Genomic DNA, 144179 nt, shown 5'->3' with positions numbered 1-144179 from the left:
CTGTTGTTGCAACTACTTCAGTGTTAACTGTCTAGATCCCAGTATCTGATCCAACTATGATTAATGGCCCTGTGTGTGTGCGTGTGTGTTCCTGTCTAGCTATCTTTGTGAGGACTGAAATCTGCATTCTACTATACTTGTGAGAACCAAGAGTCACTTGTGAGGACACACTCACCGGTCCTCACAAGTTTGAAGGCCTTTTTGAGTCTCAAAATGTGGTTCTGTGTGTGTGCGTGTGCGCGCGTGTGTGGGCGTGTGCGCGCGTGTGTGGAGGCTGCTTGTATATAATAGCGCCAAACAAAAACACCATTAACTGTAGATACTGGGAACAAAATACCTTTTTTAGTAAATAAATGCTCGAGTAACACTTTCAGAAACTTGTTTTCCTCTTGTGGAGGCTCGCTCAGCTAGCAACTCCACTGAAAATAAAACTAAAAACAATTAAAAAATAAATTAAAAAAAAAATCATGGGTTTTCCTTTTAATAGGTCAAGTTCCTCTCTGTGCTATACAGCATCTCTTAGTCACTACACCAACATGAGAGCCCCGAGCTGCTGACCTCGAGAAGTCAGGAGATACAGAGGCACAGATTGCCTGGACCAGAAGTCACACTGACCTCATTTCTTAGGAGGAGACTTGACTAAACTGTAAGTACGGCCGCATGACTCCTACCATCTGGGATATTTGGACCAGAGAGGGCTTAACCTGACTGGGAAATTCAAAGAATTCTCTCTGTAAAAAACAAACAAAAAAACAGCATGAACACGAAAAAAAAAATAAACATGTAAAAATGTTTTTTTTGATCAGTTTTTAGAGCCTTTGGTTCTAAATAACACTTCTCAGACACTGGGGGCAGAAAATCTGCTTTGCTCAGCTATTCAAAAATAATAATTGGAAAAGACAAAAAAGAATGATCAATCTGCAACTGAAAGGAGACACTAAACAATCTCTGCAAGTATTTTCTTATATAATGAAGCATTATAACCAGCTCCTCCTCTGGTGAGTGCAGCTGGGAGTCACTGCAGCCCAGTAAGCCCATCGTAGAGACACATAAAGCAATTCTCCACTTGCTTTAGGCTCAAGTGTCCTTAAAGCCTTCAGCCGATCCTCACCACCATAGCCAGCTGCAGTACACTGAAATGAATCTTAAATATTCCCCTATTAACACTTTATGAAGGTTGTTGAATAAGTTAATATATCCACTAGACCATAAAAAATTCAACAACCTCACATTAACCTTCACTTACGAGTTCCTGCTTTTATCTCATGACATTAAAATATTGCAATGAAGGACTTTCTTAAAGTAGACCTATAATTGTTCCGTAGATATACTAAATACTAGAGGTGGGAATCACCATACATCCCACGATACGATATTATCACAATACTTAATGCACAATACGATATTATTGCAATATTTTTTTTAAAATATTTTGCGATATTCAGATTCTGTACATAAGGTAAACTTTATCAATATTCATTTTATCTAATATCAAAGTCTTTCTCTTTCTCTCATTTCAGTCAGTTTTATTGTTTGTATTACAGTCTAGGCCAACTTAACTGAATGCAACCATCTGGTACAATTATAGCTATTCTGAACTATGCAATTTGTGAAAACTATGCAGCCCCTTCAGCAACTGAAGCATTTGAAAGTAAATTAAAACAAAATATAATTTTACATTAAATAAAAAAGTTTTAAACTTAATTAAAATAAAACATGTCTTAAATTAAAATAAGTAAACTGTCATGTTTATTGCTGCCATAAAAAAAGTTAAACACATTTGGACAGTGAAGGAATGTCAGGATTCTTGCTCAGAAAAAGGATCAACATTCTCTGAAGTCAGAGTTCCAGTCCACAAAAACTTTTTTTGTAACAAAATATCGATTTCTGCTGTCCCTGTATCGATACATTATTAACAAACAAAATATCACGATACTACACAGTATCGATTTTTTTCCCCACCCCTACTGAATATATAAAATATATTTAATATAAAATATTAAAACATGATCAATGTCTAAAAGCTCATCAAGATCAGTGAGTGCATGTAATCTCTGCAAAAAGCTCAGACTTCAGACTGCTCCTCATGTTTTGCTTTAGGGCTAGGGGTGTCCAACTCCAGGTCTCGAGGGCCGGTGTCCTGAAGGTTTTAGACGCGTCCTTGATCCAACACAGCTGATTAAATGGCTAAATTACCTCATCAACATGTCTTGAAATTTTCCAGAGGCCTGAATCATTTGATTCAGGTGTGTTGACCCAGGATGATATCTATAACCTGCAGGACACCGGCTCTTGAGGCCTGGAGTTGGACACCTTTGCTTTAGGCAGTCCCACCTGTGAACACAGCAGTCCTGCATAGCTACATTTCAAGTCTACTGTAATGGACAGCCAATCAGAAAAAAAAAAGTTGCCTCAAAGGGAGCAGAGCTCGTTTCTGAAAGAGGAACTGAAGAGCTACACGAAGGCCTAGTAACAATAAGTAAGGATTATTTTTTAACTGTCCGGGAGTTGAAAACAAGCAGAATAGGTTTCTTTTAATGGCCAAGGAATGAGTTCAGTAAACTCATTTCAATGTACAGTATTGTGCAAACACTTTAAGTCTCCCCTCATTTGATTTATTTTGCTTCCAAGGAGGACTTTGTCATTTTTAAAGTGGTCTTGAGCAATAGTTAACCAGGCTTTTCTGAAAGGCTTTCAAAGTTTAAACATTGGCTGTTCTTTTCACTCATTTTCAGTCCACACTTTGTACCTGATCATTTTCAGAGGAATGCTTTCTTTGCTAACCCACTTAACACAGACCCGTGAGTCATTCAAGCATAAAAACACACATAACTAAAGGGGTAAACCAGTGTTGTGTCTACACAACAGAGAATTTAGCAAAGAAGCTAAATTTCAAATTTCTTTAGTTGAATCTATGAAAAGATGGTTACACAGTGTGAACGGTATCCGAAAGCCATGTGCATAAAAAACAAGAAACGAGGTCATTCTGAGGACCAGGACTGGACTCTGGGTGATCGATCCAAATGAAATATAATGAAATATTTGGTTCAAACTGTCATTAATTGCAGATGAGAGATGTACAACAGTGTCTACAGCCGTTAGTGAAAAATGGTTGAGGCTCTGTCAACCATTTTAACAGAGAGCCCAGGTCGATCCCCGGGCTCTCCACCCTGGTCGTTGTGTCCTTGGGCAAGACACTTTACCCTACCGCCTACTGGTGATGGCCAGAGGGGCCAATGGCACGATATGGCAGCCTCACTTCTGTCAGTCTGCCCCAGGGCAGCTGTGGCTACAACCGTAGCTTGCCTCCACCAGTGTGTGAATGCGAGAGTGAATGAATAGTGGCATTGTAAAGCGCTTTGGGTGCCTTGAAAAGCGCTATATAAATCCAATCCATCATATTATTATTATTATTATTATTATTATTATTGTCTGGGGCTGCATTTCAGCCAGTGCACACTCTGCACCCATTTCCCATTTTCTTAACAAAAATATCAGGAAATAATGGGTGGGTCAAGACTTTTGCACAGTACTGTATATATGGGCACAAGAAAAGATGCTTGACCTCTAATCGCCAGCACATTTGGATGGCTGTGACTCAGCAGACGACGGAGTCTGTGTGATCGTTAGAAAGTGCTATGAAAAAGTGCTTTGAGGGCTTAGACTCAAAAAGCCCTTCACAAGTCCATTTACCATTTACTTGCAATCAAAATGAACATCATATTTAGTGACATGTGAGTAAATAAATCTGATACTAATCTGGTTCATCCAACGTAAAGTAGTTCGTGGAACAGTGTTGCATAACGCCCAACTGTAGCTGTGGCTGCGCTGTATACTCTGGCCAAATGGAGCAGATTACCCTCCCCAGTCTGAATAACAGTGTCAGTGTAAGATGACCTCATCACCATGTCAGTGCAGATAAACTGCAGGACAGGACGAAGATAAAATTCAAAACACAGGTGGCACCATGGAACAGATGAGAGCCAGAGACAAGTCAGGAAGCTACAAATACACAAAAGAGGAGAAGAAGAGAAAGAGACAACAAGCAGGACTTGGCAAACTCAGCAAAACAACGCAACGCTGACAGCTTCCAGGCAGCAAGTGTGAAAACGCAAGCCTCTGAGTCAGTCCATGTGACACGATGAATAATACCGACTGTTGCAACAAGCGTAGTGGGAGTCTTTGTGCCTCCTACAAACACACCACTCCAAACTCTCCCTTTGTTAATCTCGGCTAAACTCGACTAAAACAGAACTCATTGTAATTTCTCTCAAAGATGAGTGTTTACATTTTACCTGCCTACCTCACGCGCAGAATTTTGTAATCAGGTCCCATTGTGGTATCTTAAAGATAACTCAGCTGACCTTTTGACCCTGGAGGAGTGGACAGAGAAATTACCCAACATGATTCAGAGCTTACATCACATACAAAACAGCTCACTTTGTCTAGACATGCGTTTGACATAGATAGATTAGATAAAATAGACTATATAGATTGAAAGGTTTAAAAAAAAAAAAAAAAAAAAAACTTAATCAGCTGAAGAGAAGGCTGCTAGTGTCAATACAGGAAGGGACCTCCAATTCAACAGCAATGCATTTAGGGCCGTAACTTCCTCCTTTGACACACAAAAGGGAACCGTTTTCCTCCCCCCTGGCAAAAACCTGAGCTTCAATACATCAACATCCCGAGCACAGTGAAGCTCTGCATGACCTTTAAACCAGACTCACATCCTTTTACACGACTTCCTCTTCTTATGCAACACTTCTTTTGTGCACGTTTCCAGTTAAAGAGCACATTTTCCAGCATGGTGTTCTCCGCAACATTTGAGGCCTGCTGCAAGCTCAGTGGGCCATTTCAGACTCTACAATCGCGAACCTACAGATCCACAGTCAATATCTTCAATAGTAAAACTAATTCGTATCTCAAGGTCCCCTTAACACAATGCAAAAAGATGTCCATCTTCCTTAGATGCGACTCCACTAGCCAATACACTGTGGCAAAGGTGTATTCCTCATACAGGTGCGTAACATTAACCTATACAAATGAGCAGTTCAAAAAGATTACTCACCTGCAAAACCAACTGAGTAAAGCAAATACAGTTCGACGTTCAAACAGCTGTGTCAAAGCATTTAAACACAAGTAAACCAACAGCAAGCTAACGGCATTGGAGTTCACTTTCACGAAACTTTCAATGTTGGCGCGGACGAATCCATTAATTAACTCTGAACACACGGTTACATTTGGGCTTTTGTAAAAGGGCACATTTAAAGCTTTGCAGTCTCTCCAATAGCACTGTAATAATGCGTTTACACTGTTGTCCCTTTCATGTTGTGAAATTCCGAGTTCCTTTAATATTGCCAAGTTTCTTTGAGAAAGCTTTAAGGAGCACCCCTAAACCGGTTCCCACTTTGGTACGGTCCGAGCTCCCCTCATTGGCTAGCCGGAGGCATTTGCAATTTTTGGAGGACGCTGCGTGCCCGGTACCTTGGTAACCCCATTGCTCTCGCGAGAATAAAAAACAGGCTCAGAACCGAATTTTGAGGCAGAGGCAGAGCAGATTTTCCAGCAGCCGTTGTGTTGCATTATATTCATGAGCAAAATTGTGGAAATACGCATTTTTCAATGCTATTCTATGTATTAAAAAAGGAATATGTATGAGAAATGTCGAACATGCCTGAAAATAGAAATGTTTTTCTAAGGGCTCTGTAATCAAGCAGCTGTACAATCCCCAAATATATCATTATATTCTATATATTTTAAGGGATAATATGCTTAATCCTACACTAACATGGAATCAAAATGACGGGATTGCTATATGACCGCTAGTGTGACTATATGCAAGAACAAAACAATATAGGTTGTAATAACGTAAAGTCGGGGGGAGTTGAAAGTTGGACATTAGTAAGGTTACAACTAGCAGCTCTCTCCCACTGGAAACACAAACTGTCCTTCATGTTCTTCCCACTGAGAGGAGACTAATGCAGGGACACAAGTTCAGCTAATGACAAAACAAGCTGGGGGATGATCTAATGTTTTGGCAACAAACTGCTTTAATTAACTAATTTAGGATGACCTCAGCTTCAAGAAGAGAGGAGTCCTTCTCTTGCCTCTCTCCTCACATACGTGCAGAGGAGGATGTATCACTTACCGCACCAGTTCCCACGAGGAGAATCTTTGTTTTCTTCTCCTCATTTTATTCCTCCCTGCATCATCCTTTGAGTTAAAGAGGCAAGGCTAAATGTCTGGATAAGTGTTGATAAGAATGAGAGTGATGCAATGATTATACTTAGCACACATCAAAGAGCAGCCAAGAGCTAAATGTGAGGCGATCATAGCACAATCACAATATAAGTGAGGGTGTATGATGGTGGATGGTTAGTTTCCATGAAATGTTTCTAGAAATGTGGTGATGTGAAAAACAGGATTTCTTCTTGTTCTCTTTATTTAAAAAAATAAAAGGGTGGAGAAAGAGAGTAACACTTGATGGGCAGCATGACCTTTCCTTTCCTGACCTAACAGCACACATCATTACACACATTACACCACCTGTTTCAGTGTGTAAGCTTGTTTGGTTTTCAAAGTAGGATCCAGTCAAGAACAATATAATGTTACACATCATAACAGATTTCAAGAACTATTGAACCTGAAAAGACTGGCTTTTGAAATGTTCTGGTTTCAGCACTAAGGCACAACTTTTATTTTGAAGGTTCTTTGATTCTTGTTTGTGTAACACTTTGCTGTGGTTTCTGTAGATTGCACAGAAAATGCCAACTTATCTGCAGACGCTTGCCAACTACTTAATCTGCTAGCAACTAAAGCAGTCGGAACAAGGTTTTCGATGCAGCACTGAATAGTCACCTACAGACAGGCAGCAACCACTGCCCATCTGGCATACTCACATTTCACCAATGGTTGCCAACCACTCACCAACTAGACTTTTATGATTAAAGCCATCACCTGTTAGTGGGTGGGATATATTAGGGAGCAAGTGAACATTTTGTCCTTAAAGTTGATGTGTTAGAAGCAGGAAAAATGGGCAAGTGTAAGGATTTGAGCTCATTTAACAAGGACCAAATGGTGATGGCTTGACAACTGGGTCAGAACATCTCCAAAATTGCAGTTCTTGTGGCGTGTTTCCAGCCTGCAGTAGCCAGTATCTATCACCATTGGCGCGCGAGGAGGCATGTTTGGCACATGTGGTCTGATCCAACAGACAAGCTACTGTAGTTCAACTTGCCAAAAAAGGTAATGCTGATTCTGATAGAAAGGTGTCAGAAAACACAGTGACTTGCAGTTTGTTGTGTATGTGGGTGCGCATGCTGACCCCTGTCCACTGCTGAAAGTATCAACAATGGGAATGTGAGCGTCAGAACTAGACCACGGAGCAATGGAAGAAGGTGTTCTGGACTGAAGAATTACATTTTCTTTTACATCATGTGGCTGGCCAGATCCACTTACCTGTGGAACACCTACCATCAGGATGCTCCAGATAAAGAAGGCAAGCTGGCGGAGGCAGTGTGATACTTTGGCAAATTCTCTGCTGGAAAACCTTGGGCTCTGCCAAACCATGTGGATGCTACTTTGAAAAGTACTACTTAGCTAAGTGTTGTTGCAGACCATGTACACCCTTTCATGGAATCGAAATTCCCTGATGGCGTGAGGTACCATTGACCTTTACCCTGCAGACCTAAAAACTTTCATATAACACTATTACACCCAAATGACTTGCATACACCCATACAGATGATGTGAAAACAACACAACTTTTCTTTTTTATGGTTAAAAAACAAAAACACTCGGGAGAGTCAGAGCCAGGAGGTGCTGTTATGTCTTGAAATAGCTTTATTCAGTTCAAATTAACTGATAAAAGACATCAAATAAATAGATACAAAGTCAGTAGAGCGTCTTTGAGGTTTTGTATATAAATATGGCCAAAGGGGTTAAAATGAAAGCTCCAGAACTGTTTTGCTTTTCTAGTGATAGAAGGAGTGTTGTGTGAGTTTGATATCAGACATGTCATGAAATCTTTTTCTGTGACTCTTTATTTTTCATAAACAGGAGTTTTGGTATCAGGTTGTGTGATTGTGCCTTTATTTATTAGAGGCTTTTCTGATTATATAACTGTTTTATATTTGCCACCTGAGGCCTGCATCAAAATACACCACTATGTACCCACTCCTGAAAAAACAACTATCAGACCACACACATTCATAAAGTGAGCTTCCCAATTCATATAAATAGTATATATTTTCTAATCATTTGCCAGAACACTTACATTAGTTTCATATATAAGACTGTTTCAAATCTTATGTAACACAAGAACCATTTCCTCCATGGAGCAACAGTGACAACGTTAGATAGAAAGATCCAGTTAAACAGCAGGATGACTATTGTTTACAGCCTATGCTGGCTGATTGTATTTTCAATGACTTCCAGGGAATAATCAGGAAGCTCATGAGGACTCACGCTCCTTACCTTTTAGGAGAGTTTCCTGAAAGGTATTTCATCGCCATTGGTGGTGTCTGTTTTTGGTCACATGGGGTGTAGCAGGGTGTTGAGATCTTTTAGCCTTCTTCCCTTCCCATAAGTGATTTCTTGATTCCAAAGATCTGTCAGTAATTTTGCTTGGGTAAACTGAATTCTGTAACTGAAACCTCCAAGTTTGACAAATATGCAAAAATAAGAAATCAGAAAGGAGCAAATACTTTTCCACAGCACTGTATAAGCCTGTATCAACTAACAGCCTGTGCAGGGTATACACCCTGTTTGACAGCTGTGACAGGACCCAGCCCCTCAGTGGCTATGGACTGGCACAGTGGTTAAAAAACATGGATAGATGAATGTTAGAGAATGAATTTAAATTTCTGTTCACATAAACTCTTTTAAAGGGGACCTGGCATGCTTTTCTTTAATTTTGTATATTAGATATTGTCAGTAAGAGTGGATGTAAAAACCATCTTGTTTATGAGAGGCAGCTACTCAGTGGAAAGCTGGCTTAAGGAAGTAGCTAAAAAAGCTTTTTTAGGCAGTCAGGGGCTACAGTAAGGTTATGTATAATATAGATAATGAATAGTTCCTATTGTTACATCTTTCACAAAGTAACACTTTATATGACAATAGGAGAAAATACCTCAAGTTATAAAGTCTCGTTGTCTCTATTGTGAGGGGGGAAGCATGCAGGCTCGCAAAAACTCAAATGTACTCGGAAGCAGGAAAAGTTTCATTCAGATTTATAGTATAAAAGGGCTAAAGTGTATCTTATTCCAAAATGCAGCAGTTAATACTGCCAAAATCACGATACTTAAACAAGTGGTTATTGTGGGGGGAAAGCTGGTAAATATAGACAATAAGATGTTAATAAGTGCTTTATAATAGCTAATATGTATCCAACATCCTACTGATATAAGCTAAAAATAAATATAGTTAATGGTTAACTTAATGGTTAATATGTATAACCTAAGATAAAGTGTTTTATCCTTTAAACGGGAAATACACTTAAAAATCAGCCTCCTCTAGAATTCCTAACCAAATAGAGCAACTGACATTAGTGTGTGCCAACAAAAGGAAGTTCATACAGTCGACGTGCCACTCCCCCACCCAATAGTTTTGTTGTTTGTCAAGAACAATGATGTCGTGGTCTTCACTGCAACATACTACTTGCTCTGGAAGTCCCTTGGAAAACCTTTACTCCCACTTGTAAATTCCTTCGAGTCAGGAATGACATGATTTTGCTGAGTGGGCTGGAGCCTGATAAGCATCTTTTTCCAAAGAAGTTGGCCCAGATGCACATTTTTTCCTGCAGTACAAGTAAAATCAGTCTGTGTTTATGTAAACATCAGGATCAAAAGAAAAAAAATGAAGATTATTCACGTCATGTTGGGGTTTTTTTTTTTTCCATTGTACCTGGAAATGTTCAGATTGTTTTCCCTCTCACTTTGAGCATTTATGTTGATTTGTGTTGCTTCAGCTCCCTCCATCAACTGTAGCTGTTTATATGGCCAGTTTCCTGCTATTCAGAGGCAGAGAGGCTACTGCTGAAGAAAGGCTTGGCTCATATACAGGTAGTCCATCACTGCTGACAGCTTCTCTCTTTAAAGTTTTCCGCTCGATTCATCCAACCAGTTATGTCACTTCTCATCGACACTTCACAGTTTCCATCACAAAGCTATTTATGGAGCTGCAAAGGAAGTAGGTGTTTAAAAATAAAATTCTTCTGTTTACTTATCAGAACTCTAATCATTATTTTATTTTAATTTTTGGCACTGGCCTGTTGTTGTTTCTCCGACACACCATCAATCACGCACAGACTAGGGTAATTATCTGACATGGATTTCTACTCCTTTGGCTGCTTAACTTCAAGCCAAGTACGACAGTGAGCCCAAAAGGTGGAGAAAATATCACTAAACAGACAGCAAAAGCAGGGAAACAGAGAAGCTCGATGGGGTGAAGTCTCGAGCAGCAGCAAGCAGGAGTCTGATTTGCCTTGGCGCTCTGGTTAAAACGTGAGTTGCGGACAGAGCAATTGCCCCGGCAGCAGACAAGACTTCCAGCAGGGCCAACCACAGCGTTCCTCCTGGTTTTATAATGGCAGTGTACAGCTGTGTTACCCCCACCAACAGGAATGTGAGAAAAACGGAAAAACTGACACATGCATATAAAACACCAGTTGCTAAATTACATTCAGCCCCTCTGTGAGCTCATGGTAAAGTCAACAAATTTCTACACAGATGTGGCAGCAGCCGCTAACACGTGCTCACACGGTTGCCGTTATTTGTTCACTGTAAACAGCACACAGGATGAAGACGTCGTTACAAGTCAAAGTCGCTCAAAGAAAACTTTCTTTCAGTGCGTTTCGTCCAGACCGTGACTGCAAAACGCCTCTGTCTCTCTTACTTTTTGTGGTATCTCGCTGTGCAGATAGTTTTGGGTTTTATTGGCCCTGTGTCTGAGATACCACTAGAAGACAGTGAAAAATGACAAAAACAAAATGTGCCTTTTCTGAAGGGTATAATTTCCACTGGGGATGCAGGAACACTGCAATCTCTTTGTGTCATCTTACCTAAAGTCCAGATGAGAGAAGATAAACATGTTGATACAATCATCTCAATTATTGCTTTGTACTCTAGGCAATAAGCTTCAACACAGCACTTTGTTTTGGAGACTTTATGCCCCTGAGCCAATATTACAAGCTGCCCTGTCTTCTTGGCTGGAACTGTATGCGGTCTGAAAGACAGACACGCAACACTGGGTTGTTACATAAATGACCATCAACATATTCCGCATGTTTTCTGTAAATACAAACCTGGATCACAGCAGTTTGTGATACAGACACAAACTTTATTGTATGGCAATAAATAACAGTAAAAAGACTGTAAGGAGACTATTGCATACAGCCAACTGTAACTTCCTTTTACACTTGTAAGAGTTGGTGAAGATGCATTCGAAAGCAAAAAGGCAACTCTTTAGTTTCAGTTTGTCTTTTAGTGTCATCTCTCTGCGTTTAGTTTGTTGGGAATGGGTCATCCTTTTTAAGTCCCATGTTTGTGTCTCAGAGGGTCAGATTATAATATAAGGTGTAGAAAAGAAAATGAAGGAAACTAAGCAGAGTTAGAATAATATTGTTGCATAAACTTGGATTTATCTACACTGTACAGATTAGTTAGACTTGTAATAACAGAATACTGCTCATTTCCTCCTCCATTTAAATAATTTCAGGAAATTATTTAATTTTGTTGTCCTGGGACTTTTTCTCCATCGTGTTCCCAGTCACTAAAAATATGATGGAAACCTCCTCATAACAAAAATAAAAAAAAACAAAAACAAATGGTGGTTGCCAGGTTATTACACAGATTTTTTTTTTTCACATTTGGAAACTAGTTGCAAGTATTTACAGCGATCTCAGCAGCTGAGGGTGTGTTGCACACTCAAATCATGGGCAACCACTTTACAATCAATTGCAAGGTGATTGCACAGGAATCACCTTGCAATCACCTCTGACATTTGCAAATAATTGCTGTCTAATTTGTAAACACAGGCAGACTGCTAACACATTGCAATAAATAAGTTCTGATGAGTTCTGAATCTGAGCTAATTTTGTTTCTGGAACCAGCAAATTTAATTTGCAGTCATAAGGTCTGTCTTGATGTAACAAATATGTCATTATTTGTGATTCTGAAGTTACATTAACTACTTAAGCAAGTAAGTAGTTAATGTAAATTTCCGTTTAATGTAAGATTCTCTGTATGTAGATCCCATAAGAGATTTTTGCAGATTTTATCATAGTTTGTTGCATATTATCACAAAAGAACGCATGACATTGCTAACTTGACCCCATTCAATCGCAACCTGATAGCAGACTGATTCTGTTTTATCTGCATTTTATCGTCATTTTTTTGCAACAAAGTCACTTTCATTATGGCAACTGACTACAAGTGTTCGCAGATCTTGTCCCCATGGAAGCAACCATTTAAAAATCAATAAAATACTAATTCCTTGCACATGATTATAATAATTTTGATTTCGAACTGTTTCCTCCAGTGTGACTGTAGCAAAACAGACATTGACTGTTATTATAAGATTGACTGTTTTTTACATTCATTGGGTTACAAGTGCACATCTTTTTCATTCAGATTTAAAATCTTCTAATTGAAGTGAGAGGATTTGATACAATCTGGTGTTTGCATCCACATCCTTTGTGCTGCACTTTCAAGTTCACTGAGTTAAATGACACAGTTAGGTAGTTCTTGTGTGTGTGCAGGCTCAGCAGGCACGTGTGAAGGAGTGGAGGGGTAAAGGTCAAGGTTGACCATTTCAGGTCAGGTGATCCAAGACAGATGGTGATTTCCTAGGGTTAGGGTGGCAGATTCCTTCTGGGACATCACAGATGCCCAGGGGGTCCCATATGCCTAAAGACAGAATGCTGAATGACTGTATGAATGAGTTATAGTTAGATTGGTGACGGTTAACACAAGCAAGATATTTATACAATATTGTAAACAGCATAGAGTATAACGTGGAAGTAGATCTGGTTCAAAAACTGGAAGGTTTAATGTGTCCCTGAGAATGTGTTGTCTAACATAGTATAACTTTATATGTAATGTATCTGACTACACTCCAGCTCACTGGGATCACCCTGAGTCGTCTCTACCTAAAGGGTCTTAAGGTGATTGCTCGAGTCCACACCAAACTATCTTCTGGCAGCTGGATAGTGTAGTGGTAAGACTACATGTCTTGGAACAGGAGTCACAAGTTTGATTCCCACCCAGTATCCAGTAAGGGTCCTGGCTAGATCCCTCATGCTAACCACAAAAAAAATTAAAAATCCCTGGGACGGCGCAGCTATGTCTGCAGCCTGTCCACAGCCTGTCCACAGCACGGACACAAGAGCATTTCACTACACATTGTACCCTGTATGATAATACTGTATGTGACAAATAATAAAGTTTGTTTGTTGTTCTAAAACGAGTCACACAGAACAACAATACAAACTAATGCAGGTTTGAATGTGACCTAAAACTTATTAATGATTCCCTTACATGTCACTGTAAAATGAACATTTGGTGTAATAGGGAGTTATAAGGTAATGGAAATGTTTTATTTAAAAGCCTTTCCTTCCTGGAGTTATGAAGAACAGGTGGGCACACAACCACAACTTGCTGTTTTTTTATGCCTCAGCTTCAGAACAGATCACACAAACAAGAAGTCATCTTTCAAACCGCTGGTTTGATGATTTTTCTTTTCCTGTGCTTGGTTATCCATTTCTCCATTTCCACTCTTTGGTTAAAGATAATTTAACCAGGGTTGCTCCTTAGCTAGTTAAAAACAAATTACCCCAAAACGTGACGACTATTCCTGTAAGTAAGAGAACTTTGATGATTCCTAAAGATTATCCCTGTTTTCGATTATTAAAAACAGCATTTCACATTTGAAGCAAATGGTAGTAAATCTATAACTAATTTGCTATAGGGGCTACTGAAGTCAAGGATATCTGACAACAATGCAATCTGTGCCAAAGGTTACTGAAAACTCATAAATAAGATCAATTTTTCTATTATTCTTTGCTCCCCTCCTTCTCCCATATATCTATCCCTTGACCAGCTCCACTTAACTCTTCTTTGCAGACAAACAGCTGCTGCTCGACACCTCCACCAGAGCGAGGAATCATCCCCAGAGAGGAAAAGAGGAGAGGGTGGAAGGATGAGCAGGATAGAGGGAGGGAATGGATGGGTGAGACTAGACGCTCTGGGTTATAGGTCAGGCCTGCATGTGCTTGTGTGCTGACACATGTCCTGAAGACCCCCACACATCTCTGGAGGTCTGACACACACACACTCACACACACACACAGGCTTCTAAAGGCTTTATGGGGATCCACATTCAACAGACCTCCCCACTTGCACACTTGGGGATTTTTAACCCTGGATGCAGGATACGGGGTTTAGCTTAACAGCAGATTGAGGGTCAGAGCCCAGGGGAGTCGAGGGAGATTTCCTAACCCCATCCACCACCTTTAAGACAAATACACACACCCTGAAGAGATAAGTCATAATCACTCCAATATTTCATCTCCCTCTTTCTCCAGTCACCTTCCACCTGGAATAATACTCATTCTCTGCCTTTGCTGTCACCTCTTTAAAAGTTTTGAAGAAAAGTGCTGCCTCAAACACCTTTTTCTTAATTAAAGAAAATCAGGTCACACAACTTCAATTGGTTTCTACTCGGCAGCCAGGCGGCTGCCATTAGCAAACACTAAAAATGCAAAATGCTTGACACACTTTCTAAAAATTTCCATAACACTGCAATAAACTTGTACTTCTGGGAAAAGGGTAATGGAGCAAGATTGCTGTTTGGTGGGACAAAAAGAGGGCTTAGGGTAGAAGTGTGAACGCTCTTTGAGGTGTGTAATTGCCTTTAAAAGAGGCCAAGTTTTTATTCTCAAGGGAACTTTGGCTGGATGACAAATGTCTGATGATGGACACATTGCAGGCAAATGAGAACAGGAAACCTCAGCCATCACCAATGTGCCAGTCATGCTCCATCTGTTACTCCATCATTCCCATCCAAGTTAATACCTCATCATGTTTGTTTGCTAGATATGAAGCAAGCAGTGTATTTCTCAACAGTCAGACCTTTTCAAAAAAAAAAAAAAAAAAGCATGTGTAAGCAGCACTGAGCATGGAAGTGCAGGTTACTCATTGTAATCTCAGGAAAACATGTACACCTGCACATTCATGAACTTATCCAATCATGCTGCAGCAGCACAGAAGAAGAAATACTGTGGCTACAGGTCAGCAGCATCGACGTTCCCATTAAGTATCGGAAACCAAACAAAATCCTGTTTAGATTCGACATTAAGATGCTTCTGGGTGATCTCACCATAAGTGTGAATGAGTCCAAGTTGGGTCAAAGATTTTCTGGCCTGAGTGATCAGATGTCTGTTAGCGGTGTGTATGCAGATGTGTGTTTGGCCAGATTGAAGCCGAACAGAAGCACACTCTTATTCTAACACATTTGGAAAACACAAATTTGGAAACACAGATAATGTGAGTTGGTTTGTTTAGTTTGTTTGTTCAAAACCAAATGAGCATTCATTGTATTCATTGTGTCAGAGGCCCGCACCTGCATCCCAAAGACTCAAAAGTATCTGCAGCCAATGTTCTGGAGTCAATAAACCATAGGACACCTAAGAAGACCTCTATTTTGGGGGGCACAATGAAGACTTAAACAAATACTTTGGCTGACAGATATAGACTCGGGCTGTGAGAGCTAATGACAGATGTGAACTGATCTACTATGAATTGCTCACTTATGATCGGATTCCTCGAGAGGCATGTAATGCTAGTCGTTAACAAGGCCTCTGGGATTTTGCCATGTTTGTCGGTTGGCAGACAGTTTGGCTTATTTCTGGACCTTCTGATCTACTGGATACGTCTTCACAACTCTTAAAAGCAGAAAAGTATGTCAGGATCGAGTAGAAATAGGCTTAAACAGCAGAAAACCATGCGCTTTCCTTCCTTGCTAACCGAGAACAGAAAACAAAGGCACTGACTTGCAGATTCACCAAAACTGGACAAATGTAGCCTTGTTTGATAAATCCTGACACAATATTAATATTGTGTTCCCATTGAGCTACACTGGGCTTGTTTCTTTAGGCTGTCTTCTGCTAGTCTCTACCTTCCCCCATATCATCATCCATTCCACAGCCATTACCCTATCATAGTGCATTTTCTTCAATTGTAGACCCTCCACTCTGCCTCCCTGTTAATCTAGGACATACGATGTGGAGTGTGTGGCACGTGCTACACTGCAGCAGAAGCATGGACACCCCCCCTGCAGACTCTCAGCTGCGTGCATATAGAGTCACTTCAACAAGACATGAATTATGGATCATATGAAAATGAATAATGAAAAGAAAATGATATGCATAGCTGGTGGGAGAAGCTTGCAAGGTCCCAATGTTTGTGGTTCATATGGCAACATATTATTTTTCATTTATAATAGTCAGATTCACAGAGATTAAGCCACTAGTTAGAAGTGGGGGAAAAAAAACATTAAAAAAATTAAATGCTGCTAAAACGAAGTGAAAACTCCTCCAGTTTTCTGTATTTTGGATGTGTATTTTACATTGCTACAGTGACTGCAGAGCATACAAGCCACCATTGAAAATAACTGGGCAAGTGCAAAAAAAAAGGGAAAAAGAATGAGGGAAAAAATGACAGAAGCAGGAATGAATTTAAATAAAGCACCAGGTCACTGAAAGTCAAAACATGGGAAAACCTGTACAGAAAAACTATTTTAGTTAACAGGAAGACAACAAACTATTTTTATAATCAAAAGTCCAGTTACATTCTCTGTTATACCTATTCTCATTTCCTTTAGTCTTAAAAGAAATTTTATAACACACAGTGGTACAACACACTTCAGAGCTACACGATATCTGGCACGCTATCTGTATGTATCCATAATGTACGATATATGTATCGTATATGAGTCAAAAACCCTGCAACATACTCAAACGACCTCAGGCCCAGTTCACATTAGCATCTCTCCAGGTCACCTGCTTGGCAACCTGGATACAAAAGCATTTCTTTTTAGAGACTAACCAGCCACGGAGGCTGCAAGCCAGTGTACTACTAGTGCCGGTCCCAAGCCCAAATAATGAGGAGTGTTGTTTCAGGAAGGGCATTCAGCATAAAATTTCTGCCAAATCAAACATTCAGCTCATCGAGAATGAGATTTTCATACTGGATTGGATGGACGGATGTTAATAAAACCACTTCCAGTACTGTTGACCAACAGGGTGCCAGTGGAAACTGTGCTACTGCTGGCTGAAGACAAAGGCAAAGGAAAGAGGGGGGGAGTGTTAGGAGGTGAGAGCAGGGACTTTAAATGAAAGAACTACGAAGTGAGAGCAGGTACAATGGAGAGTGGAAATCCAGTTGGTCCAGTTGGTTTTGAGAAACTGTTTATGTAGAGTGCTACACATGACTGGCTGTGCTAAACAAAAAAACCCAAAAAAAACACTTGAACAGGAACTTTATCTTATTGAGTGTTCGTGGCATATTCAAATGATTTGACAGTGACTTGTAAACATGCAAAAACACGAAAGATGAAGTGATTGCATGCCACACTGCTGTGATTGTGCTAGTTATTTGAAAGTGTATTCATGGTGGAATATTTCAAACTGTGTTAACAAACAAATTCTTTAATTTATTTGTTCCACAATCACATCCCTGGAAGCATGTCAAGGTGTGCTTATACGGTTACCATGCAAGTCCTAGGAATAAGTCAACCGTATTGTTCAGGCTGTAGCTTGTTGGTTGATATGATCACTGCACGCCTGAAATTCACTTTCGCTTTTACATAAACACACGCGCACGAGGAAACCAGGAGCTGAGGGGATAAACTACGTTTTTTGTGATGATGATGGAGCAGTGAAGCTAAGTCAAAAGTTAAAGTGTGCACACTTGTGAGCAGTGGCAGTGTGTATGTGCATGAGCGTGCATGCCCACATGCCGCTATTCTAAGTGCAAGTGACACCATAAACGAGGAATCTTAAATTTTAATAAGCGATGATCACGCTATCCCCAAGATCATCATCCATCAGCAGAACCCTAATAAAGTGTCAACAGTGGACTTGTTTCACTGCTGAAACTGTGATTTAACATCTGAGGTTGAAGACAAACGACATATTATGAAGCCAGTTCATTTAGTCTGGTTCTCATTTTGTTACTTGGCAACAGTAAGCCCAGCACATGTTACCGTAAATGCCACCCTCTCTTTCATTTGAGCAATATTTCATCACAGAAACAGCAGCAGGACACATGAATAATTATCTTTTAAATAAACAGATGATCATGATTTAACGTTAAATATCATCTCATATTCTTTGATACTTTAACCTCATCTAGTAGCTCTTCATCAGAGAAACTAACAGGTGAGTGGGTTGCATAGGTTCAGTCCCAAGCTCTTTTTCTTGTCCGTCTGTAAAAGAAAACCCATTAGCACTAATTGCATCAGCTTGGAGCCGTTTTATTCCTGTCACATTTACCCGAGGTCCTGCACATCCATGCCCCTTCACAAAATAGCCAGAGTTGACAGAAGACAGCAGAGTCTGTAGATTAATTGGTATTAAGTTAATTGCTGCGTAGATAGGAACCCCATTGGGTCAGGACCCTGGTATTGTGTCCACAGGTGATCAATCATGGGAACCAAAGGTTTCCTGACACAGAGGCTTTCAGCTTTCAGGACATAGACAAAAACCGGGCCACCACTGCCACGGTAACCAAGCCACACAACAACCCCACAAGCATATTAACAGAGTAAGGCCATGAAAACCAACTAGTTCAGAGTCTTAACAACATCTAACCAGACTCTGAATCTTCACAAGCTCCACTAGTCATTATTTTGTTTGTGTGACCCACTTACATCAAAAGGCTATGCACAAGTTTTACTTCTCCTTTTACTTCTTCTTCACAGCACATTAGTCAGCAGTAAATAACAGTGATGCTGTTTAGATGTATTAATTGCGACAGGATTCAGATTTCTAAGAGAAACACTATTGATACATTTATTTGATTTCAATTCCTGATATCATGATGGGAATTAGGTCAAATTTTCCAGTCATTTCATCAGCAAAGACTCCAACACAAAAAAGTAAATGGCAAACTTATTTATAGCAAAGCTGTGAGCTAGGCCGGAGGCTGCAGTTTGGGGAAAGTTTCACTGAGGACCAGCAGCAGCTCCCAGGCCTGGCAGGTCCAACATTTTCGCCTCTCGTTGTTTGTCAACATGTGTTGACAAACTGAATTATAGGTCAGTTGATTCACTAGCTTTGTTGGGGTAAAGAGTTAAGGAAAGTTCACATCATAGGTTTTTACCGCTCAATCGTAAAAGGCTGATGAGGTATCGGCTTACTTGAACATCCGAGTTTGTGAATGCGATAACTTGAGAACAAAGCCATGTAGGATTTTGACATTTATACTGCAGGTGCATCTACTGAGGGTTGCTCCTGGCCACCGCCAGTATTTTTAAAAACTGCTCAACACAGCGAGACTCTTAGCTAATTAATCAAATGTTCTAGTGGTATGATCTATCAGTCATGCTAAACTATCAGATAGTAATATAGTAACATAAATTAAAATAATGCCAATTTGGATTACCTAATCGAGTAAGGAAAGCAATTCCGTGACTTCAAGCAGCGACAGGAGAAACAACAAGTGGTGACAAAGTGGTCAGGTCCTGAGTTAAACTTAATCAACTCTGAGGAAAGAGGAACTACTAATTTGAGACCAAAGGATAACGGTCACTGACTTATATCCATCCATCCATCCATTCGCTTCCGCTTGTCCTTTTCAGGGTCGCGGGGGGCGCTGGAGCCTATCCCAGCTGTCATAGGGCGAGAGGCGGGGTACACCCTGGACAGGTCGCCAGTCTGTCGCAGGGCCAACACACAGGGACAGACAATCATTCGCACTCACATTCATTCGCACATTCACACCTAGTGGCAATTTGGATTATCCAATTAACCTATCCCCACAAGCTGCATGTCTTTGGACGGTGGGAGGAAGCCGGAGTACCCGGAGAGAACCCACGCAAACACGGGGAGAACATGCAAACTCCACACAGAAAGACCCCGGCCTGATGTTGGAATTGACCTTCTTGGACCTTCTTGCTGTGCGGCAACAGTGCTAACCACCGTGCCACCGTGCTGCCCCCGTGATAAATGTCGTGATGCATGCTCAGTCATCCAGGTAAGTAAACTAGCACAACTGACTGAACAATGGGCTGTGAGGTCAGTTCCTTAATCATTAATATGCAAATTCTCATGACCATTGATCAACAACTACCGATCAAAGCCCAGTGCTGCTAGTTTCAGTCACTGTGCAATGTACCGTTTATAAGGTTGGGGAAACCTGCAGTCAGCTGAGACTGAAGAGTTTTTCCACTGAAAACGCTACGCCCAGATGAACAGAATCAGCCTTTTGGCAAGGTGATAAATATTACATTGTAGGCAACTTCATACCAAAATGTCTGCTAACAACCAACCATCAGAGATGCACGATGAATGAGTGTCTTGGAGTGTAGACAACCCTTTATGTATCACACAAAGAAAGTCAAGAGAGCAAGGTTGCTTGTTTGGCCAGACTCAAACACCAGTTCATATGATCGTCCTTGCACATACATGCTAACATGAGGTCATGACTGCTGAGCGAGGGAGACTGCTGCCTCGGTTGGTTTTGCAAAAAAATGTGAAAAACCTCAGCAATTGCTTTGTTTCCTGTTTTGGTTTGTATTCATGTTCCAAATGTGATTTTTTTCTGAGCTGGGACTACCAGAGGACTGCAGCATGTTGAGTATGCCTCAGTACAAGTATAAATAGTTATGGGAAGATTTGGCATTTTTCCATACCTGTACTTCTTATAAAAGTCTTCTAAGAAACTTCCTATAAAGAAGAATGAATCTATGCTTATGAGTTTAAAGCATTGTGCTGAATATTAGCATTCCATTAACCCTGTTGCTTTGGTTGCATTTGAACTAATCGCAATGAGCATGTTTAATTAAATTAATTATCATCAGGCAGTAATATCTTGGGGACTGAACACTCACAGAACACCTCCATTTGATGATTTTTGTAGTAACTTAAATATATTTCAAGGCGACTTGAATGTGCTCCTGTAACTTGAATTCTCTCAGTGTGATTTCCTTTTGGACAAACAAACAGCAAATCTGGATCAGCTTTCCTGGATGAGAGAAAATAGCCAAACCACAAAATGTGGGTGAGAGATCTTGCCCAATGAAATCAAGACAGCACAAAGCCTGCAGAAACAATGTTATCGCACTACACCAGAACTAACTTTAGAAATTTGGGAGCGAACTGAGAGGAGCACATTACTGAACAAGCTACTGATGAGTTTGATTTCTAAGTTAAAACGAATCAAATTATCTTTTTCATTTCAAACTAAAACATGCTGTTAAAATGAAACTCCTCCCTAGGACTGAGAGGGACAAGAAACTCTCAGGGTCAAATGTAGAATCTGTCCTGGGTCATCATGCTGTACGGGCTGTAAGACAACTCATGATCATGTCGCCAATGTATTTTAGGAGATAAAGTGTAAGCAGGGAATGTGGTGACATTGAGCTGGAAGTCAAGTCTATTCTTTATGGACTGAAGAATACAGCCAAAGTATGAAATGTATACGTGAAGAGCAAAGTGACCTCAGGATCATTTTATTTTCAGATGTTGCTGCTGTTTCCAATGTGAAGCTTTGCAGTTCATTGGGAAGCAGAAGAGATGAGGTCAGGGGCCTCCGAATCTATGGTCCTGAGGAGGAATCTGACCCTGAAGCAAAGATATTTGTCAGTGTACATGTTCATCTATGATGAAACGTTATGACAAGGCCGAGAGGATACAATACACACAGAAGGAGTCTAGTTTCCCTGAGAGGATTTACAAAGTTTCAGGCAACAAAAGACCAAACTTTAGAGGAGGCACAATTGTGTACAAGGTCAGTGAAAAGGCAGGTTTTATGTGAATCTGCCTTATAAAAGCACAGAGAGAAGTGTAGAAACTGAAAGACTAGAATTCTTATTGAGTTCTGAGCTCAGTGAGGCTAAACTAAATATGTCAAGCTTCTTAGACTAAGCTAAATATATGACCTTTTCCTAAAGCCAAAGTCTGTATCCATTGCTACCTAATTAATGCATATATATACTGTAACTGACAAGTGACTGATGGGGACAGATAATCAATCAAGCAGTCAAATGTATTTCACAGAATTTTGCCTGCAATTATTCATACTGCTGCTAGAGCTGATTTAACTCCAAAATATAAATATAGGTCATAATAACAGATTTTCATGATGCTGCATCCTATTTACCAGGAGAGATGTGAGTGTGAGGAGCTCATGTCATAAGGTAACTCAGAATGGGTCTATTTCTTTGTGTTGAAAGGGGTCAGTTGAGGTGGTTCGGGCATGCTGGCTGGATGCCTAATGTTGATATATTCTAAGCATGTCCAACACCCAGAATGTGGAGGGATTATATACCCCATTTAGTCTGGAAACATATGCATTCCCGCAGGGCTGAGCTGAGACATCCGGCGAGAGAGAAGGACTAAAGGGCCATTTTGCTTACTCCAACCCAATTAAAGAGTAGCAAATGAACAGATGCAATATATAGAATTAAGCTCAGCACGCACTGCAGTAAATGATCCAAAAATCAAATGTAGCTCGTATGTTTGGCTACTAATGTGGATTATGCATGCAGAACGAGCACTTGATCCCAGTCCCTTTCATCCTTAGTCATGCTTTGGTGTTCTCTTTGAGGGGATGCCAACGAGGGGGCGATGGCACACTGCTCACCGATACAACCCAAAGCAGCAAGGCTCAATATTACAGAAGGGACTGGGAAGTGAAAGCGAGCACGAGCAATATTGCTAGTGTGGGGGCAATTGGGAGTATGCCCCAGTTATGTACAATGTTGCAAGGGCAGAAGTGGAGGGGACAGTCGTGCAGACTCACGTGCCAACGCACGCTGTGATATTTTGCCAAGGTCCAGACAAGTTATACAGGAAGAACAAGGCCAAATAAAACACGTTGAGACACGCTGAGGGTAAGCTGTGACAGACAGAGCCAGGCACGAGTCTGAGGCTTTCGCACACACACAGAGCACGAGGGCAGGCAGCGGCAGAACGATCTGAGGCCACACGGAATCAGAATGAGTTCTTGCTTTCTGTGACCTACATACACCGTGTTAAAGGAATTAAGAATTTGTTGTAGACGCATTTGTGGCTCGTGACTGACGAGCAGACGCTCAGTCCTCGATCCTTGTGGGTCTCTGCCCTGCGGCTCCGCACAATAACATATGATCAATAGCACATGAGGAAATGAAAGAAAAAAGTCAAAATAACAAAATAACTTACAGAGTGCAGGAATCACAGGGTGCGAGTGACTCCCAGAATCACTTTCCTGCAGGGCAAACTCAGTTGATTAAAAAGATGTGATGAAGCCCTCATCTTGACAAACGGAGATGATAACTGATGACAAGGCACTTGCCATCAATTCCAAAGAGCGTCAGTGCTACCGTCTGAGATCAGTGTGCTGAGTGTGGCTTTTGTCAGGACATCAGATGGGAAACATGTTTGAGTAGGCAGCTGAGAGATCTGCCGTTAGGCCCGTTTTTAAGGAGGCGTGTTGATGTCTGTGTGTGTTAATGTGCCAGATTGACTCCAAGCTGATTCCCTCCCTTCAGCCCTGATTTCTGCTGCTTTATTGTCCTAAAAAGGCACGATGGCTTAGTGGTGGACAAAGGGGAGAGAAGAAATGACTGATGGCAAATGCTTCTCATGAGAGATGGAGCAACATCTCCAATTCTAATGGGACAGCAGAGGGTGGCTGGGTGGGGTTGGGGGGGTCAAAACAAGGTGAAACCCCAAAGGAAATAAAGCACAAGTGTTTGAGTAGGAACGAAGGGGTAGGCTTGGGGATATCTGCCCCGTCACGGTCCTCATCTCATTTCCATAACTAAATCAGGGACGCGTGCCCTACTGTGTTTGTGTTGTACTGCCAGCTGCTGCCTTCGTTTGACAGACGCAGCACCCTCGCTAAATGTCACTGAGAGAGCTGCTTTGTGTCTGCTGAGATAAATGCATCTCACAAGCTTGATTTTCGAGAGTTTTATCATCCGTGAGGTTGCTTTGGCTGAAAAATGGAAAATCTGAAACTTATGCGTTTCTTTGATTCAAATACTTCTCGAGAACTGAAAGCTGAAACCTACTGGTCGGGCAGCATGTGGCTGCTTAATGACACTGACAGACAACACGAGAAGCTTGAACGCTCACAGGCGCATCTGCGTTAGCTATTACACTGATGTAGAAAAACAGGACAGGCAATGAGCTTCAGGGAAATAAGCAGTATTTCTAAGCTGCGTTGGAGTTCATGAATTATGAAACCATAAAATAAAGGTTTTGTCACGCATTCAAAAGTTACTTTAAGAGAACTTAACTGGTTACATATGTGGTGTTCTGAATGACTGTGCAGATGGTTTTTCTTGTAGTTATGCTACAGGCATAAATGTTTCAGTCAACATCTTCATCTCTGTCACATCCAGTTCTAAAAATAGTATTCCTGTTTTTATTCAGCTAAATCAGAAACTCGAAACGCTGTGACTGAATTCTCAAATGCTGAATGCTTTAAATGGTTGAAAAGGAACTTATATACACCAGTGAAATACGGCCTGGATCAGTTCCAGCAAGATAAATACTTGGCTTTGTTTCAACTCTAACTGACAAACGTGCCTTTTTTTAATGCTTTCATTTTGTAATTATGATGCAAGCAGGGTCGATTCTAGGATCAACCATAATGTTGCACATACAGTGCTTTGAACTTAATATTAACAGACTATGTTTGCAAATCTCTTTAGATCTCGATTCAGTTGCATACAGATTACATTGTTGGCTTCAACGCCATTCAATTTTATTTATATAGATTGATATTACAACAACAGTTGCACTTTATATTTTAAGGCGAAGCCCCAAAATACAAAATTTAGAAGCAACCCAATTAGCTGGATGGTCTACTGTAGTGTCTTAGAATAATTCATAGTAAGTAATCAATATTATTCACTAGATTTAGGATGGGCCCTTTAGAATTTTCCAAAGTAAGTTAAAGAACAAGGAAAGAAAAGAGGACAAACATACACAGCATTGTTTCAGTCTCTTAACCACATACAGCAGAGGCAGTCCACCAAATCATTAAGCACTTACAGCACCATTATTCAGCAAAGACAGTGGGAAATCACCCTGCCTCTCCACACAGCTGGACAAGGAGCGAACTGGTAACAGAGTCGGTTTTACACAAATGTTTTGTAATTCATACAAACCTGTATTGTCCAGACTCAACACAGAGCATTGTGTATTCAAAATTTCAAGAGTGGAGAATAGATTGTAGTCTGTCACATGAATGTGGACAAACATAATTTCTTGAATGTGACATGTCCATTCGTTTCTTTTTGCTCCCTCTCTATCCTCCTCTCAGTCTTTGTGTTGCCACCCAAAAGTTTAATGTAACAATGAAACAGAATATGCTACTAATGTCTAGTGATCTAGCTAAAGTCAAATATAAATAAGTAGACACTTTATAAGTCACAGCAATACCTCCACGTTCAGAACAGTTTGCACTTTTGCTATGTTTCAGTTGATGAAACATAGCAAACAACAACAGCAACAAAAGTCTTATTCAATAATGAATCCGTTAAAAACAATGGCATAAACTAATACTACATGCATTATTATGATTATTATGTTTTTAGTGGTGCTATGAAGAAACCTAGGGGTGTTTAGACTCTTTTTATGGGTGCTCAAACTCACCTATGGTTACAAATAAAGAGATCAGTTCGTTAGTTCATGGATGTTTGTGTGGTACTGCTGTCTAGTGGGTGTATCTGGTATTACCCCTAAAAGCAAAAAGGGTAAAAGGTTAGTCCATCATTTGCAACTACAGTTTTTTATTTACCATTATCATTTTTTTTAAGAATAAAACCCTTTAAAGTCTCTTCTTGTTTTTAAGGTTCTATACTGATTACTTCAATAATATCCATCTATCCATTCTCTGCCGCTAATCCTTTTTCAGGGTCGCGGGTGGGAGCCTATCCCAACTGGGACTCTTCACCATTGGACCCTAGAACTGAAGAAACTTCTCGGATGAGAAGTAAAACGTCTTCAAGCAACTTAAAGAAGTCCAGAGGCTTTTCTTTCCAAACTCCTTAGACTACATCCTGGACAGGTCGCCAGTCTGTCACAGGGCTAACACATAGACAATCACTCACACCTAAGGGCAATTTAGATTTCCAGTTAAACTAACTGCATATCTTTGAACTGTGGGAGGAAGCCGGAGTACCCCGACAGAACCCACACAAACACGGGGAGAACATGCAAACTCCACACAGAAAGAGCCCGGCCTGATGGTGGAATTGAACTCAGGATCTTCTTTCTGTAAAGAACAGTGCTAACCACAATGCCACCCACTTTAATAATATATGACTTTTCTATTTATGTTTTAAACTGTTTTGTTGATGAATGTTAGGAACCACACTGTGTGTTGAAATTTGCTTGTGAAGGCAACTACTGCTACTGAAAAGGTAGCAGTAGAAAAGGTAGCAGTATATATATTTTTTTTTTCTTTCTTTTTTTCTTGCAGTGGCCAAGTGAAAGTCCAGACCGCCATTGATTGTGGCGAGGCTTAAAGAAAGTGGAGCATAACTCAGTTAACTCAATTGAGTGACTGATAGTGTCATACAAAAGACAATTACATAAAATTATTGTTCTAAAAGTTATTGTACTAAGTGTGCTCAGGTTTTCCACACACTGCTTTGTCATTTTGGCTCAGTTATTGTTAAGTGATGACACAGTGTAATGTGGCATGTGCTGTTGTTCATCTCATGTTGTATTTATCTAATTTTAAGACTTGATAACGACTAGATCTTTTTTATTGTGTCCAGATATGCAAAACTCTAGAACTGACAGAGAGTGTACTTTGATTATGACTACAGATGGTAGGGAAGGAAGCAGCATGGGCAGGACGTTCCCCCAACTCTGCATTCCTGCCTCACACTACCACCTGGCTGAATTCCAAAACTTAGGAGAAAAATGGCACTTTTTTACTTTGTTTATCTTTTTGATTTCGCTCTGGAAAGTGCATTTAAAATTCTTTATCTACTTAGATGGAACACTAAACAAAGATGGGATAATAATTTATGACAAGATTTCCTTTCTTAGCAAATAACTCTAGCTGTACTTTGACCCATGCTGGCTGGCTTACATTATCAGCCAGCTTTTCCTGCATTTCCCAGACTATAAACTCAGATAGTGTCAGTGAACCAAAGCGTATAATCTTAGGGTTATATAAAACAACATGAGTGAAAGAAACATTCCCGACTAGCTCCCTTGCTTTTTAATAACAACATGTCTGCTTTATTTTCCTTTTTTTAAGTCGAGTTTAACTGAAAAGTGCTTTTTATGTCCCCACCCCCTCATGAAGAAATGTTTAAAAGGTTAATACCACCTTAACTGAATTTTGGGTTCTAGGTATTTTGGCAGACTCACACAACTGAGCAGTGTGAGGTTACTATGAAAAGTCTGTCCTTATTTGACCCCTGTCCTCCTGCCTGCACATAGGAGACTGTTGACCAGCTTGTGCACCACATATAACCCAGTAGCAGTTGGTCACAGCTATGAGATTAATGAGGACCTGGTGCCAGCGTGCACTTGTGCATGAATTAGGGGTAAATCGTGGAAACTTTACCCTTTATTTCCCGAAATCTCTGTCTGACTGTTCATATACAAGCACTCATCTCTCATTTTGTACTGTAAAAGATAGCCCACTGTGTGTCCTAATGTAACCTCCACAAATGTGAGCCCAAAGTCTCCACTCTGGCTGAATGTAAGCAGTGAAGAAAGCACATGGAGATGGGTCAGTAACAGAAGTGTAATGTGCCCTTGTATTGCCTTTGTTCTGCAGTCTAAACTCTGCCTGGCTCCCTTCTTTGCTAGTCCTATCACATGCTTTGCTCGATTGTTTACTTGCACTAGTTTGGTCACTCTCAGTCTAAGCTCCCTCCCTCTCTTTCTCTCTACACTCTTCTTTCCATCCAGCCTCTCTCACCCACACACCAGCTGATTCCTGCTTAGTGTTATGTGGCGATAAGGGCAGAGACGAAACGGGAAAGAAAGCTCTAAAGAGACCTTTTCTCTCAAGATTTGGCTTTTTGCTGCTGCAGCTTTAATTCATCTACTGTGAGTATCTTTCTTTGCCCGATCCAATAAACAGGCTGTAGTGTTGTTTGGCAAGGAACACTTTAGGAAATAGATGAAATAATAGACGAGTCTCCCTGCTCACACAACCCCAAACTGCAAGGGAGAGGAGGCGGACGTGCAGAAAAGCAACATAGATTGAGCTGAGAGATTTCTAGAAGTGTGTCAAAATGAACAGCCTAAAAAACCCACACTTTTAATGCAAATTAAAGTAAGTCAGCACTACTGGTTATTTTTGCAGAATAAAAACTGAACTTCAAGATTTGTTGATGCAACTGTATAATTTTTTGTTTGCCAGTGGGTCTTTGAGTCAGTTTTATTCTGCAGAAAGAAACGGTGTTGTAAAGGCAAAACCGAGTCTCTTATTTCTTTCCAAATATGTGTTTGTAACACGGTTTAAATGTTTCCATTTACCTCTGCCCTTGCAGAAGGTCAGCTCAGACACTTCAACTGACTCATGGCCAATTTCCACCATTTTCACTTGCTGTGTATGGGGGTGGGTGTTGAGTAGTGGTTTGCCAATATGAGTGAGGACCAGTTTAAATTACATACCATTAGAGTGAGGGCGTTTTTAGGAAAGTGCGGCACGACCTCACTTTGGCACGGACTTTCAATGCATTATTTGAGTGTTACAATTTGGTTTAGAGTTCAGTTTAGAAATGAGAAAAGGCTGGGGTAAGGGGTAGGGATGTAATTGTGATGGTTATGATAAGGGGCTATGGAATGAATTTCCTCTGTGAAAATCCTCAAAAAGATAAATGTGTAAATTGAGGGTGTATGCTGTGCAGACATACTTGGTACATACTTTGTAGGGACTTTGCCACCTAACAGAGATTTTAGAAACATGTAATTCATTGGACAGATACTTCTAAAAGGTAGTTATTATCTGAAATGAACTAGGCCACTGGTATGGACCCTGCAAATAATACCAGGTAACAGTTTGTTTAGGTAAACTTTAACTATCAAGGATCAGACTTAATTTCTGTCTTAGTGTCTTTCTGTTAAAGCACTGTGCAGAAGTCTTGAGCCACAACTCATTTCTATATATTTTGTTAGCAAAACAGGAAATAGATGTAACGATTTTTGAAACATCCAAACACACATGGAAACACAGTAAATAATATTTTTAAAAACTGCATTGGAAGTGTTTTTGGGATGATTTAATTTGTGCTGGAAAAATGAAGCCATTGCCAATCAGAAACTTCCCAAATTACACTGAGCGTGGATCAAAAGCTGATGTTATATTCCTGTGTTCATAATTTCATCATTGTGACAGAAACCCCAACACCAATGGCTGAAATGTAGCCCCAGACTATAACAGAGCCTCCACCATGTTTCTCAGATGGATGTAGACACTTACTGTTGCACGTCTGTCCTGACTTTACTCACATGATTTGCCTTTTCTCCCCATTTCCCTTCCTTAACGATGGCTTCTTGTCAAATACCCTTCCACTGTGACCATTTCTGGCGAGGCTTCAGTAAAAAGTTAGTGGTTCAGTTTAAGGGTAAAAGCTATATTTCGGGTCCTCGTCTGTTTTTTTCAGGTTTTTTTATCTTTTCCATCTTTTTTTTATTTAAATTTTATCCTTTTTATCATTTCCATTTCTTAAGTAGAATACTTCAGATACTGTTCATCAGATATTGTTTAACTGGGCTTAGGGCTGCTAATTCTACTTCTATCCTCAACTTGTCCAGTTTCCTAAAATCTTTTAAAGGACATGCTGCACACCATGCCGAGCTTCCAGCTAATAACTTTGAGAATCACTTCCCTGAGAATCCCTGTTTGGGTTCGGCAGACAGGGATAAAATTCTATTTATCTATACCTAGGCCTGTCAGACAGTTAAAGGGTTAAGAAACATATATATTTTTGACATAGTGCTAGTACCAAAATGCCTAAAGATACAATTTAAGTTGGCTCTTTGCTAAGCTATTTATGTGTAAAAGGAACACAGGTAGCTCTACTGAGCTAGGTACTACTTTATGCTTGAATTAGGGGCAATTGTAGGATCAAACCTTCAGTGAGGCCTCAATCATAATGTCATGCGTACAGTGCCTTCTAATTAATATTCATTATTAATAATAATATTATTATGTGCAATGTTACCATCAAATCTAATTAGTTGGATGACCTATTGTAGTGTCTAAGAATAATTCAAAATAAATAATCACAGATTTCAATATAACAAAATACTTTTAGCCATGAAACCTGAAGCAAAGGCTCAATCGTCTTGGCCACAATTTTCCAAAGTAAGTTGAACTATTTAGCAGATGAAAAGCAGATAAATGGACAAACATGAACATGACTTCATTCTCTTAACCACATGCAGTAGAGCAAGTCCACATAATCATCAAGTACCTAAAATAAGACACCTATTTGTACTTGTTGACCTTATATCCATCCATTCATTTTTTTTCCTGCTTATCCAATTCAGGGTAATGGGGGTAGAGAGGTGGGGTGCACCCTGGACATGTTGCCAGTGTTTCACAGGACTTGACCTTATAACATCTTGGTTTAATAAACAACCCAGAATTTCATGAATACATCCAGTTAACTTCTTTCAGATAATCTATTATAGCAGATCTATTGACAAGTAATTAAAGATTACAACCTGTTCATCTGGACAATATAAAAACTCTATTAGCCCAGTTTTAACCTATTTTAAGCAGACACTTTCATTACAGTTAAGGAATCTCAAATATCTATTGCTCAGACTACTGCTACATAATGTTTGATGTGCACATTGTTATTTAAAAGCTAGCTAGAAATACCGTCTCTGCTTTGTTATGTGCAACAGGGAATCAGACGAATCAGGTGAATCTCATTAAGTGCTTTATACAGGTGGCTTGGAAGAGTGCCAAATCCTCTTTTTGGTGGTCTGGCCACCTCATTATCTTTTGCTTTAGAGTTGCCAGATAATAAACCATAATAAAAAGCACCTTGATGCATACTCAAACATCCAGTTAAGTAAATCCCAAAAGGCTGATTCTGTTCATCTGGACGTTGCGTTTTCAGTGGAAGAAACGTTTCGCCACTCATCCAAGTGACTTCTTCAGTCTCAGCTGACTGCAGGTGTTGCCCCCCTGGTGTGACAGGTGCCTGGGAGGGGTGCGATCCTAGATCCCGCAGCTGTGTATTGACATAAAGAGGCATAGATCATGAACTTGTTTACGTTTCAACTGCAGGATTTATTCTGCAGATTTGCCTCCCAGGGGGGTTTACGCTCCTCCTGGCCGCTATGCGCCACCTAGTGGTATTTTTTAAGTAATGCCATGGAAGATGTAAAGTGTAATTAGAAAATACTGATTTAACACTGAACGATATAACAAAGACCAAAATATAACTGGGGTGTTCCCTTTTTCCTTGTATGAAGACATAAACTGAACTAACATCCCCATAAGTCTTTTTATCTCTTAACTTTTTAACTATTAGTGTAATCCAGAGGTTAACATATGTTAACCTTTTACACAGGCTTCCCCAACCTGCAGGTGAACGACTGACGAAATGTTTCTCCCACTGAAAATGCTACATCCAGATGAAAAAAAATCAACCTTTTGGGATATAGTAAAAGTACTAACAACAAAGTGTTATTTTGATATTTTATGACATTTTGCATTCCTAGAGATGGTACAGGATAGAATGAAAACAGATTTAACCCTTCTGTGTTCTTGTTGTCATGATGTTACAGTGCAGTCACACAGTCACACAGGTGTTGTTGCTTCAACAGTGTGGCTTGTCATTAATAAATAAGACTTCTGTTGCAGTGGCAAAAAGAAGATGATGAGGTAATTTCATGACCTAAATCACTGGTGCAGATTTAAAACACACTTTACATGAAATACAGCAAACATTTCAAAGTGCTCTGATAATGTGGGGACATTGCTGTGTCTGTGTATTTTTGCTTTCTAAACAGTGTCAGAAATGTTAGCTAATGTAGGCTAGATCACTAGAGATTATTAGCTAAGTTGGATGTACTTTATTATTTTAGTTAGTTAAAAGTTCTGTCCCTGTTCTGGAAAATTGGGCTTCATTATTTGTTTATGGTACAGCTCTAGTGCCAGGTAACAGCAAGTGAAAAAAATGTTGCCCATCAATGGACAGCAGCAGTCTGTATTCAATTTAGATATTGCTATTCATATGTCCAGGTGTATCGACTGTCAGGGTGTTTTTTCACTGTCTTTATTGAATAACGGTCATGAGGAATCATGCATAAATACTTACAGAACAATAAAACTGATGTCAAATTGTTTGATGCAGACAAGATAAAGGAATAAAGCTGCATCTAATAATCTACAATACCACTGTTCATCAGGCATGCACAAAGATTTTATATGCTCTTGAAAAGCTTAAACTCTCCTATCATCAATGCACATAGGTCAGAGGGATCATCCATGACAAGAGAAGTGATTAGTCAATAGACTGATTTCTTATCTGCCAATCTCTGATCTAGAACCTAACATGCTCTGGAGCAGGTTGGGTTTGCACCCTACGTTACTATAGCGATGTTCCCAAGTGAACCACTTTGGTAGTACTGAAAACCCAGTTACCACAGTGATGTTCCCAGGTAAGAAGAGAGCCACCCTGGTAGTAGTGGAAACCCAGAGTTAATCCTGAAGTTACCTGGATTTTAGTGTGCAATATTCAATACCTGCTGCCACTGACATCCAACCACCGCACTGTGAAACATTCTGTTCCGCTGCTATTAGCATACTGTACTATTGTATCATATATACATATAAATACATTTATTTATATCTAAATTATATTTCTTCTGCCTTGTATAGTGTATAGTTTCTTCTATGTTTGCATAGTATAGTTGTTCTTAGGTATACTGCATCTATTTATTTATTCCTGCCACGTCCACCACTGCTGCTGTAACAATGTGAATTTCCCATCTCTGGGACTAGTAAAGGCTATCTTATCTTATATGACAATTAATACTGCTTCTTACTATTACTCTAGTATCAGATCTAGAAAATTTTACATTGGGGGGGCAAGTCAGTCAACTCAGTGAAGTATGTGAAAATCCCCTATATGTAAATGGACTCAACAAAATATCCACAAAAGCACTTTAAAAATATTTATTGTTATTATGTCTTCTAAGAAAAACGTTTTTATGTAGGTAGATAGGTTAGTTTAGACAGGTGCTGGGGGGTAAGGCTAACTAGTACCCTCGAATGTTAAAAATATTGTGTCGGAAAGAGAGATGAAACTCTTTCTTTTCCAGGTTTTATAGCAGTGATGTTAATGCGACATTGCAGAGTAAACATAATTAAGAACACTAATTATGGCCTTATTGTATTAGTGCTGTGCATCGTGGCTCACTGCAGTGACGGTGACACTACACAGTGCAGCGCCTAATTGTATTTATCAATTACACCCGTGTTCACCCTGCTAGCAGCGTTTGTACGGCTCCTGCTGAGTGTTTTCTTCTCTCTAAAGACTCCAGTGTTTAACCGTCACTGACCTGTAACTCAAGTTACCGCTGAGGTTTGTCTCTACGGTGTCTATGACTATATGCCGGTAAAGTCATAATGATGTTAATGTACATTTACCTGTTTCTAGATGCTGCGTTTGACTACTGGGCGCGTGGGATGCCTCCTGGCCAGGCGCGCGACAGCTGCCGTGACTACCAGCAGCACGAGGATGGCGAGCAAAGGTGAAGATCGTTCAAAGGGGATTTATAGGTCCACTATAAATATTTTAATCTTTTATTTAATAGTATAAGTAAAATGGCATCTCTAAAGTTTTTTCTGTCTCACAAAAAACGGTAAATACTGACAAGACCTTAAATTTTCAGAGCATAAACTTAAAAAGAACAATTTCAGACATATTAAGCTAACATGGAGATATGAAGTTTCTATCACGGCAGAGATGTGGAATTTGAAAAGTAGGCAAACACAGGTGTAAATTAAGGCTTAGAGTTATTGATAAAAACTGAAGTGTTTACCAACAATTTCAAATTCAAATTTTATTTGTCACACACACACACACACAACCATACACAGTATGACATGGGGGTGAAATGCTTGTAGCTGTACAATGCCCGACCATTAAATGACAGAAGAAAAGTTTTACAATATTTACAATTTACTACAAAAATTTACAAAAATTTACAAATTTCATGCTAAAATGGCTGCAGTTTATATTGTTAATATTAGTAATGGCCGAAACTGACGAAGATCGCCACCATAGAAAAGACGTGATCCAAAGGAATTATGGATTTAAGTCAAGTAATGTGATTTGTTAGTGGGGGGTTTCCCATCATGCAGTATACTGAGTTAAACAGCAGATGGCGCTTATGTACTTTCATAACTACACACTCATCTAGACAAGATGGTACCTGGGCTTATCAATGATGGAGTGGGTTGTGAGGGGGGACAAATGTACACTGCTGAGTATCTTTGTATCTGTGCCTCCAGAGGTGTCCGAGTCAGTGGACATGTCTCAGCCAATGTACTGGGACCGTGTGGACATCCCACTGCCTGACAAACCCTACAAAGATGTCCTGACTGATGCTGACAAGAGCCTGAAGCAGAAGGAGAAAGGACCCTGGGGTCAGCTGACTAAAGAAGAAAAGATTGCCTGTAGGTTCTTTAGTTTAGCTCATTATGCTCAGTAGAAGGGGGGGTGCTGTGTTATTGATGCACTCATCTTACCCCCCTCCTCCCCTGCTGCAGTGTATCGGCTGACGTTCTGCAAGACCTACCCAGAGATGAAGCAGCAGACAGCAGAGTGGAAGACGGTCATTGGGGGCATTTTCTTCTTCCTGGGCTTCACAGGCATAGTGATCTGGTGGCAGAGTGTCTACGGTAAAATCTGACTTTTGTGGTCTGAAAAAGTTAAACCAGTCTCTCTCGCAACGTAACACAAGCAATGCCTGTGGCTGAGAACACCAAACCTTTCTTGTCAACATCACACACTTCAGTGTCATTTTTTTTTTTCTCTCTCAGCAGACTTTCATTAAGGAAATAACTAATAGCATTAAAGATGGCTCTGGCTCTTTTCTAATCTCCCAGTGAGTCAAACCAGCTGGGCCAGAAAGGACCTGAACAGAGCCTGGCACAGCTAGATGAACATCAGGCTTTAATAATGCAACTGTTTAGTTGGCAAGTTTTGTTTGGCAAGTTAATTACAGGTGATACTGGAGTGTGGAGCATCATGTGAGTTGCATTCTTTTGTCCTTGTAGTCTACCCTCCACGTCCCAGGACCTTTGATGACGAATGGAAGTCCCAGCAGCTGAAGAGGATGTTGGACATGAAGATCAACCCCATCCAGGGCATCTCTGCCAAATGGGACTATGAAAAAGGCCAGTGGAAATAAAGAGGGCTAGGCAGGGGGCTGAGGTAGCACAGTCTGGACCTTTTACCTGAGTGTGGCTCAGTTTGACTATAGGAAGCTGCTATTGCTTTTGAATGCTGTTACAACTGTCAAAACCACTAGAAAGATGGAGCCTCTCTAGGGAATTGTACTCTGTTACCTCTAGCTTTCCAAACAGTATCTTCCTCTAAAGCCACTTTAGCCTTCAGTCACAGGGATAACTCTGTCCGTCCTGATGTAACAAAATAAAGCTTGGCTTTTGTCTGTCATGTGTCAGGTGTGTTTATTGTGGAGTCCTGTGTATAGTAAGTACTTAACTGTGCCATTAACATCTAAGAATATTTACCTCCACCACGGAGGTTATGGGATATGAATAGATTCTTAAAGGTATGGACTGATTTCAGTTTTTGCCAGCAGTGGAAATCATTTTAAAAGGAAATGACTTTAAGTAAATCTGGGTCCAATAATTGTTTTAAAGGATTGTTTTTATAAGGCAAGACTACTGGCAGACTCACTTATTTTGACAAATATGAAAACAAAAAGCCTAAATTCTCAGTATTTGAGAGCCTTTTGTCTAACTTGTAAAGATGCAGGCAATCAGGCTGGCTAAGAAAATGCTCTAGAAGGCTGCGTTCGCAAATGTAGACTGCACATCAGTTTAAAATATGGTAAAAGTACTTTTAGTAAGTTCTTCTATGGAGATTCTGCATAACAAAAACAATACTTGAAGAATACATGGATGTTGGGCATGATGCTGCAGTTTAAGGAAATAACACAATATGCTTTTCCTGACAGCAGACTTGTCAGAGTCTTCCGGTTTTGTGTGGCTCATGTTTGAATTACTGGATAGTTGACTGTGTGCGTGCTCATTGCTGTTCTGTTTGAAATTTGGTTTCTCGTGTTTGACTTTCAGATCATTTCCCTGTGGTGAGTTTTAGTTCATGAATGAGTCATGATGCCTGATTTTGCTGTACGGTTATTCTAGTGATGCGTTCAGTTTTGCAATTCTGTCTTTTGATTTTTAGTACCTTTAGTTCCTTCAGTTTGTTCTGTTTCTTCCTCCCTCTGTCTGCTCTTTGTGATGGTGCCTGTTATGGAAGGTTACTTTTTTTTCACGGCTGGTATTAGTTTTACTTCCTGTCTGTCTGTTTTCCCCTGATTCCCTGATTGTTCTCACCTGTGTTAATCACGCGCTGTCTGTTCGTGTTTGTCCTTGTTCAAGCAGGCTCACTAAACTCTTTTATATTTTTCCCTTTTAACATTTGTAGTTTATGTGATTTTGTTGAACTATTTCGTAATGTATTTTATTGAGCTATACTCTATTACAGATTGTCTTTACCCCTCTAAGACCCAACCCATCAAAACATAGCAAGAAAATTCTATTTTTTTGGAACTGAAATGTTTATTAACCCTTGTAACAAAATCCTCTTTTTTTGCTATATCATGTTATGTATGACATATTTTTTGTATCGCATTTGATACATTGGGTGTTTTGTTTTTGTTGGCAACTTTTTGTTAACAACAGTGTTAATTTTAGACAAAATGTTTTTTAAGGTTTTTAAGGCAAGTATCATGTTGATGAGACAGAAGTCTCAGAAACTCATGTAGCAAATATGATACACATGGCATTACAGGGTTAATGTTTCGGCACCTGTAACACAGGAGTTTCACAACTTTGGGGTTAACCGTATCTGAGTTAACACAGTAATATAACAGTAATAACAGTAATATTCGTTTTATTAGATAACCAACGCACTCCCCTGACTCGGCTGTCTATTTATGCAGCAGAAGTTTGCATCTCTTATCTGAGATATTATCACTGCCTGCTGTGTCAGCCCCTTCACCACCCCAGCATCCACCTGCAGGCTCTGAGAGAACAACGTGACTCATGTCAGTGTCCACAGGCAAAATACCAAGTTTTACTATTTAACTCAACTGATAATAATAATAATGGATTACATTTATATAGCGCTTTTCAAGACCCTCAAAGCGCTTTACAATTCACTGTCACATTCACACACTGGTGGAGGCAAGCTACAGTTGTAGTCACAGCTGCCCTGGCGCAGACTAACAGAAGCGGGGCTGCCATATCGCGCCATCAGCCCCTCTGATGACTACACATATATATTATTATACTCTTCTATTGCAATGACTCATTTGAAACCATAGCTTTCTATTTAGCTAGTGAATAAAGTTAATATTAGAAGTTTAGCACTGTTGATCTAAAAGCTTGACTGAAATCTCCATTGCCTCAGTACATCATGGTTGACCTTTATTTTCGCAACTCCCATTTCCTCCCATCCACTAAGCAGTCTTTTGTGGCATAAAATTAACTTTCTTCTGGCTGATTTCAGCTTCTGGCAAATACCCTGAATATTTAACAGCATATGTTCACGGGCATCTCTGCTCCAACACTCCCCACCACTATCCAAGACATCAGAAAAAGAGACTCGGCATATCTTCCAACAACGGGCTTTATTAGGTTCAGTGTCATTTCAAATTTTACATTGGCATTCTAAAGACATACAAAGTGACCATTGGACATGACAGCAAACTTTAATTTAGACCCAACAGGAACACACCGGATAACTTTTTTTGAAAATGTTTTCTTGATTTGTTTGCATTTCTTTTCATCTACTAGCAGTCCAACAGTCCTAAAGAAAAGAAAAAAAAACACGACTGACAGTGCACATGGATGCAACGATGGAATTTAAGGCCATTTGAAGGAGCACAGTTATGCTTTTTTTTTTCCTTTTTCTATTTTTTGACACCAAATATAAATAAAGTTGAAAGCCATCAGGTCTGTTTTAAATATTTCACTAAGCTAATACTATTCTAATCAGCTTAAATAACTAGCATATATATGTGGGGGGGTCGTGCCAATGCTGTCACACTTCCTTCATTTGTGCCTCCCTTCTGCCAGAAAGAAATTCACACACATGCTCCCGCACACACGCACGCACACACGCACACACATCTATAAATGGGTAAGAAAAGAGCTCGTTAGAGTCAGGGGCCCGGACAGCAGGGACAAGCCTGTGAGGAGCTTTTGATGGGGCTAAAAAAATAGATATATACTGTACTGGAATGTTTGAGAACATACCCTGGCTAACAAGGCGGTGAGGAGAACACGAGCAAACCAAACGATACTGATTATTCAGGCTATGCGTTTTGTGTGATTTTGGTGAAATATTCATAACCAGGTCAAAAATCAGGGCATTAACAGGAAAAATATGTGGACGGTAACATAAAGGAGCCAATATGTGACGTGAGTGATGAGTCCTTGTTTTGAACATGGAGGCAAAGCTGGTAGCTGGACACCATGATGGATGTCTCAACCACAAATCCTTTTTTCCTCTTGTTTGCATTACACTCTGTTCCTTTAATGTTTACTAGGTGTGGCTGAGTGTAGTGCCTCGATGAGAAAACAGCACTCGCCTGTAAAGCTCCACAGTGCTTTATTGTGCTGTAGGACATACTGTTCAGCAGAGAGAGGGAGAGGCTGTTTGGAATAAGATCAAATTTGGAAGCAGTGGGAAGATTCTGGGAACGGGAATGAGTGTACTCCCTTCTCCACCACCACCCCAACCCCATCCTTCCCAGTAAATTAATCGAGCAGTTGTTAGTGCACAACACGCCAGGCGACAAACACTCTTCTGACTTCAGCTTCAAATTAAAGATGGATAGGTGTCTCCTTCCCTTCCTCCATCTCCTGTGGACCGGCTCTGATTGGCACGTGCGTGCATGTGTCTGCGAAGCAGCAGGTGGGCCAGCTGTGACTGACACACGTGACTAAGTGCAGTGACAGCTGGGGGACCACGGGAGGAAGAGGTGGAGCTGGATGGCGAGGGGAAGAGAAGAGACGGATGGAGGTTTGACAGCTCTGAAGCGTCTGGGGAGGACGAAGGAGGTGGAAAAAGAGGGGTGGGAGGGGTTTGTGGATAACTGGAATTGAGCGAGATGAGATATGAATGTTTAGATTTTGAGTTTCATGCTCCTACAGCCGCTGACAGCTGCTGATTTGCTCAAGATGGTACACAAACACGAAGTGAGACACATTTCTTTAGCTCGCAGACGACGTGAAGCAGAACCGCATCGTCTCCTGAAGGACAGCTGCTTCATCAGTTTGCTACATAAATCTGCTTGCTCCAGTGACGATAACACGAAGCATGAAGTGTGTCACCGATCAGTGTCAGATGTGACTAAAGGCTCAAAAATAACAATTGATTAGGACACAGTGGGGAAAATAAACTATAGGGAGGAAAAAAACAAACAGCTGTGTGTTTGAACAGTGCAGCTCATGATTAGGATTTTATTGCAAAATAATCTGTGAAAATGACTCAAACACTTTCATCTACACCCCTCCCAAAAAAATAAATCTTAAACGAATGGTCTATTTTTAAGAAGTTATGGCTGCATCTAGGGGCTGTTTTCATTGTCAGTTAATTAAAAGCAGCATTATAGAAGTTGGACCCAATGACTTTTAGATCAGTAACAATCATCAAACCAGTTGCACCTTAATTGATTCATAATTTTATAGTAATATAAAGTAGCTGTAAATCCTGTGAAGCATCTGCACCTGGAGTATGAACAGGCAATAGACGACTGCTATTAGAGCCATGCTGATAACTGCGTCAACAATTCTGGTAGACCTCCAGCAGTGTTGTGCAGGGGTCATTAAGTCAAATACAGAGCTTTTGGTCATTTATATCAACACTTTTGTTATTTAAGCTCTTACCACATGATTATTTTTGAACTGCCGAATCCATCTTTGCTCTATGTGATGACGGCCATGAAGTGTAGCTGAAACCTTGTAAGTGGATCTTGATCATGTATGAATGAGGCCAGTCGCACTCATTCATACAGGATTTGTTCATGTGAGCTGTTACATTGTCAGTTACTGATTAACTGTTCATACACCTGTTACTGATGCCTCATAGGAATTACACTGCAGCAGTGTTAGAATATATGACGTTTTTTATACTGTTTATAGAGGAGGGGGTGTTCAAACAAAGTAGTACCAAACATATCACCCAATGACAATCTTGAAGTGGACCTATTAAGGGCATGACTCACAGTCTTTAGATCGTATACTGGGCTTTGATGCCATTTTAGCCCCCTTACACTTCCTTTCAGGGAAGTTTTATGATTGGCTGCCTCTTGTAAACACAAGGTTTAAACAGCGAATGTGAGTGGCTGCTGTGCTAATAGCAGCAACATTATATGGAGGAGGAGATATGGCACTCAAAGATTCCCAGATAAAAATCTGTGGGAGAATTCTGAGATGCTAATGTTGTTTCCCTGGCTCTCTCGCCAAAAAGCCAATCAGCAGCTGAAACTGGAGAATTATTAGCCAATCATGTGTTTACACGCGTCAGAGAGAAAGAGTTTCGAAACATTTTCACTGTGCGGTGTCGGCCACTTCTCTATCATAGCAAAGATGTTGGTGTTTTGATTTTTCATGGTGGGAGGAGCACAGATGTTGATCACGTCAGCTGATGACGAAATGTTCTGAAACTCCGCACACTTAAATTTGAAGCCCCATTTAATATGAGCACCACCACAGGACATATGCATGATAGGTCCCCTGTGAGATTAAAGACACTTCTTTCAGTGTAGCCAAAGCATGCCTGGAAACAATGAAGCTCCAGCTATTGCATGAATTGCTACAGTAATGGCTGCATTCTTCAGCTACTGTATGGTGAACATTGAGCGTCTGAGCCATGGCACCCTGCTCCTATGAACTGTGGTTGAACTGATTCTGACAACCTGCCACACGCGATGGTCGAACTGAGGCCAACTATGACCATAAAGCACAGACCAGTCGAGGTGGGATTTTAATAGTTGAGAAATAAAGAAAAAACAAAACAAACAAAACACACAAAAACAAAAAACCACGCATCAACAAACTAGTGGACGCTAATCTGCATGAGTCAGTTTAATCTAGCGCTCATACACAAGCCAACCGGCATGAAAGATAGGGTAAGGGGGAAACCCCCCCCAAAAAACCCAATGTGTGAAGTGATGGGTTATGTTGCTGTATGTGACGGTGATCAGGATGGCTTGCAGGAAACTACGAAAGACTTACAGTAAACTTTCCCTTGACTTTGCTCTCCATATGGCACATACAGAGCTTTACAGAGCTGTGATTGTGGCGTCTGTAGGAAAAACAAGCTTCAACAGCAACACATCTGGAGCCATTAGATAAGTCTGGGTTAAACTGTAAGACTAGAATCGGTTTCAGCTTGTTCTGTTGATGAAAATGGAGAAACAAATTTGTTAAAACTATTACATATAAACAAGGTGTAGGAACGAGTGAAGAATGGAATGAAAGGAACAACTGGTTTCGGAGAATGGAAAACGAAACGTCTTTCAATATCTGTCTTCTTTCTTCTTCTCAACATTTGAGGATTCTTAGTCCACTGTGGGAGCGGATGGGGGGGAGGGATGCAGGATGGTAGGGGTTAGGGGAGTAAACATCGTCAGCAGCTATGATCAGACGAACTGGACCTTCATCTAAATGTTGAGGCTTGTGAAGGAGACGACTGGAGAGCGAGAGGGCTCACAGGCGTTTTTGCGCGATAAGCGCACCCGCCACAACGCCTGTCACCACCGTCATCCCCACCAGCAGCCACTTCTTGAAACTCTCCTGAGACCTCCGGCTTTCAGCCGCCGCATCCTGCCCGAAGATTTCAGCGAAGCGCTCCTGGAAAGAGAGACAAAGACGGAGTGTAAAGGGTTAATGGCAGGGCATCTGATGCACTCTGTGACATGCATGTGGAAAAACCGACAAGTATGCACACTTCCTAAAAATGCCCCATTTAAAAAACAAAACAAAAAAACCCCTACAGTATCAGGTGAATTCCCTTTGATAAAGGTCCCTCAGCCTCAAAAAGCTGCAGAGACATCCAATGCTGGCTATGACTATCACCACCCACACGCTCATATGTGGAAATTTCCATACAGGTAGGTCAACAGAAAAAAAACCCCTAAAAGACACCTGTAATGCCACATTTTAAAAAAAAAAAAAAAAAAAAAAGGAAATAAACCACAACCCCCCTCCCCCCAAAGTCGTCCACTCTTTTCTGGCATCCCCTCAGAACCACTGTTGTTGTTACTGACATTCTTTCCCACTGTTGTCCTCAGACTGCCATGCCTACATTGCCGCCCACTGAAATCATTTCCTGGAATTGAGCTGCTCCGGAGCATACAATTTCTGGTTTCTTGCCACAGGGAGGCGCCAGTCAGGCTCTAATCCAAACCATAACAGCCATCAGTATTCCTCATCCCTCTCAGCTGACTCACTGGTGATGATGCTACATGTTGTTCACAGTTCAGAAGCATCAGTGTTTCACCTCAATAAGCACGATATGAGAGGCCAAAGACCAAATTGCGAGCACTCAATGAGAAAAAGTGAAAATGACTCATTCATATGTCTGATTCTTAGTCAGAGGTAAATACGAAAGGCAGCACACGGGGTCTCTATTCAGCGAGTGGTTGGTTGGGTGGGTGGCGTGTGGGGTGCTGTTACTGGAAACTCTGTATGTAGTCAGTGACACACAAAGACTATTAAGGTGAAATAAGAGAGTTTGTGTTGTCACTGGAAACGGAGGGTGTTTTTGTACCATACTGAAAGAGCAACTCTCTGAATTTCTGAACACGCCAGGCACACGGTGGCACGTAGAAAAGTAATTTACAAATCTCTAAAACAAACGGAATCCTCAGAGGGAGTGACGAGATGAGTTTACACCTAAGAGGACCAGAATGCAGGATTTAAGAGGCTATAAAATATATAGTTTCTCTCTTATTTATCAGTGCCTGACTTGATGTAACCCACCACTACTTCCAGGAGGTGGCAGTACTGCACCTATAAGGTATTTACATACCAGTACAAACAAATCCAAGAAGGATAAAAAGTGAAGCTTGCAGAGCCAGACTGCTCTAAAGCCAAACATTTTCCAGGCTGATTGATGAGATGCCCATCGTTGCCTGAGCTGTACCGGAAACCTGATTTGTTCCACACATACTTGGAAAGGACTTCTTCCTGTTACTTCCTTTCATAATAAAAGTCCTTGACTTATACATGGCCTAATTTATGTGCATAAAATGCACATAGGCATGGAGAAATGCATCAAAGTAATTAAAAACCTACAAAAACAAAATTGTATCTTTGATTATATATGTATATTTTTATTTATTCATTTATTTATTATCAGTATTGTACATGTAATATAAGCGGAACGGTGTTCACACACACACAGTAAAGTGTGACTTTAAGATAAAAAAAAAACCTGCATCATTCACCAGATTTGATTCACTCTGTTTATAGAATAACTTTTAGCTGGACAGCGTTTAATGATCATATCTGATTGCAGATAAATATAAAAGAAAAGCAGCAATCAAAGTAGTTAACAGTAAACTGGATATTCATAGAGTCAGGCTGCTTGTTGGACAATTGTTTCTTTGCTACTTAGTCTAAATTACAGACAAAATGTCACTAAGACTAATGCTATAAAAAGGACTGCTCAATGCTCAAGCCAATATTAAAACCACCTGCTTTACATTTACTACAGCTTTTGTTTGTGCCTTCTGTTTTTAAGAGGCAACATAGCCACACTGGGCGTGCTCAAAGCAAAGGTATTTTCATTTAATCTCCACTATAATGCATCTATGACAGGACCATTATATCAGTGCACTGATTACACTATATGAGATCACTACACATTCATTAACAGTGCGGTTATGTGTATAAAGCTGAGCATTGAGCCATTTATTATTCATCTTCAGTAAACCTTTCAGTAAAATGGCATGTCCTGGTGTAGCACTGCTAAACCACCACAAAAACCCCCAAATAGAAACAACAAATCTAAACAAGAACAGAAGAAGGTTATATGTTGTGTTATATGGAAAATGTTGTATTTTAATCTCAATTCGTGACGTTTGAATGTGAACGAACAGATCATTATTTGAAGAGACGGTTCACTGAACAGATAATAGTAAAGACTATTCTCGGGCAGTGAGTTGATATCAGCTGGGATTTAGAGCTCTCTCTACCAAAGTTAATTCATTAAATCTGATATCAACTGGATCAATAAAGGTAATGAAGATGCATGTCTGAAAGCTCCTTAATCCTTTAAGGCTGATGCCCCGAAGCCCTTTCACTTTCTGGATCAGAGATCATATGGATCAGAGTGAAACCAGGAAGGGATGGGCTAATGTAGAGAGTGATGGAGAGCAGTGGAGGGGAAGGAAGAGATCCTGAGTCATTCATTGAGTTTCTATTCTGTTTGATCGCGAGCCCCGTGGACTGCTGTCTGGTGTATGATGCATCACTGATGAACCATTACAAACAAACAAAAAAAGGAACTCAGAGGTCCAAAAGTTTTAAGTAACATTAACAAGGAAATCACATTATTGAAATAGCCCAAACGTTTCTACGATGAAGTCATTCACTGGAGCGGGGACTTTGTCCTGTCTGCTACAAATGTAACAGAAGGTTTCCAGGAGGAAAAAAATCTGGTTTGCAGCCATTTCCAACAGTATGCAGTGTGACAATAGATAATATTTATATGTTTTACTATTGACATGTATTAAGTGCTTTCTCCATTTTGGCTCCAAACCTTATGTAAACTTCATAATTGAGACACTTCATTTTAACTACTCTACCTTAACACATTCATTGAAAGGCACAGCATCACTTTCGATCAGCCAGTGATATAAATTCTATAAACAGTGGTCAAACTGTGTTGAAGTGGCAGTTGACCATAGCTGAGCATCCTGAGGCTGGATGCTACAAAGTGAATGCTCTATTTGAGATGTTTGGTATTTACAAGATCTTTGGAAAGCCTTTGTCCAGATATTGTTGGAGTACAAGTGGATGAAATCAAATTTGTCTAAAAATGTAAATGTTTGGCATCATCATCATTAGCAATCAAAGTGTATTCTCAAATGAGATGGACAATATGTCCAAGGGAAAGGAGATGTATAATAAACTAGTGGACCTGAAACTGATCCCATAGGAAAAGTGTGCATAACTGGTAGATTTCTACAGGTTGTATTATAACATCAAAAGCACATGTAAACAAGTTTGCTACAAATAACAATTTAAAAAGCGAGTCCAGTAAAAAAAGATATGTTTCTCAATATTTGCTAAAAAAAGAAAAAAAACCTGCAGGGCACAGTTTTCACGATAAATGACTCATCATTGTATATCTGGGTGTGAAGTACTTAAAGTCTATTCATTAAACAGGCTTGAGGGAGAACCCAGAAAGCATGATAAAGAGTCAAAGCATTACCTACTAACACATTGTTTGTTTTGCTCTTTTAGATAGGATTTGTTAACAATAACAAAAGTGAAGTAAAGCAGCAGGCCAGATACCATAAAAAAAAGCTTTTCAGAGAGCAAGTCGAACTAGATTAAACTCCCGAATTAGTCAGAGTACAATATGGTGGAGTATGACGCTGTGCAGGCTAACTGCTTAAACTGACCAGGTAAACAACAAAATTATTCCACAAATTTAAACATTCTAGACAAACTTTTTTTGGGGTTACAAATCTGAACAGTACAGAAAGTAACCAGTGCTATTTATTTACATTGGACCACTGTGGTTTGTGGTCTCTGAGAGTGCGATTCCCAGCTCACGTTAGCTATTTTCATTGATACTTTTGCTCTAAATAAACACACAGCATAGAACCACAGTTACAATGATCTATGATGTGTGGAATTTGAAAAATAAAAAGTGTAACTATTTGTAATAGAAGCAGGTTTAAAAGGCTCACTGGAATCCTACCTGCCTCATTCGTCATGTGTTACCAACTGAAACAGCTCTGCATACCAACAGTATCACCCTCTCTACCTTCTTTAGGGACGGAAAAACATGCCAAGAAGAATGAAATACTTGTTTCTGACCTCACCCAGGACTTCCTACAGGCCTTGATATGACGCATTTTTAGAAAAGATTTAAAAAAACAAACAAAAAAAAAACTGACCTTCTGTTAGCAAGAACGCAAACCACAGATAACAGCATGGACAGATACAAGGGGCTGGGCTAAAATGTGCACTCGAGCAAAGTTGATCTTCAGCACTCTGAGCTACTTTAAAAGTAAAGCAAAGTGGCCACGAGGGAGTGATATATGCTACTTGGGTCAATAATGACGTAGTGTAATTACAGTGGGATACATCATGTAATATGTGCAAGAGTTTTATTGGAGCCTTTTCATTCGTTCTTAAGAATGGGTCAGTCTGGCCATTTCACATCCCTTACTGTCAAGCCTCTCAGAACAATGAGAAGAATGTGGGTGTAGAGAACAATGCTGTACCTTTTGATGACAGCTGCCATCAAGACATGCCAGTCACTGTGCAGGGAGTGCCTGACGAAATAACCTGGACTGATTGTGTAGTTTCTCTCAGTATTACTCAGCATTAGTTACATTCAGCCTTACACTCAGCATTAGTACATTTACAGTTTTTTCTTCAGTTATGGTTGATTGTTCTACTGCAGCTGTTTCACTCCAGTCGGACATTGATGTTCAATATTTTTTTTAAAAACTGTTTCACTGATCAATAATGGGTAGAAAAAGTTGCAGATGGGCTAAATTGGACTTTGCTTCATTGACAAAGGCTATGTAAAACATCAAAGTGGAAGATGGTAAATGGATAGGTTCTTGTATAGTGCTTTTCTACTCTACTTTAGCACTTAAACATGTCTCATTGACACATTCATACAAACACTTTTTTCTACATGCAAGTACCTTTTTATACAGCCAGCCAGGGATCAAACCAACAACCTTTCAGTACTCAAAGGAGCTTGCAAAGAAAAGCGTCTGGACTTCTTTAAGTTACTTGAAGACGTTTCACCTCTCATCCGAGAAGCTTCTTCAGTTCTAAGGTCAAATGGTGGAGAGTCCCAGATATAAACCTAGTGGGAGTAACCCCCCACAGAGGGACAAAAGGACCCCCTGATGATCCTCTAATCACCTGAGCCAAGGTGTGAAACTGGGTGTGGGTCCCAATCAGCCAGAGTTTCGGGTGTGTTCATTGTGAAACCTGGCCCCACCTTATCATGCGAATTCCTGAGATCAGATGGCCCAGGATGTTAGTGGGCATTAAGGCGTCTGGGAAGGGATCTCAAAACTGGATTATAGATGGCAGAGAGTTGGTGTCGTAAACCACCGTCTACGTAAACCACACCAAACGCATGACAAAAGCATGGCCAACTCCAATCATATGTGCCACGCCTCAGTCTTTGGCCCACTTTTTAATAATACATCTCATATCACTTGGAAATATTCGTCCCATCTTCACATCTCTAGAAATTTAAACTCCTCCCTTTGTCTCTTTGTCTTCACTAACATAAGTTGCCAATATCTGGATGTCATACAAAACTCTTAGTTTAAAGACTACACAATGCAATGGCATGAATTTAAAAATCCAAAATGCATGGGTACTGTTGCTGCAAACATACAGCAACAGTACTAAAAGCAATTGGCTATTTTTAAAATAAAATAGCACAATTGTTGGGGACTATTTTCAGTTGAGAAGTTATGTGCTGCACATGTGAAACTCACCCAAAATAAAACACAATGTGTGTGTTCATAGTAATGAAGGAACATGTCAGCCAGTACAACCGTGTGTCACTGACTGATATGATTTTTATAGTTTTTGGACAACAATGGGCCCCTGTGGGACAGAGGAGCAAGATCATTTCATTGCCAGTTGTTTGCTTTTTATGGAAGTTGCTGACAATAAAAGAAATGTAGATCATAACCAGACGTAGCACAAAAGCAGAGGAAAACAAGCGCGGGGGTGGCTCTAATTGAATCTACCATGTTCAGCATGCAGGGAGATGTGCTTACAGGCTTGGGAAAAGAGTCAGATCAAGTGGTACAGATGATCTTTAGCTGTAATTTGCATTTCCAGAGAAAAAAACCTTTACGTGTTCTCGAAGTGATGGTGACAGGTTGGTCATCAGTGATTCAGAAGCGATAAACAAGGACACGGACAGACACGTAAAAACCCTTCTTATTTTTCTACTGTAGCAGTGTAAATTCAGAATTTGTGATCCTTGCTGTACCTGTAAAAACTCTTAAAAGTGGGTCCAAACATGCCTTTTTTATACATTGACACTGACACAAAAAACAAGCTACTAGTGCTCTGACACTGGACCACTGGGTACGGGCCAACCACTGTAGACAGTGACTGTGATGCTATAAATCACAAGCAACAACACAGCCTTACTACGGGTGGCAGTGGTATCAGAGGGACCTGGATGCTGCGGTCACGCAATTCAAATATAAATCACCTGCAGCTGTAGCTGCTGCTCTACACCTTTGCATTCAAACACATAATTCAAAGCATGACTTTTCCATTAGCTCCATCTGCGAGCAGATCCTCGTTTTACTTTTAAAACGCCATCAACTGAATGCCTGAGGGGGTCCAGATTTATTTCTATACCAGAATTATCATGCAATTTACTGTGCACATGTCAAGACAGGGCTGCTGGTTTGATACACTCAATCTCCTAAAGTCCCACCTGGCAGGTAAACCCTGTCTTTATCTGCTCTCCCCTTTTTCCTTTTCACACGGTCACGCCTTTATTTCTTTATCTCTGTGTGGCTCCCGGAGGAAATCAGGTGCTAGGCAGCGGCCTGCAGAGTACTTTCAGGCCTCGTCTGTGTTCCCCCCCCCCCCCTTTCTTTTTCCTGTGTCTTTAACTTTGCCTTTCTTCGTTAGCTGGGAAGAAAGGATGGGGGGGATTAGCTCATGAAAGCAAAAAAGGTTGGATATAAGAGAGAGAAAAGGAGGGCAAAGTGAAGAATCACAGGGAGAGAGAGATTCTGCAGTTGGTTACCAAGGCTACTGGGAAGCAGCTGATTAGTGTGTGTGATATGTGAGTGTGTCTGGACCTGCAGGTCCACTTCTGTAGTTGATAAATGGTCCAATACTACATGTGGAGAAAGGAGCATTTTACCGATCATTAGCAGTAGCTTCCCATTCATCAGCTCTGACTTGTCGGTTGCTCTGATGTTGCACCATAACAAGTTGCAACGCTCAAATCACCTGATGGCGAAACCTCCTGACCATGACACACATGCATAAACATACACACACCAGATGCACATTAACACCTCACGCTCACTTCCTTTTTATACAAAATAGGGCGGAAGACAGATGGAAATACAATAACTTGGGGGGGACTGGAAAAAAAAAAAATCTAGTTTTAATATCAGCAGACCCGTGTTTAATCATTCTGTCACACTGAATGCCGATAGCATCACTGTGTGATACATTCATATCCATATCAAAGTTATATTATCAGAAAGTGTTAAAACCTCAACTATTTACAGTAATAGAAGGTATTTATAAATGCTTAAACTACAGGAAAAGATATCTTAATGATGTCATAAGAAGCAGATTCTCTTACATGTTAACTCAAGCACAGGGAAGAACTGCAGCCCCACCGACTTGTTGACTTCTGTTTGCAAGGGGTGATCAATCATAAGAAAGCTGCCTGAAAGCAGTGGTTCTCAAACTTTTTCTGATATTTCCCAATACAAAGTGCAGTCCAGTCACTAAAAGAAAATCTTGTGCTATGCAAAATATAATAAGGGATCCTAATTTATAGGTAAAGTAAGTATTTTTTTAGATTATTTAATAGCAAAAAAGATTATGTATTAATAACTATATACATTGATTGGTATGTAATTATGTCTTTTAACAAACTAATTCGCATGAATTTAGGATTAATGCATTCAAAATACACAGAGTGGGCGCTGGTTTGTGGAAGCCCCCCATGTTGCCCCAGCATCTTGATACAGTGGCCAAGATGGACATTTCTGTTTTGCCCATCACCGTTTTATATTTGTGGCTAGAAACCGACCACGTGCATAGTATGTCTTATAAGTTACTTTTAACCTAAAGATCATAAAATAGCTCTTTCAAGCCATATATGATCATCTAACATCATCACATGTATATTTTTATCATCTCATTCTCATTTTACCTGCTCTCCTCCACCATTCTCTCTCCTCAGTGTCGATATCATCAAATTGAAGTGAGCTTCACAGACTCATTGACTCATATCGGACTCCTATCGCAAAGTTTTACAGCCTCCTTCAGACTAAATAGATGTGGACACATATTGACAGCTGGGGTAAAGAATGGACTGACAGCCTACACTCACTACAGATCAATGGCACCCAAAGTTGTTTGTCTTACAGTGGCCATGGTAGCTAGGATTACGCACTTGAATCAGGAGGAGTAAGAAAACAGACTTCGGTTAACTGCAATCTGCTTTTAAAGAATAGGGCTGTTAATGAATAGCGATACAGCCAAAAAGATTAATTATTTCTGAGTGCGGTTACTTTATCAGGTTCAGGAAGTAAAAGAAGATGAATCCCAGTAGAAAGTGTTGGGATATATGGAGCTTTAATGGTTTGGAAGTGGAAATGCAGAGAACCCATTGTGCAGTGTTGCTATATCATGGAAATTACTGCTGTGATGCTATTCTGAACCTTCTTTGACACTTTATAAATCACTATCCTAATTACTATATACTACTATTGGTTTTATAAATACAACCCTGTAACTCCATGTGTTCAATCTCAATACAACAAGCAGGTCATCTGTGAGTGTGGATTAAACCTCTGATCTAGACAGCTCACTCATCTGGCAAGGTGCACTTTCTAGTAACCTACAGAGCACATGATATCCACGCCACACTGACCACAACTGGTTGACGCACGAACAGAAGGCCACTGTGACGAAAGTATGCTGACGCTAGAAAAGACTGAAGGTGCAATTCACATGCATTGAGGAATCCACGGAGTGCACTTTGCCAAACTGGAAAATTCTCTATTATGACAGAAAGCTGACAAAGACACAAACACAAATATGTGCTGTTGCAGTGTTTGTGAAAGCAATGTGTGGACAAAAACAGTTCAGATTAGCCAGCTTTGCAGCACCCAGAGATATGGAACAAACAAGCACATAAGCCAAAGTGGAAAGTTACAGGATCTGTAGAAGGTCATACTCTGTGGGGAATCGGGCATCATAGCAAAAGAGAAAAACCTGTCGCAGCAACATTTTTGAGACTGAACATGTGGGTAGATTTTTTTTTTTTATTGTTTTTTTGGTTTTGTTTGTTAAAAATCCTGATGTAAAATATTTGGGATTCAAGTCTCATCTTCAAAACAAAACCCTGAGAAACATATCTGATATACATACACACATAACTATGCACTGCTCTGAGCATGTTTAGAATTCTTCAAGCATGTGTTAAGAAAGGCTTGTCAGTGTGAGAATAAAAGTGAGGAGTGCTTCCTGGTAGGGCTGTTCGATATGACGATATATATCGGATGACGATATAAAAACGTCTATGTTTCATTTTACGCTATCGTTTGTTTCGTGGTGTCGCACAATAAACTGTTTACGGCAATATATTTTCATCGTTTTGATGGTCACTGTAGTGGCTATATTCATTTCTCAAAGTTCTCTCTTTCTCTTATATAACCACACTATGGACGGACAAGCGCCTGTTTTTATGCGTTGTGGTTAGCAACAACGACGGTAACAGCATCACGTGTCCGCTTGCTTATGTTCCACATAAACCTTTCACAATAAAGCTCAAGATCTTGTTGAGACTTTTCAAAATAAACTGAATCACGTGAAAGAGCAGATTATTTACGGATGAGAATTAAAAAAGAACCGCCAGGTGCTAAAAAATAAACCTTAGACTCAAACGTTAGAACAGGCTTTTCCCCGCAGCACGCTGTGTAATAGATACTCACAAAGAAAACGGCGGCTGTTACAACTTATGTCTAAAAATGTATAGTTTCATGCATCGGTTAAAACACTCGACTCCAGCTACATGACGCGCAGCTGGAAACACTTCCCGCAAGACGAGCTGCCCGAGATTCACAGAATTTACAAAAAATGTTACATTTTTGTGATTTATATCGTTATTGGGACGATAGAATTCGGGATATGAGACTTTGGTCATATCGCACAGCCCTACTTCCTGGGCACATCAACAGAAGTCTTTACATGAATAGGCAGATTGAAAGTTAAGGAAACAGAGACCAGTTCTTTTTTTAAAGGCTGCATTAAATCAGAGGCTGACGCATCTTTAAGAGGCGTGTTTCCACGTGAAACATTAATGAGTGAATCACGTGATTCATAAAACAGAAAAGCTGAGAAATGTAAAAGTGACAAGTGAGTGGTGACTGAATACGCTGAAAAGGGAAAAACAAAAGCCGGATTACTGTTTAGAGCTTACAGAGCAACAGACTGGTGATCTCTCTGAGTCACAGACAGGCAGAGCTGCCTCTTAATGCTCTTTAAGAAGTCATCTGGTCTTGGCTGTAGCTGAGCAACACATCCTGTAAGTTGCAAAAGTTGGAATGTGGACACGCGAATGTGTGGCCTTGAGCGCACATGCGTGCGCGCACACGCACACACACACACACACACTGCAATTTCTCTGGGCTCAGAGTACAGCAACACATTTTTTCATGTGTTTTTGTTTATTGAGTAAAGTCACTGTTGGACAGATCTGACTGATGAAATGCTGTTTACAGGGCAACTAAAATGTGACATGCTGTTCGTACTGATGAAACAGAATGATGTCATTAACATTGTTTACATCAGATTGACGTACAGGAAGTGAAAGTGGACCTCTGCCTTAGTGACAAACCGTCCCAGAGCGGATCAGAGAATCACTGTGACTGGGCAAGATCAAAAAGAGCACTAAATTAACTAAGAGCCAGATAAACCTCCTGAATTCAATGTACTTCTAAGCTGTGAATGTTTGCCAGAGCACAGTCCATTATTCTGGCAACTAAAACCTTTGAAACATCCGTTTCATCACAGGGCAAAGGCTCAGAGAGCAGCTAGGAAGGGGCCTTTGCCAGGACATTCTCCTAGAAAAACCTATGTGCAAAAAGATTTTAAACAGTCCTCTGCAGAGATGGAAGAACATGACACAAGCAGTGCCCATTCCCAATATTCTTGATTAAAAGGTGTAGAGTAAGAGAAATCTACACCACCTGCTTATCATCTACGTAGCACATGCGAAAAACACATGCTTAAGCATACAGGTAAGATAACACTAGAGTGACTTTGCTCTGAATGGCTCTATTAAGGAAAGCCTAAAACATTTTGGAACTGAGCTAACTTAAGATGGAACATTTTTGTGTTCGAATTATTAAGTCAAAAAGTGCTGGACTACAGTGTGACACGCTGGCTCTTTTAACCACTGAAAAGATGAACAATACAAATTCTCAGAAATGAAGTGTTCAAAGCTGCTCACCACAGTTTGTGCAGCAGTGACCAGACCAAAGGTTAAAGATATAGTATCAGGATCGACCTCTGCCAGGTCCTCATTTCAAATGATGTTTAAAAAAGGGATGCACCAATCCAGTAAATGGATTTAGCTAACTATACTACAGGGACAACTAGTTTAACAATTCAGTTCTCAGCTCTGTGCTGTGCTCGCACTAGTCCACGGACTGTTACAACCACAGCTTACATGCAAAAGGCTAACAGGAAAGGGTCAGCAGTTTGGAGGGATTTCACAGCTGTGATGCTTACAGCTTTTCTTTGTATGTTTGCAAAAGTTAAGCATAATGATGCCAAGTGTGACATGACTGAAAAGCTCCACTGCAGAAAGAGAGAATGGATTTGGCCCATATTGGCCGCTTTTCATTTGCTCCCTGTTAAACTCAGAATAAAACTTAAAATCCTGCTAACCAGGCCCCATCTTATCCAAAAGACCTTGTAGTACTGTATCACCCCAATACAGCCCTTGGCTCTCAGAATGGTATCTTACCTGCTGTTCCTAGAGTTTCTAAAAGTAGAATGGGAGGCAGAGTCTTCAGATTTCAGGACACTCTTCCTAGGAACCGCCTCCCAGTTCGGATTCAGTAGAAAGACCATCTCTCTATTTTTAAGATTAGGTTTCAAACTTTCCTTTTTGATAAAGCATCTACTCAGAACTGGATCAGGTGACCTGAACCTCCTCTTAGTTATGCTTCCTCACTCACCTCTGTTCACTCTCTGTGTGTATACACTCATCTCCCTCCCCTCACCCCGTAATTAGTCATGGCAGATGGCTGCCCCTCCCTGAGCCTGGTTCTGCTGGAAGTTTCTTCCTGTTAAAAGGGAGGTTTTCCTTCCCACTGTCGCCAAGTGCCTGCTCATAGGGGGTCATGTGATTATTGGGTTTTTTCTCCCTATTATTGTAGGGTCTTTGCCTTACAATAAAAAGCACCTTGAGCCAAATATTGTTGTGATTTGGAGTCATATGGACAAAACTGAACACATTTGACTTTTTATTCCTCTGAGTTACAAATACAGAATAACCCTTGTTATTGGATCAGTACTCTGTATTGGCAAATCTCTGACGTTCAAGGCGTGTGCACTTTGTGTGCTGACATTTTGAGCCTATCAGGAAGCAGACCCATAACACAGTGTTTTGCAAATGATTTCACCAGTGAAGGACTGAAAGCACCGATTTTCACAGCCTGTTGGCTACAATTTTGTACTGCGAACGGAAGCGTAGTGCTCAAACAGAAAATCTCCCTCTTTCTCGTAGGCTGCTGCCTTTATGACCCCTCTGTATCAGCACAGTGGCCCATTGAAAAGAGTGAGGGTGCTGTCCTTTTTCACACAGTGCTTACGTCACTTTCAACAAATCTACAATTCATTATCAGTATTATCAAAATAAAAAATTATCTCACAGTTAAAACTCAGCATAACATCCCAACTTTGGTCCTAATCTGTCGTCATCATCATCATATGATTAGACTGTTCATTTATTATTGCGAATACTACTTTTATCCCGTCAGTTTGAACCTTTATACTCAGCAATGAGAGTCCAGTTAAGGGGAAAAAAGTCAACAATGTGACTGCTTGTTCCTTTCTCCTTAACAATGTCTTCATCATCTCACGATGAGTTCCTGTTCCTCCTCAAGGCCTTCCGTTCCCGTTTTCATCCTTATCACAGTTGCTAAGCCATTTCAAGGAATAAGAAAGTCAGGTCAGCTGCCAAAAATTCCACATGACCAGGAAGCTTTATTGTAGAGCCAAACGCATTTAGATCTTAGGGATTTAGTTCACGCCTGGTGCCAGAAGCTCACAGTTTCCACAAGCAAGGAAGCTGGATAATACTAAAAAGTACAGGCATAATTCAAGGAAATAGGGAATCAATCTTAATCCAAAAAGATAGACCTCTCGAGCTAACAGTCAAGACCGTGAAAATGGACCCACTGTGAGAGGAAAATATGAAAAATATATGCTGCACTTGCTGATTCCTGAGGAATGGCGCATCCATTCGAATCGTGATGTTTCATATGGCTGGATCTGTTCTTGATTTCTTAAGCAGCTCTGGATGTGGTTTCCCCTCTACTCTGTTTTCTGAGGCAATGAAACATTTTTAACAATGGCTTGACAGGAATTGACTGTCGAGGCTCTGAAGCAAGTCAGGTTTAACAGAGAAACTCTTTCTTCACTGCCTTACGGAAAACTGATGCTCAGCTTACACAAAGCAGTCCCAGAGTGAGAGTAACCTGCACGGATGTTTAGCTTCCTGAAGTGATTCAGCCACTGAACTTCAAGTTCTTGGCTGCAATGTGACATCAGTGGCAGTGTTTAAATTGGGGAGAGGGGGGTGTACTGGATTATTTCCAAGCAAAAAAGGAAGCAAGCAAGAAAAATGAGGAAATTAAATCATTAAAGCACCCTTTAGCCGTGACACTCGCTGGTGTTGTGCCAGCTCCAGTGTGCTTGTATGTACTTTTCCTTCTTCTTTTGGTCCTTGGAGCTGACACTGTGTGTGCGTGTCTGTAAATGTGTGCGCACGTGTTGAGCCGGCGGTGAGACCATGAATTAAAGAAGAGATTAATGAGTCAGGACATGCAGGCTCAGACTCCAATCTGTTCCCTGCCCCACTCTGGGGGCCGTCTCTCTCCACAAAACCTCATTCTGTCAGCAGACGCATACACATACTGTACGTATACACCGCTGAGACCCAACAGGAAGGCCAAGGACTCGAGAACGTTTGTGTGTACATCTGACAGAGAGAACGCAAGGTTGGCAGAGTGTAAAGGCAGAGATAGAGGATGTAAGGGAAGCAAAGACGGCGTGGCAGGATGTCTTCGCTGATATAACCCACTGCCCTGTAGGCCGTCACCCCACCCAGACAACACACCGTAACCCTGAGACCTGCCATCTGTCCGGAAGAGCTGGAAGAGACAGAAATCGAGGGAGGTAACAGACTGAGACGGAACAAAAAGACAAAAAAGGGAGTCAGGGGGTGGGAGAGAACTAAATAAGAGAACAGGAAAGTAGAACACACGAACAAGGGTGAAGCAGGCTGCAGGGGGAAAAAAAGGCTGATGAAAATGACTGGAAACAGAAAAATGGGAAACCCATGATGAGAAAAGAATGTGGAGAGAGGAGAAAGTGGCGGCAGAGGCAGCTTTCCTTTAAACCACACTTCCTATCACTTACTGCTCACTTTCAGAAAGTTTGCCTACATGAAAGAAACCTGGAGATGAATATCTCCAAGCCTCCAAGTTTTTGTTCCCTCTTATTTTTTTCCTCCTTTTTCTTTAATATTTCGGAGCTGATGCAGATACGGTTTCGTCTCTATTGCTTTAAGCCCCTGAGGCCATTCAAACAAACCTGTGATGAATACAATGACGATGGCCTTGATGCTCTTTATCATCATTTAGCCTTATATGAGATTGGGTGCCACATTACCATGAAATAGTCATCAACCCTCGCTATCTGTCCCTCAGCTCTCCCACTTTAATACATGCCACGAGTCTCGCTAATCCCATGATATGCCTCATAATCTCATCACAGATATGAGCGGAGAGAGGGAGAAATGGGGAAAAAGGCAGTAAGAGAGGAGGGTGGTGAGGGATGAAATGCAATGAGAGAAGAGAGGCAGGCAGATATTAGATCTATGTAAAGACATAAGATACATCCATGCATCTCTCTCTGTCTCTCTCTCTCATATACATATGTTTGACATAAGACGAAGAGTGGCCTACAAATTGAGGGGGCAAGCAGACAGCAGGAGAGGGGAGACTGGAGAGAAAGATGTAGGGAGAAGGGGGGGGTTTGCTTGTGACCTGATTTCCCCACTAAGCCACTCAGAAGTGGAGCAGCACGTAGAGCAACTGAATGTAGCATCTCCACCGAGCGCTGCAAACATCCAGCTGTTCTGCTCGTATGCACTCGAAGTGCATGTGTAGAACCATCACGGTGCGCACAGACTGCACCACAAAGCCCGTTTAACTTACTGACCTACATGCATCTCATGCGCATCCTTGTCTTGCTGAGTCACAAGCCTCATGTTCCTCTCTGTCTGCATTTGCCTCTCTAGAAGTCCATGCTTCTTCATTCTGCCAGCGTTTTGGGTGGGTGGGGGGTGCGTGGGTAGTTGGAGACACACTACAGTGGCAGTCTGATGTCTACCAGTCTGGCAAAACCGCTCTAACAGCCCGGCGTGCCGCAGAGTGCTGGCAGTATAGACGCACGCACACACACGTCTATTACACAGCTGGATATCCGTCCTGTGTACATAAACAGCGTCTGGATATGGAACGCACAGATGCCTCGCTGCTGTGACACCAGTCTGGGTTTCGAAATCAGAGAGAGAAGACGCTGATAAAGAGAATCAGATGCAGTCTAGATGCAGCACGTGTATTCATTAGGAGCATGTATTGATATCTCACTGCTGTGTTTTCCTGTGTGTGTGTGAGACGCTTCGGGGCCACAGGTCTCGTCTCTCACATGACCAACCGATGTTACACACACACACACACACACACACACACACACACACACACACACACACACACACACACACACACACACACACTTAAAGACTAGCTCTTTCAGCTATTATAAAGCCATTTCATTAGGTATATCTGTTCAACTGCTTGTTAAAGCAAATACTTAAACCACCAATCAGATAGCTTTTAAGAATCTAAACCAGAATCCTTGATTGGTGGCTGTTGACTAGGTTTTCTGTTCTATTTTGATTTTTTCCCCCAGCAAAATAAATGAATAAATAAATAAACAACCACTGCAGTGGTAGCAGATTGTTAATGTGACTCTGGAAATTTGAGGGCTGTGATGTAGATATGGTAAAGAGGATCTACTGAAGCTCAAAGCAGGCTGCTCTGAGCTTTTTAGAAACTCCCAATCTACCAGGATTTTCCCACTCAACCGTCTCTAGGCTTTACTGAGCACCTCTCGGATGTGGTGGAATCGAAGATGTGCAGCTGACCTATCTGCAGCAACTCTGTGGCACTATCACGTCAACATTGAGCAAAATATCTGAGCAATGTTTTCAGCACCTTGTTGAATCTCTGCATGAAGGATTAAAGCAGTTCTGAAAGCTTAGTACTAGCAAGGAGTAGCTAATGAAATAGCCACTGTGTGTTTATATAAAAATAATCAAAGAAGAATTTTCAAATATTTTCTCTTTCCTTAGTTAGACGATGAGAAAGTAGAAAGCCTGAAATTATCACTCTTCCACAAACTGAGGTAAATATCCATCAATACTCAGACACGATAGCTAACACAAAAAGCATTAGCAACGGTACAGCCCAGGCTTGGATTTCAACAATAAAGCAAAGCAAAGCAAGAAAACGTCCATAAAAGATGACTTTTTGAATGATTTATTGCTCGTATGAAGTTCTTTTTGTGAATCTCACATTTTAAGCTGATGAAAAAAAAAAAGAAAAAAAAAAGAGCTTTTGGTCAACAAGAACCTTCCAGAGCAGGATTGTCAAACTCAAATACACAGTGGGCCAAAATTCAAAACTGGAACAAAGTCGCGGTCTAACATTAATATTTATTGAAAAAACAAAATCTTCCTCCAGATATAAGAATGAATCTTTTCTTATGGACCCGGTCGCAGCAGATGGCCGCCCCTCTCTGAGCCTGGTTCTGCCGGAGGTTTCTTCCTGTTAAAAGGGAGTTTTTCCTTCCCACTGTTGCCAAAGTGCTTGCTCATAGGGGGTCATATGATTGTTGGGTTTTTTTCTCTGTATCTATGAAGCGCCTTGAGGCGACTTATGTTGTGATTTGGCGCTATATAAATAAAATTGAATTGAATTGAAACAAGTTTTGCTGAAAAACTGAATATGGAACAAGCAAAGCTTAATACTAGACAATATATATATTAGCTGTATAATACCATCAGGCCAGTTATAATGGCTTCGCGGGCCAAATGTAATTAGGCTGCAGGCCAAATTTAGCCCGCGGGCCAGAGTTTGACACTTATGTTCTAGAAGAAGTAAAAGTCTTTCCATAGTTGAACCCGGGGAGTGTTTTTTACTGCTTCACTGAGGTGTTGGCTGATTGTTGGCTTCGGCTCCCCCATTGTCCTCTAAATATAAGATTAGATATAAAATCATCCAGATCCCAATTACTGACCAAAATAATTCTGCTTTTAGTCCCCCCCTCCCAGACATGGCTACCACAACAACACAAGAATAGCTCCTCCATGCCCTTTTTCTTCAAGTAGAACCCCCCACTTCACACACACACACACGAACATAAGCGCCAGACAACTTTAAAAAAAAACAAAAAACACACAACTGGTCCCTGTCTGATGTTCCTGTCATGGAGCTGGTGGCGCCTGAATCATACAATCTGTTTGCTGCCATCCTCAAGCTGTGATTCTGACACCCACCACTGACTACGAGCACGCGCGCTAACACACACGTCCGGTGTCACAGATCATGAAAAACTAATGCGCGAGCTTTAACGTATGCACACAGAAACAATAGAGACATGTCCACGGGTGAGCAGCTACATTCAGAGATCAATCTGCATAAAGCCGCCCACTGCAAAAAGCCAGTTATTGATGCCGGTCCAACAAAAGTGCCCGCCATTGATCCAAAAAAAGGAGGGGGGGGGTGTCTCTGTGTGTGTCACAAGTCAAAGAATGTGACAATGACAAAGTTGCTTTCATATCAGCGAAGGCTTTGTCTGCGATGCAACGCTGTACCTGTGGGCACAACTAAAAAGCCAGTATAGCCCATTTTCCTCTGTGTTTGTGTCTATGTGGCCACAGGTTCTTTGTCTGAGGTAGTCACATGACCAGTCTGACTTGGCGCCGTCCCCTCCCCTCTGCAGTGCGCCACCATACAATAAAAACGATACGATATATGAGACAACAACCACCCACGCTACACGTGTGCTTACAAACAAACACCCCATCAGTCCCTGGAAACTTTGCTTCGTGAGCAGAACGCCATCCTTAATGCAAAAAAACAAAGAAAGCGCCACGAAAATATAAAAACGTGTCTCTTAATTGGCCGCATGTGAGCTATTAGTGATAAAGCGGAGAGGAGGAGGAGGATGATGTGGAGGGAGATGTTAAAGAAGAAGGAAGATGAAGGAACGGTGGCAGCTGCGTGGGAGGGGGTGGGAGTGAGTCGGGATCAAGTGGGAGGGAATCGATAGTGTTGATGATGATGTTATGGGTGATGTGGAGGACGAGCACGGGAACACGGGTGCACAGGGTTAATGGCGAGATTGACGAGGTTTGCGGCAATGTGCGAGCTGGAACACGTTTAGCTGCTGTGGTCTTTGGACTGGACGTAGCTGGGTGCCGAGGAGGAGGGAAAGGAGTGAAAAGGAGGACAAAAAGGGGAGGAAGGGCACAGATGGAAAAATATGGGACAAAAAAAAAAGTTCAATTGTCGTAAGGAGCTGTGCATTTAAAGGAGAACGAAGGACACGGGAGGGAAACAGAGGGAGGGTACAGATACTCAAGGTTGGAAGGGGGGGTGGCGGTGGGGGTGGATGAGGGGTTGGGGGTTTTGAAGCAGCCAGCTTAGGTCCCAAGGGTGCGATTTCCTGCTGCAATACATTAGGACAGTCTGACAGACGACTCTGTGGATGTAACTGTGTATCCTATGTGCATGTTAATTACAGAGAGAGAGACCGAGGGTTAAGTAAGTCTGCAGAGGAGAGAGCAGCACAAAGGCAACTCAGGTGTTTCCCTAGTCAAAACAAGTCAATGCGCTTACCTTCTGTGGACCCTTAATTACAGCCTCGGTGTCTAACCACTCTACAACAGCCTACATTCATAATCACATACATCAACACTGTGTGTGTGATTAACAATCTCTCATCAAGAGGCTGAAAAATAAAGAAAAACACAACGACGTCTTGACTGTCTGTAGGTTTCGGGACAATCCCACCACGTACAGAGGAACTTCTGCACAGGAATATCCTTCCTGTAACTCCCTGCTATTTCTGCTTTTGTATTCAGATGGCCACTTTTATGATAACAAAGAAACAAACTGTAAGAAAGTCAGTTTGTTTGTTTTAGTGCCAAAAAACTAATAGAAATTCTAACCCTACAACTAGAAATAATTACATAAACACTTCAGGACAAAGAAAAGCTGACTGAAATTACTTGAGGACCTTTTCTGAATAATTCGGGCAGCTCTGACAGAAAATTGAGAAAAGAGATAGTTCAGAATAGTTTTTTGTCATAAAACATGCAGTTTATTATCTGTCCTTTGCTTCCAAAGGTCGACATTTATTACATTTTATGTTCTGGGTTTTTTTGCTGTCTCTGTGCTGCTTAAAATAAATAAATATATAGCTACCAGAAAAATTTCTAAAACAAAAGGCTGCTGACGTTTCTAACAAAAGTCACTTACCATCAGCTCATTGTGGAGGGAGTGATATACTGAGTGTAATACTACACATTTGTGGCAAAGAACTTCTACAGTAGCTGTAAGAATTGTAACAGTGTATAACTGTTTTTGTCCAATTACAGAGCTTTACAACACTGAGGTTACACGTTACATCAGGCTGTAGATACAAACTAGGTTCTTGTTAGTAGGATCTGATGAGGTTTGTTCACAATAAGAAAAGCCAGACTTTCATTTAAGTGCGAGTGAAAAACGTGGCATATAGTGTGCACAGCCATAAGTGGCTGATTAAAAAAAAGAAAAAGCAAAGCTGAAGTAAGGATTTCACTGCTCATTTTTCTTGTAGTTAACTTTTCCTTCACCTTAGCAAAAACGTCAAAAGTACAAAGCACAACAACTGGACTAATGGGCTTCCTTAGTTTCTCTGCATACACCCCCACTCGACCCATCCAGCTCCAGCCAAGCATCCCCAGACTGTGGCAACATGGTTCTTCTAAATGAGTTTAGGCTTTATTAGTCTGTCAGGGAGGGAAAAAAAAAAGAAAGAAAAAAAAAAAAACATTGTTTCCCCCAGTAGCAGGTTGAGATATTATTCATCTATAATTGGTAATAACCCTGTACCCCCACCCTGAGGCGGCTCAATCTCCACTGAGTAATCACTGCCACTGCCTGCTCTGCTGGAAACAGCATTATTAGGTCGATAGCACTGTCTCTACTGCTGCTGTCTGCCAAGGAGGTTTATTATCAGACAATATATGGCTCTGCTCCTGTTGTTCTTTAAAAACCACAAGCTGTGGCTGAACGGATTTATCTCGCACACCGAGCTACCATTAAATATCGCGGCGTCCTGGACACAGGAGGCTCCAAAATAAGCTCCGGCGGGATCATTTAGGCTGAGGCTTTATCAGCTTTTATGACAGCGACACTTGATCAAAACACCGTTCACTTTACAATATTTAAACTGGCACCTCGGCTGATTCCACCAGGTCAAAACAATGTCACAGGTTTTCTTCGCATCAACGTTTTAAAAAGCAGCGATTCAGATTCCAACTCTCACACTTCAGTCTATAAAATTACTACTTCTTATTTCACAGAACCAAAGCTGAAGATATTATTTTATTTATTCACTTTTTTAAGCAAAAAGAACAATTCTTGCTAAGATTTCTCTCTAATGATGGTGGAGTGTTTAATTTTCACTCAGTGTGACATGCGTGACATCTCGTTTATTTCAAAATGTGTCAGGTTTATATATTAACTTGTGCTTTTACAATTTTCTGAGAGCGATCCTGGTTTGCACACCAACTTGGTTTGTCCGGCTCAAAATGGGCTCGACACGGTGACTGTGGTCATAGATAGGATTAGTCTGCACATAACTTCTGTTACCTAACGTAGCACAAAACTGGACATTACATAGATGGATTTTTTTTTAAATGCATTAAAGCTCGAGTGACTAAAATCCAACTTGAAATTCACAGTACTTTAAAAACACTCCTGGGTTTGTTGTCACTAAATTTTTATATGCAGTAAAAACCCTGCTTAACAGCTCTCTGTCACCTGTCTGAATTAGCTGGCTTTTTATTTTATGCAGAAGAGTCAAACTACTGATCAGAAATCCCCTTTCATGGGAGTGCACACGTCGCCTGATAAAGAAATCCTGGGTGATAAAAAACAAACAAAAAACAAACCTTATCACTGATAAGAGACAGGCTATACTGAACTTTCTTTGTAGTAGCCCTACTGATATTTAAGTCACTGAGTATTTTTCTTGGAAAAAAACTGAAACAATCTGTGTAAATCATAGACCATCCACAAAACTGTGCTGCATTTCTGCACAGTACTACTGGAAAACAAGCTGCTTTGATAATAAGTGTTTAGTCTTATGAATGCGAGACTGTTTCTGAAGCTTTAAAACCTGCTGTAAATTCCCAACTTTTGGGAAACTACCCTGAGCCGTTTGGTTCTTCCCAAACAGTAAAAACGTGCGATAATAAGATAATGAGAAAGAGTGATTGCTGAGTGAAACTGAAACAGTGACCTTGCTGCTGCTTAGGGCGGACTAACATTTCATCAGCTAACACTAAGGGCACACCTGCCTCACAGCTATACCCACATCTGCCAACGGTTTTGTGCTTCATCCCTGTGAGGAGGCGTCAGGGGAGGAAAGGAAGAAAAGAGGGAAATGAAAGACCAAAAAAAAAAAACAAAAAAAAACAAAGTCTCATGTGGGTTTTACTCAGAGACTCTGGTGCGTTTCAGGGAAAGTGTAGGCTGTCTTTGAACAGACAAACCCACAAAAAGAAGGCAATGACACTGTGACAAAGGGAGGGGGGAGGCATAAAAGATAGAACTGCAGTGGTAAACCACCTCCTGAAGTTTGTTTTAGTATGAATACCTCGACTCAAAGTGTGTCAGCTCACAAGCAACTTACACAGGACACATGTCAAAAGCAGCTCTTTTCCCCCTTAAACGAGCCAGTGGAGCACCATTATGAAAGTGACTTATAGAAATGGAAGAGAAGGGGGAACAGAGGGAAGGAAGTGGCATCATGTGCTCAACATCAGGCAGAAGTGAAACCGTGCTGGCAGATGACATCCATTGAACATTTCAGATGAAGTCATTCATATCTCCGAGTCTAGGTTACACTGACACGCAGGCCACTAACCGCAAGCTTCTATCTTCAGCATCTTAACTAATTAGTCTAACTTGTTGCTAAGCAAAATGCCTTCGTGTTTGAGAGTGTGAGCGTGGGGTGCCTGGATCATTTCGACTATGAGATCATGGAGATCATGACATATGTGTTGATAAGACTGCGATGACAACACTGAAAACATCCATTTGCGGTCAGGATGTGAAAATCGGATGAAGCATCAGATTAACCTGTAAGCTCTCGGCTCATCTATCGTCACCATAAACGTCTAACACGTACCGAGTAGCCACTAACACTTGATTACATATTTGGAGAAAAACAGTTGTTAATAGTGATCGCACTTAGACGTTGTATAAGTTTAGGAGACAGTAGTCATTAACTACCGTAATGTCCAAGTGGTCACTGTGTCATTCAGCTATAGATACAAAAACAGTAATGTTTCCATGACTGAGTTTGGCTATAACTGTCAAATAAAATCGGATATTGCGACATTATTGCAGTTTGACAGGGAGCAAGAAGTGAGTGCGGAAAACTTCATAGCACTCAGTCAAGAAGCTAATGAGATATTGTGCCACACCACGTGGCTACAAACAAAAAACAAAACAAAAAAAGGTGTCATTTTGAGCTCAGACCTACAGGTGCTTTGTCATTGGATCTCTCAGCAGATAGTCAAATAATTGCATTATTAGCATTTAAAAGCAGCAAAGCTCTTACAAATCAGATCCTTGTCAGTCGCTTCCATAACCTGACACCACTTGATAAGGTGGTGAAAGAAATGCATATTTTAACATCTACAGTATAAACAGCAGAGCAATGATCTTTCATGTTGTTTTTTTTGGAAGCTTTTCAGCCACAGGGATGTTGGTTTTTATAGAGTCGACCTTTGACCTGGTGTTATAGAGCACTGGTATAAATATAATCAGCCCCTCTTCTCCCGCTCTATTACATACCATCAAATAGCTGAGACAAAGGGAAAGAGCTGACCTTATCTGTCCTCAAAGTGTGCACGAGCACACACAAACACACGCTGGTACTGTCCGTACCAGTGTGGCTGACTTTAAAACTAACCCGAGGAGGAGGGAGGGGGGGGAACCTGAGCTTTCATCTGCATGCAGCTGCCTCGGTGAAAGACAACTGAAGAAAAAAAAAAATTGCACAGATAAAATGATCAGAGAGTGGAAGAACGAAAAAGAAAACAAAAAAAAACAAAGCACAGAGCCGATAAACTGACCAGAGCAAAACAAAAGGGCTATCTGTAAAAGCCTTGGACTTTATCCTGCCCTGTGATGACAGAACTTCGATCCCCAGGCAGGCAGCAGGAGACTCCCAGAACCCTGATTTAGGCTGTTAATCTCCCACTTCGATTCAGCTCATTGAGCAGCGTGATGCTGATCAATTAGAAAACAGCTGCACTAGCTGCTGACCACACAGGCAGGCTTGTTTTTACTGCTTTTAAAGACAGATGTTTCTTGAAGCCACGTGTGTTCCAATTTCCATCTTCATCAGATCCAATCTCAAGTCTCTTCTTGGCAGGTTATGGAGCCAGCCACTGTCTCATGTCGACTTGTTAGATTACCGAGACACAACAAAACGATCCTCTAGAGGTCAAGCCACACAGGCAGGAAAGCCTCACAACTAGCACAATGGAGCAAATCTGCTCTTGACAGGGAAACGGCACATATGATCAAAAACACCGCTATCACTATAGCAACAAAAGCAGGCGTAGATGGGAAAAGTAAGGGCAGGTTTTAACCTTATTTTCCACCTGACTGCATAGTAAAAGTGGCAGCAAGGAAATTTTCCATGCTGGCGACCTGAGCTTACCTTGCCTGTGTAATTAAAGGCCGCAATGTTAAAGAGCCCTTATATGAAAGAGGCTATACAAGCAAATGGCATGCGCGCTTCTGTGTGTGTGACTCACCCATCCTCCTTGGCTCTGGATCCAGGGCTGAATGTGGTTGTCTAGGTAGACCGTCATCCACTCTACGATCCTGCCCACCAAGGGGCTCATCTCCTTCTCGACGCACTCGACACACAGTGCCCCGCCGAACGCGAAAAGCCCTACGATGCGGCCCCAGTTAACGCCGTCCCGGAACACCTCGTCCATCACGTTCTCGAAGCTTTGGTAGGCCGTGGCCGGCGTGATGTGCAGCTGGCTGTGAAGGTCGCTGAAGGCACGAGCGTATCGCAGCTCGAACTCATTGGCCGTGTCCCGGAGCGCCTCCTTCACTGCGTCGAGGTCCGTCGTTGATGGCGGCTGCTGCTGCCGCCGCTGCGGGGATGCCGGTGGGGTCCCGGGACTCGTGCCATTAAAAGTCCCATTGGCGTGTGTGTCTATTCGCTGTTCCTCATCCAACCCCGCTGCCCCCCCATCAGTCCTGTTCGAAGGCTCGTTGAGTACTATGTGGTTGAGAGGATAGTTTCTCTGGGAGAGTTTATACCTTATGTAGAAAAGCACAAGTTCTCTGTTTTGAGACATTTTGTATTTAAATGTGCTTTTTTTGTTTTCCCCTCCTCTTTGCTCCGGCTCTTCTCTCTGCTGGTCAAGCCTCGCTGTGTTAGAGTGTACACACACTGCGCCAGGCTTTTTTTTTTCCTCCCGTTTTCTCTGCTCAGACCACCATGGTCAGCTGATATCCACGGGACACTTGGGGGGTGAAAACCAAACCTATACAAGGCTGCACAGCTCAGGCCCTGCAGAGACACAACGATGAAAGGTCAAAGTCTGGATTGCTTATATCCAGGATTACGTGTGCGTGCGCGCGCGTGTGTGTGTGTGAGACCGTGTAAGGAGAGTGGAGAGCGTAGGGACGACTGTGAACCTTCAAATTAAATTTGGACAGGTAGGGTCAAAGTGCGTCTCTCTAATTGGGCTGTTACATATGAAGCAGATGGCGATGATATTAATGAGACGACAGCAGAGAGAATGTGTGTGTACACACACGTGTGTGTGTGTGTGTGCGCGTGTGTCAGAGAGCGAAAGAGAGAGACAAAGTTAAAGGAGGTGTGAGGAAGGTGAAGCGAGATCAGAACGACAGTCTGGCTTGAAGCTCCACGTAGACATCCTAATCAGTGACCTCTGACCTCTGAGGGAAGCTTTCACACATCTTGTTTATCCCATCTCCAAGTACTCCGTTATTCTCTCGCTCACACACGTGCCCTTAAATCTTCACACAAAACTGACTCTGTCATATTTCCAGCCTCCTCCTCATTACTGGCATTGGAGGTTGCAGAAAGCATTAACGATGCATGTATATGAGCTTGCATTATGGGCTCTTCTGACAGCTTTAGCATGAACGTGTGGTGACAGTGTTGAACTGCAAAATAAAATGTGGTAATAAAAACTGTATGGGAGATGCCGTGCTGCCACTCTCCGCCGGCAGGTTTGTTCTCATCAAGTTAACTTACGTTTATGTTTCAGCGGCTGATTAAAAACAGCCTGAGCGTTGTTAAATATACAAAATGTCATAAACTTCCTCTGAACTCAAATTCTGGGAAACTATTAGCAAACACATGCAGCAATAACCTCAGTAATTTGGTTCTTTTAAGCAGTGATGTATCAAACTGCTCTTACTTAAAACATTCTGCTCAGATAGGTTACGCACAGGTCAAACACATGTTTGGTTACTTTGTCAGCGAAGGAATTTTTAAAACATGTGAACTACCACCGAGGAGAAAGGTCAGCATACCGAACAGGTACGCACCCACAGATCAGCTTCATATTTGAATTGGCCTTGTTGACTCATATCAGTTTACAGATATCAATATCGATACTTATCTTTAGCTGACAAACCTTAAAACATGCGTTTTGTTGTTGTTGTTTTTTTATGTTAACGTTAAGTTTAAAAATTAAGATAAATTAATTTGTGTTTCTGGAACAAAATGCAAACAAAAAGTTACAATAATAATAACAAAATATTTGTATTAGCTATCAGCCAAAATTTTATTTCAAACATTAGTATCAGCCATATTAAAGAGTAACAGCCCCCCCCCCAAAAAAAAAGAAAAAAGAAGAAGCAGCTTTGATTAGAAATATATCCAAGTTAGGAGGAAATGAACATCCGTTTCTATCAAATCAAATCTTCTCCAGTTAACATTTTAGGCAAAACCGATTTCCAGCAACAATAATGTGGGGAATGAATGTTTTATTATTCACATGTATAACAGAAATTTGAATATATCTGGAGTTGTTCCAAATAAAAACATTTGGGTTGTGGAAAATACAGTCTGGCAAGGATATATCAGCTTTTTTGTCAGGTTACATTAACAGAAATAAATAAATAAATCACAATTCATATGTGAATAAGAAAGTCCGTGGAGAAAAGCTCCTGCAGCTTCAGTTATTACTTTCACATCCCTGACAGCAGCCTAATAACATTAGCGATGTTCAGTAATACAAACTGCTTTATTAATTATTTCCGTTCCCGTCCTGAAGCCTCTAAATTGAGTTTAGGTCCCTGAAACAAAGACTCTGAGAGCAGTTGACTGGTCAGCCCCTTCTGTATTCTGCTGTCACCGTACCACACTCACTGGTACACACAAAAAGACGTGGGAGGGACGTGACCCGCCGGTGATCCCAAACTGTCTGCTTATCGTGAGGGAGTCTGACCTTTCCTGTAGCAATACTGACATTTACGTTGATACGTGGCGGAACCTAATAATCAGGGTGGCCGACCGCTGGGAAGGAGTTCCATGCAAATAGCGCTGGTGTCATTACATAATACAATATACTCCTAACAGCACAATAGAAGCACGATACAGTGTCAGCTGGCTCCGAGCTATGGCAGAAACTGCCCCCCCCCCCCCCCCCCCCCCCACACACACACACACACAAAAAAAACCTCACTGAAATACACCCAGCTGACTACTTAGTCCGCATTTGGGTGGTAAAAGTAACAGAAAGAGCCCGTTACAGCACATAAAGACCCACAAGGCAGCAGTGTTTACAATGGCCACATGGTCCCCAGCTACCTACACGTGGCTCGGGTTTTAATGGGCCAGCACTGATGTAAACACCACACAGCTCCTCAAGGAATACCAGCGAGTCGTGACCAAATGTAGCGCCCGAACGCGACATTAACTCAAACATTAACTTGTTTCAGTTAAACTGCTGATGTTTTTACGGTGGAATTTAAACTGTCCTTTTACACATTAACCAGTCAGAGCAGTGTTGAAACATGCTACTCCCTCTGGTGGCGCACTTAAAGCTTGTGTCAATTCCCCCACCGTCAGGATATTGATTATTATTTACATTTTTATTATTAAGTGGCGTTTTAACACCGTCAAAGATGTAAATATAATAATTAAAGATCATTCCCGAGCGTCTTACCAGCAACTCTTGATATCAAACCCGGGGGGAGTGCTCTTCTCCGTACACGGATCCTCTCGGTGAAAACGTCCCGAATCAGTCAGACAAGCCCGTCTGTCGCTTTACGTGTACAAAAGCTGTCAGAACACAAGATAGGTACTTTGTGCTCAGGACTGTATTTGCACGTATCCTCCTACGTCCCCCTCCTCTCTTTGCATGGACAGCCCTCCCCCGATTGCGTAACACCGACGCTTTTATGGATGCCTGTTCACGATCGTGTCGAAAATTCTCGTACGTGCACGACTTAAAAACAGTACACGTATGCTATTACTCGCTCCAGTAACCTCTTAGAGATAATCCAGGCGTTAGATATTTTAAATGTTAACAGCTAACAACACGTTAGAAAGATCGATGCAATTTATTACATTTTTCAATTCGATTCAATTGAAAGGGACGTTTCTTTGCACTGTCACTAGTTGTTCATGTATCTGCCTTAACGCGTTTAGCACAATAAATTACATATAAATAACAAACCTGAAGTACCGGTTTTCACCGTAGTTTAAATAAACTCCACTCTGTCTCTGTATTCCGCATACATTTTGATGTTTCTAATGAAAACTGTAGGGGATCCCGTGAACGCAACACAATTCCATTCCAAGACCTTTAATCGCGTCTCGTTAGAAAAAATGCCACTTTGCGACAACACCCTGCTTTATATAGACGACACCACCCCCGCAATTAGCATTGCAACACTAAAATTCCTAAGTAAGCCATTATGACAGAGACTGCTCCGCCTGTACTAACGCGGCTGTAGCCAGCTTGTGAACATGGCTGTCACTGTCATATACATGTAGTCGCACATTCGCAGACTGCAAGATTGAAAAACATATATTTTCCGAGGCAAACCCTTTTACTACAATGAACACGTATAGTTTGCACAAAGCAGAATTACATTTGACCCCGAAAGCTTTGTGGAGGGAACGAAAGTATCGCTGCGCGTTTTTTCCCTAATCTGTCGACCTCTTTCCTCTCGCAGGATTCAGATAGGAAAATCCACCCTCTGCCATTCCTCCTCACGTTATTTCACCGACGCCATCAGCAGAGGGATCAGAATTACACTTGTACATCGAGCAGGAACTCTTACTTGTAGGGTGGTCTTCATAAAATCATGTCTGGTGGCTCAGAATCCAAACCCCGGCTGGATCAACCCTATCCGTCATTGCTGGCCCGTCTTGCGGAGGAGGTCCAGCTCAGCTACTGGTTACCGCAGATCCGCCCACAGCTACGCTTTCTACGTAACCGGTGCCAGTCAAGCCTCACTACAACTAGCGGGATCATTGCTTTTTTCTAACGTCAACACTCCGCCACAAATGCATTAACTGAGCCGTGCCAGTGTCGCTGAGATTTTCGAGTTGCTTCCCAGCGTGAACTACGAGCTAGCCAAGGCTAGCTTGTAGGAAGCATCAGCTAACGCTAGCCGGCTAATATTAGCGCTAACTTGCTAAAACTGCGCTAGTTGTATTGCTGAAGCGTCACATCTGACACACAGACATAAATTATTTAAGTCGACTATTTATGGCAACTATCACACATTTCATTGTTTACATATTAACTTTAAGGTTCATTTCTTTTTACTTTGTTTTTTGTTTTTCATAAAAGGGCCCATGTAGCAGCTGTTAGGCATCTTTACACTTTAGATAACAAAAGACGTGAGAGGTCTCCATAGTAACCTTTGTTACCCCAAAGCCTAGCAGGCTTCAAGGTGACTACCAGTTTGATTGCAGTGCCACCCTGTGGACATCTTGATATACCCACACACTTCTACGTTTTAAAACATTTAGTGTTTAAATTGGCTTTATTTGGTCATATCATAAAAAGCACGTGCAATAACAGCAAATTTAATGACGACTCCATTCCACACCGCATTACCAGCTTCCCTTACCATTAGAACTGGAGGTCAGCAAACTCAGCGCTTAATGTTAGGTGGTACCACCTGTGTTGGTCACCCTCTAAACAGCTTTAAAACTGCAGCAACAGACACTGGAGTAGATCAGAACTCAGGTTTATTGATTACGTCACCAAATGCTTAGAAGATTACATCACAATATTATGTATAGAACCGTAGATCACTTTCATTTCTATGTATCTTACATTGAAAACTTTACAGTCTGTATTTTTTTTTTCATTTACTGTATATATTTATATATATTTATATATTCCCTAGATTTAGGGAAGTAGACATCCATAGTTGCGAGGGAAGGAATGCTTTTCAAAAAATATTTAAATGCACTTTAAATAATTACATACATCCTTCTTTTAAAAAACAAGGCATGGAACAAACTCGAAATGATCCAGGATGCAGAGATGCTGGAGCCTCTGTGGATGCAAGTTTTGGTTTTGCTCTGTCAAACTAATGTGGAAGAGGGTCAACACTAAAGGGAGTTCTAGGCATCCAGTGCAAGTCGTTACACTGTGTCATGTTAATACCTGAACACACTGTAAAAAATAAAGATATGGACAACTCTAGTATTCTAGTCCAACTGATGGATGTGTGGAGGTTTTATGAGTCCACTGTACAGCCAGGAGAAGTCGACCCCAGTGTAAGGCTGACTGGGTCAACACACGAGGGAATGCACAGCAGAGGGAAGCAGCCAGTATATCAACCATCCGTACACTGTAAACCAGCAATTATCCAAACAATAACTAAAGAAAGTGAGCCAAATAAATATCTAAAATCTCATTGATAGGCAAGAGGTGACAAACGTGACGGGATGGCCGTGTCACACAGATCTCCCAATTAAAGAACGCTGATAGTGTTATAAGAGGCGCAGATGGGTTTTTCCTGCAGCTGTGAGGTTCAGCCTTTTCAACAACCTCCTTGATATTAACACAGATATGAGAGTTCAATAATGCTTCAGGATTGACATTAACACAAGGAACTTATTTTGATTAGATCACCTTTTTTTCTTTTCCCCAAACAGGCACAGGTGGCCAGATTTCATCTTTTACTAGAACAAATGCAAGGAAATCAAATTCAATGAGATTTTTCATTTCCTTTCAGCATATAGACATTTTTCTTTTTGTTTTAAAGTATTTAAAAAATTAGGCAGGAAAAAAAAACGCTCAAAATCTGTGAAAGGGTTTGCAATAATATCAATAAATTATTTGTTTACAGTTTTTTCGAGATGAGAGTCAGGGGGATGATAAATGACTACAGTCAGCAGAGAGTGCCGGTCACAGTGCTGTTCATTTCCGAGATAAAGAGGACGGCCAGGGGTCCGGGCGAAGGCGTTTCTGGCTGCCGAGCGCAGCCAAAAACAGGAACACTCAATGCAGAGTCCCAGCAGGAAAGCTTGTCTTTATCAGCCATCTGTGATCCGATCCAATCAGAGGTATAGTGTCTCTCGGGAGCTGTGTCCACCTTCTCACCAGCACTCGCCGTTTCCCTATTCACCTGCCTTCTTAGGATGCGGGAGTCCGGGCCGGCGCGCCCTCTGGATGAGCAGCAGCGATGTGGAAGACTGAGCCGATGCGCAGGAAGAAGCGCCTGAGGACGGCCCGCAGCTCAGGGATCAGGTCAAACTGCATCATCTCACACAGGTGGGGGTAGTAGCAGGAAGCGTGAGGCTTGAACTGGAACAAACAGGAGAACATTTAACTAAAGACTAAATGACCAAAAAAACCAACCAAAAAAAAGTGTATTTGGAAAAATATACAAAAGGAGGGGTGGTTGCTGACCACTACGTTCACAGCAGGCTGTTTAATTAATATGTCGACAGTGATGCATGTTTGTTCCTGGTTTTTTCCTGCCTTTAACAACAATTTCACGGAATTATGAAACTTTCCCAAAACGCAAAGTAGGGATTGCATAAGAAAGCGGTGCCGGCCAATCCACTGTAACAATACTGGTCTAGTTTTTGTTGATGCAGTGGTTTGTTGGCTGGCTGCACGGCGCCAACATTTCCTACTACTTGTGGCTGCACGGTTCTGGTTTTGGTCTAAAATGACCTGGAAAGGCACCTCAAGTCATGCGCTGCCATGAATCGTTGTGCACATTCTCTAAATACATAATTCATATGTACTCACAAAAATGACATGAATTCAAAAGGATTGAACTAATAACATATTTTTGCTTGGGAAGAACTGATTTTTTTTTGTACTTTTATTGTTATTCAATTCAGTGGGGAGGACGCAGCGTGAGTTGGAGTGTAGCACAGGTAAAGCTTTACTGAACAAATACTTTATCTAACACTAAACTACTACTAATACTCTTTCCCCAAGTTGTTACTATTGTGTATTTGGAGGTGTACTCTGTGTCTGTGTGTGTGTGTGTGTGTGTCTGTGTGTGTGTGTGTGTGTGTGTGTGTGTGTGTGTGTGTGTGTGTGTGTGCGCGCGCGTTCCTGCCTTGTCATCGGGCAGCCGCAGAGTCCTGGTGAGCAGCAGCATCAGCAGGCTGTTCCAAGCCTCTCTGTGGCTCTCTGAGGTCAGACTGATGAAGTAGCCCAGAGCTTCATTACACACCCTGAGAGAGATGACACAACACAGACGCACATAGACGATTATGACAAACACAAAGCTGTCAGTATCAGCGTTGCTACACGAAACTGATTATCAATCCGCATCATCTTTATCGTAGAGGCAGCTATATCATGATGATAAACGTCTCACATGTGTGTTCTTGATGCAATACATGAGTCATCTCTTACAGCGACAAACACGACGAGGTGATATGTGCCCGGCTTTAGCGTGCCAATATATTACACGAAATGCGCACGCAGAGTACATTCATAAATTTATAATGAGGTATGAGCTGTGTGTCAAAACACAGGAACAAACAGCAGCGCTGCCCTTTCTGCCAGTGACACACTCGGTGCTTATTTATCCAAGGTTTAACATTTAACCGGTGATGACACACAGGAAACACTGTGAGAAAGTGCAGGAGAGTGCTTCACTCACAGCAGCAGGCGTGTCTGGATGTCAGGCCACGAGTCCTGCAGCTGAGGGTCCGAGTACATCCTGAACAAGATCCTGAGGCTGCAGGCCAGACTGCTGGTCTCCTGCTTCAGTAAGTTGGGCTTAGATTTCCCTTTAAACCCTGAAAGGTCACCAGAGAGATGACAGCTGTTAAAGCAGTAACAGAGGCTTGTAGTTAAGATGTGTCCCATTTCACTGCATATCACGGTTTCCTCCACACTGCCTTTCCTTTCTGTATATCTATTGTTTATCAAAAAAAAAAAAAAAAAACAAAGGAAGTGAAAATAACACTGGGCTGGATATAACATTACTCTTCCCACAATTTACTGATAGTTCTCCTCTATTTAATGTAAAGCTATAAACAAAGAACCTTCTGAACTCTAACGTGCACAGGACAGAGAATCCTGGGGGCTTTCCCTTGGTTTTTACCTGCCCTCCAGAGTGCCGTCCTCTGTTCGTTATTGGAGTTGAAGTCCTTAGCAAAGGTGTGTGACTCCAGCAGGCAGTCCAGCAGCTTGAAGAGGTGTGCGGACGTCATGTGTCTGTACATGCCCTGATCTGGACCCGACTCAGCCTCCGACTCCTCCAGAGCATCCCGCTGGCAGGAGGAAAAGACTTTAGCATATATGATTTTATAATAGTTTTAAAAATAAGGCTGTACAAGGGGACACTGGTCATTTCTTGTCCCTAGGCCACTGGCGGCCTACTGAAACCATCTGGGACTACGTAGACACTTAATTGGATGAATTCGAGCTAACTACAAATTTTTAACAAAACAATTTTTTTCCTGAAACATTTGTCTGTGGCTGCTCCACCTTATATTAAAATTGTAAAGGTGAAGAGCAGGAATACATTTTCACTCTCTTTTCTTTGGTTCACCTCTTCAGCTCATTCCGGGTTATGATTTTGTGATTACGCCAAAAAGTGACACATTGATAGAGTGGGTGAGGTGCCAAGCTTTACCTGCGCAGCAGCCATATTATCAGCATCCTCCTTCTTGCTGGTGGCTGGGTAGAAGACAATGTTGTCGACGGTCTGTATTAATTCAAGCTGCACGACACATTTGATCAGCAGGCCTGCAAACAGCCTCTGGTCTGAAACTCCTGCAGCAGAGAAAAGTATAAAGGTGTGGAGATATGAGCACTGGAATTCATGCTGCGATTATTCATTTTACAGATTGAATAAAAAAGCATGCGCTCGTGTGCTCACTGGCATTGCTTCTGCCTTTCCAGGTGTCGTCACTGGACATCTGGCTGTGTCCTCTCTCGGAGAGCGCTCGGTCGTAGCTGCTCTGTGACTGAGTGTCGAAATCAGCATCCTGGAAATGTACAGGAGCGACAAAATACACCATGAACACAGACACAGGTTAGTGTCTGATATAGTGGAAACTGTGTGTAAAGGAGAGTTCTTTTCATTGGTTAAAAGTAAACTGTATGAAGCATGCGCAGAGCTGCTGCTGTGCATAGTCATCGTTTAGTCACAGGGTGAACTTGATGAGGTTTTTTGTTTCCTCTTACAAAGTGTTTTGCGTCAGCTGCTTCCTCATCCTGTCCAGCCGGTCGCCAAGTCAACAAACTGGTTTGGAAAGCAAAACAAAACCACAAACATGTGACAGCATAAACACAAGAGTAACTTTTACATACACCAAGTTGTGAATCCCCATTAACTCAGTGATGCCATCTTTGACACTTCAACTGAACTTGAGTATAGAGGACCAGCACTCACGCTTGAGGGCTGGTGTTTTGGAAGATCTCCAGCATACAGGAGCATGTGATGTCCCACACCTCAGGGCTGAACTTCTCCCCATTCAGGATCACCAGGTTCTCCAGGCAGTTTGTCCCGGACCGAGCCAGCTGCTCGTTGTCTGCAGAAAAGACAGAACAACTTCAGAACGCATGTGCTTCACACACACTGGTGCGCTGCCTGTCAAAACCTTAAAGCTGTGCATGAAGTAAAAACTGAGGAGAAAATTCTGCCCGCTCCAAGGTGAACCTGTGCGGCCTAAGAGGTTGACAACTGTAGTTTGAGCCTGGCTGGGGAGCTTTGTTTGCATCTCACCTCTTTATGTGCCACCATTTTTATGAGTTTTCTTTAATAAAAAATAAATAAATAAATAAAAAAATCCCAAAATACAAAAAAGAAGACTCACTTTTATTTCATTTATTCATGTTCATACACATAACTGAAATATCACCTGCTCTAACTCTGGGCTGTGAACATAAAATTCTGAGTCTCTGTCCATTAGAGAGAAAAAAAACGCAAAACTATATTAATTCAAAACCATGTGATTTGCAGACTCTCTTTGGCACCTATGGATGCCTTTCAGCAGCTCTGCTAGTTTTCAGGCATCTTTCTGCAAGTCCTACTCTGACCCTTTACACTTTATGCCTCTGTAAAGTCTACTGTATCCCTGTTAAGTTGAAACTGCTAGCCATCCTCTTCCACTTATCCAATTCTGGGTCGCGGGATTTCTGGAGAGTCTATCCCAGCTGCTGTAGGGTGAGAAGCAGGCTACAGTCTTGACAGTCCTCGCTAACTGCATGTCACTGAACCCCCCACAGAGACACAGGGAGAACATGCAAACTCCACTGCCCTGACTTGAACCACTGACTTTGTTATGTGTCCACAGTGCTAACCACTATCCCAACACTATTTCCCAAAAAGCAGCAATCCCTTCAAGGTAAATTTTAATCATAGGGAAGAGAACAGAGACAGGGAACCTAATCTGATGAACAAGTGGCACATAGTGAATGGAGATTGTGTTGGTGTGGCCAAAATACACCTTGTGTCTTTTCTACTGTTCAGGAGAACTCAGAACTTTAACAGTAGAACTCATTACTGGTTGCAGCTGGACCTGGCTCTGATCACAAGTAACCACTGTTGACCTGAAGGTCAGGTCAGAAACAGATGATGTTTACTAACTATCAATTGGACAGAGATGGTAGCTTATTGGAAACGTTTGCAGAGGTACATGAGTAGAAGAGCTTGAAAATTTTATATTTTTATGGGTGTAGTCCCAGAACTCTCAGTTAGTTGGAGTTTAGGGTGGGGATAATACTGACAAACCAAACAGGTTCAACTCATTAATGTTCCCCCTGCCGCTCTATGACAGCTGGGATAAGCTGCAGCCCCCTTGTGACTCTTAAATGGTTGATAAAACTTGGAAGATGGATTGGTATTTGTATGCTTTAGGAGAGTTTTTTTCCTCATCAATAAAATAATCCAAAGAAAATAAATGTTGTTTCAGAGGGCAGAGATGTTCTGACCGCTTAGTATTCTTCCAACATGTGAGATATATCATCAGGACACCAGCCTGTACACCTAAAATAGAACAGGTGTTAGCGCTCTGCCTCATTTAAAGGTTGTTTGTCAGGACAGAGGCGTGTAATGAGCGATGACTATGATGAACACCTACCTTGCCTGACACACCACTGGAGTTGGGTGAAAATGTCAGCCAGTAGGATTTCACTGAGAGGCTCATAAAACTGTGTGAACACGTCACAGATGGCATACAGGGCATGGTTACACGTTGTCGTCATCCACTCAGTTTTCTGGAAGCAAACAATAGAGGAGCAGGGGTTTTTGTTTTTTTACTTTTTTTATTGCTTTAATTCCTCTGTACATAAATAGCTGAACAGCTGAAATCACACACAGCACTGACCTCTGTCTGCTGTTCGGGAAGCTTCATGTTGTCGAAGATGCGAAAGACAATTCGGAAGAGGTCGTGCCACCAGTGCTTCTCGAAGGTGTGACCGTAACTCTTCATAATCTCAAACATGACTGTGAGACCTCTGTCGGGAGAAACGGTAAACGTCAGTTTTACTGCATCATGGCGCAACCAGAACAGAACTGTTACTGTCTATAAAGTGCAAAAGATGCATTAAAACAGCTGATCCAACATTGTGAGTCTTTATGTAAAGGTCTGCAGTGTGACAGAAAGAATAATACTTGGCTTGGTTTGTTCCATTTAGCATTTATTTATACATCTAAAGTACTTTGCAAATATATGACCTCCATCTGATGGACAGTCTGACAGTCACATGTGTTCCTTCATGTTTCATCACATTACTTGAAAACTGTGTGGGTATTGTTCACTGGTAGGCTCAAGTTATCGAAAGAATAGAAGTCACTGGTGGAATGAGGCTCTATGTTTATTTGGTTATTTAAAAAAGAAAGAAAAGTACCCGATAGACTTCAAGGTTTGTCTGTATTCATGTGACAATCCTGGCAGTGTCTTGTGTGTTTTTGTAAGCCCAAAGAGCGAGTATTCAGCTCCGACTCCTGGAGGTTTGGGGTGGATCTGTTAGCTGTGCGTTACACCCTGAGCACTGTATTTTTCGTCTATATTTGTTTACCATTTGGAAAATGTATGACTGTGAAAAGCCTTGTTTCCTTAGCAACTAGCACACAGAGTATTGCATTGTAACCACTGAAAAACAGCCAGCTATATTAATTTTTTCTTTTTCTTTTTTGTATGACTGGGCTCGGTGTCGAGTTAAAGTGAGCATTTTATCTTCATGATCTCTGCACAGATTTATGGGTGCGTTTTATAGTTGGGTCAAACTCTACGACCTGGTGCGGACATCCAGCTTGCAGCGGTTGATGATGCAAGAAAGTTCAAACAGGATAGGGAACCAGCCGCGAACCCAAACCCGGTCGCCAGGGGCAACATTCATGTCGTCACTCGTGTATTCCCTCAGGGCCTGCACATGGACACAGCAGGAAGTCAAGAAATGAGGGGAAAAAAGGAAAAATAAAACAACAGAGTCAAGAACCAAAACTGGTGTTTTCCCAGCTCGGGCGGTGAGCACCTGTGGTCTGTCAGAGACGTATTTAGCACAGTGTCGGATGAGTCTGATGGCCTCCATGCTGGTGTCAGGAAAAGCCGCATTGCACACAAACTCTGACAGGCACTTCACTGCATCCTGGAAGGAGTCGATAGCAGCTGCAAAGTGCTCCCGGAAGGTGTTCACTGATAAAAGACAAAAGCATGCAAAGTAAGAATGATAAGGTCCTGATCTGAAATCCCTCTTCTCCAACTAAAGTCAAAGCAGCACTTACACCTCATGTCTCTGTCAGATGAGCACTTGGATGGTTAACATCCTGCTACCTTGTTATTATTATTGAGTAAACATACTCACAGACAATGTGGCCAGTGGTCTGGAAGGCCAACTCCACTATAGTCTCATCATGGTCCGACGCTGCCTGATGAAACACTGAGAAGATGTTCTTCCAGCCTGAACGGATGTTTGCCGCCTGGGAGTTTACCATCTGAGCCACACACCTGATCACCATGTCTCTGATAGTGGGGGATCTGAGGGGGGGGGTTAGAGCTGTTAGCCTCACAGCCAGTAAGCAAACTGCTACTCCTCTTTTATCCATAATATCTGATGAATATAAGAGGTTCATGTAAACCACTCTGAACCCTTCTTACTTCAATAACCTTTTATGAAAACGAGAAAGTACAGTTTCACATGACTCCATAGAAGCATTCGCTACCTGTTTTTCTTCATGATGTGCTCAAAAGGCCTCAGGAAATCTTTCTGGAAACGGAAGTTAGCCAGCTCTCCCTTCTCCAAGAACTTCATGGACAGCTGTCTTAGTGAGTCCACAGCAAAGATGGCAACATCCTCATTAGGGTTACAGCCCACCTACAAGGACACACCATAGATAGCTATCAGTTCAGTTCTGTTTTACAAAAATACTGATGGTGGCAAACACGACAGGACTGGCACCTGCTGCTGAACCCACCTACTTCAAGGTCTCATGTGTTGAGCATTTAGAGATGCTCTGCTGCAAACCTCGGTTGTAGCAAGTGGTTACGTTTGAGTTACTCTGGTCATTTTCTGACCGTTGACATCATCATCATCATCATCAAGGCATTTTTACCCAGAGAACTACCGCTCACTGGACATTTTCCTCTTTTTCAGCTTAAAACCCTAGAGACCACGCTGTCTGGCATCATCAACAATGCCCTGCTGAAAGCCACTTAAAATCACCTTTCTTCCCATTCTGATGCTGTGAATGTCGGCGGGTTATCTAAATCCACTGAGTTGCTGCCATGAGATTGCCTAGCTATTTGCATTAACGAGCAACTGAACAGGTGTACCTAATAAAGTGGCTGTGAGTGCAACTCTGAAGCAACAGATCTTAATATAATGACTGAGATTAGGGGGTAATATCAGTGCATAGTGTCATTAATGACAAATGTCAGTCTTGAAAACCGTCCTACCGAAAGACAACGTCATTGTCGGCACATTCTGTAGATACACAAAATTTGCAGGCAAACAACAAGAACTGTGGCGGTAATAAATTTGTGTCATCAAGGGTTCAATACAGGACAAAAGGCGGTGCACAGAATGATGGCAGCACCACCCAAAGGACACTTCAAGACAAGCCTTAAGGCTCTGCACTTGATAAACATTTTGAAATTCCAGCTCTGTGGATGCTTTGCGACACTGACCTTGTTGAAGTGGTCACCTATGACCTGCCAAATTCTGGACCACTGCAGCCTGATGCGGTTCATGTTGTAGTAGGAGATTTCCACAATCTTCTGCAGGCTGAACATCCTTGGCTGGTGTGCCGAGGCCAGCTCGTCCATGGACACCGCACACAGCCACCGCACAAAGTCCACTGGAAACAATTAAATGGGAAGGTGCTTTGAATTATTTTCTTTACATCAAACATGAAAAACCAAACGGGGATCATTTACACAGCAAAGTAAGACACACTCACCGATGGCATTTCCATCTAATCTGGTGGAACCAGTAAAGATCCTGCAAACATCAAAGTAGTTTTAACATTCAATCGTTATAATGGACAAATGATGTGTGTGTGCAGTGTCTGAAGACTCTGACTCACCTGTCTACAGCTACCACCACACTCTGAGAGCTGGTCTCTCCTACTGACTCCTGAATATGAGCCATTTGTCTCTTATCTTGACTTCCCACCAGGTTACCTGCAACAACAAAGACATTTAACACATACTTATATATACACACACACGCACGCACAGGCAGCCCATAGACACACCAAAATATGTTTTAAAGACCCAGTTTGAATGCAGCATATGTTCTACATAATCCATTGTATCCTACCCAGGCCCAGGGGCATGAACTCCTCTGTGCCGGAGGGTAAGCCTTTGATGCCACCTTCCCTGTCCCGGACCACCCCTGAGATGTAGCGCGTCTTCACCCCTGTCCCAATCAACTGGGCAAGCTCCAGCTGACTAATACACCTCAAGATCTACAAAACAGGCATTAAAACAATAAAAATACACCATTATAGAGACATTTACGAAGAAACAGCCTACATGCAGACATTAAATTACATCTGTCGCTTGTTAAGAAATTTTAATTCGCACCTCATGCCAGGAGTTGCCCAGGTAGTTTCCATCAGTGTGGGCCACAGTGATCAGAGTCTTAATAGTGTCAATGTTCTTCTGCTTCATCTCTGTGATGCTGGAACTGGCTGTCAGGAGGGTGAATCTGGCCAAAGCCTGAACGTACGCATCTCGCTCCAACTGCAGACAGAAAGGGAGTGAACACATACTCGTGTTTTCACGCTGCCTGCACTGAATTGCTTCCAAAGGAAATATTAGAGATATGATCATACGTGAAATATAACCAGTTGGAACAGTTTTCTACAAACTGTGTGTAAACATGAGCAGACCTGCATACTGAAGATGCATGCGATCCTGATGGCACACCGAATGCCCTCCAGACACAGTGATGCTACCTCAGGGTCGTCGCAGTCCTGCAGGCCCACGCTGAATGCAGCCAGCAGTGGGGTCCATGCCAGCTGGAACACACACAAAGTATCATCTCATTTTACAAGTTGTATCAGTTTCTTACTTGTTATTAATTTCACAGTCCTCATCCTAGTTGCAATATTAGTGCCAATGCTCCAGGGCATCGTCTGATATAATTTAAGGTGTTAAATATAAATCTGGCAAGAATCAGCACGGAAAGATGGTTGAAATCTGGTTTTCTGCTAGGTCACAGTAATGACAATGCGCTTCAACAAACAATTTTTGTGTCTTTATTGAACATTCTCAGTCCAGATGACTGATGTTTTCATTAAAGCTTCATTTTTGTTAATTAGGCCTTTCACCTCACTGAGCATTTTGCATTGTACCACCGGTGCTACCTTCGCTGTGTGCACACTTTCAGTGCAATCATGGAACTTCATTCTTTATTGATTAGATTGGCTTTGGCTGATGTTATAAGTCAACTGTTCCACATTTCATTTCCTAACTCAGCATGTGAATGCTTGAATGAATATTCCCACTGAGCAAGAACAACACGACAACTTTTCCTTGGTTATGCAAATGAGGAATCAATTAGAAATACCTTAAACATGGGCCTGACGTGCTCCAGGTGTGTAGCACTGAAGAAGGGCGCCTGAGCATGGCTGACCGCCTCCATTAGAGCTTTGGCGGTCTTCGCCATCTGTTCCATCTCCATGTTGTAGAGCAAACGACGCTGCTTCTCACTGGCCACACCTGATGGAAGGTCGACTTTAATGTTTCTGACTGATTAAAAATGCACAACAATAAAGCGTCACTACTGTTTCTACTATTTTGGTGAGTAATCCTGGAGTACTTACTCTGCTTGGTGGACTTTGGAGTGATTGAAAACTCTTTGCTCTCCTTCATGGCTATCTTCTTGCCTGCAATTTCATCATATATGGAGGACAGATACTCCTCTGGCAGGTCCTTACTGTCATTAATACCTCGGTTCATCTTAATGTACTGCTCTTTTGTCATTTTGTTCTTCACCTATGTAAACAAAGAAGATCAGGGCAGACAGTAGGAAGGGATTCATTAAAAGGAACATCTAATTGCATATAAACAGAACTTAACAACAACATAGACTATTTCTACTTTTCAGGGAACATTTGCAAAGCCTGTCACTGGTTACTAAAATGTAACATCAAAAATAATTTTCATGTAAATGAACAAGTTTCATCATATACATATCTGGAAGCAGTGACCTTAGAGGAAGTGCTTTCTAAAGATTCAGTCTGAATATTAGTGCAAAAGATACTTTAAGAATGATCATCCAGTTAGAGAATATCTATAAGAAAACATTAAATAGTCAGAATGTCAGATCAACAGAGTGACTGAAAAACTTGAAACTCGAAATAATAGAACCTTATTGTATATTTTAAACAATATTACGTTTTAGTGATTACACTGTGGTGGACTGTTTATGGCTGAAGTTAAAAAAAATAACTTTTTCGTCTGCAATTAGGGTATTTAAAAAAAAAAAAAGAGTAAGTTATAGCAGATTCTGCAGGAAACACAATACACCTTTGTTTTCTTTGTCTGATGCTGTATTACAGTCTCTGGCTCTCAGTCTTCAGTCTGCATGCATCACTGCACACCATATTTCTCGCCTGCTTCTCTCAGAGTTTAAATTTCAAACCTAGTTTCCTCTGTTACGGCGGTCTGTCAGCAGCAATAATTTGGGGCGGTAGCTATTTAATGAAGGCAGCATTAAACCAGACACTGCCTGGCACAGCACCCACATTCATTTGAATGATGCTACTACAATGACACAACGGAGCTCTGCGAGCTAAAGGATTGGGCTCTGCTTGATGGGACAGCTCACAGTGACAGCTTGCTTGAGTTTTAAAATCTGGTCATGATCCTCTGTGCTTTGAATCCTGATAACATGTTAAAAATGTTGAGTAATGCTTCTTTTCTTCCATTTTCTCCACAGATAACCTTGCTGTCCTTCAATAAACAACAACACAAAACTGTCTCTTACTCCTCAGTGCCTACACAAGGGATCCAAGTCCTTAATGAACATTTACCACAAGCAGTTAAATTGACTGTGTGACAATGACTGGTGATAATATGAGTGCAAGGACACAAAAAGAATCAACAGTTCTCACCTGAGGACTATGCAGGTCTGTGGTGAGCATAATGATTGAGTATGCCAGCACGTACGCAGTGTCGGCACTGGCAAACAGAGTTTGTCTGCAAAGGAGGACGCATACCAACATTTAGTGGTTGCTCTGTTCTATTTAAATGCAAACTCCAGAAATAAACAGAAGTAAATCTTTCAAGCACAAATATATTGACAGCAACCCGTGACAGTAGTAGGAAACAGTGGCTCTTACCCCTGGTTACACTCCAGGTACCGAGCAGCAAACTTCTCCATCAGCCTGTCGATCTTCTGGGCCTCCCCTGGCAGCCTGAAGCCTTCCAAGAACATCCTAAGTGCAGAGACAAAGTCCCGGCCACAGAAATCCAGCTGGTCCACGTAGCAGTACATCACTTCTTTGTTGAACTTGATGTTCTCTCCCAGGAACTCGCCTACCTGCGTCTGTGGATGCACAGACGATGGGGATTTACTAACTTGAATTAAGAATGCAGCAATAAGTGTGCAAGTCTGTAAATCTGTGTAACCCTCACTGTGTCCAGTCTGTCTTCCTGGTGGAGGAACTGGGCGATATCCTCAGCTTTAGGACCCAGCATGCCCTGATCCTGCAGGTACTGGATACCACGCTTTGGCTTCTTGTTGAAGCTGCAGGAAAATAAAATAAAAAAAAATCAACAAAACTTTTGAGTGGACAAGAACAAGGGGAAGTGCAAACATTGCACGCAGGTCCATTCGCATGTTAAACCACAAGCAGGCTGAGAAAAAGAGCTCACAGTTCAATGCCGTGCTCAATGATGTCCTTCTGCTGTTTTATGACCTCGTACTGCTCTGGGTGGTCTGCCTGGGATACAGCAACACTGGAAGAGATGGTAGAATCCAGCGAGCTGATGCTGTCCCGACGTCCCGCCAGCTGCTCTGGGAGCTTCAGCTCAGCCCCCTCGCTATCAGACGGATGCTCCTGACCTGCAAACCCAACGCACAAGAATAAATGCATCTAAACTACCCACTCTGATTTTCATTATTACTACATTCACTTTGGAAAAAACACTTACCCAAGTTAGCTTGAAGGTTTGGATTGACATACATGTCTTTGCTCCACTCCACCATACATTTAAGGATGGACACCAGACACTCCAAACCCTTTTTACGTAGACTCAGCTCCTGTGGAACAATACAAGCTCATGATTATGGTCACACGCTCATATAATATGGCCTGCAATGCTATAGCTAAATCCTATAGACCGGACACACCCAAGTCCAGAGGATAAAGCTTCTGGGTCTGAAATACCTGCAATTTTACTAATGGCCAGCAGGGGACAAATCAAGCTGTGAATACAGTCTTTGAGAAACTGACCCTACTTTTCACTTGATCCATTACATCGCCATGGGTGCCATCTATGGGCTACATCCTTCTTCTCTAATAACACTATGGCTCTGCCTCCTTACAACTACAATTTTTAATAACTAGGCTGTTAAACATAACTCTGAAACACTCAGGTGTTGCTAAGCAGAGAGATCCTACTTTGGCACAGATTATCCTAATGAAATGCAACACAGTGCACACATACCTGCAGGGGTGTCATCCCGAGCTCCTGACCACTCCTGCCCTGAGCGATCTTGGACAGATCATTGACAAGACGCTCAAAAATGTTGGCAGCATTCAGGTCACAGTCGTAGTTTACATATATGTCAACAACACACTGAGCATCTGGGAGAAAGGCAAAACGAATTAAGAAAAACATTTCAAAAAGGTTTTTATGTCATATGTCTTGAAAAATTCTGGACTGCCTTGAGCAACCCCTCGCTACAATAAAATGCTTAAACTAATGCTGTGCTAAATTCATTAGTGCCAACTGAAATAGCAGCTAAATTTCTGCATTTGATGAAAAGGTAACAAAAACCCAGAGAATGGCAAATCATCATTTATCAAGGCTATTTTGAGACTTGCATTTCTGCTACCACTTCCTACTGCTCTCTGCAGTTACAGAAATGTCAAGCCTGTGCTCTTGTTAATAAGCGACTTTCAACTACATCTTAGTCATAGAACTTAAGTATAATGAACTTGTATCAGTGGACCTGTACCTGCACAGATGCGTGTTAGCGTCTGGATAACCATCCACTTGTGCTCAAAGGAGCTGGTCGACGTCTCCAGGATGGTCAAAAAGATCTCTCGGAAAAACACCTGAATCGAGGAGAATGAGATACTCAGGCTTTAAAGATATAGCACCTGCTGTGGACAAATGTCCTTCAAGGTGATTAAATTAACTTTTAAATGAAGATTTTTTGTGCCAATCGACTCAATCCAGGAGACAATGCATATTACTATCCAAGTGTTTTACCTCAATCTGCATCTTCAAGTGGACTTTGAAGTGGGAAAGCAGGGTGAGGAAGATGGCCAATGAGAGTTCGAAGACCTCAGGTACAGAGGAGACGCCATTTTTGGACAGTGCCACACACAGATACTGCTTGATGGCATTCACAAACATCTCGTGGGTGCGAAACACTGGCCCGGCACCCTGCAGCACGGAGAGCAGCAGCTGCAAGGAGACAATCTTGGACCGCAACTCATGAGACCTGCAGATTAGAGGAAGGGTAAAGACACAAGTTCATACACGTAAACGATGTATAGTTTAGGGGTTCATCTCAACCTGGTATTTGATAAAGGCTAGGACGCCTTCTCTTTAATCTGCCTGGGCTCATTTTACTCTGCCCTATTCACACTGACTGGCCCAGCAACTAATGTTACAGTAATTAGAGAAGACAGGGTCACAGCAGGATGGAAAAGGGTAAGTTCACTCTGCAGAAGCCAGAGGCGGTGATATTTTTCTGGGCAAACTACAGTGTGGCAAGTAGATGCTAAATAAAGTGTCAGGGCAGGGGATCTAATGATATCATCATGGGGATTACATAAACTTAAAATTCATAATCAAGCATCCAGGTTAAGTTAAAATATTATGTGACAATGTCAGTCAAGTCATAAAAATGACTCACTTTGGGTCTGGAGGGCCATCAGCAAGGGGCTTCATGGAAAGCTTACACAGAGAGCGGAACACCAGAAATGCATCTTTTTGCAGGATGTGAGAGAAGCGAGCAGCGTTGTGGGGTCCCTGCAGGCCCTCAGCATCCTGAGACAGATGAAGAGAGTTAATCACACTCTATACCATACCTTAAAGGCAACAAAATCTCTAATTGGTCTAGCCTCAAGCCTTTATATACTAAAAGAGGCTCAAAGCAGAGCACAAGATGCTACATTAATGTTTTAAATGATAGCTTCATTTAGGGAACAACTTTAAAACAAAGCTCCAAAAGCAGAATCGAACTGAAACATAATAAAATCCCAAAGTCGAGAAAAGGGCCCAAGAAGCTTTACGAAGATGTAAATGCACACATGGAGGTTCCGATTTAGTTTGTTTCAGTCACACTGCTTAACTTTTTTTCCTGAATTAAGAAATACGCTATTCACTCGGATTTTAAGCGAGACTGCACACTACTAATGAACATCTGATGACACTGACACTGCTCACCAGCATGTCTGTGGAGGACAGTGAAGACCGGTCCTCGATGATACCATTCATCTGCTGACCTTCTGTTCTGACTCTGGGGGGAGCCACCTCTGTCTGCTCGGTGGCAGGGTGCGGTGGGTGCTCGCCTCCTGGAGAAGAAGCCAGAACAGACGTTTTCAGGTCATTGCAATGACAACTGAGCAGACTGTGAAGAACAGAAGATGCAGGATACACTAAAAAGAGAATAGGAATATTAGAGGAGTATCCCACCTGCTCCAACATGGGTCTGTGTTGGCTGTTGCTCTCCCTTCTCTGCTGGGTTCGAGTTGCTCTCTGGTTTGTCCCCTTCGTCACCTTGCTGAGCTGCTGTGGGAGAAGTCTCAGCACCCTCCTCCTCAAACACTGAATCTGACATAAAGAGATAACTGAATTTATAGATTCAAAGGTTCAAGAAGCTAATCTGTTTGAATCATTGAGGATTTTCTTGAAGTGCTTCTTAGATTTGACTTTTATCACACAAACCTGTTGATGGTGTGACCTGCTCTGCTTCTCCATTAGGTGGAGTATTTTCACTCTCGACTTCTCCATTGACTGACGGTGTGTCTGGCTCTTGGTCCTGGTCCAGATCAGGGGCTGGAGATGGGTGTGTGGAGCTGCTGGTATTGGTGGTGAGATCTGGAGTACTCGCTGCCGGGGATGGGGAGTTCTGTGGCTCAGGAGTTGACGTATGGTCAGACCGGGGGGAGCCAGACCTCCGGCTGCTTGGGACAGGAGATGGATTTTGCTGGGGCAAACGTAGGCGCTCCTTCTCCTGCTCCTGAGCCTCCAAAGCCTGTGGAGGAGGGAGACGATGAAGGGACTCCCTACAGTGACACAAGCTTATCAATCCTCGGGTTGGATAAGCTAAGACATTTAGACATTTTGACACAGAGTAACTGTTGCAACAGTCTCAGGTGGTCGAGTCTAAATGCATTGAATGTAGTGTTATCAAAGTAGATGTGACATTTTATTTATTTATATATATATTTAATATTCATATTTATTGTTTATTTTGTCTGTCTGCCACAAGTAGGACAAATGAATGCTTGGGTAATGGTATAAGTCTTGGTCGTGTTTTTCTGGCCAGTACAGTGGTGTAGCGGTTTGCGCCGTCCCCTCACAGCGACCATGTTCAAATCTCCTGGCTGCGCTCAGTTTTCATGTTCTCCCTGTGACTGCAGTTTAATGGATCTGAGGTAGTTAAAGTGGATAAATAAAATACTCTACACTGTGGCTTGTAGTCTGAAGTGCTTTGAGTGGTCAATAAGGCCAGAAAAGTGCTATATAATTTCCTGTCCAATGAGCAGCTAATTGGAAGCTAATTATTACAGACTAATTACTGTTCCTGCCTGAGACAGGACAAGGTTACAGCTGTTTACAGCTCATTAGGTACACATGGCTTAACTGTACGGACTCTGGTTACTACTGCAGGTAAGGCTGAGGCTTCTATAATTAAAACTGTGATGGCGACTTATTTTCAGTGAATCCAACACTAATCAGTACAGTGATCCTTTAAGCAAGCACACAGTGCCCTACACTGTTTAACAGAGACTTTACTTTTTGAACAATAAGATTAGAACTTCAGGCTGCAACTGTTTTATGATGAGCAGCAGCGCTTTGTAACAGTGTTAGACTGACAGCCTGGTTTTCCATGCGGGTGAAGATAACGTTGAGCATCTGGGTGAGGGTGGCCTTGGCCGTGGTCTGGTTGATGAGGTTGCGGCTGGCCAGGTAGATGTTGTAGCAGGTCCTGACGGTGAGGAGGACTGTGCCCTCGTGGATCTCAATGTGCGGGGAGGTGACCGTTGTCAGCAGGGCCTGCACAGACAGAAGAGGAAGTTGAGACTTATCACACAGGATGTCTTATTCAGACCATGCTGCTGAATCATCGCTGGACTTCCCTACTACAGCTTCTCTACTTGTCTCCTCCATATTTGGTGCAGAATTAAAATCTTTAAAGGCAGTTTCACTTGATCAGTGTAAATGGGCTGTAATGACGGTCAAGGCTACTTCTACAGTTTATGCAAACAGATGCTGATAATCTGTCCTATAAACCTTTGGTCAACAGTGATGAAACAGATTCCTTCTTACAGTAGACTTTGTCCTTTATGACCAACCAGGATGTTTATTTCAGGAGGTAGGCGGAACCTCAACAAGCAGCAGCAATGATAACCTACCATCTAAAACGCAAATATTAAGAAAGATGAGAAAATATAAAATGATGTGTGACATATCATGGGTGAGCTGACATCATCTTTCCTATAACAACGGTCCAGATACATAAGTTTAAAAAATATAATGACAGACATCTGACAGTGTTTAAATAAGCTAGGGGAAACTTGGAACAGCAGGTATTCTATTCATCTTTGTCTTTTCTTTGATCCTGAAATGATGAAGACACAAATGTGTCTGCAGTTTTACCCCAATAACCAATCCTCTCTTACTCCTAACTCACATTAGAGACACAGCATAGAGAAAGAAGCCTTTGAGCTTGGCGGTCTGGGCTCTGACATGTTAGTAAACAACAACAACGACAGCTGGATGATCTGAAGGCTGCCAGATGTGAGGTGAAGCACTGGGTATACCTTGATGATCTGTAGCTGGACTCCCTCATCGGTTTGTGGTCCCTGGAAGCAGTTGCAGATGGTTTCCACCAGTCGGTCGATCAGCCTCTTCCCAGGAGTTCTGCTGTCCGGAGCGTTGCCTGTGATGTGGCCGTAAGCAATCAGCTTCTGCAGTGGCGAGAGAGAGTGTGTGGGTCAGGGCGGCAGGGTGTGGAATGCTAGAGTTAGTGTTATTCCCCTTTTGGATACAGTGTTGTCCAAAAGTCTTGAGCCACCCCTCATTGGGAAATGGGTGCAAGGACTCATTGAAATAGTATGCAAATATAAATGAAAAGTTATATGTGGGACTTTTGACCAAAACTGAACTAAAGACAAATAAAAGAAAAAAAAAAAAGAAAATTGTGGAATTTAAAAATCTATCCTGACAGCGGGGCACAAACGAATGTAGTTTTTCTTTTGCTAAATGATTAAAATATTCACAAACGGATTTAATCATTTATTATGAAAGCACGAAGTGCAGTTGTGCTAGAAATGATAATTATTTGTTTTCAAAATCTACTTTTTTCCTACAACGTTACCCCATCAATTGGGTTGCCAATAGGTAGATATAGCGCGTCGCTCTGTAATGCAGACATATCCATCTATCCATCTCTCATTTAACCATTAATTTATCATGAATTGAACAGTTCGATCCCTATATGGACCTTTATGTAGCCACCTCTTTATACAAACCACTGGTATATGGACGGATGAACAGACATCAACCCAGGTCTGTTCATCCTTTCCTCAGTAACGCTCCAAATACATTTGAAAATGACTGAAGCTATGAATGTTTACAACTGAAAGAGATCTACACACACTTTGAACTCTAAACTATATATAAATATAGATCAGAGATCCTGTGTCAAATGTGAGCTGTGGAGAATCTGGAATTTCCCCTGGGATCAATAAAGTACCAGTTTATCTAGCAAAATGCCTTTCTCTCTCAAAATCTGTCTGTGTTCATTAAGCACTTCTATATCTACACGTTACTGTCCACAATTTAATTTGAATGTAGCAATTAAGAACCTGTGTTACTGATCAATAAGCAGTAAACCTCAGTATGTACGAGCACTGTACGAGTGAAGGGTCATATTTTGGACACAACCATGAGCCCAAATACCTCACATGATGTTAGCACCTCAATAACTCAGAGCACATAACAAGTTTAAAGAAAAAGAAAAAGAAAGGAAGTCTGTGTTTGCTTGCTTAGGCTGTTGCAAGTCAGTACCTTTGTTCCACAAAAGCAGAGTAAACGTACTTCACAGGTTACAGCTGGCACAACAATACAAGTGTAGCTACTATGAAAATCTCCTGACATCTCCGATTGTGGCTCAAGAGTTGGGAGTTCGCCTTGTAATCGGAAGGTTGCCGGTTCGAGCCCCGGCTTGGACAGTCTCGGTCGTTGTGTCCTTGGGCGAGACACTTCACCCGTTGCCTACTGGTGGTCAGAGGGCCCGGTGGCGCCAGTGTCCGGCAGCCTCGCCATTGTAGCCAGGGTGGCTGTGGCTACAATGTAGCTTGCCATCACCAGTGTGTGAATGTGTGGATGACTGGTTCTGTAAAGCGCTTTGGGGTCCTTAGAGACTAGTAAAAGCGCTATACAAATACCATGCCATCTCCGTGGCACATGTGCATGTGTGCGTGGAATGCAGAGCCATTGTTCTGCGTAAATGTCAGACAGGTGTTTCAAGATTTTACCTTGCAACCTCCAGTTGGGTTATATAATCATTAAAAAAACCTTGCTGTGTTTTACTTACTGAATGCATAAGCACAAGAAGAGTGAGAGTGACAGGTGTTTGTGTGTGTGAGTGTGCGAGAGAGAGTGAACTTTAACCTGCAGACAATCCAAAGAGGTGCTAACTATCCGGGGGGACTTAGACTGACACGCCAACTCAAAAGGCAGCACATATTTATCAGCCTCGATGTAGTTGGCTCTGGGCGGGACCACGGTACCATCCCTGGAGGAAGGAAAGGAGAGCAAACAGCTGAGAGACCTGGCAAAGCTGCATCAAGAGCAGATTTCTATACACGCAATGTATAGAGTGTAAGCTGTGTAAGCTGGAGATCCTCAACTTCATGATAATGACACAGATTATGTGAATAATTCAAATGTTATGTCAAATCTCTTATTCTGCAGTCCTATTATCATAGTCCAGAACTCTCACAGCACAACGACATTCAGTCGAACAGGTGGCTCGTCTACGGCAGAAGGCACATTGCATTGCAAACACTATCCCATAATCTAAATAAAAATAGAATGCAATGATTTCTAAATCATTCAAACTCTATATTTAAAAAAAGCTGCAAAAAAGACATCATATCAAACACACAACAAGGATTTTATTTGTTGTCCCAACACACCCTTGCTCTGAATTTCATGTCAGCAATATGTTTCAATAAACTGAGACGGAGCCATTAAAGGACTGGACAAGTTCCACAGATCTTTAGAAAAAAACTTCCCTGATGGAGTAATTGTGTTAACTGCAATAAGTAAACTGATTAGGTATAAAGACAGGATCCCACAAAGGCTGATTCATTTAAAAGTAAATACAGAGGGAGATCCAATGCTCCACGTATTTACTGCTAAATTAAAGTAAACGTTTCTTTATGGATTTTCTCGTCTACAGTGCAAAATATTAACAACAGATTCAAAGAATCCAAAGAAGTCTGTTAGCAACAATATTAAATTGCTGTGACCTTGTAGGTCAGAAATCCTGCAGTGGAAATCACAACATGGACTCTTTTTGAAAATGAACATGGCTGCAGGCTTTTCCAGAAAGTAAAACAGAAATGTTGGCTGAGCTACTTTGAGACAAACAGGACAAAATAGTAAACCATCCTGTGATCTGATCAATCAATGTGGAGGTTATTTTTCAAAATGATGGAGTGCAGTTGGATTAATCCTGAACAACTGAGGAGCTGAAAGTCTGTACCAAGCAAAAACTGGAAAACAACTGGTCACTTCCCATATTTCTTTCAATAAAATGTCATCTTTTAACATTTGATGTGTTGCCTTTTTACCATAAGGAATAGATTTTTTAAATACATTGTTTACAAGCAGTCCTACTATTGCAGTCAAATCACAATGAAATTCACAAGCAATCCTTATTTCAAGTTCTTACCCAAAATACCAAGAAGAAGGAAAAAAACTTTCAGAGAAAAAGAAAGCTTTGTATTTAGGAATACTCACTTTTGTTTCTCCAATTCTTCCTTGATTTCATCTGTTAGAGGAAAGCACAGGAGATTAAATGTTACTGAGGTCTGAATGCTCTGCAGCACACTGCTGCCACACCACACCACACCACACCGCTGCGTGCCGCAGCACATAAGTGTGACTCTTGATCCAGGGGTTACTAAGTTGAGCATAAATTGTAGTAGCATTATATGCTACACACAGGAAATTAGTATGTGCAACACTCACTACAAATGTCATAATCACTATTCTAGACTAATATACTTTAAATGGTGACAAAAACATATGATTCTCCTTCCTTTTCACACAGTAAGAATGTGATGTGAGGCCAGTTCATTCCTCCAAAGTGTATAAATTAGTACTACACATAAATATATAAAAAGGTATGAATAATACTCACACGCTTTTTTAGTCACGTGGCTGCTGCTGACAACGTTCGTCTCTTTCAGCATACCTAGTTCATCATTAAATACAGTACCGTGCAAAAGTTTTGAGCCACCACTGAACCCTTTGTTTGTTAAGACACTTAACACTGACCAGTGACTTATTCAAGCATAAGAAGGCACCTAACTCAAGGGATGAACTAGCTTTTTGTCTACACATGACAACTTAGCAAAGAACCGGTTTTAAATTGGACCAAAAACACAATTTGTTTTCATTTCTTTAGGGGAATCTATGAAAAATGCCAATGATACCACAGTTTGACAGACATAAAGAATTATTGCACCAACAATGGAATTCCCACAGAACCATAACCCAAAAACTTTGCATATTTCACCATGTTGTGTATTGTGTCCTTAAAGGATTTGAGGAAAGTTGACAAGTAGAGGACAAAAGAAGAAGTGGGAGGGCTAAAAAAATAAACAGTATCTGACAATAATGTCCTTAAGAAAATGAGAAATTGCAGCACAGACCTGACACAAGACCTGAGAGATACACCTGACCCCAACCCTTCAGTTAATCCACCTACTGTTTGCTGAAGCCTCATTAGAATTGGTTTAAGTGGAAAAGGCTGCCAAATTACCCATATCAGGACAGAAAAACAAACAATGGAACACTATCAGTCACAGACTGGCCTCCACAAAACCCGACCTAAACATTATTTTCGGAATGTGGGATGATCTTGACAGAGAAGAGATCAAAAGGCAGCCAACATCCAAAGAAGAGCTTAGGAATACGCTTCAAGAAGCCTGGACAATTATTCCCAAAGACTGGTTAGAGAAATGCCAAGAAAGCTCGTCTAAGAGAGTTGAGAGAGCGTGGAAAAATAAAGATGGTCATAGCAAATAGTGACTTTTAAGCTCATGAGAGTTGCACAAACTCTGTTTCCACCTTATATCCTGTAGTTTTTATTTATGTTTGTGTAAGTTTAAATAAATTGCTGCACCCATTTCCCATGCAAAACATAAAGAAATGAGGGGTGGCTCGAGACTTTTGCACAGTACTGTATAAACTAATGCAAGACAGCTTAGCTTTCTGAACAAGGTATTTGTGGCAGTGAGGGAGAAAAAACTGAGGTATTCATGAGACTTGCCTAAGGCCACATTGACTGAATATCGGGAAGACACTAAACACAGCCGTGAGGCGTTGAGGGAACACGTGTTGTGTTCAAGTGTCACATATGAGAGTCAAACACGGACAGAGAGCACACAGAGCAGCCCCGCCTCGCCCACCACCACTCAAACACGTCCTTAAACTGCCTGCACCCTAATATTGTGGCACAAGTTGTTTCCCCAATTTCTCAATGATCTAACAAAAAAAAACCCGACAGAGACAAGCACCTTAGAAAGCAACACCACACTCCGGGCAGCTTTTAATGTCTTTAAGTCCAATAAGACACTGGTCGCTGACTGTCACACAAACAGGAAGAGCAGTCTGAGCTGAAATACACACAGCAGTGCCGTAATTAAGTAAACAGCTCGGCGTGTGCAACACTATCTGTGACTGGGTTGAATGGAAAAGAACGAACGTCAGAATATCCTGGAGTTAGGTAGCGTGTGTGCGTGTAGAGCCGGACCAGGCTGTCTGGCTAGTTGACAGTGCTACGTACAACACAGGGATTGGTCTGTTTAACTAGCTAACCTAGCTACAACTAGCTAACGTCAGTTAGCTACGTTAGCATGTTACCCTGCCGATGCCCGTTTAGAATGCGGCTGTGGCCGGATATCAACATAACAAAGGTTATAATTGGGAGTGAGAATGGTGTCAACACATAATATGTCTGTAAACATCAACGGGGAACCAAACAGGCGATAAAGGCCATTCAGTTGCTAACGCTAGCTAACTGGGTATCTCTACCATAAAGGCAGACCTCAGAGCGAAATGTTTCAATGAAACGCGACAGAAACATAAGGCTCGGCGAGCCAATGTTCATAACAAACCCACTTACCTAGCGCCACCTGGCAGGCTTTACGCAGCTGGCTGTGCTGGCTCCTCTTCACCTCCTTATCCGAGAGGATTTTCTCCAGCGCCCTGGACAGAAACATGCTCTTGGTTTTGCTGTTTTCTGCCTTCGACTGCGAGTACTGCTGCTGCTGCGGTGGCCGGTGTTGTTGCATCTCTCGATCTTGTTGCCGCTCCTCTCTCAGGCCGTCATCTTCGGCCTGGTCCTGCGAATTAGCAGGTGACAAGGAAAAGCTAATGAAAACCAGGCTATCACAGTACGTCCAGTAGAGCTGCTACCTCAACTCAGCGCCGCCATGCTGGGTACACGTCATGTCACATCACGTGATTCTCAGCTGTGTGGATTTTGACAACGGCACCTCAGGTAATCGCTCAAACCTAGTTAAATAGAGTTGTATCAATGGAAGAAAAATGTATATTGTTCGAATCAGACATAATAAATGATAAACATTCCGTTTTCAAAGACTTCGAGTTCTGTAACTTAAGTTAAAATACTCATTTTCATGTTGAATATTAAACTCGCTCACGTCCTGGAATATCCTGCAGATGGCGCCCAAACTCCACAAAGTATTTATATGAATGCTACTCAGTTCATCTACCGCACATACTACCTGAAAAGCAGGTCAGTGGCATCTTCAGGATTTTTTTTTTTTTAATTGGAGCAGCACAGGAGGGAACAAGAACCAAGCAGGATGTAACAGCAACTGAATTTTTAATAAGACCTGCTTGCAAATTGGTTAAAAATTCAGCCACTTGTAACAGTTTTTATTTGTAGACAGACCCCCAGCTTCCATAACCTTGATTTAGGCCGCAACAAAATCCAACCACTGACTATTGCTACATATTAGTTTATTTTATATTTTATCCAGTTCCTCCAATCAGCAGTTACAGGTATATATATAGATAAATAAAAGCATCAATATGAAAATACTGACAGACAATCTTCATTACAAGTCTAAAACATAGAATTTATCTGGCAAGCAACAATCATTGCTCGATCACTTAAAAAATTTCTGACAGAGTAAAACATTTAGCCTGTTTCAAGGTTGCTTTAATACATGTTTTTATTCCACAGAAATCATAATTCACAGTATGAAAAAAAACAAAAACAATAATGGTGTCATGTCTTGCACAGACTCTCCTGTTGCTTCAGCCAGAACCGTAAAATCACCTACTGAAATCATCTCTAATGGACAATAAAAATCTACTGTACCGTGAGATTTATGACCAAAAACAACAATCACAGATAAACAATATATCAGTTATAAAAATAAAGTCATAAAATGTGTACAAAGAAAGAAAAATATGCCGACATCTGATTAGAGAATAAATAAAAATGTTGCTGTGGTTACAATCCCAGTGTCCTGTGGTAAAAGTAGAGGAAATAAATTAACAGTGACTTCTAAAAGCCTTCCATCCAAAGTACGACTCATCGCTGTGCTTTAAGATCGGGAATGAAAGAAGACAAGTCCCACCAGCATGTGCTGTACCATAAAAAGGCCCAAAACACAGTACCTTACACATATAAGTTACAATAAACAAGTGGGTGGTTATACACAACCTGTGTGAAGGTTTCTAGTAAATGATTCACTGTGTAATAAACAATAAACAGAGCTATAAATGATAAACATTAGTGCAGTGGTGTTTCACTGGAAGTGCAGTGTGTGCCAGCCATGATATTGTGGGTGAGATAAAATCCATGCTAAAGTCAGGGTTAAAACTTTTAACAGGAAAAAAAAAAATCAATGAAAGAAATAATAGACCATCTGCTCTCACTTCAGGGAGGCAGCAGCTTGTAATGGTAATGGTGGATCTATAGTGTGCTTTCAATAAATGTTGTGGATCTGCTTTATGAACAGGAACTGTGAGAGTTACTTCTTCACTCAGACATTGTGAAATGTCTGAGTGAATTCAAACTGAATGGTAGAAAAAAATCAAAGTAAACGGACGTTCATTACAGACAAGAAATCATCCTACTGAAACCACAAAAATGCAGGTCAGGGCCAAGATATTCTGTACACAAGCCAGCCCTGCCTCACCTTTATCAAATACAGAGAGTGAATCAGCTTTTGCCTTGCGTGTGTGTTTGTTTCACCGTGACTCAGTCCTACAAGGGCGTACTTTGGAACCAGGAAGTTTTTCACTTCTGACTATGTGAGCCATTCATTTTAACCCACTCCTTCATGTCAGCCTCTGTCAGTGCGCCCCAGGGCAGCTGCGGCTACAATGTAGCTTGCCATCACCAGTGTGTGAATGTGTGTGTGAATGGGTGGATGACTGGTTGTGTAAAGTGCTTTGGGGTCCTTAGTAGCCACTGTAAAGACAGTTGTTAAGTTACATTATCTTAAGTGATTAACTGAATTCAATAATAATACAATGAAAAGCAAGACATGTTGCAATGAGACGGCACTCAGATTAGATGTACTGAGTTATGGTCCAAAAAGAAGGAAGAGGGGAACACTATTGCAAACTAAATTAAAAATCCCATTCACATCGTTTCTTCTGTATACATGCAGCAGGGGAAATAGCCCTTGTCGTGATAAGGAAAAGTTCAATATGAATGAAATACAACAGGGAAATTAACTAGAAGATTTCCTAGTCCAACAACTTCTAACTGGTCAAATAAAAAACAGCACTGTCACTTGCGGGATCCAAGTATTAATAATAATAATAATAATAATAATAAAGACAGGATAGGAAAAGCCCAAGGACAAGATGTGCAAATATTTATCAAAATCACCAATCTTTCATTATCAGTCATTGTCACATCAAGTATAGACAGCAGTGTTTAATGCCATCTGAGCCAGCACAAAGAAAACAATACTTCTTCTATATGGGATTCTCCTCCCAAAAAAAATAATTTTTTTATATATATATATATATATATATATATATATATGTGTGTGTGTGTGTGTGTGTGTGTGTGTGTGTATTTTTTTTTTCCAGAGCTCAGCATAGTTGTTTGCTGTGCCTTGTGAGGGAAAATTCTGCACTCATGCTGTGGTTACCTGGGAGAAGGCAGGCGATCAAAGCATGCTTCAGAGTGACAAGAGAAAAAGAAAAAACAGTGTTTTTGCTTTACGGGTGATATTAGCTTGTTAGCACGACTTAAAAAGAGGAAATATGTAATGGGTATGGATGGGCTTCCTATCTCTGCCCGCTAAAGGAAGTTCGGCGGAATAACAGTTATGGGATTAAAAACAGGTGCGTTTAGAATAAACAGAAACAGTGGACATTTTCAGGGGGGTTTTCTGTTGTTGTTTTTGTGGCTGCAGAACCAGGAATGGGGGCTGTCACTGCTATGGCACAAATATGTGGTCATTGGCATTCAGAAGAGCAAAGTATGGGGGTGTAGTGTTTGATGTGAAAGGACAAATTTAGTAGGTCGAGATGTAATACGCAGACGTATGTTTGTGCTTCTCAGGTTTAGTCACTGTGAGATGGAACTGTACGTTCCTGGGTTTTATTTGATTTCTCCATCAACCCTCCATGTGTGTTAAAGTACAAGAGTGTTTATTTCTCTGGTCTCCAGTGTGTAGTGTGTAAAATGTCCAGAATGTCCAGTCTACAGCGTTATAACAGTACCGTCCTCCTCCAAACTCCCCCTCTCCATGGCTCTGTCTGGGGACGGCGTTGTAGCCTTGATGTTGCTTAGGGAACTACTGCTGCCGCTGGTGGGCAGGGTCCCATTGGTGTTAATGGAGAAGGTGGAAGTGGTGGCGGTGCGGAGGTTGAGGTGTGGTTCGTAACGAGGCAGTGAGCTCATGCTGTGGTTGGAGGCCACATGTCTGATTGGCTCAGCCTCGCCTCCAGCCTCGATTACCAAGTCCTCTTCATCTTCATCGCTCTCCAACTCCCCAACAGGGAAGTTCTGGATGATGTGTGGTGGTATGGAGGCTGCAGCACTGTGTGACGAGTAGCCGTAGTAACTGGCGCCGCTGTCTGATGAGCGTCCTGAACTACCAGATGCTGCACCCCCTCCTCCGCCTACTCCACTACGAACGATATTGTTCCGCTGGTTGGCAGGCTTTACGGTGATGATGAGGTTGTGGCTGTTGGCGATCATCATGTCTGTCACCTGATCCAGCGACTTCCCAGCAACCTCGATACCATTCACTTCCAGCACTTCGTCATTAACCGCCAGTAGGCCGGTGCTCTCCGCAAGCCCGCCTGGCACCAAGCGAGAGATGAATATTCCTGGGACTTTCTCCAAGCCCTGTGGGGTGACCCGTACACTGGAACCATCGCGGATGTAGAAACCCAGTGGTTTTTCCTGGCCGTGCTTGTACAGACGAACACGTCGGTGCGTCTCTGGGAGGATGTCGACGTCGATGATGGACGATACAGGCCGGAAGTCTTTAGGGAGGCTGATTATCACTGGAGGTTTTTTCTTGTTGTGATCAGGCCGCAGAAGAACCGCAGAAAGCACAGTGTTCTTCTTCCTGGTCAGGGAATCGGTACCAAATGTTCCATGATCAGCTTCCTCTGTTAAGTAGAAGACAGGAAGTAGAGAAATAGAAGAGGAACAGAGAAACAAAGAGGATGTTAATAAAAGCTGGTTAATTTTTTCAGTAATACCACACTAGGCTCATTACACATCAAATTGTTATTCAAGCTGACACAGTGTTGCATCATGCAGTTTAGAAGAATGAATAATGATTTGCTCTCAGCCTGAGGCATACTTGCAGGGCGTCTGTGCTAAACATACACAAGACACTGATCCCTATAGCTCCCCTCAGGTTGTACTGATGCAAAATGGCACACCAGCTACCTCAAGTCAACTCCCATCAGCTCTCTCTGACACACAGCCACCCACAAATGAGCTTACTTATGCTGCATACAATCTCATGAACCGAGTAGATAAAATATATTACACACAAGATTTTAATCGGCATATTCTTGGTATCAGATCGTCAACATGCATCTGTTTTCTCAGCCTTGGATATGCATCTTCATTGAAAATAAATAAATAAATAGAGTGCCCTTATTAAAATGAGCAAAGAAGAGTACAGGCATACAACAAAGCATTACATTCAGTTATGCTGTTATCACCACTGGAGGGAAGAAATTTAATTTTCATAGTAATGTAATAATTATTGTATTAATTTGCAAAGAGAACATGCAATTCTAAATTATAATTATAATATTAATGGATGCATTAATTTCATTATGCACACACCACTGCTATGATAAAGATGCTTTAGGAGTCATAGCAGCCATGACCCTGTCAGTGCACTGCAGTAGGCTAGGCCCTGATCCACAGCGAGTTTAGAACAAAGGCTGGGGACTTAAAGTTGTAGTACACATTTGTATGGGGTGCTACACTATGGATTACTTGCTGTGGTGACTTCCTGGACTCCATCCAATCCATACCAAAGTTCAAAAAATAAATTTAAAAAATATTACATCTTAATTAACAAACTTTAAAAGTGCTAGTAGGCAAATTTTTGTTAGGTTGCATATTTAACTATTAAGCTAAGCAAGGCTGAGCTAAGACGAGCTAAGCATCTCCTGGCTTAAATTATATCAATGTTATCATGTCACTTACAAAAAAGCAAATGCTGACCGTCTAACTTTTTACATCACACAAAGGTCACATTTGAAACAAAAACACTGTTGTGTTTTGGCTGTCACCATCATACAATGCAGTACAATTCCACCACGGCAAGCAAGACAGGCACTGCTTGCCTCATGAAATCTAAAAACAGAGCTCAATTAAAACCAAAGTGAAAGCAATCACTGTCCTTGCATTGCAAACAGCATTACAACCTATAAGCTTCCCTTTCTGCCTGTTTGTGCCATCCATTAAACTACTGCCATTCTGTAACTGCAGTCAGCTACTATCTTTGGAAGAAGGCTTAACTTTGCTTTGAGGCCAGCAGCTTTTTCTGGTTGTCTGCAAATGCTTGTGATCTTTGAAAGGACACTGATGGGAGACTAGCATGTTAGACAAGCTCTAGATTAATTTTTTTTTTCTTTTGATACAATTTGGTAAGTTATCACTTTTAAATTTCACAACCAGGAATGAGTAGGGCAGGGATGCTAAATACAAGACCCAGGGGCCAGAATCACCAAAGTAATTAAAAAGTAAATAATATATTATATAACAGAAAACAATTAAGAAATAGAAATTTCAGGTTTGTTTTTTTGTTGTCGTTTTATTTTTTACAATGGGTAGTTAACTCATTCACTGCCATTGACGTCTATAGACGTCAATTGAAAAACTTACGTTGACTGCCATTGACGTCTATAGACGTCAATTACGTTTTCAATGGGAGGGGCTAGAATACAACCTCGGGCAGCTTGTCAGTGAACATCAGACTGCTTGAAATGTATTTTTCACAAAAAGCTCGTTTTCTCCCTTTTTTTGGTCAAAACAGGCATTTTTGGTGGAACCCACCTCTCTTCTACAGCTGATTACTAAAGAACGGAAAATGGTAGAAACAAGCTTTTTTTTTTTGGATGGAAGAAGAGAGTCTGTTCTTCATTTTGGTAGGTTCAGCGTTTATGTGATCATAACACACAGTTTTCTGTGGCTCTTCAAAAATGAGTAAAAATGCTCAAAAACCCTGGCAGTGAATGAGTTAAATGCATGGTTAAACTTTGTGACAGACTAAAAGGTCTGGCCCACTTAAGATCAAAGTGGGTTGTATGTGAACCTCTATGTAAAATAAGTTTGGCATCTGTGGAGTAGGGTTTTTTTTAACAGTACTATAATTTCAAACTTGATAACCAGTAAAATACTCAGTACCATTTTGAATGCCGTGGGGAGCAAAAGATGGCAAAAAAATATTTTAGGCTTTATTTTTTAAAATAAAAACAATACAAACAATAACATTAATGGCACTATTTATGCTTGCCTTTTCGTAAAAGTCCCGACATGGGTGGCATTACAACAAGGCCCAAGGCTGGCCAAGGTAACAGAGGGAAAAATATGACCCTTGGCTCTCGAATAGTTAACCAGTATACAAGAAGCTAAACATTAACATCTTTCATACTCTTCTTTCGCCTCTTCTCCAGTCCCTATTTTTGTCTGTTTCTGGTGATATTTTTATCATCTCTATTTTGAATGAGTCTTTAACTTGCCCACCTTTTCCAAATTCATAATTTTTTCCTGTTTTGACAGCAGTTTGTAAACTCTGCTTTTAGATAAAAGAGCGCTATTAATAAAAGAAAAGAAAAAAAAAGGGAAAAAAACTGTCAGTCTTACACTGAATACCTCTCCCCTCACAGTTTGTTTCTCCCTCTGAACATGTATTTGAGTAATCTGGGAAAAAAATCCACTCGGGTGTCTGATAAGGATTCAGCTTCTCAGGTTCTGACAGGTACACACCTCACCACTCCCCTCTCCATCCCGAAAGCCAAAACAAAGGATCGACTGTCCCGAGAAAGAGTGGCCGTCTTATGTTTCAGTTCCCATGAGGCAAGAGTTAGTGTATACACTTTTACTATATCTTTGCCAGGCTTGATCTTATGGCTCATTTCCACATGAAGAAGAAATACAGCTTTCTTCGAAGAACTAGGTAAATGCTAAAACACATTTCATCATGCGTGCTAGGTTCTTGTTCCAAAGAGCAATATGCAAATAGTGCACAGATGGATGTTTTGAAACACTTGCGCATGCGCATATATGCACGTCCCTGCACAGCCGACACAGAGGTTGTTCTTGCAGTGCAGTCATGCGCAGCTCCACATCTCATTTCACTCTCTCTAGACTTCTTTTCATCTAAACCATCTCTCCATCTGCACCATATGAAAGGACCAGACCTGACAATAGAGTTATATTTGAGTAAAAAGAATATGGCGGTCCCTCGGGGCCACTCACAGGCCCTCAGAACAACTAAGAAACGCTATTTTGGTATCAAATGGTGGACACTCATACCGCTTTCTGAGATCACCAGTATGCAACATATGCAAGAATCTGCAAAAACACAAGCAGGCACAAAAGGCAAGACAATATACTACACAGCACTTCATGTTTACGGAATTTATCTTCTATTGTTCTTTTTATTTTTAGAGTAAAACTCCCAGATTAGTCTAATTTAATACTCAAAAGAACAAACTTCCTGATGCCACATGGATGGTATCAAAACAAATTTTAATAGAGTATTGCTAAACCAATAATATATAAGGTAATGGGGGTAAAAGGAGGTCCTATTTTGTTTTTATCCAAACCTACATGGCTCTGTGTGAAAGAAGTAATTTCCCCCCTTTTATTAAATGATGAATTACCTGTCATTAACTATATTTTTGGAAAGCTTATCCACCAATTTCACTAGCCAGATCTAGGCCTGATTACTGCCAGACCTGCTGTATCAAGAAATCACTTAAAAAGAACCTGTCGACTTAAATGAAAATGAAATCATCATTTAAAAAACATATTTTGTATTATTTAGGTTCTCTATCTAATATAAAAAAAAAATTAAGTTTCATGAAAGTTTCATTGTGACAAATATGCAAAAAAAAACAAGAAATCAGGACTTGGTAAAACATGTTTTAGACTGTTCAATCGAGCAATTAGGTGGATGTTTATAATAAACATGACCAAGTTTTAAAATTATTAGGTCACCGGAGGTGGAAAAAGTACAGAGATTCTGTACTTAAGTAGAAGTACAGATATTAGTATTAAAAAATACTATTAAAAAGTATTTAAAAAATATTGTGTGTGATTTCCTGTGTTACTGTTTAGGCTCAGATGGGTTTGATGTTTTAAGGCTTGCACTGACATGAAATAATAACTCCCCTCATATAAGAAATATAAGAATAGTTTTTAACTGTGAGCTCAAGAAAAAAAAGCTGGTAATGAGCATTCTTCGGAAATAAGCTCATAGATACCGATATAACGTCAACATAATAATCATTTTTTACAAAATGTCCACACTTTTAAAAAAAATAAATTATGTTATGTATATACATATATTAAGTGGGTTATATGGTGTATATTAAAAATCAAAAAATCTAATGCGTTATCATATTTATGTCTGTTGAAATAATTTAAATAATAATAATTAGCTTGAGCGACAATTACAACTGGCTAGCCCAGAACAACTCACCACAGAGCTTGGGGAATAGTGTATAGTTAAATATTTAGAGCATACCTAAAGAAGGACAACGTCTAGAACAGCTGCTTCAAAGGGTTTGGGTCTATTTTGGGTCTGTCACCCATATCCCAAAGTTCTCCATTCCTTCCTTTATTTAAGAAATTCAGAAGGGTAGTTCTGTGTTTGCTGTTGAGTGTGTTTGCATATGTTGAGCATACATCACTTTTATTCCCTCAGTCCTTGGTAAACACTTTGAGCTTGACAGTGGTCCAGTGCGTAGAGGTATGTGACTGATTTGGCTAATGATTAAACCATTGGAGGTGGACTATAAGGGCAGGAAACAGAAATATTTTATAATGTTCAGATTTCTGAAGATATTTATCACAAGGCTGCTGTTTAAACTCATAAAATTTATGGACACATTGGCAATAAATCAGTGCAGCCAGGAATGAGAAACACATGCTAGTATATTCATTGCCAAGTTGATCAAGTTTTCAGTCTTCACATACCACGGGTATGCATTTTTAAAATGATGAGAAAAGATGATTTGGCAGTCAAAACTTTGAATATTTGGGTTCTTGGTTTGAGCCTTAGATTTCAAATTTCATCTATTCACACGCATTCATACAACACTAAGCACCTTTAACTTAACGTTCAAACGCTCTGACAGATGCATCAGGGACAACTCAGGGTTCAGTACTTTGCCCAAAGACATTTCAGCATGGATGTTGGAGGAGCCACGGATAAGTAGACCTGCCCAACTCTTGAGCCACCCTCTATTGCAACTCCTCATATTATCTTAATATGGCTTAAAAAAGTAAACACAAAAAATGTTAGTGAAATTTGTTTTGGGATTTTGTGGTATGTTTGAAAGAAGAAGGGGGAAAAAAAACATTGGCTGACATATTGGATTTTGGTGATTATTAAATCGTCAGATATCATTATGGAGCATAAAAATCTTTGATATCAGTCATGCTCTAGGAATATTAGCTTTTTACTGAATGATCTTTCAACTACGAGGATATTCTAGGCACTACACTCTTTTTTGCATCAAGTTGAGGTCCTTGCAACATAGTGCAACACAAAGCCATACAGACCCACATCAACATGCGCAGCTGTGTGCTGTCATCTGTGGCCGTGTGACAAATACATGGAACAACCAGTAATGTGAGCTACTCGGATGTTTGTGATTTGGTGGTCCTGTAGGCAGAGAGGACACTCTTCATTTTTGTGGTAAACTCCACTTTCTGTTCAAGCCAGCCATTTAAACCAATCAACATTCCACTTAACATTATGGCCACTGAGCTGCACCATTAGATTTTGGAAGATTTTGTGTGTAAATGGGCTTCTGTAGCCTCTCCACTGGTTGGTTTCCCACAATCTCCTATTCTCAGCCAAAGAACTACACAGACAGACTCCAACACTAACCATACTGGGAAAATGTTTGGAAGATGTCAGTTATAGCTGCTTATGGTTCCATTATGAAAAATATCAGCTCAAAGCTTTGTGAAGGCTTGTCGACTTCCAGTTAAGTCATCACTGAGTCCCTAACGCTAAGCTATCAAAATGTTTCTTTTAATGTCCTCCCAAGTCCTTTTTGCTTCTCTCCATAACATAAGGTAACAGTTGGGTTCGTCACACATGATTAAAAAAAACAAAAACAAAAAACAATAAATAGACAAGTTCAAGATTTTAAAACAGCTCTTTACTAGCTTCTTTGCTTCCCCTGGCTCAAAACTAGAAATGTATGACAAGTGTCGGTCCAGAATTTCAAACCGGTGCTATCCTAGCTTTATTCCTTGCTCAGTAATCATGCAGTTTAACTGGTATCAGCGCTCATATTTGAGATATGATTCACAAACTCTGAATAGAAAGCATAATCACTATCCCCACACTTGGCATGGCTCTGAACAGGTTAGGTATTTCAAATATGCAGTGGCTGCTTTGATTTCCCACACTCTGAATGGAGTTAGTGAGGAGCAAAGGAAGCGAAGCAGTGGAGGAGAAAATGACAACCCAGCAGCACATAGCCACAAGTGAGGACACATGCAGTGATGCTCAGTCACCCCTCTCCGTAGCATGTAACTAACGCACACAAGCACGCACAGGGTGAACAACGAATGCATCTTCATCCTGACACTGAAAGAACTATGACATCTCTGCCTACGGAGAGGAGGTCACTCATTTCAAATGGCACGCACAGGTCAACTGCATCATTGCCCTAACACTCTACTTTTAAATGCCCTGGATCTATCATGCTCCACCTTTGTACTCTCAAATTGACCGTATTACTCGCACAGAAGTGATATGTGTGGGCAATCACAACATGCCATATCCGCTCACACCAGAATTTCCAGCTTTATTATTATTGTTATTATAGACTCTAACAGGTGAAAAACAATAGGCTATATTACACAATTATGCATCGGTGCATCTGTTGAGCTGCACCTTTTTCTATGGACATTAATGTACTTCTGTCTTTAGTAAAGCATTACTGCATTTATTCTAATGATGCTGACCTGTTCAGTAGTGACTATACTTATGATTATCCAGCATTATTGGAGGACAAGAGGCTTTCCCTGCTACAACAGTGACATTAAATCCATTACTTCCTTGTATTAGTTGTCCCAGGTGCAGCGTCAGGGAAACCTGACACCATGTTCGGGTGGAAGAACAAGATCAGGAAGGAGCTACAAGAGCTGCCATCATCAGTCCAGTTACTGTAGCCAACACTTTTGGCTCTATGTTTATATTCTTTTAAAAGGATAGTTGTGCACTCATCAGTGGTTCAGATGAGAGTAAAACTGTTTAACAAGTGCTGTCCATCAAGCCAACCCTCCATATAAAACGTATGGCATGTCTCAAGGATAGGAGTAAGAATAGCGCAAAGAAAAAGACGAGCAGGTGAAGGTTGTGGTGTTCTGGAAACAGTCAGGTTTGTTGATGACAAGCCTGGATGTTCACCACACAGCTGGTGCTGCGTTGTTCCCGACACAGAACGATACAAGAGAGGGGGAGGAGAGGGGGAGTACATGATGTGTGTGTCAGTGTGAACTTGGACAGATGAGAAAAAACAGGGATGGTGCCAAAAACAGAAAAAAGAAGCAGGAAGGAGAGACACAAAATGCAGAAAAAGAGAAGAAAAAACACAAAGAGGACAGGAGGTGATAAAAAAAATACTTTCAAAGGAGTAAATTCCCAGAGGGTTGCTATTCCTGGTGTGGTGAGCATACCTTCCTGGCACAGCTCAGATAAAAAGTGCCTTAATTCTGCTGATAGGGAAGGAGAAAGAAATAGAAGGAGGGAGGCTGTGCAGACTTGTAGAGGTATGAGGCAAGCTTGAGCAAAGGAAGTCTTCATGTAGAATTGAGTTGTCAATTTGAGTAATTGCTTATTAGATCCATTATTTAAAAGACTCCGGTCATGAACATGACTGCCTGCTCCTAAGCCTTTTCATACGATCTGTCATGAATTCTCCATTACACACATCAGCCCTGCTTTATTACCCTGTCTTGACAGCAGCCATTTATCAAAAAGACCAAAACTGGAGGGGGAATCAGCTGTAATGAAGCAATGTACAGGGTGGGCCATTTATATGGATACACCGTAATAAAATGGGAATGGCCTGTGCTGGCATTTCTCCTGCAGTGTTGCTATCAGTGTGTGAAGAGTGGGAGAAGAGGGTTGCATTGACAATCCAACACAATGGGCAGCACATTGAACACATTTTATAAACTTGTAAATAACTCATGAAAGAATAAAGTTACATTGAAACCAAGCACACCATTGTTTGTCTTGTGACATTACCAGTAAGTTTGATGTGTCACATGGCCCTCTTCCTATTGAAAAAAACAAAAGTTGTATCCAAGATGGCCGACTTCTAAATGGCCACCATGGTCACCGCCCATCTTGAGGAGTTTGCCCCCTCACATATACTAATGTGCCACAAACAGGACTTTAATATCACCAACCATTCCCATGTTATTACGGTGTATCCATATAAATGGCCCACACCCTGTACAACTAATAGGTTTAATGCAGAATTAACACACTTTATTTGCCAGCTCACACACTCTCAGTATGCATGTATGCGTGCTTTGGTCTTGTTCCTGCAGCATTCAGCAATTCCATCAATTTATTTTGTGCTGGCACAGATGCCTCTCTCTTTCCTGTAATACCTCCTGACCTTGTCCTCCAGATGTTATTCCTGTTACCCTCACTCAACATGTCTCTTAGTCACTGCGGCCCATCTCTCAGCTTGAGTCCTTCTTTGTCTCTGTGGCGGGCCATGGTGCTGCTGCAGGGGCGATGGACACACCTGCACGGCATCTGCAAACGTGCCTCACCAGCATAAAAGGTCTGGTTATTGTTGTTGTTGGAGTGTGTGGCTGTGAGCTAAAAAGCTACAGCCAGTGTGTAAACAAGCAACCGTGAGTGATAATAAAAGCAAGACACTGAAAAGCATGAAACTATGGATATGTCTGCCGTGTGATTGTTACAGTGGTGCCGAAACATAGAAAGGGGGCACGGCAGACCCAGGACTGGGTCAGCCAGGGAAGGCGCTGGCCTGAATGGTGGCTGAACTCGCGGCCACACAACAGGAGCAGGCGGTGGTGTCACGTCGCCGGCGGGAAGAAAAGCAGGACCAGACTGAGCGTCATATTGAGAAGCTGGCAGCTGGGATACGGTCCTGACCGACACCGCCGCCTCCCCCACCGGCGTTCCTCAATGGTGTGGGGTGGAGGAGGTCCAGACTGTTCCGGATATATAAACATATAAACAGGATATATTCTTAGAATCAAATTAGATAAGGGCCTCAAACGGGACTTTTTTCTACAGATGACTGTTTTAGATCTCACTGTAGGAAAAATACAAGTGACGAATTCAGCTGATTCACTTTCAAAGTCTGGGGACTGTTTATGCTGGCTCAAATGAAAATAAGGGACCAATCACAAATAATTTTAGTCATGATTTGACTTTCTCTACTATGACAAGCCAAAAATCTATGCTGTGACAAAGTACAAACCATTTCAAGGACAAAACGTGGAGATTTGGAATTTGCTTGTCAGAGACTCACTGGAGAAGCAGATGATTGCACTGCTCGTTGTTTCACAAAGTGTTATCTAGCGACTATTTACTTAAAAGAGAAACTTAAAAATGGAATGATTTCATAACATAAAAAAAGTGAGTCTACCTCCTTTCAAAGTCAATCTGTGGGAAATATTGTTTGTGCTGGAATCATGTTACAAAGGGATCTCATTACAGTCAGCATGTGCAGGGAAAAAATGACATGTAATCTTCCATTATGTTATGGTCATTCAAGTGTTATTTTAGGATAGACTCATACTAGGGCTGGGCGATATTACCTAAAATTCATATCGCGATATAATTTGAAGCATGTGCGGTAACGATATATATCACGATATATTCTTTTCTTCTGTATAACGTATTTTCCACACTATAAGGCACACTTAAAACCTCAAAAATCGAGAGTGTGCCTTATGTATGAATTCTGGTTGTGCTTACTGACCTCGAACCGATTTTGGTGTGCAGAAATCTGTTAAAAATGTTTTGATGGATTGTCAGAGCATTACGGCTGCCGTAGTGAGGAGCTTCGCGGAGTAATCTGGGTCCAAAACTCCGTCATCTTCAGGTCCCAAAGTCAAACGAACACCGAGAGTTAAAAACGGTCTAAAGTCTTTCATCTTTAATAAAATGATCAGTGTTGCTGCTTTATCGGGTGTAACAATTAAGTTTAACATCCAGTCATCCATGAAAACAGAATTTATTACATTTAACGGAGTTAAAGTTAACAGGAAGTTAGCTCGCTAGTTTACACCTAAACATGACATACCATGTTCTGACTGAGAGATTTTTGAACCTAAATAAAACGTACAGCTCTGCTACCACTTCCAACATAAATGAAGACAGAAAACTAAACAGCAGTGGCGTTTGCAGGGTTACTGAAGTTGGACTACCTGGTATATAATGTTGTGCTACGTGATTGCTTGCGACACAGCTATGTTAGTATAACATTAGCACAGTGAAGCTGGAGGATGAACGCCAACTTTTTTTCCACTCCATAAAAGTTAACGTGAGGGATTCTGGTGGTCAGGGACAAATGCAATCGCATAGCAGGATGCTATACACGGGCCAAACTTCAGTCAGGAGAACAACTGAGATTATTCATCCACAATACGAGGTTAGTTATTAATATACTGCAAAAACATGGAAATAGAACAGCTGCGAGAGAATTCAACATTAATGAATCAATGTTACGGAAGTGGAGGAAGCGCAGTTTTTGGCTTTCCCCATATTTCAAAAGTGCTTCATCTCTTTGCTATGACTGTCGCACGCCATAATTTGCAGATGATAATGGTTGTAGCCGCTGCGATGCTTTCGGCCAAAACAGGCGAAGCTTGATGACATCATCAACATGCGCTATCGCGATAGAGCGATATAGTCAAAATCTCTATCGTTGGCCAAATTTATATCGTTTCTATCGTATATCGTTTATATCGCCCACCCCTAACTCATACCTATCCTATAATATCAACACTTCCATATAACTCTGTTAGAAAGAAAGAAAGAAAGAAAGAAAGAAAGAAAGAAAGAAAGAAAGAAAGAAAGAAAGAAAGAAAGAATACAAACAGTGAAGGTGGTTAGGCAACAGCTTTTGGGAGCTGCATGTCAGAACATAGCCAGGGTAAATATGCTACAATGGTGAGATTTTAAATAATAATAATAATCACAGATAAGCATATTGGTTATCACGCTTCAGATCAATATCTCTGTAGTTTAAAGCCCAGGGGGACACATGGCTTAATTAAAAATCGGGAAAGCACATCTTTCTGCTTGCAAGTGAAACTAAAAGTCTAAAGATCATAAATTATCCGGGAAATTATCTTGACATTGAGTGGAAAACAACATATTTCATAGTACATCCATGGTATTCACATTATAACAAAAATAACTGCTCTCTCTTTGTGTAAATTATTTGAAAACCATAAACAAACACGCGTGTCTGAAGTTTCTGTTTCAACTCATGAGAACAACTACAACATATCATCACGTACTTCTAAAATGTGCCAAGCCGACAAAGTTCAATCACATCTCATAACACAGTGTGCGTATCTCCCTGATCTTTTCTCCGACTAGTACAGTTCAGTTATAACCTCTCCATATCAGTTTACTCTTTGTGGTTTGTAACAGTAAACAGTCCACTTTTCCCAACTCCCCAACCCTCACCCTCCCCGTCATCCAACTCCTTCTCCTAATTGAATGTGCGGTTTCTCCCTTCTTCATATTTCTCATGCAGTCAACACATTTCCTTCCCTCCTTCTACCCATTCATTTATTCATTCATCTTCCTTAACAAACCCTAAGCTGAGAATTCTGACAGCCTCTATATAACAGAGCCTGGCCTCCTGCTGTCACCACTGCTCTTCCTCCATCTGCTTGCAGCCTGCATAGTCTCATTCAGTCAGGTTTCAAAGGAGAGACCGAGCAGGGATCTGGCTCACCTCTCTCATTTCTGTCCTCCATGTCCCTGCTTACTTTTATTTGATCTCCTTATCCTTTCTCTGCTCTTCCTCTGTCTACCTTGTTGACTGAGCTGAGCTGTGGAGCTGAGGGTCCAGCCTGGCCTGCTGTCCTGTCTAATCTAGCCAGCAGACGTGATCAGAAGCTGGCCACATTCCACCAAACCCCCCTCCGTTCAATCTTCCTCCCTTCTTCCTTTCCATTTCTTTCTCTCTCGCCCACCCTCCCCAGCGTGGGCCTCACTCTACATTCCTCCCTCACTAATACTATTCCCGCTATCCTCTTCCCTCACTCACTTATTCCCTCTCTTGCTACCTCTTGTTGCATTCCGATCGCACTAACACTACTCCCTCTCATCTCCCCACATCTCTAATTACATGCATTGCCCAAACAAAGCCTTATACATTACTCCCTCTTTAGTACTGTTTACTGTCCCTCTCTCTTTCATCCTCCAATCTCTTATTAAGCTCAAGTTCTGCTCCTCCTCCACACATTCTTCCTTAAGATCTACAAATTCATCATCCCCTCACTCATCACAGACAGCATCCTGGGGAATACATCATGCACTGTAGAAAACCTCACATCCAGATCAAGGGTGGCTAATTTCTGTTATTTTTACAGAAAGAGCTCCTCAGGGAAATGGCATCCTTCACACCTGCCACCATATCTCTCTTCAGCATATCCTTTCTATTCAAACCCACAGTAAAAGTGCATCTCTTTAGTTGTGGTGTCCTTACTTAATCTGAAATCCTATGCTTAGTCTATCTCTCCTTTCTTCTTCTGTGAATGTCACATTCCCACTCCATGTCTGTCTCAGTGCACTTTCATTATCACTCCCTGTCAGTGCCGAGCAGATTCAGGTTCAAGTTCTTATCATATTCAGAGACTTTGCATGTTTTGCAGGCTAGGTGTACTTTCACACTGAACATATTCCATCTCTGGCTGGGTGACTCATTCACTGGTTACTAATTAAAAGGCAATCCCTGCTGGGAAACACAAATACAGTCATTTCTGTCCCTCCCTATACCTTTCCCCTTTACGTTAATGGATAAGAGTTAGGAGCTGAAACTGTGAGAGCAGTGAGCAACATCACTGAACAAACACACACCCTGGGATTGCCTGAAAGCTGCTACTGCTACATGGATGACGACCTGGACACTCTGAAAGTTGTGTGCATACAAGCACAAAAGGCGTTCTGGATGACTGATACAGACAAACATGTTGTCAAACTGAGGGAGAACTTCTTCTGTCAGCCATGTTTAAAGACAATTAAACACAAGGCTGAACGTGTGTCTCATTTTCCTGTTTCCCTGAAAAGAAGTATTTAATAATAATGCTAACTCAATATACACAGGCCAACAAAACCACTGAAATAGCACATCATTTTGTTGAGCAAGTTGCAACCCAACTATAAACTGGAGCAGTTCAAGACTGAAACATCCTGGGGCTTCTGAAAATGTAAAACAGAGCTACAATAATGAGGCATCCAGGCAGATGTACTGGCTAAAACGGTCTTACTGCAAATACACCTACATCAGTGCACAATTTGTTTTACTACTTTATAAGAGTGGTGGTATTAGGTTAATAATGTAGTACAGGCTAGGCTACACACTGAATTAAAACCACTAAGAGGTGATGTGAAACAGGCTGATTATCTTGTTGCTTATCTGGTTGGAGTGTAATGTTTCTGCTGGGAAATCTGGCATTCATAAAACTGTTAATTTGGCACATACAACCCATCTAATTATTGTGCATACCAGGCACACCTGTTTATGGCAGCAACACTCCTTGATGGCAGCTGTCTCCTCCAGCAGAACAGTGCACCATCCTACATGGCTGCACATGCTACAAAAAGCCTAAATGAAACCAAAAGCTGCACTTTGTCAGCAACCAAGACAGAAAGTGCTTACATGAGAACAACTAATAGCATTAATCACTAACTCACTCACTTTAACCCAGCTTTACCCATTATCATTTATACATAGTCTCTGAGAGAGAGAGACACACCTCTAAGTAGTTACAACTGCATGAGATATATTAATAACAAGTGAAGTCGTCAAAAAACCTCAACAAAGACAGTCTTTGCAAATGCTAGCAATCATGCTCCCAGCATGCTTTGCAGCATTAATCCACCTATGAGCAGGCCTCTTTAGGGGTGCCATGACAACCAGTAAACAGTGGACAACTCACTGCCAGCCCAACAGTCATCAACACATTGTTCACAGATGGAGGGGTGGGGGTGGAGGGTGTCAGGGAATACCCAGTGCTGCTGGGTTGTATTTGTTGTGCGTTGAAGCGATTTCAAAAATGACCAGTAGTCAAAAACAGAGGCACAAACATTTCAGCCATTTCTCAGCAGTGAACAATAAGACATTAATGGCTGAATAGCACAGAGGCAGAAAAACAACAATGTAGCCATTATTTAACAACCAGACAACAACATACAGTTGCAGCCTAGTATCCATCGAACCATCTGCACGCTGACGAGTGGATGAAACCTAAAGCGCCCAGCCTAGGGTATACACAGCCTAGATTTAGTCTCTGAGACAAATAAAATTCAGTGCCAAAAATAACCCTCATTATACGCATGAGCTCTACAGTGCACAGACTAGACACACTTTTAAAATAAACACACAAATCATCCAAATCCCTGAATGTGGAGATTGTGGGCAGTTTTTTGTTCTTTTAGCTCCAAGTTTTCTTTCCCAGTCCAAGTTCAGCAGGATTTCACTGCACTATTCCACACCAGCCTAGTTGGAACATAATTTGGCCCCCACTGCTACTTTGTCTGAAGCCTTGCTCTTATGCAATAATGACCAATCACATCACATCTGACTGAGACATTTACATAATTACTCAGTTGCAGTCTTAAAGGACACGGAAGTCTAATAGCATTCGAATTGAACTGATGACTGGACTGCTAAACTTCTGAACTGATGCAGTGAGGTACACTAAACACAAACACAACTAAACACTGTGGTAGGGATCATGACCTCATGATCCTTATGCTATTTATAACTACCTGTTCATATGAAGATTTTTCATTTGGCTGTTGGGTCACATGCAGATATGGTAACAAGATCATTAAGTTCAGTAATACTATTTATCCAAAATGGAACACAAGACATCTCATTTCAAAAAGATCGGGGTTCTAAAAGATGTAAGAAGCTTTCCAGATAAACAAGCACTGAGTGTTAAAAAGCTTCCGCATTGGCCCCAACATGGACAAGCCATTAACCTGTTATAGAGCCATCATCAGAGATGAGATCCAGTGCCTGCAGATATATGATTTAATAAATTATCTATAAGCTGCGAATTTGCTGCTTCCACACAATGCACGGCTTTATATGTTCAGACCAACTGGTGCTTAACGGTAAAGTAAGGGGGTTTCCCTGCTGACAAATCAGGAGGGAAACCAGGGTTTCAGGTCAGGGGGTCTGCAGGGGGTTATGACTGCATTAATGCGTCTGTCTTCTGTTTTTGTTCTGGCTGGGATTCCTGCCGAGGCGGTGTTTTCATGCGTTTTTCATGTGAGCAGCAGTGAGCCCAGTGTGGGGCTAGTGTCTGGAGCATGTAATTGAAACACAGTCCCATGCAGCGATACACACTGACCCCACTAATCTTCTTCTGACAAAGTGGCTTAGCTTCTATAGGGTCATATGGCACAGGCTTAAACACAACAGGCACAGGCAGACCCTGTGGTCCTCCCCACATTCAACAGGTCACATTTAGCAACTTAGTGATTAGGAATACACTCCAAAATCAAAGGAGAGGTTAAACCTTTGTACGCATACTCTGACAGAAACATGTTTATGTAATCACTATGGATACACTGATTGTGAAATTATGGGCCAACAGCAGCATTTTGTTTTCAAATCTATTTACTTTACTTTTGCTCTTGCTTATACCTCATTTACTCCATGATAACAACAAAAAAAAAAAAACCCTGACCCTTTCAGTTTTTTGTAACACAATCACTTAGCTCGTGTGAAATCTTGGAGACAGAACATATTAATGTCGACCACTGACATCAGTAAATGCCATGTTAATTGGCAATATGCCAATATCAGACACCAAGGTTGATATAGTAAGACCTGCAGTAATCATACACATGAAATAAAGGTAAGCCATACTTGAGAGCATGAATTTAGAGCAGCCACAACTTCTTCCTTTATTAGCTAAAAGATAAAAAACTTATCTACAAGGGGAACTGCAAAAGCAGAGCAATTATGGCAGAAATATTGGCAATGATTACACCAGAGCCAGCAAAGGAAGTTAGAAACTACAGCAGCAGTGTTTACAGAAACACTGCTCGAAATACTTGAAACCCGTATTTCCAAAACAGTCAGACACGTAAAAAAATAATTGCCATGCAGCTACCAAGCTGCAATACAGAACAGTCTACTGGACAAACTCAAAGTGAACTCCATTCGTCTACTCTTGTTGTTTTGCTCAGCTCCTCATTTCAAGTGCATTCTTCCTCTCAACTTTTGTTGTGATTTGGCGCTATATAAATAAAATTGAATTGAAAAGGCCCCTAACCTTAGTTAACTAGAAATCAATAAGGAAAAAAATAGAGGCCAGCGGTTTAGTAGTTTGTTTAGCTGAACATGGAAACATACAACAAGTAGCCTAAAAACTGACAATGTAAAGTGACACTTAAGTTTTTATAACTCTGTCACAGCTATAGTCAATAGCCTATCACATATTTCTAAGCTGTGCTTTTCAATGCTAATGACTGTATTTGCATTTCCAATGCAAAGCAGGTGTAACCAAGCAAACAAATGAAAACTTGGGACACTTTGTCCAAACACTTCCTCTGTGCATACCTTTCCTCTGGAGGAACAGCCTGAGTAGAGGGTTGGCTGTGGAGATGGCCTTGTGGTAATTGTCGTCATTGTTGATGGGCAGTAGGTCACCGTGCACGTCAGCGTAGCCCACCAACAGCTCCACATTGGGGATGCGATGCACGTGCTGCAGGAGACCGTAGAACTCATCGAAGCGGCCTGGCTTGGACCGTTCCAGAGAGAACCGACGAAACTCTGCACCAAACTGGGATGGGGCAGAAAGGCGTTCACATGTGATTGCAAATGAACACACAAATACACACACAGGTGTGACGTATGGCCGAAACCAGGGTATGAAACAGTGCCTGATAAGCCTACTTTGTACTGATGCGTAAGCCAAAGCACACCACGTGTGGTAAATTATTCACGTGTTTTGTGTATCTCTAGGTTTGCAGATAAAGCTTTTATCAAGCTACCTCACAGAATATTTATCCTGCAGCTATTACAAAGACAGTGTGCTTTCAGCAATCCCCACAAACATGTTGCTGGTTTACCTGTTTAAGCCTGTGGACTGACTGGATCAATGGCTCTGGACGCCTAATCTTTAGGCAGCTCTGTAGCTGAGATAGAGCACAATGCCTCATTGGTAGCGTTAGTGAGAGGTACCAGCTGTTGTGGTTACTGTTGCTCAGCGCTGACAAAAGATGATCTCCCAGCTTAATCAGTTATTTTATGCATCAGTGCAAAGCAGAGTTAATTTAATAAGTGGTTGGGGACATAAGGAAGACAATCTTAACTCAGAAGAGTCAAAAGAATTTAAATAACCCGGGATAGCTGAGTAAATAATAACAATAGTTATTGCACTACTGTAGGGAGGCAAAATTAGTGCTGTAGCTGAAAATATTTGACAGCTTGTGTCGACGCGTGCAAAAACTTCTAGAACAATATAGTCATTATTCATTACACTTATGTGTGGTCAAGCCTCAGCAGGGCGCGGATGGAGCCACGAGCCTGACGCAGGCCGTGTGACACCTGTAACCGCAGGCAAATAACGCGACAGGCAACGACTATCACCTTTAACCGAGGTAATTTGACATAAACTTTTGGTAATTTGAGTAAACTTTTCACGCAGATTTGATTAAGTTAAAGAGTTGGGTCAAACTTGAAGTCAGTACTCGGTAAACGAGCAGGAGAGTACGGCGGAGAAGGCTGTGACAGGTGACACTGGCTCACTGCGCAGTCAGCTGACAAAAACCTTCCACCTTGTCACAAACTAGCTAGCCTTTAGACGTAAAACGACCAAAAAACTACGCCACGGTTACCAATAAAGTTTTAAGAATTGTAACCAAATTCTCGGGTGGTCACAGTGGAAAAAAACCAAAACTGTTAGCTCCTCTTAAAGTTTATAAGCCTTGCTTCATAATAACCCGCTATCAAGCCTCTTTAGCAGGCTAAATTAGCAAGAGTGGATTTAATGAGGACGAAGGTTGTCTGGAGTACAAACACTGGAAGGATACCTGACAAATAAGTGTCCGTACCCACCTTGCTCTTCACCTCCACTGCATTCAGAGAACGGCTGCTCGGCACTCGGTGGTTTTTGTTCATGTTTCTCTAGCAGCGGGAACGCCGCCAAAGCACTCACACTCTCTCCCTGCTCCTGCCGCCGCCGCTGCCAACGTCTATCCACAAACCCCGTGTGTCCACCAGTTGTTTTTAAAGGTTTAGTTTAGGTTTTTTTAGTCGCACAGGCTACACCGCGTCTTCTCGACGTCCGCCGGTACAAGTGGTCCCTCCACAGAATGCGACAGAGGCTGTCAATCAGCCAGCTTCAGCTCGTAAACTTGTCTCCTCTCATACTTGCCGCTGACACCGTAGCTACAGCCCCACACCGTACCGTCTCTGGCTTACCTCTGCCTGCGACTCTCTCTCCCTGCCCGTGCCCGGAGAGCCGGAGATACGGAACTTCAAAATAAAAGGCATGGTTTCTATAATACTCTGTGGCTTCAAAATAAGAGCACCTTCCACCTCACCAGGAATAGCCCACTCTGTCCTGGCACGGTGTGCCAACCATGCTCCAAATAGCTCGAACAATAATGAACAGTAATGCCTCATTTTTTGTTTTTAATGTCATTCATAAACAAAATACCCATTTTACGTGGTTTTTTGCCATCATGTTAACTGAAGCACTGATGTTGCACTTTCTCACTCTATTAACGTAATGATGACCATATCTCTAAAAACCCTAAATTAAAATCGTGTGCATTAATCATTTAAACAGTTATACTATACTCGGTAAAAACTAATAGATAGTGTGTAACAGAGATTTTATGATAGTTGAATGAAGTGTTACCTGCGTATGTAAAATTAGTATGGGTACAAAAAATAAACTGTAGTTCCTGCCACTGGCTTGTGATTGTTTTAATTTTATAGTGACATCTTATGGCCAAAAGCAATATGTACCTGCTGCAGCTGCTGGCTACCTGCCCGGTAAATGCAAATACATGCCTGGTATGTTTCGGGTCCGTTTTGACCCAGACCAAGAATTCCATCATAATAAATGTCTACAAGGTTTTGTTGTTGTAGACATATTAATTTACAATGTATAAACAGCCCATCTGACGTTATTACATGGCTTAGTGATGCTTAATTATTGTTTCCGAGACAAAGCATAGCTTTTACATTATACAACATTCATCTTTGGAGAAGGACATCTATTATCACGCAATGCCATCACCCTTTTTCTTTTTTTTTACATAAGACATAAAAACGTATTAGAAATAAATATTTAATTGAAAGTGAAACTGGCATTCTGGAACTTTTGGAATTTATTGTATAAACAGTTAAAGAACTATTTTAGCTGAATACAGCAAAATGATTCTTAGCAGGATTATTATCAGTGAGTGAAAACGACTAAAGTATTCCTTTAAAGTTACTTTACAGAGTAACATTTTGACTATGAATAAAATCCTAAAATCCATCTCTATTTCAAAACAAACAAACAAACAAACAAAAAAGCAACAACAACTTTAGAAGTCACATGTACTTGATCAAATAACAAGAAAAAATGCCTCCCTCTGCTATTCTGCTTTCAGCTAAAAGCACTCACTTTAGTTCAGAAAATTAAAAAAATGATAACTTGCACAGTTGTACTAAGCATATAACAAACTTGCATCTCGACGTTTGCTCCTATATTACATGTAGACACTAGAGGGAGACAGAGACTGCGAAGGGAGATGCATGTCCTTGTTTTTAAAACTACAAATGTCTCGATTTGAAGCTGAAATATACACATATTTGACTAAGTGGAAAAAGCAGCAATGATTTATCGTCCTCCGAAAGACACAAAACACAACTTTTTTTTTCAAGGCTTATATGTGTGTAAGAAATAGTTGGAGTTCCTCCTTCTGTATAATACCTGCTTCATGTAGGTAAAGGATTCTTCACATGACTGGAAAACAGAAGGCAAATACAGGGTAGCTTGTGTTGATACAGTCATGTGCTTTTCAGTACAGATGGTGTTCCACTAAAAACAACAAAAAATTGTAAATCAAAATTATTGAAACATGGGTTTTCTTCTTTTACACACTTGTAACCTCATTGGACCCATCATAGGTTTAACCATATACATATTCCCACACAACAGAGAGCAGCTACCTAAGTTTTACTCCCACATTGTCTGTATATCTTGTTAGTAGTGCTGCAGCCTCATTTTGCCTTAATTCTTTGTGTCTTTGGTTCAAAAAGGTCCAGAAAAATTCCTCAGAGATATTGGTCCACATTAAACTCAGCACATCCCAGTTTAATGTGGTCTATTGGACTGGGAACTGGTGACTGCCGAGGCCATTTGAGTACAGTGAACTCACTGCCAGGTTCAACAAGCCAGTTTGATATGACTTAAACTTTGTGATGTGGACCACTATCCTTCTGGAACCAGTCACCAGAAGATGGGTACACTGTGGTCGTGAAGGGATGGTCATCAACAACCCTCAGTGAGGCTGTGGTATTTAAACAATGCTCAGTTAGCAGACTGACTGATCCACATCACGATGGATCCATGCTTTCGTGTCATTTACACCACATTTGTGATCCTATCATCTGAACCTTTCACCAGAAATCATGGTTCATTAGACCAGATAATGTTTGTTTTTTAACAATGAAAACATGCAAACTGTAGCCTCCATTACCTGTTCTTAGCTTACATGAGTTTGTGGTCTTTTGCTGCAATAGTCCAGAAAGGTCCAATGTGTTGTGCATTCATAGATGCTCTTCTGCAAACTTTGGTTGTAACAAGTGGTTATATTTAAGTTCTTATCTCCTTCCTACCACCTTGAAATAGTGCTGTGCTGTGTCTTGGGTCTCAAAGAGACCATTTAGGTTATTTAAATGTATTCCTAGCCACTGAGTCACACTGTATTACTGAAATACTGTGTGGCTACATGTGTTCTGATGACCTGGTTTGACCTCTGATGTTTTAGCACCAAAAAGATTGAAAACGGGATGAAGCCATGAGCAGGTTACAAGACTAATAACAGTCCTTTGTGCTTCCTTCTTGTAGAGGGTCTGTCTGTGTAACAAGAAGATGTGATAGAGGATGATGGAAGTGAAAAGAGAGAGAGAACATAATGGAGGTTACCCTGAGGGTGATGAGGAGAATGAGAGGGTAAAGTAATTGTAGGCTTCAATCTGATGACAAATGTGGAGAGAAGTCTTCTCACTTCTGAGCATATTGTAGATGTCACGGTCCCTGATTTTCTTGGACTTTGAGAATCAAAGAATGAACATCTAAAAATAACTGATTCATTTTTTTAAAAAAAGGTTATTCCTTGATTTTTATTTATGCAGAGCTTTTAAGTGTTAGTTCCAGTTTGCATTTTCCCCTCATTGTTCCCTCTCACCCTCCTGTCAGTTCCCTCTAAGTTTTGTCATGTATCTGTATAACCCTGTTTTGGTTTGTTTTTTTTAATAGTTGCTTAACTTTAGTGTTTTGTGTTTAATTTGACTTCCTGCCCCCTATCTTATTGTCTATGATTATTTTCACCTGTGTCCTGCTACCCTCCAGCTCCAATTCCCTGATTATCTTTTCATAAGTTTCGCACATAAACACCGCTGTCTTCTCCTCAGCCCTTGTGTGTCTGTTCACCTCCCATCTGTGTTTTGTGTTAGTTTATTTTCCCAGTGGAATTTTACCAGCCATAACAAAGGCTTATTTTAATTATTACATTCTGCCTCTATATGTCTGTATGTGGGTTGTCAGTCCTGCAGTTCATGACAGTAAAAAGTTCACTTCTGGCTACGTTAAGGACCATTACAGATTGTTGTACATGCTCAATTATTTGTTTGAGAGAGATGCATGGCTGAATATGAATAAAAATAGAGAGCATATGAAGACCAGAGCCCAGGGTTGTGCTACACTCCTGATTATCATGACTGTTTTGCAAGTCACACAAAACATTTTCTCTTATAGGTGAAAATATATTTTTAAAGACAATCAAGATCCTGCATAAATACAACTACTACAGACAAATATGATGTCAGGTACTTTTTTTTTCCTTCTTTTTTTGTTGCTGTTGCTATTGGTAAGAACAAGATTACTGACAAGAAGTAGAAAGCATTCTTACCTGTTATATTGTCATATCATATTAGCTGATATTAGCATAGCTATTAGGTCAAAATATCTCGTTTTTAGCCAATAAACAGTAAATGATGTAACACTTTGATGGGTCCAACAAGGTGCAGGAAGTTACTATTCTGCTATCTTTGAAGAGACAAGAGGAATACTAAATACTAAATACTAAATATTAAAATATTATACTAAATATGGGGCAGGGATAGCTCAGTAGGTAAAGTGGTCGCCCCATGATCGGAAGGTCGGCGGTTCGAATCCACTTAACGGCTACCCTGAGGTACCCCTGAGCAAGGTACCGTCCCTACACACTGCTCCCCAGGCGCCTGCTTAGTGGGCTGCCCACTGCTTCACTGAGTGAATGGGTCAAATGCAGAGAAAAACAAGTAATTTCCCCATGGGGATCAATAAAGTATCCATTATTATTATTATTATTATTATTATTATTAAATAATATTTCTCTGTTTTTTGGAAAGTAGTCTCAACAGCGACATCTGCAGGCTATGAGGGGACAGGTCAACCCGTGTGCGTGTTGGGACAGAGAGGAGGACAGCAGGAGTTTCACTGCCTGACCCATCGTACACCTGCTGATACCAGTTCAACATTGACTTTATTGTTGGAGATCAGGAGGAATGAGCAACCAGGGAATCACTCCCTGTTAGGGTTTTAGCTCTGACCTGCTAAAAAGGTCAAACCAAGAAGAGATCAGTTAAATTACTGCTAAACAAAGAGAAAAGCAATTCAGAATTTACTGTTAACTGTAAAGAATAAAAAAAAAAAAATCAACGTGTATTTCAGCCACTGTTTATTTCTGCAAACTGGACAGGTATGGTGCAGAGGCAGTCAGCAAACAAACTGTCCATAATGGACAATCCTGGCCACCCTCTGCACCTATACTGGACAGTTAGTGCTGCACTTTCTCTAACTGACTGACTGCAACAAGGACAGATACAGGAAAATTTCTATACCTTGTGCAATAACTCTCTACATTGCAACCCATAACATAGAATCTGTTATTTCATCTCGTAATGCCTTTGACGCCTACAGTATCATATTTGACACATACAGTTGTTTGTGAGGTTTTGACGCTTCAGTAGAGTCAATACTGATATTTCTGGCTTTCCAAACAAGTGGGGAAATGAGGGGTGGCTCAGATCTTTTGCACAGTACTGGGCTTATTGTATTTTACTGTATTTGTTTTGGTTTGGATTAGTTTTACCTTATTGAGTTATTTATTTGGTTAACGTTTAGTTCAAATTAATAGTTAAAAATGTAAATAAAACAGAACACACTGATTTACAGTAATAATTTCCGATTTAATTCATAATAGAACAGAAAACATATCATCTTGAGCTAACAAGATGTGCCATTATTAGCTTATCGTTAATATCAATGAAAAAACAACTCAAATTGAAGCTGGGCACAGGTTCCTCAAACAAACAAACAAAAATTGTACAAACTGTGAAACAGTTTCAGAATAATGCTCCTCAATGTAAAATTGTGAAGACTTTTAATATGTTATCATCTACAGCACATAATGCCATCAACAAAAAAGATCTGACTCTTCAAAGGCACCACAGGATCGCTCTTAAGGATGCAAACAACGGATTACAGCCTGCTGCTAGGAACAAGCTCTTCGCCTGCTGTGGCAGTATGTTAACTGTGGTATATCTCTGCGGTCTAGCCCAAACTCTTGACAAACTTTTCCATTTAATTTAATTTTCATTTAAACCTCATTTTTAAATGGCCTTTCTTAATGTAATTTAATGATTAATCTTTTCATAAATACAAAGGTTCATAAATACAAAGGTTCATAAATACAAAGGTTCATAAATACAAAGGCAAATTACCAAGCGATTGGCCTACTACTGAGTAGTAGAAAAAAGATGTTAAAAAATATTCATACAGCTGATAGTAACGTTGACAGGCTTCTTCTTTTTCTTCTTCGATCAGACGATCCCTTTAGGGTTTGCCACAGCAGATTATTTGTCTCCATCTCACCCTGACCCCTAACGTCATCCTCTGTCACACCAACTCTCTCCATATCCTCTTTTACTCTGAGCTCTTCCTCTTCTCCTCATGCCTGGCAGCTCCATGTTCAGCTTTTATTGTTTCATATAACCACTTTCTATCCTCTGCTCACGTTCCTATCTTAATTTTTTCTCCAAACCTGAGCTGACCTACAGATTTCTAACCCTGTCCCTTTTTTGTACTCTGCTGCTGCTTGCTATAAGGACCGGAAGCTGTGACCTCTGACCTTTTTACTGTTGGTTACCAAACAAAGAAATCAATGTCATCTTTACAATTAAAAAAAGGAGGCATTTTCTTGCCCATTTGCTAAGAAAATTCAATCCCTAGACACTCAGCAGTAGACTGTTGCCCTATTTATCACCCCTCTCCTTTTGGACCTCCCTCTCCCCTGCCAGCTGTGTACAGATCTTTGTGTCAGACCTCCCAAAAGACCATCTCCCTCCCGTGCACCTACATGTGCCATGCGATGCAGCCGACATCCTTTTTACACCACCGAGCAGCGCCAGCAGCTGCCTCATTGTCGCTGAGCAGAAAAGCTCCTCACCGCTCCTCCACTTAAGTCTTACTGTGCAGGAGGCCCACAGACGAGCAAGGGCATTCTCAGTCTCTTCAGTGCACACGCCACCGCAGAGCAGTAGACCCTCAGCCTGCTGGGTTTCTCTGATTCTCTCTCCCTCTCTCAGGGGAGATGATGATGTCATCCGCTGAGTTTCTGCAGCCGCATTCATGCAACATCCTGCAAAGTTTCATTCATGTTTTGACAGGCAAATTGGAGGCTGTTTGCAATATACTGCAATAATCTGCCCAACACTCCAGGAACATTCCTTCTTCCTTAATATAGGAACAGTTTGGATTCATTTACTCTGAGTGGGAATGGAATTTATGATTGCTTTGTGTCTACGAGTCATGTAAACATGTAAAATCCTGATATGCCCACTGTGGACTGTTGATAACCATTATTATTGGGCAGAGGTGAAATTATGAAGAAAAAAACAATCACTGTTTTGCACATTTTTCTTCACTCTCTTCATACAAACAACTGTGATGTCATAGAGCATCAACTTCAGTTTGTTACAGGTGATTAAAGGTATGAGGAAAAAAAGATTTCTGTTTTCTCATTTTTATGTGATATAGATTTTTCACCTCTTCAGCCTTCTATAAATCCTTAAAGTTATACATAACTAATGATTAAATATCCTTGGGCCTTCGGTGGTGCAGGCTTTGTAAAGTACTATTCATAAGGTTAAAAGAGAAGCCAAAAGGAGACAAGAGTAACTCCATGGGGGAAAAAACGATGGTGAACTTTTATTATCAAAAGGTTCATTTGAAGCAGGGGTGTCAAACATGAGGCCCATGGGCCAGAATCGGCCTGGGAAGGACACCATTATGTCCCACTTGATGGATTTGGAATATGTGAAAGACTGCATAGATTTCAGTAAGAACCTCCCCACAGCCATTCATACGACACCGTGATGGACTATATAAATTTCAGTTTTTTACAATGTGTCCACAGTAGAAAAACAAAGAGACTGTGAACTAACAAAAATGTTCTCTTTTGATATTCCAGGAGTTTGAGCAATGAGAAATGTAATTCTAAACCTTTATTTTTGCTAAAATATTTCTTTCATTTACTACAGCAACATTTCTTTATTGTGTAGAAAAAACTGAGAAGTACTGTTGGATTTTTACTTTATTAATTGGTGTTAAATGCGTAGTTAAAAGCATTTCCACTAACAGAAAGGGAAGTGTCTCTGGTTCAGTCCATTTAAGATCAAAGTGTGTGAAGTGCTTTTGACATATCTGATTTAAAGGGACAAGACACAAGGGGACACAACAGGGGAAAGTACTGTAGCTGTGACAGGGATGAAACACTGGCAAACAGAAAAACACCACAAAAGTATGCAAAACACAATGGAAGTGATTTTAACATGATGGAAAAGCTATGGAGGTGAAACACATGAAGGATTACAGAAGAAGAAGTGTTGGGAGGGAGAAGACGACGCAAAATAATCTGTTTTAATTGCACCATTGATATTTTACTGTAGATGCACGCTATTAGCTGTTTACCACAGCTGTCTCCCCAAATTCACTTCCACTGTGTTTTGTGTCCCTTTTTTCAATGTTTTTCTGTTTGCTGGGTGTTTTTTTTAAGTTAGAGTACCTTTGACCTTTCAGGGCCACCGTAGAAGAGAGAAAATCCAACAGAGAGAGTGGAAAACAAGATGAGATATAAGCTGACTCGCTGTTCTTTTGCCACCTGTATCCGTGTCACTCCAGATCTCAGCCTCAGCGTAGATGACCTCTCTCCCTCATTAACAGGGAGCTTTCGTCTGATTTTTTTTCTCATTGCTTACTCAATAACTTCACTGTATTCTTTCCCTGAATCTCTTACAGTACACGTGTGTGTGTGTGTGTGTGTGTGTGTGTGTGTGTGTGTGTGTGTGTGTGTGTGTGTGTGTGTGTGTGTAGCACAACTGTTCTGACTGCAGGAGGCGCTAGTCGTGGGCCAAGTCTGCAAGCATCTCTCTGTGTCTCTCACACCCCACAGTCCTCCCCCCAGCCCCCACCCGCATCCCTGCCTCCATCACCCAGCACTGCAGAAGAGGCCTCTTGTCTCCCCCGCAGTCTGCAAGGCCTTTCTTGAGCCTGCCCCCCCTCCCATCTACACAACTCCACCGCCTCCTCTCTCTCTTTCTCTTTCTGTATCTGCTGGTGTTATTGTCCCAGTTTGTGTGGCACCTTGCTCCAGATGACCTCTAGCGACATGCAATATTCAGAGGATGAACGAGATGAAACCTTGCACCCACGACATCAAGAGCATCACTTCCACTGGCATATTCACATATTTTGCTCTTATTTAGCAGCCCACCTCTTTTTCTTTTTCTATGTTGTTTTCATTGTCGGGAAACTCATACTGGCTCCTGCAGGTTTCCCACAGGGTGCGCCATTAACAACTTCATTGCAGTTATTGTTATAGTCCAACCTGCCCACGTGTTCCTTCTCCTCTGCTCCTCACCTCACCACCTCTAACCTGTCCCACCTTTCCCTCCTTCTCTCTCCTGTCTCTCATGCTCTCACCGCTCAGGTGGATGTGGGCAGCAGGTCAGGTAGGAGCAAAATGTTCCACTGACCTGTGGCCAGTTCAGCCAATTCGCCTCCCTCCTGTTAAGTAGATGGGCTCTTTTTGTCTCAGAAGCCAGTACCTCTTTGTGTCTGACAGCTGGAGAAGAGAGACAGGGTCTCCCTCTCTTTCTCTTCCAGCTGTAGGGGGCGCCAGTCACTACACCGCCACCACCACCAGCATAACCTTGCCTTGCTACCCCCCCATCCCCCGTAGTACTTCCTACCCTGTTTCTACTTCCCACTTCTCCATCACCCTCGCCCTTCCTCTCCTCCCTCTGTGACTCTCTTTTTCTTCTTCACATCCCCTCCCCCCAGCTCCTTCACCCACCCCTTCCATTCCCTTCTTCTCCCTCTCGCCTCCCTTCCCCTCCCCTTCCCCCCTCTGAAAGGCTGTTAAACGCTCCTTCTGCACACAGCACTGCAGATGAGGCCTCCGCCTCCCCCACAGTCTGCTAGGCCTCTCTCTCTACTCTCTCCTTCAGACCCCCCCCAACCCACCACCACCTCTCCTTCCCTCCCTCTCCCTCACTCCTTACAACAGCATAGCAACACTGACTAGCCAGCCAAGGAGAGTCTTGTCTCTCTCTCCCTCTTGCACTGGGGTAATTTCCCTCCATTTTAGATTCCTCATCCCAGGGCATCAAGGATAGGATTTTAATGAAATACTTGGGAGGGGGAATATATGTATCTGATCTCCCTCAGTTCGCCTGCACTGGTAGAGCACTGTGACCCACTACATTTAAATAAGTCCCATCTGATTGATCCCTGCTTTGGCAGAACTCTCATCCAATGTGCAGAGGGTTAATAATGCAATGCTCCCAGTGCTTTTCCACAACAAGTTAATGGTAACATGCAGACTGGATCTACTTGGTACAGCCTGAGCACACAGATATATTGTAGCTGTCAAACACCTCACATGGAGAACTGTGTTTCATCTTTTTCTTCCAGTGGTGAACATTCAATACCCTTAAGTTGTGTGACGAGACATCACCCCGGGTCACCCTACCATCAAAACACAGTTAAATCCTTTGATATGACACCACTAACTGCCCCAGTTTTGTTTTTATAATCAACAACATACTGATGACATCATTGTTTGACTGCACCTATGACACCAGAGAAAAAGCTCTGGTTCTGTTGGTGATTTTATTTTTTTGTATTATTATTTTATGGTTACCAAGCAATGCTGGATATTCCTGGAACTATTTCTGGCAACACACCAGAAAAAAAGCCTGTCTTAACTTCAAGGTGCTCACCCTTTATGCTATGCAGAGGATAAATCTGTTTCTTCCACAAGATTTTATTTTAGGATGACATTACCCCCACTGTTTTCTCAAATTACAGCAGAATTCAAACCTCATTAAGATAATGGATATACTAAGATATTTAAGATCTGACTAAAGAAATATTTACTGGATAAATGTTTTGAAATAAGATCCAGTTTATGTGGACAGATGTCTCACTGTTATCACTGGAGCTTGCACACTTTATTTATTTTTTAGATAACTTAATGTAGAGGATGTCAGCACATGACAGTAACCCACAAATTTAGAAATGGATAAAAACATGGCAGTCATATTTTGTGCTAGTGTAATAAGGATTTTTTTTCTTTAGCTGCTAGCCTGAATATATTGTCTGCTGTTACCTTACTTTATCAGGAAACTCACAACCATAGGTGATATGTACGTGTGCTTCATATCCAAAATCATCCGGAAACTGGTATATTTATTGAGCATGTTCACACCAAAGCTGCTCTGGCCCACTGAGGCATAGACACAGAGCCGCTGGCTCCGAACCATTTTGGGGCACAGTGCCCTGCTGAGTAGGTATGCTTTGTCTGCAACCATGTTTAAGTAGGTGGTCATGACCCGGAGTTTCCTTGAAGAACACTGAATTATAACAACATAATCAAATCAATTGAAAATCTGATTAAGTTACAGCGACCCAAAGAGCAATAGAGCAATGTACATAAATGTTGGTGCGTTATAAATGTACCACAAGTTCACATTTCTTATTGAGACCTAAATCCTGGTCCAGTGTGGTCAATATATTTCAGTAGTGGGTAATATGTGGCTTGTGGCCTGTACAAGTGAATAGAGTGATACTTATGCCAGCTTACAGTTTTACTGTGGGAACTGGCAGCGATTTTTTTTCCAGACTGCATTTATGGACAGGCTGAAGTGGTAAAAGAAAACAAAATGAACAATTTTCTCTATCTCTAATAATCCAGTGGCCATTCAGATTGATGTCAGCTGAACCTGCTGGGTTCCATACCCATAACAGCTTTTCTAAACAGCCATCAATGCACCATTAACAGTATTTTATCCATCATTAACCATCAGACCTTTAGCTAGTATTGATAATGGTCCATCTACAGCACCTTTTTAAATCAAAGATTTGACCGCTACATGAGTTAAATACCAACTATTTGTCAAAGGAAGTTCAGAAACTTGAGTAAAATAAGATGTGTCTCCAGTTCTTCCCCCTAACTCACCAAACATTGCAGAGTACAGCACACGGGAAGAAGCACCTGTGTCAGTTTTAAGAAATCAGACAGGAAGTGAAGCGTCATACTTTCATTCATGGAGTAGTTTCCGTTTCAAACAAGCCTTACTTATGTTATAGCAGGCACTGATGCAAGCTCTTAGGATTTCCTCCCTTTAAGCCCCCTGTAAAACAAAAGCTTTGAACAGCAGGTAGATCCCCTCTGACATACTAAGCCAACAGCAGAAAAAAATACTGAAACACAGGGATCACTTGTGCCTCACTGACTCCATTATTTCAAAATTTAACAATGTTAAATATGAGGCTCCACCACTGTAACAGTATATTTTAGAGCCTGACTGATACATCAGCCGTGCTGATATTAGCCATGTGCCAGTGTGTCATTATTGGAAATTTTAAATTGACCAATAAATAAGAATTAAAAAATTAAAAAATAAAGATGGGAGAAACACCCTTCACCCATGTTATTAGTGACTGCATAATTTGTCCAGCAGAGGGCATTCAGCAAATTCTCCATTGGTAACACATATTTGGAACACAACAATCAATCCTTCTTGCCACAAGTCCTTGGTAAGGACTCCTAAATAACACAAATGCAATGCAGTAAGACTTGATACATTATTTGTCTTAAAGAAAAATCATATATCCACTGGTAACAAATACTGGTATCGGTCTTAAAAATTCTACATCAGTCAGATTATATGGCAGAAAATAAAGCTTAATAAATCCCTTTTAAGAAGAAATGCATTCAAAGCTTCAAAGTCTCGAGTATGTGAAAAAAGAAACCAGTGTCGCTTTGACTGTCTGAGAAGCACAATTACAGCACTTTATTGTTCATAAATGCTAAAGTGGAAAATGAAAACAAATACACACAATTCAAAGAACACATATAAAACACAATATCTTTTTTGGAAAAAAAATGCTTTCACTATTGTGGATGTCAATTTGCTGATTACTGTCCAGTCTTGAAGGGGGAGCAAAACATCGAGTGAAAATTGTGAAAATAGAAGGCAAGTACAGTACAGTCAGGGATAAGGAGCAAGAGGCTGCAAAAAGTGGCTGAAATGCTGCTTTCCACTATCATTCCACAAAAGAATTCATTAAAAATTAAAATAATATCTAAAATCCAAACAAAAAAACTGTTCGTTTATTTATAGATATATTATTTTGCAAAGAAACTAGTTTTGGTTAAAAAATAAACATACCAGAAAATACCAGCCACCAAAGCAACACCTATTGTATGTTAAGCATACCAATGTAGAACATATGAGGCTACCTTACACACAGGTAATAGCAAATATTTAAGAGTACATGTACAGCATCATGTGTCCAAACATGTCTAAAAGACTGTACAAATTTACACTACCTATGTGAGGAGAACTACATGAAAAATGATGGATTAGTTGGTCAGCTTCAAAGCCTGACCTCAAAACATCTCAGTATTTTAAGCCAAGCTCAATGGCTACATCACCGTTAGGACTCCACCCCAAAGTACTAAAGTATATAGAAGGCAAAAAACTTTGTTTGGTGTAACGTCAGTATCTTTACACCTTCCCTCCCCTGCTCTGGGGGGAAAACAAAACAAACAAAAAAAAAAAAAAAACAACATTTAAACTTTGTTCACAAATCTTTACATGAGTCCTAGCTGCTGCCCTTAGAAGTCATTGGATGGCTTGTGTTTGAGTTTCCTTGTCGCTCCCTCCTTCACAGATGCCTAGTGTTGCTGTGCAGTGTCCTTCAGTTCAGGCGAGGCGATCAAATCTTAAGTGCCTCTCTTGAGTGTGCGAGTCTTTTGATTTTTTATCAGTCACACCTGCTGCTTGCCCAGCTGGGCTGCGTCTCTCCTGCTTCTTGCTGATGATGGGACAAACTTGGGAATGATGATGGGTAGAGTGTCTCTTGCTTTAGCACTCTGTCTTCCTGAGCCCTCTGTGGGTCCAAAACCATTCTCGACGTGCGCCCCTTCGTCTTCATCGTCGTCATCCTCATCGTCATCATCGTCGTCGTCGTCTGAGAGATCATCTAGATCTGAAACAATCTTGGCCCTTGTCCTTGGCTCCATTCTTTCCTTAGCTCCAGTAAGCTGCTGGTTACCATGGAGATGTACCTCTCCCTCTGCTTCCTTGTTATCCTCCTGCTGCTCTTCCTCCTCACTGTCAGAGTCGATAGCTATAGGTTCGGAGAGGTCTAGAGGCATTTTCTGTGGTAAGGTGCTGTTGATTGTCTTGGGTTGGTCTTTGCTGGCACTGTTGGGATTTGGGGCAGATGGCTTTGCTTTAGTATCTTCCACATTCGCAGCTGGCTTTCTTTTTGGTAGTGGAGTTATGCCACCATTAGCAGCTATAAGCTCCCTGTGTCTCTGCAGAGCCTGCTCCGAGAGTCCCATATGCATCCTAGATGTCCGCCGTTTGCCACGTCTGCCCTCGCACACGCCATCCTGACCGAATGCCAGCTCGTGGCTAACTTTGCTGAGCTCATGCATACTGAACCCAAGCAACACGCTGGCGCCCTGGGTTTCACATTCCTGTACGCACTTCCTCCTTGTGTTGACAAAGTGGCTGGCAATGTCAGACTTCCACAGCCACAGGCTGGCTGCCAGCTTCTCCACCTCCCTTTGTGTAGGATATGGTGCTCGACTGAAATACTGCGTTAGAAATGCCTTCTTGGATTCGTATGACAGGTTTTCGTGTCCTTTGGGGTCAAGTGCCAGGACTACAGGTTCATCCGGGTTTTCTACAAATCCAGACGGACCATTGATATCCCTGGGGTGGGCCCTTTCCCCAGGCGGTCCTGGCCTCCTTCGTTTTGGTGCACTAGCCTCAGAGCTATCAAAGCTGGCCCGTTTGAGGGCACTGCTCTGAGCCGGACTGACCCGAGAAGAATGGGCTGCCCGGCTATCTTGCCCATTCTGGGACTTCCCTACACCTCGACAGTGCACCAAATGTAGTGTGATGGTGGAGGCAGTCATGTTACTTGTATAAACTCCCAAGCAGTGAATACACTTGTAAGTCAGTTTCTTTTCTACTGGGTGAACTGTTTGTATGACCTGATGCCTCTCTCTCAGATGGTGGGCCAGTGAGTCTGAGATTGGGCCCTTAAGGATAGAGAAGCAAAGAGGACATAAAGTCTTGCCCACATCCCTCTTGTATGGTACAGATGCCTGTGGGGCAATCTTTGCTGGTACACTGTCAGCAGCCCCTGAAGGTGTTTTGGGTGGGTGCTGAGGCATTAACCTCTTACCTGATATTAGCGAGGCAGACAAGGCTGATGATACAGAGGAGCTATTTTGAGCATGAAATGCCACTGACTCCTCAGGGGCATCTCTCATGTTGTATGTAGTAACAATCAACTGAACGTTTTTGGGATTACCCTGCTGCAAAGTGAGGTCAAAAGTCAGAGGAGAATCTGTGCGTGGGCCAACTCTCTCATCTGGGTGCGACAGCCGCATGTGGGCCACCATCTTCTCAACGTCATTGAAGGTTGCACGGCAGTGTGGACAAGACAGACCGTGGATCAACATGTGGTTTAACAATGTGTCACTGGGGAGATAGCGGTTACAGTACAGACACTTGCTGGTGAAATTGTGAATTTTCATGATGTAGTTGGCCACAGCAGGCACCTTCTCTGCTTTGTGCTCCTTCTCAAAATGAGAACTGTATACATTCTCCGGGAAGAGCTCATTGCAGATGGTGCAGATTTTCCACTTCTGGGTATAGGATGTGCCAAGGACAGATGAGCCACCTTTCTTAGCCGTAACAGAGGCTACAGTAGTAGCTGCTGCTTGAACACGTGAACCAAGAGGGTTTGATTTGAGTGAGGAAGAAGCACCGAGCATAACTGGGCTCCGTAGGCTGCCACCAGAAATAAGCTGCTTTGCTGCGTGTGACTGCTGTGGCACAGAAACCTGGGCGTTACCAGGCAAAGTAACTCGAACTTGCTGGCTGCCAATAGAGAACGGCTGCGTGGTACCAGCCTTTAATCCTATAGCATCGTGTTTCAATCCCGACAGAAGACTCTGAGAGTTGAAACCAGTCTTTGATGCCATGACAAGTCGACCCAGCTGCTGTGAGCTAGGAGACCTGGTAGAAGCCATTACTGCACCTTTAGGGCCCATCCCAATGATGGTTTTGTCTCCTTGGGTTTTTGGGGGCATCATGATGATGGGTTTGGGACGGGGGACGATCACGCTGGTGTGTCCAATCATTGCAGTGACCTGGTAACCAATCCTCTCGTGGTCCTCAATGACATGTTGGACTAGTGCCTCATAGGTCCGTGGAACAAACAGACACTTCTTGCAGTGAATCTGGTTGCTGCTCACGTTGTTCGTGTTAGTACCGTCTGTGCCACCGTTGTGAGCATTAGCCTTGTCTCCTGGTTTCACAATGTAGGGCTGGGCCACCTGCTGAAAGTGTTCCCGATAGATGTGCTTTCGCACTACATTGTACAAAGGGTCCCTGTAGGTGCACTTTTTGCAGTAGTACACCGCCTGTTCCACACTGTCCCCGCTTCTCTTCAGCAGCCCGTCCTTCATCATGATCCCACCAGCTCCCGCCATACCACCGGGGCCCTGCCGCACAGTGTTATTGGGCATGTGGAAAAGTTTAATGTGTGTTTCCAGAGTCTTTTTGTTGCCATTGTAAGTGCAGTAGGGGCAGTTGAGCAGAATGTTGTTTTCAAAGTCCTCGCTGTGTACATTGCGGAAATGGCTTTTGTACGCAGAGAAGTACTTGGATGAGAAGAGGCAGCCAGAACAGCAGAAAGGTTTTGAGCGGTAGTCCTGGAGAGAGAGATGGTAGGAGACCAAAAAAAAAAAAAAAAAAGGTTGTTTTTGTGATTTAAACAAATCATTATAATTATATATTATACATGTGTTTAAAATGGAGGAAAAAAAAAATCACAGTAATATATTACAATATGTGCAAAAGAAGTTGTGATTACATGTCACACACCTGGGCTTTGGTATGCGATGGTTCCCACATACAGACATCCTCCCAGCTAGTGTGCTTTATATACACCTCAGGAGGAGTGAAGTCTTTATAGTCCTAGCAAACAAAGAATTTAACATAAATAAGTGAAAAGATTCAATCACTCAGCAGAACAATACTTGAAACTGTCACAAGACAAAGAATGAAACAGATACGTATATATGGAGAAGTTATTTTTGCCTTCTTGCATGTCAATCAGACACTAACTAGATGAAGGATTTGAGTTTTCCATTTTATTTGAAGTAACTCACACCTGTGACTGCACCCTTTTACAGTTATCTGAAAAACACTTACTTTAAGGTCTCTCATCATCATCATCATCTACCAATCAGATATTTGGACCCAATATTAGTCCAGTACAGACTGAAAAAAGCTTGCTCAGTATTGCATCAGTAGCTAGAGGGGGAACTAACAAACAAAGTAAACAAAAAATCAAGGGTCAACAGTTTGCAGGTTTTTTTATGCTTCCTACACCTAAACTTACAAGCTGCATGCAGCAGTTAGTGACGTAACTGCAAACTGTGTCTAAAGAACTCAGTTGGTGATGCTTTTGATATCGTTTGCACACACTTTTATTTATTGTTTTCATTGTGACTTTTTCATTCCTTTACATATTTGTAGAAGAATTTCGCCCACCCTTCTTTACACTGTTGCTTCAATTCACTGAAGTTAGTGGGTATTCATTTATGCACAGCTCTCTTAAAAGTCACACTGCTGCATTTCAAACTGGGTTAAGCTCGAGACTTTGAGTGGGCCATTGCAGAACCTTGATTCTATTATTTTTAAGTCATTCTGCTGTAGATTTCCTGATCTGCTAGGAATCAAGACACAGTTTTTGCCTAGCTTTAACAGTTGGACAGAAGGCCTCAGATTTGACTCTAGAATACGTTGGTGTATATTGAGGAGTTGAAGGCTGACTAAGGGACTTAAAGATGCCCACGTCCTATTGTTGCAAAAAAGCCAAAATCATCAACCCTCCACCACCGTGCTAGACAGCTGTTGTGAGGCATTTGCTTTAGAGAGAAGAGACTTTCTCATAGCTTTCTCAATCGTTTCCTAGTTGTAGTGTTATGAACTTTAACATACTGACTGAGGCTACGTTCACACTGCAGGCGAAAGCGCATCAAATCCGATTTTTTGACCCTATGCGACCCATATCCGATCATGCTATGACAGTGTGAACGGCGCAAATCCGATATTTTCAAATCCGATCTGGGTCACTTTCGTATGTGGTACTGAATCCGATACATATCCGATGTTTTAGAAAGCGACTGCTGTTTGAACGGTCAAGTCGCATTAAATCCGCCTTTTACGTCACCGACACAAGACTGAAGCCAATTATCAGCGCCAGAGAAGACATCGCGAACGCTTCCTGGCCATCCAGTGTGGATGTCAGTGAAACTGTTGGGAAGACAACGTGAACATTTTATTTGTTCTGTATAATCTGCAGATTCTGACAGAAATCTACAGCTATCCTTTGAAGCACCGCTCCTCTCTTAAACGGCAATAAGGATCATTATTAGGTTATTTATATTATTATGTAAATAACAAAATAACTTAAAGCAAAAATTGGGAAACGTGAAGACCGAAGTCTTTATATTAAGGGCCATCAGTCAAACAATATTGTTTGCTCTGGGTCTAAACAGAGCGCGTTGTGTGTGACATCTTCTTTTGCGCATGCGGGCCGCTTTGAGCGTTCACACTAGAGAGCGTTTGCTGTCGCATTTTATTTGTAGTGTGAACGAGCAGACAAAAAAATCGGATTTGATCAAAAAATCGGAATTGAGCATTAAGACCTGCAGTGTGAACGTAGCCTGAGGCATGTGGAGTTTGAGATGTTTTTCTGACCACTGCACTGTTTTTTTAATGACGAGGATCATCTTTCTCCTAAATGAAATGACATGTCAAAAAAAATGAGTAAACTAATCTTACCATCATAATATTTCAAATACTATTTTAAGAATCCAGTTAATACTTCAAGAAATTATCTACATAGATGCTGCATGCGTAACTGTAAAAAACACCAAAGCCTGCACACTCACCTCTAGGTGATCTCTACAGAACTCCAGGCCAATGTCTCCGAGGACCTTTTTGACATTTTTCCTTGCTTTCCGCAGACTGCCCAGGTTATTGACGGGGAGCTGGAACATTCTGCCTGCCTGAACAGAAAACACAAACACATCCATGCTATCAACAGGTGCAGGGCAGATTTTGGACAGGTGTCTGGTAACTGAAGCCAAAGGTCAGGGAATAAACAGTTAGCTGAAATGCACAGTTTACGTGATGTAACCTGCCTTTCATAAATCCTAAAAAAAGATTGTGGGTTCAAAACTTCTTTTCAGACACGAAGAACACAGCTTTCAACTGTTAAAGTAATGTCTTTTTTTGTATTTTGACTTTATTATCACTTTACTGAGACATGGTAACGAGTTGTGACTGCAAAGTTTTGTGCAGATGTTCATATGATTTATTGTGACTATATGGACTCATCTGCAAGACACTACAATTCAATGACCCAACTAAACCTGTGTCCTTAAAAAGATTCACTTTTCCTGTGGAATTTCTGCATGTTCGTCACTCAGTTAAGACTAACCCCTGTCTTAATTACAAAGGCAGTTTCCACAGAGGACACTCATCTTGACAGGGCAGAAAACACATGAGGTGTTAGCAATACTCTGAGCAATAGCTCTGCTTTATTAAAATACCCCAGTAGGCCAGGGCAAACAATACAAGAACCACACAACTGGAGCAGGTAAATGGAATTCGGCTGTAATGATTTTTTTTTTTTTTTCATAACTCACACTTGGGCTTTCTCTACGTTGACACATGCCACCAAGTTCTGTCAGAAATAGCTAGCAGCAAAGCTTTTATTCTCTCACAGAGGTTAATAGGGTGATGCAAACATGTTTCCAGAAAACCTTTTCAGACCCCAGAATAACAAAATGTAAATGTTACCCTGCAGAGCTAATGACATCGAGTTGTGGGATTTTTCATAACAGGGTTCCTGCTTTATCTCATTCATTTGCACAAGAATGCACATGGATGCCAGGATACAACTTACACAAGGCGAGCCAGAGCTCAACGAGTTAGAAGTGTCATTGCTAATGCAAAGACAGAAGCACACAGATCCTCCCAGCTGTTATTATCAATATCACTTATCAATAAAGTGAGGCAGCCAAAGGACACAAGTGTTGTTAATGTATTTACCAAACAGTCTGATGCATCTACTCAAATCAAAGCTCCAAACTACTGAGGTCAAAGGTCACTGATGTACAACAGCATGAAGGCAGCTCAGTGACAATAAACAGTACACTCCCAAACAATTCCTGTGAACACCTCAGCTTATTTCCCCTTCTAGAAAACGCAAGTTGAGTGGGGCTGTGGATTCTACCATCTGTTGGTCCAGTGAGGAGACCTTTCTGTCAATCCGCCCAGCAGCCCCACAGTTCTACTTGCCTCACATTGGTCTTACAGTGGGAACTGAGCAAAAGGGAATGCAAACCTCACACACCCCTGCCCACTTCCCCTCTATGTGTCTCTATCCTGCTTCCGCCCATTACTTGTAGATGGCGCTAGAGAGGAATTCCATTATGTAAGCCTCCCTATATTCTGCCTGCCCCCTTTTTTCTCCTCCCTGCCTCGCAATACCATCACAGAATGGCGCCTCCTATTGAGTCAGCAGCAGCCTCTACAATATGTCTGCAGTGGGAGAAGGGGAGTGGGGGGTGGGGGTAGAAAGGGAGGAAGGGGAGGGACAGAAGGAGCGAGAGAAATCAGGGAAGGGGGAGGGCGAGTGTGAGAGGATGAGGTGGTGGTGGGTGAGGGAGCAGGGAGAAGGAGGAGGGAGAGTGAGAGGCAGGGTGGGGGAGTGAGTGAGGGTAGAAGGAGTGTGAGGAGAGAGATGATAGGAAAGCAGAGAGGACAGAGTGAGCGACGGAAGTGGAGAGGGGGAAGGGATGGGGAGGCAGGGAGGTTGGACAGACAGGCTCAGAGGGGAGGGTGAGGAAAGGCGGGGAAGAGGCTGAAAGGGGAGAGAGAAAATGGAAGAGGGTGAGAGAGTGGGCGATGGATAGAAGTGAAGGGGGTAAGAAAAGGAGCAACAAAAAAAAAAGAAAGAAACAGGAGAGGCTGAGTAGGAGGGAAGGGAGGGAGAGAAGGAAGAGGAAAGGAAGGAAAGGCAATAGGAGGCAGCTCTCTGCTTTTCTCAGATCAGGGAGAAGAAAAAGGCCCCCCTACCCAATCATGGTGGTGTAAAAAAAAAAAAGAGAAGAAAACAGGAGGCCTTCAAGCCTTCAACCACAGAATTCCTCACTCAGTCCTTCACCAGGACACAAAAACCTGTCTCCCAACTGCTGTTTACACTTCTACATTCAATGTAGGGATGAGGGCAGAAGCTTCTGGTGACATCCATGTCCACTCTGACACCAGAAAAAGTTTGAGATGCTTTCAAGCTTTCAATGCACAGTTGTATCATTGAACTTGATGCTTGCCTGCAGCACTTGCTATTACAGATGTATATGAGGCTGATATTTCCTGATCATAACCTGACTCTTGTCCCAGTCAAGTGACAGCCATCCTCTCAGCGTTACTAGTGCATCACAACCCTCTTCTCACCTGGCTGACCTCTGATCACGCTTTAATCATCTCTGAGGCTTCAAATGCAAACCCGCATGATCTCGGGTACGGCTGTAGACAAGTAAAATGCACAGCCTATACCGGGTTGAAGACAACTCTGTGTCCAGTAATACAGCTACACTTTCGACACCAGGAGCCTTCTTCGCATCAAAGACCAGCAAGCCCGGCGTCATGAGCGACGGAGACAAATAAATCGTGCGCTGGGTCCACGCTGGTGTCAGTGATAAACATCTGGCAAAATCCAAATCGATTTGGCAGGGAGATGCTGTCACTGACAAAGAATGGGGACACACCGCGCTAAGTTAGCATGCTAGGCTAGCCAAACTCGCACTAACAACACTGGCTGAAATAATAACAATAATAATAGTTCCACCTTCTGTGCCCTTATTTAACCACAAACAACACCTATCTGCATTTAGTTTTTGTTGGCTGCTATAAACAAACCTACTGGACAAGTAATTCAACTTGAGCTTGCGCCCCTTACAGGGAGTAACAGAATATCGACAGCCAAGTTACCTTAGCTGTAGTTCATCGCCACCCACCGCATCAGCGCAGGTAGCTACGGCTAACAGCAAACTCTCACTCCCTCAGGGTAACGCCGAACACTAAGACAGACAAGTTTACCTGCGTTCACATCCAGCGCTCCCGTCTCAGTGAAATGTGTCACCTCAGGATGGCTGAGGCGATGTAGAGACACTTTCACTTGCTCGGATATCTCCGCCAATATCCTTTAAGGTGACAGCTTGCTTCGCCAGAAGAACGAGTCGACCGAACGCGAGTCTATCCTCCAAACCCGACTGTCCCTCGCCGACAAGGGCTATCCTCTTCCCTCCGGTCGGCCAACGGGAGCGAAAAGCCTTGCAGCTTCATTAGACAATTAAAAGCTCCATTCCCTGGAGTGGTGAGGGTGGGCACATGCCTTGTTTTTGAGGAACAACTACTCGTTCAAATAAATCGCATTTAACTCTACCTACGAGTGCCTGTTAGCCGATAACGCTTTGCCCATTCTCTTCTCTGACAGACAATACACATTCAGCCTAGAAACTGCCCTATCCAAAATGGCGCAAATAAAAGGGGCGGAAGTGACATCGACTTGATTAGCATAAATTGTGAGAACCTCGCGAGGCCGGCTCATTAGAAACTCTTGATTGGTCTGTCAATCAACTTAACCAATTAACCAAATGTATGTTCAAAGGAAAACCCGTGTCGTCTATCAGACCCTGCGGCAGGCATTTGGTGTTGGTGTCTGACTGTGTGGGGTAAACAACCCAACACAGTATTTGCGGGAACTCACCGATAGCGGGCGTCCTACCGGAGTAGGTTTCCACCGGAGTAGTGCGCACGCGCATTCTGGCTACATCTGGCGTCCCCCACCCCATCCCCTCCCTTGTGGAGGGACGGATGAACACAGTGCCTCAGCACTCAGCTGGAGTGCCATGAACGACTGAGGCAACGTTAGGTGGCGCTGTACTATAGCTGCCCGAGCCTACCGAAGTGGCCGGGACTACTTTCCTGTACAGTGCCAGGAGAAAGGCTGCTCCAAAGAATAGTTCTGTTATCAGCACTCGTCCAGAGTGTCACTGCGTTCACATGGATAAAGTGAGGCAAAAGTTCTCCATCAGGTCGGGTGGATTTTTGCACATCCTACCTTTTCACCCCATCATCGCTGTCACTCACACTCATGCCACTCTATTGTATTCAGGTTTGCTGTGGAGGGCAATGCAATACAGCAGCTGCTTGCCAGCCTTGCATGTGATATTTAATGTCAAGTGTTGATGTTCAGTCTCCTGACTGGCTGAGGCTGTGGAATGGGTTGTTCATTATGAGCTAGTTTTCAAGGGGCAGACGCAATAATAATAATGTGTTCTTCCAGTTAAAGCACATTTATACCATGTAGCATATCAGAGCTGTAGAGGCTTGACCATTAAAGTCTCAGGAGCAGTATGTAAAAGCGTAGTGGGGGAGAACTATGAGATATAATTGAATGCCCCAAACTCCTGTTTCAAGGCCAGCAATGAACCTTACCATATTACCTTATTACTTACCATATGTCTGGGTAAGCCTCTGGTGAGACACAACATCTGGCTTCTGTTTTCAGTTTAAATAAGTAGTTTTAGAGCTGGGGTTCAAACATCAGTGAAGTCCAGAATTACTTCTCTTTATATATCGGATTCAAAATAAAGCCACATGTGCGATCAACAGTATTGAACCACTCACAGAGCTGTGATCAGTGTACACAGTTCTTGATTTTATGCATGTGAAACCCAACTCGAGTTTTTAACGAATAAAAAAAAACCTACACTTTCGAAGAGACTTGGTAAAGGTTTTGGTTTTTTTTAATAGTCCCTCTTTAACAGGACCAACTGTATACGGAAATATGGATGATGAGTGTTATGTTTGTAAAACAAAGAAACCAACACAAAATAATAAAACACAAAATTATTCCTTTACTTGAAATTTAAATAACACAAGGGAAAAGGTTACTCAGTGGCCAAACACCATCACTGATCAACTCCTCATCAGCCTAACCCTCTGAAGAGAACACGGTCGGAGTTACTGTAGGGTGGTCCAAAAGTTTGGATGTAGTTACTCCACCTCCCGTTAACTCCGTTGTTCAGGAATTGGTCGCAATTCAGTGGGGGCCCTGCAGGGGGCACTGGCGACATTCTCCATAATGAAACAACTTATGTCCTTGACTTTTTCTTACACTGAAGCTCATTTTGTTCTTTAAATGGTAGCATTCTGCTAATACACGCAGACTTGTCAGTAGACTCGCGTGATAACAGTGGAATCCAAAAGGTTAATGGTGTTGTGATTAAATGCATTTACAGCAATCTGAAAACCAGTAAACAATCTACAAATGGAACTTTTTTCCCCCCTAATATGCAATGAAGAAATGGGAAGAAAAATATTTATTTGTTGAGAATGACAGAGTTAAACTTCCATAAGGGCCGTATAGAGTCACTACTACAACAATTATCAGGAAAAACCCAATTTACTAAAAAATCTCGGAGGTTCTGT

At 41.6% G+C, this 144179-nt stretch overlaps 6 protein-coding genes across 10 annotated transcripts in view; 1 reads left to right on the top strand and 5 right to left on the bottom strand.

Moving 5' to 3' along the window:
• wu:fa11c10 (protein FAM110A) overlaps positions 1–5212 on the bottom strand; it is a 23448-nt gene extending 18236 nt beyond the window's left edge. The window contains exon 1 of one of the 2 annotated variants that reach the window (XM_024798217.2): positions 5069–5212. The gene's annotated coding sequence lies outside the window, so the exon portion shown is untranslated. Of the gene's footprint in view, positions 1–4303; positions 4323–5068 lie in introns of those variants that run through there. The other variant, XM_076878276.1, reaches the window with a different exon arrangement.
• Positions 5213–28132: 22920 nt separating this feature from the next.
• cox4i2 (cytochrome c oxidase subunit 4I2) lies at positions 28133–35898 on the top strand. Of its 2 annotated transcripts, none has more exons than XM_004565486.4 (5): positions 28133–28291; positions 33874–33967; positions 34731–34895; positions 34989–35120; positions 35499–35898. In XM_004565486.4, the coding sequence occupies exons 2-5, from the start codon at positions 33874–33876 to the stop codon at positions 35630–35632; spliced, it is 525 nt and encodes a 174-aa protein (XP_004565543.1). In that variant the 5' UTR covers positions 28133–28291; the 3' UTR covers positions 35633–35898. The 2 variants fall into 2 exon arrangements, with proteins under 2 accessions (XP_004565543.1, XP_004565544.1); XM_004565487.4 differs by lacking the exon at positions 28133–28291 and adding an exon at positions 33649–33798.
• Positions 35899–38085: 2187 nt separating this feature from the next.
• bcl2l1 (BCL2 like 1) lies at positions 38086–71408 on the bottom strand. Of its 2 annotated transcripts, none has more exons than XM_023153132.2 (3): positions 70813–71408; positions 66892–67664; positions 38086–42335 (listed from the first exon to the last, which is right to left on the bottom strand). In XM_023153132.2, exons 2-3 carry the CDS (start codon positions 67447–67449, stop codon positions 42192–42194), a joined length of 702 nt encoding a protein of 233 aa, XP_023008900.1. In that variant the 5' UTR covers positions 67450–67664; positions 70813–71408; the 3' UTR covers positions 38086–42191. The 2 variants fall into 2 exon arrangements, with proteins under 2 accessions (XP_023008900.1, XP_004565541.1); XM_004565484.5 differs by lacking the exon at positions 70813–71408 and adding an exon at positions 70300–70773.
• A 916-nt stretch (positions 71409–72324) lies between these two features.
• arfgef2 (ADP-ribosylation factor guanine nucleotide-exchange factor 2 (brefeldin A-inhibited)) lies at positions 72325–97225 on the bottom strand. The gene is made up of 39 exons (XM_004565482.5): positions 96874–97225; positions 94482–94512; positions 93126–93249; positions 91271–91417; positions 90324–90503; positions 89169–89478; positions 88917–89054; positions 88668–88795; positions 88135–88268; positions 87483–87717; positions 87226–87325; positions 86712–86851; positions 86196–86304; positions 85917–86106; positions 85677–85788; positions 85382–85587; positions 85154–85238; positions 83861–84032; positions 83605–83756; positions 82925–83053; positions 82617–82775; positions 82351–82498; positions 82115–82211; positions 81989–82029; positions 81717–81886; positions 80753–80904; positions 80395–80567; positions 80065–80225; positions 79826–79956; positions 78915–79044; positions 78669–78804; positions 76979–77117; positions 76771–76828; positions 76463–76571; positions 76217–76356; positions 75683–75851; positions 75236–75374; positions 74684–74801; positions 72325–73911 (listed from the first exon to the last, which is right to left on the bottom strand). The coding sequence occupies exons 1-39, from the start codon at positions 97040–97042 to the stop codon at positions 73741–73743; spliced, it is 5532 nt and encodes a 1843-aa protein (XP_004565539.1). The 5' UTR covers positions 97043–97225; the 3' UTR covers positions 72325–73740.
• Positions 97226–97719: 494 nt separating this feature from the next.
• On the bottom strand, positions 97720–120186 carry pard6b (par-6 partitioning defective 6 homolog beta (C. elegans)). The gene is made up of 3 exons (XM_004565481.6): positions 119799–120186; positions 118299–118521; positions 97720–101372 (listed from the first exon to the last, which is right to left on the bottom strand). Exons 1-3 carry the CDS (start codon positions 119859–119861, stop codon positions 100453–100455), a joined length of 1206 nt encoding a protein of 401 aa, XP_004565538.1. The 5' UTR covers positions 119862–120186; the 3' UTR covers positions 97720–100452.
• A 12147-nt stretch (positions 120187–132333) lies between these two features.
• adnpb (activity-dependent neuroprotector homeobox b) lies at positions 132334–142563 on the bottom strand. Of its 2 annotated transcripts, none has more exons than XM_004565480.6 (4): positions 142453–142563; positions 138566–138682; positions 136488–136580; positions 132334–136315 (listed from the first exon to the last, which is right to left on the bottom strand). In XM_004565480.6, the coding sequence occupies exons 2-4, from the start codon at positions 138671–138673 to the stop codon at positions 133346–133348; spliced, it is 3171 nt and encodes a 1056-aa protein (XP_004565537.1). In that variant the 5' UTR covers positions 138674–138682; positions 142453–142563; the 3' UTR covers positions 132334–133345. The 2 variants fall into 2 exon arrangements, with proteins under 2 accessions (XP_004565537.1, XP_004565536.1); XM_004565479.4 differs by lacking the exon at positions 142453–142563 and adding an exon at positions 141783–142239.
• Between the last annotated feature and the right edge of the window lie 1616 nt (positions 142564–144179).

Source organism: Maylandia zebra, linkage group LG20 (genome assembly GCF_041146795.1).
Source record: "Maylandia zebra isolate NMK-2024a linkage group LG20, Mzebra_GT3a, whole genome shotgun sequence".
Lineage (NCBI taxonomy): Eukaryota > Metazoa > Chordata > Actinopteri > Cichliformes > Cichlidae > Maylandia > Maylandia zebra.
This window is presented reverse-complemented; position numbering and strand designations above follow the sequence as displayed.

What these genes read in the sequence shown, in the direction of transcription:
- adnpb (XM_004565480.6), bottom strand. Translation starts at nt 138,673, where the DNA reads ATGTTCCAGCTCCCCGTCAATAACCTGGGCAGTCTGCGGAAAGCAAGG. An exon ending in TCTGTAGAGATCACCTAGAG is followed by an intron (nt 136,581 to 138,565) that starts GTGAGTGTGCAG and finishes TTTGTTTGCTAG; the next exon opens with GACTATAAAGACTTCACTCC. An exon ending in CATCGCATACCAAAGCCCAG is followed by an intron (nt 136,316 to 136,487) that starts GTGTGTGACATG and finishes CTCTCTCTCCAG; the next exon opens with GACTACCGCTCAAAACCTTT.
- bcl2l1 (XM_023153132.2), bottom strand. Translation starts at nt 67,449, where the DNA reads ATGTCTCAAAACAGAGAACTTGTGCTTTTCTACATAAGGTATAAACTC. An exon ending in TCCAGAGCCAAGGAGGATGG is followed by an intron (nt 42,336 to 66,891) that starts GTGAGTCACACA and finishes CTCTCTTTCCAG; the next exon opens with GAGCGCTTCGCTGAAATCTT.
- arfgef2 (XM_004565482.5), bottom strand. Translation starts at nt 97,042, where the DNA reads ATGCAACAACACCGGCCACCGCAGCAGCAGCAGTACTCGCAGTCGAAG. An exon ending in TCCAAAGTCCACCAAGCAGA is followed by an intron (nt 83,757 to 83,860) that starts GTAAGTACTCCA and finishes ACCTTCCATCAG; the next exon opens with GTGTGGCCAGTGAGAAGCAG. An exon ending in ATAATATGGCTGCTGCGCAG is followed by an intron (nt 75,852 to 76,216) that starts GTAAAGCTTGGC and finishes TCCTCCTGCCAG; the next exon opens with CGGGATGCTCTGGAGGAGTC.
- pard6b (XM_004565481.6), bottom strand. Translation starts at nt 119,861, where the DNA reads ATGAACAAAAACCACCGAGTGCCGAGCAGCCGTTCTCTGAATGCAGTG. An exon ending in CAGTGGAGGTGAAGAGCAAG is followed by an intron (nt 118,522 to 119,798) that starts GTGGGTACGGAC and finishes GCCCCATCCCAG; the next exon opens with TTTGGTGCAGAGTTTCGTCG. An exon ending in GCTGTTCCTCCAGAGGAAAG is followed by an intron (nt 101,373 to 118,298) that starts GTATGCACAGAG and finishes TCTACTTAACAG; the next exon opens with AGGAAGCTGATCATGGAACA.
- cox4i2 (XM_004565486.4), top strand. Translation starts at nt 33,874, where the DNA reads ATGCTGCGTTTGACTACTGGGCGCGTGGGATGCCTCCTGGCCAGGCGC. An exon ending in TAAAGAAGAAAAGATTGCCT is followed by an intron (nt 34,896 to 34,988) that starts GTAGGTTCTTTA and finishes CCCCTGCTGCAG; the next exon opens with TGTATCGGCTGACGTTCTGC. An exon ending in CTGGTGGCAGAGTGTCTACG is followed by an intron (nt 35,121 to 35,498) that starts GTAAAATCTGAC and finishes TTGTCCTTGTAG; the next exon opens with TCTACCCTCCACGTCCCAGG.